Source organism: Erinaceus europaeus, chromosome 2 (genome assembly GCF_950295315.1).
Source record: "Erinaceus europaeus chromosome 2, mEriEur2.1, whole genome shotgun sequence".
Taxonomy (NCBI): Eukaryota; Metazoa; Chordata; class Mammalia; order Eulipotyphla; family Erinaceidae; genus Erinaceus; species Erinaceus europaeus.
This window is the reverse complement of record NC_080163.1, coordinates 172,292,212-172,436,390: the sequence shown is the minus strand read 5'-3', so window position 1 is coordinate 172,436,390 and position 144,179 is coordinate 172,292,212.

Genomic DNA, 144,179 nt, shown 5'->3' with positions numbered 1-144,179 from the left:
TAAAAAGGAGACATTAACCAAACCATGGATAAGAGGGGTACAACTCCACATAATTTTCACCACCAGATAGCTGTATCCAATCCCCTCCCCTGATAGCTTTCCTATTCTTTATCCCTCTGGGAGTATGAACCCAAGGTAATTGTGGGATGCAGAAGGTGGAAAGTCTGGCTTCTGTAATTGCTTCCCCACTGAACATGGGCATTGACTGGTCAATCCATACTCCCAGCCTGCCTCTCTCTTTCCCTAGTGTGCTGTGGTTCTGGAGAAGCAGAGCTCCAGGGCACATTGGTGGGGTCCTCTGTCCAGGGAAGTCTGGTTGGCATCATGCTGGCATCTGGACCCTGGTGGCCGAAAAGAGAGTTAAGATACAAAGCCAAATTGTTGAACAATCAGTACCTGAAAACTGGAATAGTGCAGATGAAGTGTTGAGGAGAGGGAGGTCCTCCATTTTGTAGAAGGTAGTAGGCATGTTTTAGTTAAGGGCCTATAGGTATATTAGTAGACCTATAGGTATATTAGTGTTTTTTATCAAAGGGCCTATAGGTATATAGGTATATTAGCCTATATCAAAGGGCCTATAGGTATATTAGTGTTTTTTTTTTTCCCTCTGAGCCTAAAATCTGATATGCATGTGGATCCAAGTTATTGTCTGTGGAGGTGATGTCATGGCTGGAAAAGGAACAGAAAGTTGGATCAGGGAAGAAAGTAGCTCCCTAATATGGGAAAGGGGTATAAATATGGTTGACTGTAAACCCCATTGATTTGATTTGGTCTGGGGCCCATATTCAGTTTAGGAGCCAATGTGACTTCTGCATCCCTGTAGATTTGAGCTCACATTCTGTGGTCATGAGTAGGAACATTCCAAGCTGCCCAAATATCGACCCATCTTCCTCAGGTGTAGCATAGAGTATGTTGTCCATCCTCCCTTCAGAGGATGGAACATTCTCTACCATTGTTGATCCAAGATGAGGGCAAGGTCCTATGGGGGCCCCACAAAGGGCTCGGTTTTGTTGTTCTTGATAGAGATGACTGGTAACAATGGAGAGAGGGATTTATTTGAGGTCTTGTCCCATCAGTTGGCATGTAAATAAAGGACTTTTTTATTAACTGCAAAAAAACTAACAATAGTATATTCATATGTTAATTTCTTCATTTGTATATTGGAGATAATAACATAGTTATTGAAGAGACACTTACTCTGAACTTAGAACACTTTTAGTATATTTGGGTGCAACCATATTGGGGGCACATATAATCTTTCTGTTGGATTGATCCTCTAACCAATATGTGGCTAAGTGAGTTATCTTTTTTTAAAAAAAGACATAGTTTTAATTGGTAAGTTTTCATGTAATTTTATTGTTGTTTTAACTTCAATTAGTTGTTTGGGGAGTGAATCTGTTGGTATGCATTTAGTATGCATTTGGAAGTGGGCCAGGATTTATTTGCCTAGGTGCTTTTGGAAGCCTGAGCCAACCACAGGTCTTTAGTTCTCATCTTAATTTTTCCATTAATACTGGTGAATCCTTCTGGGGAGCCCAATATACTGTTGTTATTGAGTTCCTAGCTTAAGCCTCAAGATCTACCTTCATGCCACTAACAGTGTACTCTGCCTTGTAATTCCTAAAATGGTGCCAGCAGTCACTAAGCATAGCTTCTTATGTCCTGAGAATCTCTCCTTCATCCTTTTTCTACTCTTTGACCACATGTGTCTTCACCTACCTGTGGCTTAGTAAGATTCTGAAGAATTCCCAGTTGTGGGTTTTTTATTATTATTATTTTAGGTGATTATTGTTGCTTTAACTTTTTTCTCAGGGGTGCAAACTTCATTGTCATGCAGGATCCTTGCAGGATCTGCTCTAGCATGCTCTGGCCTGTCTCTTTAACCTGCTTCACTTTCAGCAACCTCTTGCCTCCCCTTGCATCTCAGGACCTTGACAGCTTTGAAGAGTGCTGGCTGAGTATTTTGTATTATCTTTATGTTGGGATGCATATGATGCTTTTCTCCTAATTGGACCAGGGTTGTGTGTTCCTGGAAAGTAGAGCACAGAAAAAAAAAATGCTATTTTTACCAGGTCATTCAAAAGTACATATTATCAGTATGACATCACTGCTGACAATGACCGCAGTCCCCTAGCTCAAGTTGTATTTGCCCTGTTTCTCCATGGCACTTGTCAGGCTTCTCTAGAAGAACAGAGCCAACAGAATATATATGGAGAGAAATGGAATATATATGGAGAGAAGGGAAAGACAGAGAGAGGTAGAGAATGACACACTACTGGAGACCTGCTTCACTGCCTGTGAAGCAACTCCGCTGCAGGTGGGGAACCAGGGGCTGGAACCGGGATCCTTATGCCAGTCCTTCTGGTTCACACTACCTGCGCTTAACCTTCTGTGCTGTCGCCCGACTCCCATGTTATTTGAATTTCAAGTGGTTTTTGACTTAAGTGAGTTAAGATTATGTTACAGTTCCTTTTCAAAGGGCACATTCTGTAACAACGTGACAGAAACTAGATATAGACTAGGGCCTAAGTGATAGGTTATATGTGCACATCAGTTAGGGGAAAATATATACCTCAAAGTTAAAGTACTCAATAGGCTGCTGTGATTAGATTTAGATTCTATATGTGCAGCAAGCTAGTATAAATGCCTAAAGACACCATAAAGTACCTAATCAAATATTTACTGCTTAGGTCTAAATTCCCTTCTTTCCTACCCCATACTTCACTTCCCTCAACCACTTTATATCTAATCTTGTCAGATACAGTAAGGACTTCAGGGGAGTCGGGTGGTAGTGCAGTGGGTTAATAGCACATGGCACAAAGTGCAAGGACCTGTTAGGATCCAAGTTTGAGCCCCCGGCTCCCCACCTGCAAGGGAGTCACTTCACAGGTGATGAAGCAGGTCTACAGGTGTCTCTCTTCCTCTCTATCTCCCCCTTCTCACTCAATTTCTCTGTCTCTATCCAGTAACAAATACAAAGAGGCAAGGACTTCAAACGCTGTTTAGAGACAAGAGACTGGCACACTTTAATGATGGCCTTTTTGGTCCCTACCAGGAATATCCATCATCTGGGAATCTAGTCAGGGTATCCTTGAATTACCACATAGATAATGATGGGCCTAGACCTCTAATAGGCCCCATCTCTATACCACCACTAGTCATCTTCATCAGGAACATTGTCATAAGCCCTCTTGTTAGCCTCTACAGTACCTTGCCTTCAGTGTAGAATAGCAATGGTAGAAACTGCCCCATTTATTGAAGGGAGACTGGATCAACCTACTGTGGCAGTCAAGGAAGACTGGTCCTAAAATGGGTGCAGTCTAGAATGTTCCTAGCTGTAGCCATCAACTGAGAGCTCACAATGACAGAGATTCAGAGGTTACACAGGCTCCTGTGCTAAATATGAATATATATGGGCCCTAGGTCAGATTTTTGGGTTTACATTTAGTGGTATTTATATAATTTTCAAATATTTGGGAGCTATCCAGGGGAATCAGACCAAAACTAAGTCACTAGATGTGGATTTTAAACACTGGAGATAGCAAAATGTCAACATATAGTATCTTATGCAGTATACTAGATGATGTTTTATTTTAATATATATACATTTTGTTGCCCTTGTTGGTTTTCATTGTTGTTGTACTTATTGTTGTTATTGGCATTGTCATTGTTGGATAGGACACAAGAGAAATAGAGAGTAGAGGGGAAGACAGATGGGAAGAGAAAGATAAACACATGCAGATGTACTTCATCACCTGTGAAGCTACTCCCCTGCAGATGTGGAGCCGAGGGCTCAAACTGAGATCCTTAGGCTGGTCCTTGTGCTTTGTACCAAGTGTGCTTAACGTGCTGTGCTACTGCCCAACTCCTTATAAAATATATTTTAACATATTTTGTGTATTATATATTACAGTGGAAAGTGTATAAGGTAAAATTGTAAAAAATGCTTAATAATTGTATGTTTATAATGTGTAAACTACAATTTAAAAGCTTATATTAATGTGATAATATCCTAACATACAAGGTACTACATATTACATAATAATAATATAAATTACATAATAATATACATACAGTTACCCAAAGTACAGTTTATAATAGTTAATATAATACATAGACAATATTTAATACATACCTGATAATATATAATAGTGTATATTGCTGGCACTCATGTGGGTGGCCTTGCAACCAGAGGTAAGTCACTGGTTTCCCCATGCCAGCTCAAGAGACTGCGCAAACAGAGGGAACCGCCAGGGGAAAATTAAGGTATGAACAATCCGCTTTATTAAGAAAAAGGCAGGGTTTATATAGCAGAGTGGAAGAAAGAACATTTTTCACATATGTCAATGATGATGGGTTTCCAAAAGGTCAGTACCCTTTTGGTGGGGGAATCTAAGGAATGATGAGAATTGATAGGGGTAGTTGAAAGGTCATTGTGATTTGTTACTTTGAGGCAAGAATGCTAATTAACTAAAGGTATTAAGAAAAACATGGTAGTTAAACCAGCATGGTGAGGTAAAGGGCAGAATATTGATGTAAGGAACAGTGATCACAGAATGAGGAAATAGTGTGTGGGTCTTAACTGTTATGTTACTGACAAGGCAGGGTGATGGACTCCGATTTGTATGTGATCAAAGATGGTGAAGTGATCGTGAATTTTAAGTGAAATTTAAAGCAGGCAAACATTTGGTTTGTAGCAAGAGGCAAAAGAAAGGAAATACATACGATAGGGGGTAGGGAGAAGGAAGAAGCGCACACCAGTGATGACTAAACCAGATGTCACAGAGAAAAGGGGGGAAGACCAAACCAATATCCTGGAGGCAGGGGTGTGCCCAGCCAACAGTGGACATGCAAAAAGAACACATAGCAAGCAGCACAAGGGAACGCAATGTGTTAATAAAAAGAGAAGGCTTCACAAGCAGTATCCAGAAGCATACCAACAATTCCCCCTTTTCTTTTTAACTAATGGCCATAGTATCAGGAATGTGGGGGGAACAGAAACCTGTACAGGCATTTTCAAAAAAAAAACTGGCACAAGACATGGAGGAACAAGTAAGAGAGCAGCAAGAACCAGTGTGATGCCAAGGGAAGGCCTGAGGGGGCGTTTCTTGCCTCTGTGGGCAAGGCCTATCAGGCTAAAGAACATTTCCTGCCTCTGTGGGCATCTCTTGCCTCTGGGGGCGCTTCATGCCTCAACAGGCATTTCCTGCCTCTGTGGGCTTCTCTTGCCTCTAGGGGCGTAAAATGCCTCGATGGGCGTTTCTTACCTCTGTGGGCTTCTCTTGCCTCTGGGGGCGTAAAATGCCTCAACAGGCGTTTCCTACCTCTGTGGGCATTACCTACCAAGGAGGGGTGTGTGTCTGTCCTATAGAGTCCCAAGGCAGCTGGATGCAGTCAGTCTTTGAGACACCCAGCAGCGTGAATCAAAAACAGATAAATCAGCTACAACAATAAATAAGGACAGGAGCCCAGAACAAATTCCAAGTAAGCTAGAAGCAACCAAAATAGAAGAAAATTTCCAAACATGAAATGATGCATTAAACACATGAATGAGAAAAGCTTTTGAGGAAAATACCATCAGTAATAGGGAAATTGGAGTTCCAGTGGGTTAGCAATGGGTTAGCGTGCGGTACTTATACAGAAATAGGGGAATAATCATTGAGACCCTGAAAGAAAACATGAACTATCTCAAGGTAATTAGAGAACTGAAAGCTGAAATACCTGAGGTAGAAGTCCAGCTAGCAGAACAAGCTAATACTGTAACAGAATGAGGTTTTTTAAAAAAAACAGGGTTAACTGAAGAAAGAAGCTGAGGGAAGGGAAAGCAAAATAATAGTAGCAGAAAACAGAATTAGCCAGACCAAGGATGAGTTAGAGAAAACTGAAAAATAAGAAAGAATTCAAAGAGCTAAAAGAGAAAGGGAAACACCGAAAACAACAACAGACACATATTGGGCAACCTTAAAAGAGGCAACACACACATAATTGGCCTACCAGAGCAAGAAAGAAAGAAAGAAAGAAAGGGGAAGATAGCATCCAAGAAGAAACAATAGAAGAAAACTTCCCCATACTAAACAACAAAAAGGACATTAAGATACAAGAATCTCAGAGAGTCCTAACAGAATGAACCCAGACCTGAAGGCACCAAGACACATCATAGTTACAATTGGAAGAAATAAGGGTAAAAAAAAAAAAAGGATCCTGAAGGTTGTAAGAGAAAAACAAAAATTCAAATACAGAGGAAAACCCTTTAGTTATCAGGAGACTTCTCTCAGATTCTAAAAGCCAGAAGAGAATGGCAAGATATCTACTGAACTCTCAATGAAAGAGAGTTTCAACCAAGAATAGTATAACCTGTTAGACTGTCATGCAGAGTAGACAGAGGGATAAAAACCTTCTCAGGCAATCAGCAGTTAAAGGAGGCAACTATCATCAAACCTACCCAGAAAGAGGTTGTAAAAGCTCTCCAATACACATTAACAGCAACATCTCTCAAAAAAAAAAAAACTTGCCAAATATCAGAACACGCAAAAAAGTGTTGAATAGGTAGTTGGGCTGTAGTGCAGCAGGTTAAGCGCAGGTGGCACAAAGCACAATAACCAGCATAAGGATCCCAGTTCGAGCCCGGCTCCCCATCTGCGGAGGAGTCGCTTCACAAGTGGTGAAGCAGGTCTGCAGGTGTCTTTCTCTTCCCTTCTCTGCCTTCCCCTCCTCTCTCCATTTCTCTCCGTCCTATCCAACAATGACGACAACAATAATAACTACAACAATAAAAAACAACAACAAAGGCAACAAAAGGGAATAAATATTAAAAATAAATAAAAACATTTAAAAAAATATTTTATTTATTCCCTTTTGTTGCCCTTGTTGTTTTATTGTTGTAGTTATTATTGTTGTTGTCATCGTTGTTGGATAGGACAGAGAGAAATGGAGAGAGGAGGGGAAGACAGAGAGGAGGAGAGAAAGATAGACACCTGCAGACCTGCTTCACCGCCAGTGAAGCGACTCCCCTGCAGGTGGGGACCCGGGGTTCGAACCGGGATCCTTATGCCGGTCCTTGTGCTTTGCGCCACCTGCGCTTAACCCGCTGCGCTACAGCCCGACTCCCCAAAACATTTTTTAAAAGTGTTGAATAATGGCACTTAAACCCATAATATCAATACATGTCAATGGCTTATATTTACCCTTTAACAGTCAGAATAACAGGATGAACTAGTAAATATAACCCAACCATATGCTTTCTGCAGGAATCCCACCTAATTCAACAATAAAAACACAAATATAAAAACAATAAGGGCAACAACAACAACAACAATGCATGTTCCTTCCAAGATTGAGAGCACAGCCAGTCATCAGTTAATGCAAAATAAAGAAATAAATGCCTTCAGAGAAAATCCTGGAGACTTTGCACTAAAATATCATTATTCCTACTATGCAGGAAGATCTCACTTAATAAAATGCAGGATGCTGGGTGGGTCTGAGCCCTTCTCCGTGTGAGGGTGATGGTGGGCTGCAGTCCCCGCCCCTGGCCTGCCCCTTGGGCCCAGAGCAGAGTCCCCAATGCCCTTCTTGTGGGTCACACACCTGACTCTTGGTCATCCTCACCCGGTGACAACCTTTCCCTCCATCCACAGCCTCCAGTGACCACACCAGCAGGGCCCAGGACAGAAGTGTATCCATAGCCAGGTATGCGCAGTGCTGGGAGACTTGAGCCCAGAGAAGAGGCTTCAGACAGGTAGGCAGACAGGCTTCTCCTGCCCAGGAGAGCCCACCTGGCTCTGTCCAATTTGCAGATGTGGCGGTGCTAATTCATGTGCTTGAACTGCTGTCTCCTTAGTATCCTGCCTGTGAACAACCAGACCAGTGAGGTCAGTGAACCTGCCGGAGGAACACTGCGGGGACTGCTGTTTTCCCTGAAGTGACTTCAGGAAGGCAGGGCCTCAGTCTGCTGGGGGAGGAAGCCGCTGGGCCATGTGGCAGATGGGCACTGAGATGTTGTGGAAAGCAGAAAGCTTAGTCCTTGAGGAAAGAAGCTGCTGGCAGCGGGTTCCTTTTTGGTGGCAGGAGCACTGAGCTGGATGGTTGAGGACTGAGGTGAATTTGGGCAGTTGGGCGAGAACGGCCTTTGAGAGTTGCAGGCAGCAGATGCAGAGGCTGCAGAGCAGGAAACTGGAGGGTGTGAGAAGAGACAACTGAAGTCCCCAGGGCAGTGTGAAGGGGTGGGCTGAAAGGGGGTTTTGGTGGGGTTGTCCTTGTGCCTGGGCAGTGGCTCAGCAGTAAGGGCCCTGGGCTTGCCTTTGTGACACTGAACTTGAATGCATGAGGTCTTGGTTTCTGTGCCAGCACTGCTGGTGTGAGAGATGAGTGGTGCTCTCTCCCTGTCCTATAAAATACAAGAGGGGGGGGGAGAAATGGCATCTGGGAATGGTGGGTTCATAGTCCAGGCACCAAGCCCCAGCGATAATCCTGGTTAGAAAAAATAAATTGCTTAAAAAATTAAAAATAGGGTACAGGCAGTGGTGCACTGGGTTAAGCACACATATAACCATGTGTAAGGATCTGGGTTTGAGCCCCACTCCTCACCTGGATAGAGAAAGTTTCATGAGCGATGAAGATATTTTTCTCTCTCCCTTTCTATCTACCCTTCTCTTTCAATTTCAATCTGTCCTCTCAAATAAACAAAAAACAGAAAAAATTAGTTGCAAGGAGCCATGGATTCCTAGTGTTGGCAGGGAGCCCAGCGATAACCCTGGTAGCAAAAAAATAAATAAAAAGAATAAATTAAAAATAAAATAAAAATGTTTAGGCTCAATTTGTGGCATATATATTAGACATCTTGTAGTTTTCACCACATTTACAGTCACATGTGGAACACTTCAGTTCTGTCATATTGTGACAATGTTGTGACCTCAGGTTTTCTGTAATGAGAGAGTTGATAGACGTCAGACTAGATGATTTGCTTGATGCTGCTTTGCCAAGATTTATGTGGAATTTTGGAACATTATGACATATAGAAAATGTTTACTTGACGTTGCTGATATAATCTCTAGTTCTTTCCTAATGAAAAACAAAAGAATTCTGGGGCCAGGTAGTGGTGTTCCTGATTGAGTGCACATGTTATGATGTGGAAGGATCCAGGTTCAAGGCTCCAGTCTCCACCTGCAGAGGGAAAGCTTTGTGAGTGGTGAAGCAGTATGGCAGGTGTCTCTCTTCATATCACACTTCACTCTCAATTTCTGGCTCTTTCTATCCATTAAATAAAGATAATAATTAAAAAAGACAATTCCTTCCAACAGTTTGCTTTATAGCATGTAGCAGCTCCCTATCAGTCATAGAGAAAAATAGAGGAGAATTAGAAATTCCTGTAAGCTCACTGATAACTTTTCTTGGGTCTTACTTAGAAACATTGCTCAGCTCTGCCTGATAGTTTAAACATGTAAGTAGAGTTTTCCTTCATCAGTCTTCAGTGCATATAATTTAACTCTGATCTAAATTGCATAGAGTAGAAATAAGAAGATGTGAAGTCTAATCATTTAGTAATCACAGTGGCATTTTTGGTGCAGAGGAATAAGGAGTGGTGTCAGGAAATACTAGCACCACACAAGCACTAAGGATTGCCAACTGACTACCCTGATACACAGGGTGCTCTCTCCTGGTCTTTTAGGCTCATATACTTCTTTTTATTTTATATTTTAAATAAATATTAATTTGTTCCCTTTTGTTGCCCTTTTTGTTTTATTGTTGTCCTTATTGATGCCGTTTGTTGTTGGATAGGACAGAGTGAAATGGAGACAGAAGCAGAAGACAGAGAGGGGGAGAGAAAGATAGACACCTGCAGACCTGCTTCACCTCTTTTGAAGCGACTCCAAGGATCCTTACACTGGTTCTTGTGCTTTGCGCCATGTGTGCTTAACCTGCTGTGCCACTGCCCAGTTCCCTTAGGCTCATATTCTAGGAGAACAGGTACATTGACTTGATCCACCTCAGGGATCCTGAAACACTCTAGTCAACTTTAAAAAGAGTCCAATTTTGTTTTGTGGGCTGGGTGTTGTGCAGTAGTAGAGTTCAGGACTTGTGAGCATGAGATTCTAAATTAGATTCTAACACGATATGAATCAGATTAATGCACTGATCCTCTTTTCTTAAATAAATTAAAAATACAATTATTATTTAGAAATTGACTTTATCTGTTTGTAGGAATAATTATACCCATCAAAAGTGCTAAATTGTCATATTCCTCTGTTTTAAGCTCCCTTATTTATGACAGTACATGAAAAATCAGATATTTATTAAATTGCATGCCTAAGCTAGAAATTGACTTGTGAGAATTTCCCTATAAGCTTAATGGCATTGGGTTCAGTCTTCATGGATTAAAAAGGCAGTATGGTGAAACTAGGTATCTGCATCAGCATCTTAATGTGTTCTTACTCCTGGAAACAGCTAGAGAACTAGAAAGTTTGTGCTGCTTTCACCACCAAACATACTCAACCCTGCCCTTTGTGTGTGTTCAGGTTTAATGTATTTCACATGCATTAACCTCTTTACATATTAGTGCCACATTGTAGTATAGTAACAACCCCTTTCTTTTTTTGTTTGTTTCTTTTTTTAATATTTATTTTTATTATTCCCTTTTGTTGCCCTTGTTGTTTTATTGTTGTAGTTATTATTGATGTTGTTGTAGTTGGATGGGAAAGAGAGAAATGGAGAGAGAAGGAGAGAAAGGTAGACACTGCAGACCTGCTTCACCACTTGTGAAGCTATTCCTCTGCAGGTGGGGAGCCGGGGGCTCGAGCCGGGATCCTTACACAGGTCCTTGCGCTTTGCACCAGGTGCGCTTAACCTGCTGCGCTACTGGCCGACTCCCAACAACCCCTTTCTTTGTCTGAAAGTTATTTTATCTACAAAATCTTACTTCTTTGCTTAATAACTGTCTATCCATCTAGCTGGTTTTATAAAGTAACTTGAACATGTGGAGTGTTTTATTATGTCACTTCTTTATCAGTAATGCTACTACTAAGACAAAGTAAGTGTGGATCACTTGTTAAAAATATCCCCCTGGAAGTTAGGCAGTAGCACAGAGGGTTAAGCTCAGGTGGCGCAAGGCACAAATACCAGTGTAAGGATCCTGGTTCAAGCCCTGGGCTTCCCACCTGCAGGGGAGTAGCTTCACAGGCGGTGAAGCAGGTTTGCAGGTGTCTCTTTCTCTCTCCTCCTCTCTGTCTTCCCCTCCTATCTCCATTTCTATCCAGCAATGACTACAACAATAACTATTAAAAAAAAACATCTAGGGCAACAAAGGAATAAATAAATAAGTAAATAAATAAATAAAATATCCCTCTGAGCTTTCCTATAGAGGTTGCTTAGAGACAGAACAGAAGCTTTTGCCAAAGGCTACTTCTAGGTAGGATCTTCCTGGGCGGAGGTCTACTCCTAGACACCTGGGCATTATAGTGGACTAAGCTGTTTGAATTACTGTGTCCAGGTGTGTCATGTTCTGAAAGGGAAGGACTGTCATCTCTCAGTGTGGATAAATCCTCTCAGTTTTCTTCTATTGTGATAGTAAGATTTTTTTTGGAAATATTGAGGTGAAAACATAATAAAACCAACCTATGACAAACCCACAGTTAGTATGGTGGAAGAGAAGTCACACACTCACCATTTGCAGATAATATGATAGTATTCATAGAAAAACCTAAAGAATCCAGCAGTAAGCTCTTGGAAATTATCAAGTAATATAGTAAGATGTCAGGCTACAAAATTAACATATAAAAGTCAGTGGCATACCTCTATGGAAACACTAAATTAACAGAAGAAGAAATCAATCCCTTTTACTATAGCAGTAAGAACAATAAAATATGTAGGAATAAACCTAACAAAGGAAGTGAAAGATTTGTATACTTAAAATTATGAGTCACTATTCAAGGAAGTAGAAAAATAATAGGAAGAATTAGCATCATCAAAATGAATATGTTATCCAGGACCAAGTACAATTTATTTTTATTTTTAAAAGTTTTTTATAATCTTTATTACTGCATAGAGACAGAGAGAAATTGAGAGGGGAGGGGGATGTAGAGTGGGAGACAGAGACAGAGAGACACCCTCAGCCATGTTTTACCACCTGTGAAGCTTGCTCCCTGCAGGTGGGGGCCAGGAGCTTGAACCTGTGTCCTTTTGCACTGTAATGTGTGCTCTCAAACTGGCTGTGCCATCACCCTGCTGTTCATTTTTAATGCTTTGAGGAACTTCCATTTGCTTTATCTAGAGCCTGGACCAGTTTGCATATCTCTGCATAAGGGAACCTTTTTTTTCATACCCTCACCAATAACTGCTGTTTCTAGTCTTTTTGATGTTGGGGATTTGGTAGTGTGATTTTACTTATTTATTAAATTTATTTTAATAAATAAGTGGAGATATGAAGAGAAAGATATGAAGAGAGAAAGACTGCTCAGGTCTGGCTTATGAAGGTGATAAGGACATGAAACTTAGACCTTGAATCCTCAAAATATCAAATATCAGTCTTTTTTATAACCATTATGCCCTCTCCCCTATTCAAGATTTTTAAAAATAGTAATTAAATGAAAAAAGTGATCTATTTCTGATTTTATTTTACATGTGTTAAGGATCAGAATAATGAAGCTATAGAAATTTCCTTAGATGATCTTAATTATTTTAAATGAACAATATCATTTGACCTAAAAAATAATCGAGATGTAGTTGTAGTCTTACTTTGTTTGATTTATAGTACCCTTCATTCTCATTATTTGCCCGAGATAGCTCAGATTCAAAATGAAGTATCTTATGCCTTGTAAGTTACATAAAGACATGCACAAAAACCCACAGTTACCTATAATATGTATGTAAATTTTCTACCATAAGAAAAATCAAAATAATTGTGGAGTTTGGGGCTGTTGGGTTGGGTTATCTTCTGCCTTATAAGTTACATACACACATGCACAAAAATCCATAGATACCTATAAGATGTATGTGAAATTACCACTTTACAAAAAATCAAAATAATTGTGGAGTTTGGAGCTGATGGGTTGGGTTATGTTCTGCCTTATAAGTTACATACACACATGCACAAAAATCCATAGATAGCTATAAGATGTATGTGAATTTATCACCTTATGAAAAATCAAAATAATTGTGGAATTTGGGGCTGTTGGCTATTTGGCTGTTGGCCAAGACTAAAGTTGTTCAGTTTAGGAAATTTTTTCCCCCAGTGCTAAGAGAGGAGCTGCCGCTGGAGGGCACTTAGCACTTTTTTTTTATTGTTTGACAATTTAAAAAATATCAGAGTCTAGTTTCCTTGCCTTTCTTTTAAAGAGAAGACATTTTTTCCCCCTCCTCCAGACTTATTGCTGGGCTTGGTGCCTGCACCATGAATCCACCACTCCTGGAGGCCATTTTTTCCCACTTTTTTGTTGTCCTTGTTGTTGTAGCCTCATTGTGGTTATTATTATTAACCATTGTTGATGTTGTTCATTGTTGGACAGGAAAGAGAGAAATGGAGAGAGGAGGGGAAGACAAAAAGGGGGAGAGAAAGATAGACATCTGCCTCACTGCCTGTGAAGCAACTCCCCTGCAGGTGGGGAGCCGGGGGCTTGAACTGGGATCTTTATGCTGGTCCTTGCACTTTGCGCCACCTGTGCTTAACCCACTGCACCACCACCCGACCCCCAGAGAGAAGACATTTTACCAACAGTACAGATACAGTTATCTTCTCATTCAACTGCATGAGTTTGACCTCAGGTTATTTACCACTTTTGTCTCTAGTCTTTGCAGTCCATAGGACTCAGCTCTTCTAAACACCCCCCCTGGGAGCCCCAGTGATTTCACCTACAGGTTATTTAGGAAACCGGAGTCTATGTATCTGCTGCTTTCTGACTTGAACTGACTTGTCTTCAGCACTCAGATAATTAATAAAGGAATGCTGCCTCAGGTGTTACTGTGAGTCTGGTTTTGAGAGGCTTCCTTGTGCCCGTATGAATGAGATACTCTTTCTAGAGAGCTTACACAACAAGATTTCTTTCACTGCCCACGATGACATCTTTGGATTGATCCCAAATCTTTCCTGTATCCTAAAATTTTCTATTTCTCCCACCTTGAATATATGTGGAGATATATATATATATATAGATAGATATAGATATAGATATAGATATAGATATAGATATAGATATAGATATAGATATAGATATAGATATAGATATAGATATAGATATAGATATAGATATATCCAGGGTTACTGCTGGGGCTCGGTGCCTGCGCTATGAATCCACTGCTTCTGGAGACCATTCCCCACATTTTTGCTGCCTTTGTTGATGCCCTTGTTGTTGGTATTTTTATTGTTGCCATTGCTATTGTTGTTGCTGCTGCACAGGACAGAGAGAAATCAAGAAAGGAGGGGAAGATAGAGAGGGGCAGAGAAAGACAGATACCTGAAGACCTACTTCCCTGACTGTGAAGCAACTCCCCTATAAGTGGGGAGCTGGGGGCTTGAACTGGGGTCCTTAGGCAAGTCCTTATGTTTCATACCATGTGTGCTTAACCCACTGCAATGCTACAGCCTAGCTCTCTATTTTCTAGTTTTAAGGTCTTCCTTGCAAGGATATGCGTATGCTTACATGATGTTTTTACAATTAGTGCTCAATTAAAAAATATAAAATGTCTGAATTTAAAATGAATTTTCAATTTAAAACTCATCCCTGGAGATGAATAATAATTGTATTTATATACTATTTGCACTTGTGTTTCATTTGGCTCTTACTCTTTTTTTTTTCCTCCAGTGTTGTTTCTGGGGCTCAGTGCCTGCACCATGAATCTACTGCTCCTGCGGGCATTTTTTCTATTTTATTAGGCAGGGCAGAGAGAAATTGAGAGAGGAGGGGGAGTTAGAGATAAGGAGAGAAAGATAGATACCTGCAGACCTGCTTTGCTGCTGTGAAGCAACCCCTCTGCAGGAGGGGAGCCAATGGCTTGAACTGGGATCCTAGCGCAGGTCCTTGCACTTTGTGCTATGTGTGATTAACCTGGTGAACCACCACCTGGCCTGGCCTTTACTCTTTAACTAAAATTAAAGTATGGTTTTTGTTATGATTGCCACTGTCCAATCAGTAAGGTGGTCCTGACTTTAATCTTGTGATACAGCTATTATCACTATCATTCAAATTTACAGTTGAATTTGCAGCTAGAGATATGTTTTTACCTAATCAGACACTGAAGAAATGTGACCACTAGCTAATTACAGATTGTGTTCATGTAATTGGCAGAGCTGCTCTTGCTGACACTGAAGTTGATTGCACTCACCTCTTAGACTTTCTGTATATTCTGACTTAGAAAGGTACATCAATACTCTGGTGACTGGTATGTGCCAAATATGTATTCATAGGCTTATTAATATTTTCTCAGTAGTGTAAAGCCACCTGTATTCTAAGGCTCATTGGATCAGTCAGTCAGATGTGTACCATACTGGTAGGACCTGAAGGTTCACAAATGAGTAGGAGCACAGCACAGCGTCTGCTTGACGACTTAGCTTCCTACCCACTGCAGCATGTCCTGTCCTGGAGTGAATGGTGCTCTGGCCTGTCCCTTATACAAAATTACAACTTAATACTGTTTGACTCACAGGTTGGTTAGTTTTTGAAATCAGTGATTCTATTCAGTGTCAGTGAGGCTGGGGAAGTTACATTCTTACCAGCATTGCTGAGTTGGTTGCAAATTGATGCACACTTTCAGGAGAAAATGTTCTCAAATTATTGTTAAACTGAAAAAAATCACATGGGCTTGGGAGCCGGACAGTGGCACCCCTGATTGAGCACAGACATGACATGTGCAAGGACCCCTGGCCAGGACTCCAATCTCCACCTGTAGGAAAAAGCTTTACAGTGGTAAAGCAGGGCAGGAGATCTATCTATCTATCTCTATCTATCTATCTATCTATCTATCTATCTCTAACTCTATATCTATCTCTGTTCTCTCTCAATATCTCTTTCCATATTGATTTTTATGGCCCTATTAAACAAAGAAGTAACTTATTAATAAAGAGTTGTAAAAAAAAAGAAAATACATAGACTCTTTGAATAAGAATATACGTTAAAAAACTTGTCCCAAGCAAATCACTGGGCCTTTGCTCCAAAATTCAATACACAAAACCTGGTACTTCAGAGAAAAATAGACAAATAGAAACTGGTTTAAAAAATGTTAAGTTCTGTGGACTGGGAGGTGGTGCAGTGGATAAGGCATTGGACTCTCAAGCATGAGGTCCTAAGTTCAATCCCTGGCAGCACATGTACCAGAGTGATGTCTGGTTCTCACTCTCCTATAATTTCTCATTACTCAATAAATAAAAGCTGAAAGAAAAATTGTTAAGTTCCAGGAAGATAACTCATAAGCAGAGCACAGAACATAGATGCATAAAATTCCCAGGTCTGGTGTGTGTGTGTGTGTGTGTGTGTGTGTGTGTGTGTGTGTGTGTTAGAAATAAGTGTATCTGGGGCTGGGTGGTAGCACACCTGTTTGAGCACACATGTTACAATGCTGAAGGACCCGGGTTGAGGTCCCTAACCCCCAGCTGCAGGGGGAAAGCTTTGCAAAAGGTAAAGCAGTGCTGCAGGTGTCTCTCTGTCTCTCTTCCTCTCTAACTTCCCTTTCCTCTCAATGTCTGGATGTCTATGTCCAATAAATAAAGATAATAAATTATATATATATATATATATATATATGTATATATATTTTAAAACTGAGTGCCACAAAGGAAAGTCACAAATGGGCTGGGTGTATGGATCAACATGCCAACTCCCATGTTAAGAGGAGAAGCAGTTACAGAAGGCAGAATTCTTTTTTTAAAATTATTTTTAATTTATTTCATTTATTTATTCCCTTTTGTTGCCCTTGTTGTTTTATTGTTGTAGTTATTATTGTTGTTGTCTTTGTTGGATAGGACAGAGAGAAATGGAGAGAGGAGGGGAAGACAGAGAGGAGGATAGAAAGATAGACACTTGCAGACCTGCTTCACCGCCTGTGAAGCTACTCCCCTGCAGCTGGAGAGCCGGGGTTCGAACCGGGACCTTTATGCCGGTTCTTGTGCTTTGCGCCACCTGCGCTTAACCCACTGTGCTACAGCCCGACTCCCGGAAGGCAGAATTCTTACCTTCTGCACCCCAAAAGGAATTCTGGTCCATACTCCCAGAGGGAGGAGAAATGTTATGGGAAGGTGACTTAAAGATGACTATTTACAGAAGGAATAAGTCAACTCATATCTTTAACCTTGGGAGAACCACATCAGTTCCCAGTGAAGGGGCAGAGAAGGAATGGAATTGTACTTCTGTTGTCTCATAATTTTGTAAATCAATATTAAGCCACTAATAAAAACCTTTCAAAACTTGAATCATCTGTGTTCAGGCAGTGGCACTCCCAATTGAGTGCACATATTGACATGTGCAAGGACCTAGGTTCAAGCCCTTGGTCTCCATCTGCAGGGAAGAAGCTTCATGAGCAGTGAAGCCAGGATGCAGGCATGTCTCTGTCTCTCTCCTTCTTTCTCCCCAACCCCTGTCAGTTTCTTTCTGTCCTGTCAAATATGAAGGAAACAAAAACCCAAAAAAAAATGGAAGGAAAAATGAATGGTCACTAGGGTCAGTGGATTCATTGTGGAAGCACCATGCCCCAAATGATAACCCTGGTGGAAAAATAAAATCTGAAAATGGTAGAATTTTGTATTCAATTATCAAAATAATGTAGTAGCATAATTTTGTAGGTTTGGAAATAGATTAAAGATGCCATCTTAAGCAACAAAATCAAATTAATATATAAAGTATGATGGATTCCTTGTGCAGGCACCAATCCCCAGCAATAACCCTGGTGACGAAAAAAACAAACAATAATAACAACAAAACTAAAAAAAAATGATGTGATGTTGAGATAAAGAAGTTAAAAGAATCTTTAAATCTAAAGCAAACAGGTAAACAGTAACAAGTCAGTCCACATATCCTTGTAGACACTATATAGAAGGCAGTGTGCAGACATCAGATAAAACAACAGTGCTGTTGGGGGATGGTCTAGACGTGAACTGCAGTAGAAAATGAAAAATAAAATTGTTTCTAGAATGTGATTAGTAGTCTTTTTAGTTACACAGCCTTTCCTCTCATTGTACACATTCTAGTGTTAATGAATCTAGTTTCCTTGATACTTGATTAAAACCAAGGGCGAAAGACAGTGATAATGAGGAACAATAAGTAACTTCCAAAAAGCCCCCAGGGTTGACTCACTCACCAGCTGGGTGGCCAGTCTCAGTGAAGATTCATGTGAACACCATACTTACCTCTGGACCTGTACGGAGACTTTCCATGAAGTCTTGGAAGAGTGTCTGTCACACTCATGCTTAATGTACCCAAGTGTGGATTAACTAGGGGACAGGTGACCCTTTCAAATCACATGTAGGAACAACTCCAAATTCAGTTAAACTCGGTCCTCTTGCTTGTCTCCTAGACATCCACGGAGCACCCCCTGGTCTCTTCCCTGGCTGGCGAGTTTTTCCACCCGCCTGTTGCTGCTTCTGCTGTTCAGACCTCTTTTAATGTGGATGTCCATGTTCACTACAGGCTGTGTTGCAGAATAGACTCAGTGCCCTGTTTGTTTTTTTTTATTTAAGTTTCAGGTGATCTTCAAGGGTTTTATTCAACAGCTTCTTCCTCGGGACACCATCTTTGAAGTTTCTGAGTTTTCCTTCTGCTTTGATCTGATAAACTAGGCCTTGAAGACTGACTGCTCAGCCTCCTTACATGTTCCTGCTGTGCACTGCTTCCTGCCAGTGGAGGCCTTGGTGCTGTTGCCTGACCTCTTCAACAGTCCTTTTCATCAGCTCAACTCCCACAACTTCCTGCACCTCCTGGTTTGAATGGGAACGTTCCTCGTCCCCATCTCAGGAAGTTTTGCTGCTCCAAGAGTTTTAGTTTCCTCTTCCTCTCCTTTTGTTTGGCAGGGTGGGGAGGACCTCAGGCTTCTAGCATGTGTCCTCACTCTGGCTGATGTTGCCCATTCATATAGTGATAGACTGAAACACCACTGCTGGGGCCAGATGGTGGCACATATGTTACAATGTGCAAGGACCCGGGGTCACCACCAGGTCCCATCTGAAGGGGTGGGGGACAAGCATCACCAATGGTGAAGCAGGGCTACAGGTGTCTCTCTGTCTCTCTCCCTCTGTACCCCCCCTTTCAATTTATGGCTATTTCTATCCAACAAATAAAGATGAAAGAAAGGAAGAATGAGGGACCTGGGTGGTGGTGCAGCAGGTTAAGTGCACAAGGGACGAAGCGCAAGGACTGGCATAAGGCTCCAGGTTCCAGCACCTGGCTCCTCACCTGCAGGGGGTTCGCTTGACAGGTGGTGAATTAGGTCTACAGGTGTCTTTCTTTCTCTTCCATCTCTGTCTTCCCCTCTTCTCTGGATCTTTCTCTGACTTTACCAACATTGATAATAGCAATAACAATAGAGAGAAAGGGAAGAGAGAGGTAGAGAGAGGGAGAAAGGAAACGAGGAATAAAGAAAGAGAAAGGAAGAAAGAAAGAAAGACCACTCTCTGAAACTTGCACTGGTGCTGTGGTCCCTCACTATGGTACTAGAACTTGAATGTGGACCACATGCATGGTAAGGTTCTTGTCCTGCCTGATGGAATACATCTCCAGTCCTCTTTCTTCACTTTTTATTTCATTTTTATCTGATTGTTGTGTTTTTAATTTTTAAAAGTTTTTAATTAATTAATTTATTTTGTTGCCCTTGTTGTTTTCTTGTTGTTGTTGTTGATGTCGTTGTTGGATAGGACGGAGAGAAATGGAGAGAGGAGGGGAAGACAGAGAGGAGGAGAGAAAGACAGACACCTGCAGACCTGCTTCACAGCCTGTAAAGTGACTCCCCTGCAGGTGGAGAGCCAGGGGCTCGAACAGGTTCCTTCTGCTGGTCCTTGTGCTTAGCGCCACCTGCGCTTAACCTGCTGCGCTACCATCCAACTCCCTGTGTTTTTAAATTTTATGATTAGATTGTAAAATTCCAGTGTGTAGTGCCATCTCACACCCACCACGAGTCCTGAATCCCAACCACTCCACTACCCAAAGATGACCACTAGAGTTCTCACTAGAGTTTTACACTTTGCTTGAATCTGTTTTGTTTTTTCAAGTTGATATGTTTCAGTTCTCTATATTCCACATGAGTGAAACCATCTTAGAGTTGTCTTTAATGCCTTTATTTATATCTATAAACAAAATCATCTCCACTTCTATCCATTTTGTCCTGAAAGACACAATATCATCTTTTTGATTGCCGAGTAGTATCCCATTGAATATATATCCCCTACCTTCTTTAGCCAGTCTTCTGATGATGGGCATTTAGGCTGCTTCCACTCTTTGGCTATTGTGAATAATGCAGCTATGAACATAAGAGTGTCTGTGTCCCTTCACATTAGTGTTTGAGTGTACTTTGGATACATGCCTGCATGGAGTTAAAGGATTTATATATATATTGAATGGAATATTACCGTGCATTCAAAAATATGATTACATACAAAACTTTTAGACAAGTTCAATTTTCTTGAAATGTGCCACTGAGTCTTGATAGGGGTTGCATTGTAATTGTAGATTACTTTTGGTAGATAGACCATTTAATATTGTTTATTCTTCCAATACAGGGACAAGGAATGTTCTTTAATTCTTGTGTGTCTTTCTCTATTTCTTTTAACAGTGCCCAATAGTTTTCCTTTATGTGTTTGTGTGGTTTATTTTTTTAACCTCCTTTGTGAGACCATCCCAAGGTATTTTATGTTTTTGGTTTTGATTGTAAATGTAATTGAGTCTTTTATTTTACTCTCTTCTAACATTTTTTATACAGAAATGCCACAGACTTATGAGTATTGACTTTATATCCTGTTACTTTATGAAATTTATTAAATACTTCAGTAATTTGTCCGTCGAGCCTTGAGGTTCTCCAGATATGTTATCAGTCATTAGCAAATAGTGCTAGTTTAATTTTTCTTTCTAATTTGCATATATTTGATATCTCTTTCTTGTCTGGTTGCAGTGGTGAGGACCTCAGTGACTATAGTGAATAACAGTGGAGGTAGTGGACATCCTTGTTTGGTTTTCCCCATTGAGAATGATGTTAGCTGTGGGTTTGTCTTAATGGTGTTTACTAGGTTGAGTAAATGTCCTTCTTTTCTCAATTTCTGGAGTGTCTTTATTATAAATGGCTAATGGATCATGTCAAATTATTTTTCACCATTAGTTGATATGACAGTGTGATTTTTTCTTTTCCTTCTCTTCACTCTCTCTGTCTTTCTGGTATGATAGATTTTATTGATTGGTTTTCAGATATTGTTCCATTCCTGTTTCTCAGGGTTCAATCCCACTTGTACTTGGTGAATTATTTTCTTTTTTTTTTATTTAAGAAAGGATTAATGAACAAAAACGTAAGGTAGGAGGGGTACAACTCCACACAATTCCCACCACCCATTCTCCATAACCCACCCCCACCCATGATAGCTTTCCCATTCTCTAGCCCTCTGGGAGCGTGGACCCAGGGTCGTTGAGGGTTGCAGAAGGTAGAAGTTCTGGCTTCTGTAATTGCTTCCCCGCTGAACATGGGCGTTGACTGTTCGGTCCATACTCCCAGTCTGCCTCTCTCTTTCCCTAGTAAGGTGTGTCTCTGGGGAAGCTGAGCTCCAGGACACATTGGTGGGGTCTTCAATCCAGGGAAGCCTGGCCAGCATCCTGGTGGCATCTGGAACCTGGTGATTGAAAAGAGAGTTAACATACGAAGCCAAACAATTTGTTGAGCAATCATGGATCCCAAGCTTGGAATAGTGGAGAGGATGTGTTAGGGAGGTACTCACTGCAAACTCTAGTGTACTACTGCTTTCAGGTATATATTTTGCAGTAGTTTACGGATACGTGTGCACATAAGCTCTCTCTCACAGAAACTGGTGTATATCTAGGTTATGGGACTTTGTTAGAAAGTGAACCACCTCAGATTAAATTAGAGTGTACTATAAAAGGAAAGGTCTCACCCGAGTAATGAAGCTGAAGGGTTGTCCAGAAACAAAAATCAACTCCAAATGGATCAAAGACCTAGATGTCAGACCAGAAAAAATCAAATACTTAGAGGAAAACATTGGTAAAACACTTTCCCACATACAACTCAAGGACATCTTTGATGAATCAAACCCAATTGCAAGGAAGACTAAAGCAGAAACAAACCAATGGGACTACATCAAATTGAAAAGCTTCTGCACATCCAAAGAAACTATTAAACAAACAGAGAGACCCCTCACAGAATGGGAGAAGATCTTCACATGCCAGACATCAAACAAGAAACTAATCACCAAAATATATAAAGAGCTCAGCAAACTTAGCACCAAAAAAGCAAATGACCCCATCCAAAAATTATTTTCTTAACATGTTAGACTCGTTTTTTCAGTGTTTTTTAAAAACAAATTGATTGTAATTTCTTTATTATTATTATTTTAATGTATTTGTTTATAAAATGGAAACACTGTTACAAACATTTGTATGTTTATGGAATGTTGGAAATGATTCTCTAAGAAGAATAAAAAAGCACTGCACCAGAAAAGGCAAAAACACCGAGTAAAACATCAAATTTATGCATTTCCTTTTAAGTTGCACATTACCTGTTCATACTTATTTGAAGCTTTTCTCCCTTGGTCGAGATCAACTGCAGCTTCCATAAGTAAACATGTTTTTTGTGAGATCATAACTACTTGGTCAGAAGGACAAAACTGGGACATCTATGAGAAATGGCCAGAATACTAATAAATAGTAATAACACTTCCAGATGAACACAAAGAATAAGAATGAATTAGATAATTCAGCTAAAAAAACATCTCGCTAAGAATTATATAGACTATAGCATTGATTTTTTGTTTCAATTTTATATTGTTTTCTCACTGATTTTAGCACCTCCATAGAAATAAAAACACTTTATTTACCTGAAAAAAATACAAATTGATTGAAAAACCTAAATGATTTCTTTCCCCCATCATGTCAGTGCTTTAAAACATAAAGTTAAACAGTAGCTCTTTGAGGGCTTTTAACTATTTGTCTCTCATGTAGATTGTTGCTTCTTCTCTTCCTCACTTAATTCAAGTGCATGGTTTTTGTTAATATTTGGTAATCTTTTTAACAATATGGGGTGTGTTATCTCCTTCCTGCCAGATCTCTTCCATACATTCTGCACAAATCAGGGATTTAACTATCTCCTTGTGACAGACAGTTCATGTAAAAATCCCTGCAAATATGTGCAGAGATATGATGAGTTAATGAGTTAATGAGATGTCTTTGAGCCCGACATTCCCATGATCATTCTTGGTGCCTAATTTTAATAAATATAAATAGTCATTTCTGTATTCTCATCTAACTCTTCAACTAAGTTTTCTAAAAAGAAATGTCACCCGCTAGTATATCTAAAATTAAATTTCAGATTGATTATAAAAGTCAGTAGTAATTCAAGAGGTAGATTATGGGGGAAGATCCTGAAGATGATATCATGGCTGGAAAAAGGACCAGAAAGCTGGATCAGGGAAGAGAGTAGCTCCCAAATATGGGAAAGGTGTATAAATATTGTTGACTGTAAGCCCCATAAATTTGATCTGATTCAATGCCCATATTCAGCTTAGGAGCCTATGTGACCTCTGCATCCCTGAGTTCACATTCTATGGTCATGAGTAGGAATGTTCCAAGCTGCCCCAATTTCAGTATCCAACTTCCTCAGGTGGAACATAGAGTATGTTGTCCAGCCTCCCTTAGGAGGATAAAAATTCTTAACTCAGAGACTATTTGAAAAGATAGAGTCAGCTGTTATGAAGAATTTGAAACAACAAGGGCAGCAAAAGAGAAAATAAATAAAATTAAAAAAAGAATTTGAAAGCATCTTGTAAAAAAAATTAACAAGTATATTATAAAAGAAAAAAAAAATGAGGGCCTGGTGGTAGTGCAGTGGTTTAAGCACACAGGGTGCAAATCTCAAAGACTGGCCTAAGAGTCCCAGTAGGAGACCCTTGCTCCCCACCTGCAGGGGGATCACTTCACAAGAGGTAAAGCAGGATTGTAGGTGTCTCTCTCTCTTTCCCTGTCTCTGTCTTCCTGTCCTCTTTCAAATTCTCTCTGTCCTATCCAACAACAATGACAACAGTGTTAATAACAACAATGATAAGCAACAAAAGGGAAAATAGCCTCCAGGAGCAGTGGAGGCACTGAGCCCCAGCAATAACCCCAGAGGTTTAAAAAAAATCAACATTTTTCATGTTAAATCATAGGAGACTGAAAAAAAGATATGGCTCTTACCTCCACAGAGCCCTGCTGCCTCACTAGGGAAAGACAGAAACAGGTTGGGGGTATGGACCCACCTGTCAATGCCCATGTCCGGTGGAGAAGCAATTACAGAAGTCACAACTCTACTTTCTGCACCCCATAAAATCTTTGGTCCAGGGGCTGGGTGTTAGGGCAGCAGGTTAAGCACACATGGCACAAAGCTCCAGGATTGGAGTAAGGATCCCAGTTTGAGCTCCCAGTTCCCTAACTGCAGGGTGGGCACTTCATAAGTGGTGAAGCAGGTATGCAGGTATCTTGTCTTTCTCTCCCCACCTCTGTCGTCCCATCCTCTCTGGATTTAACTCTGTCCTATCCAACAACAATAGGAATGGCAATAATAACAACAGCAGTAACAACAAGGACAAAAGAATGGAAAATAATGACCTCCAGGAGCAGTGGACTGTAGTGCAGGCACCAAGCCCCAGCTGTACTCCTGGAGGCAAAAAAAAGAAATCTTTGGTCCATTCTCGCAGAGGGATAAAGATTAGGGAACCTTCCAGTGGAGGGGAGGGTATAGGGAACTCTAGTGACTGTAATTGTATGGGATTGTACTTCTCTTATCCCACAATCTTGTTAATCATTATTAAATCACTAATTAAAAAAAAAACAAGATAAAAATCTGTAAAAACAAAGTAGCACACTATCTGCTAGGTGCCTTCTTAGTAACTTTCTGAAGCTCCACATCCAATCTGTGTATATTTAGAAAAGAGTTTAGTCTAGCTAGCTTAACACAAATACTAAAGAAAACACGTTCTCTGTACACTTGTTGAGGGAGGAATATTGATTGTTTTTTTCTATTTTTATTAGTGATTTAATAATGAGTTTGTTCTGTTGTTATTGTTGAGTCATATGATTTATTTATTATCATTTGTTATCCGTCTCATCAGTTGTATGACATCCAGGTATCTTCTGCCAAATTCTGGGTTACCTTTGTGTGTGTGTGTGTGTGTGTATGTGTGTGTGTGTTTATTTAGAAGAAGCTGTTAAGTTTGTAGAAGCTGTAAAATTTGTTGTAGTCCCAGTAATTTAACCTTGTTTTAGTTTTGCTTACTCATAGCAATGAGTCTCCAAATAGAGCCTGATGTTAAACTGTGGATGTTTTCCACCAATGTTTTCTTTATATTTTTTATTCTCAGTTCCGATAGCCAGATCTTTGACCCATTTTGAGTTAATTTGGCATATGGTATTAAGGGGTGGTGAAGTTTCATTTTTCTGCAATTGACTACCCAGTGTCAGCTATTGAAGAGGCCTTCTTTCCACTCACTGAAAAGGTTTTAGTCCTTTATAATGTATGCACATGTGGGTTTATTTTCCCTTTCTGCCCTTTTTATTGTTATAGTTATTATTGTTGTTGTTATTGATGTAATAATTGTTAGATAGGACAGAGAGAAATGGAGAGAGGAGGGGAAGACAGAGGGAGAGAGAAAGATAGACACCTGCAGACCTGCTTCACCACCTGTGAAGTGACCCCCCCTGCAGCCTCTCTCCATTTCTCTCAGTCCTATCCAATGACAACGATGATATAAACAACAGAAACTACAACAATAAAAATAATAATAATAATCCCAGGCATTAGTAAGCTCTAAAAGACATGAGCCTATCATTCAGAAATGTGAAATTTGATGTGTATGGAACAGGCTTCCAAAAATTCTGACATCGTAAGGAAAGAGATGCTTGCTAACACGCATGTACAAGACAGACTGAGAACACAACCAAATTTACCCTGAAGTTCATAAAATTTAAGCAGAGACACACATGACCTTGGCTGATTCCAGAACTGCCCAGGTCAGGCCTCAACAAGGGATTTATGTGAGCCTTGAACAAAAAATAGAGGTCATATAAGCACAGAAATATAGGATAAATTTTATTATATCAATAAATAGAAAAATACAACAAATGACTATATACCAATATATGACATTATTAATGGGATAATGGGTCCTGGAAAGGGCCAGAGAAGTGTTGTAGACTGGTGCATTGTGGGCGGCCCTGTCCCCACAGCCCATCAGAAACTCAGTGTTAGGCTCCGGGGCAGTCTGGGTCAATACAGGTGGCCGTGTCGGAGCCCTGTGCCGATGAATGAACATGGAGCACTGCCTAGTGCTTTCCACGTCACGGTAGGCAGTGTTGTCCTCACTCCTCTGCTCCACAGCCATCGACATACTCTTGTTCTTGTCTCTGTCAACAGAGCTGCCTAAGGTCCAGGTAGAGTCACCCCCAGTGCAGAGACCTGTGAACAAAGCAGTGGGTTTAGCAATGGACAAAGGAGGAGCCCCAGGGAGCAGAGCAGAGGCAGTGAGAGGATGAAGGGCTTGGAGAACCAAGGGGCCGAGGGTCCACTACCTCACTGAAACCATGGTAGAGGGAGAGATGGGAGAGCAAACCCAGTCTTAAGTCGAGGAGACGATTCCTGCATATCAGCAGGGAAATGTTTAATGAGGAGTTGAGGTATGTGACCTTATGCTTTACTGAACTTAATATTTGTAACTGGAATCCAGATAAATTCAATATGGAGTCTCAGCAGAAAGAATGCCTTGAGGAAGAATGCCACATCTCCTTACACTCACTCTACACCCAGAGAGTCCTCTGAGGCTGAGCACAGGCAGAAGCAGAGAGCCAGAGTCCTGTGTCACCCTGTCAGAGTCCTGTGTCACCCTGTCAGGCTTGGTCCTTCTGTGCTGGACATTATTTGGAGGAAGAGCTCATGATCCCTCAGTGACCAAACAAGAGAGATGCTCTATCTGTGGGGGCTGATTGGGATGAATATACAGGCTAGCTTATTAAATTGATCTGTCTTCGGGAGCTGGGCGGTAGCACAGTGGGTTAAACACACATGTTGCAAAACACAAGAACCAGATTAAGGATCTCAATTTGAGCCCCCAGCTCCCAACCTGCAGGGGAGTCGCTTCACAGTTGGTGAAGCAGGTCTGCAGGTGTCTATCTTTCTCTCCCCCTCTCTGTCTTCCTGTCCTCCTTCCATTTCTCTCTGTACTATGCAACAACAACATATATAATAACTACAACAATAAAACAAAGACAACAAAAGGAAATAAATAAATATTAAAATTTCTTTCAATGTTCTGTCTTCAATGTTTAGGCAAGATTTGTTTTATGAATACCTCAGGGTTGATGGGGTATGAATACAACCTTGAAAGTGTAAGTCAGTACTTCTGGATTAGAATTATCATAATAAAAATATCTTAACCCATTCTATTCTGATCCAAATAAATACCAACTAGCACTTTTCTTTAAGGGACAAAGATTGGTGGGAGAGTTTTAGCATTATATTGGGGAAAGGGGAGGGACTGGATAGAAGGACCATTTTAAAGACAACTGATAACACATAGACTTTCAGTCTACTGTCATGCTGATCTGGGCCTGAAGACAACTTGGGAAATGAGACTGCTTTGGGGGTGGAATTGAGAGTTTCACTGTAACAGGAATCCCAAGGCTTCTCCAATACAAGCTCAGAATAGAGTCCAGTCCATTCCTGCAACTCTTGAGTTGCTCCACCTCTACCAGAGTCAGTGGAGACGTGCATGGTTTCTGGGGGCTTCTAGGTCCCTGCCAATCCTGCCCTCCCTCCCATGGGATTGGTTTTCAGTGTCATGAGCTTGTTTCAGGAAGGAAGATCTGACCTGGATCAAGGCATACACAGGCACCCAGGGGGTCCCCTCTCCCCTGCTGGTCTTCACATGCGAGGCTGGGGGACTCCTGTGCTTCCTGTGGAAGCTCCTCAGTGGCCGGCATTTGGCCCACTTCATGCTCCTGCAGATGTTTGCCACCTACATGGAGAGAAACCTCAGTCTAGGTCCAGGCTGAGCATGAAGAGACTCACCTCACTGTAAGTGTGACACAGGGGCCTTCTCCTAGACCTTCTGTGCAAAGAAGGAGGTGTCTCTTTGTCTCTGTGTCACTGTGTTTCTGTGTCTCTGTGTCCCTGAATCTGACAGGAGATCTTGCCCTCACTTGTGCCCAAGAAAAGAGTTGACAAAATAAACAGAAAGATGCTCTTATTCATTCCTGTGCCTGGAATGCCATGAATTCCTCATGAGGAAGAGCTCTACAGAGCAGCCCAATCTGCCACAGAGAAAGAAGTAGAGAAGCAAGGACTATCCTTAGAGCCTGTTACAGAGCAGTGAGTTGGTCACTGTCTACTGAATGCATGGAGGCCTGTTGCCTGCACTTTTCCCTGTCAGAAGGTATTGAAGCAAAGCTGGAAACCATTTACTCTGAGTCTTTACAGTTAATGTCTCACTCCAGTCAGCTTCTTCTCAGATTGCCCTGACACTCACCTGCAGGTGGCTTTCTGTTTACTTCCAGCCTGGAATTCGCATCCTGGAAGAGAAGGAAGGCAGGGTCACAACAAGCTTTTGCAGTGAGCAGTGGAAGAACACATTTCTCAGCAGCTCTGTTTCCCCGGAGAGAGAGCCCTGTGTCCAGGATCAAAGCTACTTGACCCTTGCAGTGACTGTGGTTGAGTCGACACTGTAGATTTGAGTGAATCCTTGGGTTTTCAGTGCATGTTCAGAAGTGTGTTGACAAGGATATGTGGATTTCTTCTTGCTTGCTCTCTAGTCTCAGGTTATACACACAGGTAACTCCCAGTTGAGTGAGTAATTCATAATTTAAAATGTCAAATATATCAACTATCTACTCAAATGCTTTGAAAAAAAAGCAGCTCCTCCCCCACCCCCCTTGAAGAGAAGCATTGCCTGGTGTATGAAGAAGCAGGAAAATGTCATCAATGCTGCAGAGTGAAGGCCAACCCTGACATGATGCAGCTGTTCAAATTATGCAAAAAAAAAAAATAAAAAAGAAATAATGAAAAGAAAGCGGGCTAGGAGGTGGTGCAGCTGGTTAGGCACACACCTTACCAAGTCAAGAACCCAGGTCTCAACCCTCACTCCCTACCTGTAGTGGGGAGGCTTCCTGAGAGGTGAAGCAGGTCTGCAGGTTCTATCTCTCTTGAGTGGGGAGAGGTGGGTTATGGTGCACAAGGTTAAGCGTACATAGTACAAACTGCAAGGACCTACATAAGGATCCTGGTTCAGTTCGAGCCCCTGCTCCTGATCTGCATGGGGGTCACTTCACAAGTGGTGAAGCAGGTCTGCAGTGTCTCTTTCTCTCTCCTCTATCTTCCCCTCCCCTCTCAATTTCTCTTTGTACTATCAAAAAAAAAAAAGGAAAAGTCAAAAAAATATCCATAAAAGCACTGGATCTGTAGTGCAGTAATGAGCCCCAGCAATAACCCTGGAGGGAGGGAGAGAGAGAGATAGAGGGGGGGGGGAGCAAAAGGAAAGGAAAAAAGGAAAAGAAAGGAAAGGAAAGGAAAGGAAAGGAAAGGAAAGGAAAGGAAAGGAAAAGAAAATTAAGGTCAGTATTTTCTCTTAACTTGAAGAGCCATCCTTGAATTGGGTTTGGTGTACTGCACCAAAGTAAAAGACTAGGGCAAATGGTTGTTCCAATCCTGGTGCATGATGGGAGAGGCAGAGCTGGGCTGGGAGTGAAGTGTTTTGCAGAAAACCGATATACATATGTGCCAACAACTGTTTACTGTTTACTGTAAACCATTAATCTCCCCATTAATAAAAAGTAAAAAAAAAAATCCTGGCCAGGGATAAATTATCTACAGGAAACAATGCAAACCACATTGTACATGCAAGAGTTAATTGGGAAAACAATCCTAGCTAATAGAAAAGCTGTCCTGTGAAAATCATTTGGTGCAAGAGACATCAAGGATTGATATTAGGGCAATCTGAAAAAATTGTTAACTTTTCAGATGCAATCTTCTTTCCAAGTTTAAGTCATGTGACCACTAAGGACTGTTGAATATAGTCCCAGCTTTCTTTTCTGTGTATACACAGACCTGTGTGTCTGTAGAAAAATACACTTTTCTATCTGGTACATTCTGGATTCTTCCCTCATCTCTAGACCTCTTTCTGTCCAAGGCAGAAGCTTGGAGTGTAAGTTCTAGTCTTAGAAACACTTACAATGATGTCTTCCACCTGCTTTCGGAGGGTGTTCTGGAAGTCCAAAATCTCATTCTGAATGTTCCTAATCAAGTCCACAGTGACGCAAAACAGAATAATATCTGTTAGATTATGTGCAAGTCAACTTACGTTTTGACTAGTCACTTCAGTATTTTGCACACCTTTTTCAAGATATCAACATACTCAGCAAGATCTAATGAAGAGATATACAAATGTATTTCTGGAAAATGAGACCAAATCCTACAAAACATATATTGTCAGGTCTCTGAGAGCAGGGCTCCAGATCGTGTCTTCACAGCTTTCCTGCCTGGAGTCCAGGCCAGAACCTCCCTGGGCTGTAGGGCTGGCAGGTGCATTTGCTTTGAGAACCACCCCTCAGAGAAACCTGCCCTTAAGTCAGGGCAGGTGAATACATGGTGCAGGGTGATGTTAGCTCCCATCACAGAGTGGAGAGAAGGGGGACAAGAGGGAGAAGCATTGACTGCTAGGACTCTGCATTCTGAGAACTTGAAGATTTGAAATACCATGGCCTGGGAGGTAACACAAAGGAAAAAGGTCTCAAGCATAAGATCCTAGTTCAATTCTTGGAAGCACATGTACCAGAGGGATGTCTGGTTCTTACTCTCTCTCCTCCTATCTTTCTCATTAATAAAATAATGTCTTATAAAAAAGATTTGAAATACCTGAACTAAGGACATACCTATGAAGCTGATTGTACCATTGCTCCATTTTGTCGACTGAACTGAAATCCAAGAGACGGGCAGAAAAGAAGTTAAAATGCACAAAATTTACACAAACATATTGTATTTCCCCCACCAATAAAAAGTAAAAACAAATAATAAATAAAATAAAATAAAGTTATCCCTTCCAGGGGGAAATTACCTACAGGAAACAACAACAACAACAAAATCAACATGTAAACATCAACATCAGGTTGTTATTGGTGGGACTGTGTGAGTCAGGAGGCCTGTCCTGCTCATTGGGTGGTGAGAGGCCCAGCTCTCTGACAGATAGTTTGCTGCGTGTTGGCAAGGAAATCTTCTAGCTGGAGGAGAAATTGGGTTGAGGCTCAGGTGGTGGTGCCAGTGGTTAATTGCACATGTTACCATGCACAAGGACCCAGGTTCCAACGCCTGGTCCCCACCTGCAGAGGGCTTAGAAGCTGCATGTGTTTGCTTGAATCACAACCATTGGGGGACAGTGGAGACCATACAGCTATCCTTGTAGGGGTCAGAGCACATGTGGCAAATAGACCCCCAGATGGAGCTGTGCCCCCTGCCCAGGTGAATCATATGGAGACAGGGCAGGGCTGCAGTCTTACTGAAAAGAGACCACGAAGCTGCGGTCATCCCAGCCCAAGACCAGCGATGTGCGGGCTCTTGCTCCATTCCTTGAGTTGTGTGCCACCCACATGTCCAGCAGGGGCACCCAGTACTTGATTCTGCAGTCACTCTTGAACCTGGAGAGGGAACAGCACAGAGCAGTTAGCTTGCATCTCCAGCATTCTGGGAGCAGCTGGGTTTCTCCTGGGGAGATGGTGGGTGTGTTTCTGTGGCTCCTTCCCCTCTGAGCTGAGCCTTGAGAGCACAGCAGAGGGAGGGCTGTGGCCTGAGTGCTGTGTGCTGACTGGAGCCAGGCCCAGGATGTCCCTGAACACTCCTTACCAGTGGGAGGAAAGTAGCCATTTTCCTGAACATTGCAGAACAGTTAGATACTCCCCCATATTTATGAGCTCGCTTTTTATGAGAACCTTTCACTCAGCATCTTTCCTGTTGCTTGCTTGTTAGCCATAATGGTCCATGATCATATTTCCCTTATTAATTGTATGGAAATTGCAATTAATATATTAGTTCATTATTGTCATCCTGAAAGTGCTTGAGGATACTAATAAAATAAATCATGCATTACAATGTTAGTTAAGAATATTTTCTGGATGTCTACCCCTCACCACAGAGTTTTTACTTTGGTGCCCTACTTACAATTTGGTCAGGTCCTGCTTTTAGTTTCCCTTTCAGATCTTCTTACTCAACTTCTGTTGATGAGTGGGATCATACCCCTCCTACCCTATGTTTTTGTTAACTTATCCTTTCTTTAAATAAAAAAAAAACTTAAAGAATATTTTCTGGGCTGGGCGGTAGTGCGCAAGGACCCGGGTTCAAGCCCCGTCCCCACCTGCAGAGGGAAAGCTTCGCAAGTAATGAAGCAGGGCTGTAGGTGACTCTCTGTTTTTCTCCTTCTCCCTATCACCCTCTTCCTTCTTGATTTCTGGCTGTCTCTATCCAATAAGTAAATAAAGATAATTTTTTTAAAAGTTTAAAAGACTATTTTCTATGAGTCCCAAACAATTACGCTGAATTTTCCATGTCTATTATTTTTAATTGCCACTGAGGTTATCACTGTGGCTTGGTGGCTACATGATGAATCCACTGTTTTTGTGGGCCATTTTCCTGGTTTTTGTTTGTTTGTTTTAATATATACTTATTTATGTATTTTTCCCTTTTCTTGTCCTTGTTTTTTTATTGTTGTGGTTATTATTGTTGTTGTTGATGATGATATTGTTGTTGGATAGGACAGAGAGAAATGGAGAGAGGAGGGGAAGATAGAGGGAAGAGAAAGATAGATACCTGCAGACCTGCTTCACCGCTTGTGAAGCGACTCTCCTGCAGGTGGGGAGCCAGGGGCTTGAATCAGGATCCTAATGTTGGTCCTTGCACTTTGTGCCACCTGTGCTTAACCTGCTGTGCTACTGCCCGACTCCCTGTTTTGTTTTGTTTTAAAGGACTGAGAGAATTAAGATGGTAAGATGACTGAGTGGAAGATAGGAATGAAACCTACAGCCTTGCTAACTGCTCATGCATCTTTCCCTCTGCAGATGGGGAGTGGGGATTGAACCTGGGTCTTAGGCCATGGATGCTCAACCAGGTGTGCCACCACCACCCAGCCACCCAGTCTCAGTTTCTAAGGGTTTTTCATGCCTTTAAAGCTTAAGTTACTGAAAATTTGCTTTCATGAATTTGTATTCATAATTATCCCACTTAGAGTCTGGCAAAACATGAAAAGCTGCTTTAGTACTGTGCCCACCTAAACCAGGCAGAGGCTCATGTACCATGAGAAGGACCATGGACAGGAGCAAAGGGAACTGCACGGTGGGAGCTGTCACTGGGTGTCTCTCCTCTCTGTTCCCTTTCCAATCTCCTTCTCTGTCTCTCAGGTACTTAAAAAGAAATTTGAGGGTGGTGGGTAGATACTATAATGGTTATGCAAAGATACTCTCATGCCTGAGGCTCCAAAGTTCCAGGTTCACCCCCACATCCCATCAGCCATGAGGAGGACTTTGCTCAACAGTGTTTTCCACTCACTGAATTCACTGCCTCTTGTCACAAGAGAATAAATTCAGTCAGTGAATGAATCATTCATTCCCTCAGTCCCAGGTCCCTGTCTCCATGTGCAGGCTATTGTTTGTATGCATGAGACCCCTTCTGTTTCATTTGGTTTAAATCCCCCCTGCTTAACACTATTCTATTTACATAACCACTTCATTCTATTTACATAACCACTGTTAACAAGTAGCACCCTCCCTCCAGGGCATTGGTGGTTCAGTGATGGGATTCTCGCCTGCTCTGCCACCTCCTTGTCACACTCTGATTTTCACCAGTCACTTTTCTCTCCACCCTCTCTATGTCACATCCTGTTTCCACCCTACTTGGCAAGTATATATAAAGACAGCATTTTACAGTGCCTTGAGTTTAGCTTAGCTCATCTTAGATTGTGCTGTGTCCTGCATGAATAAAGAGATACTGCCTACAGCTCACCCATGAGTCCCTGGTCGTCTGTTACCTGCCCGTGAAGCTAGCCCAGCAAAAACAACATAACCTGTTGAAAACAACCGGCTGTGAATGCAAACACTTTGCAGAAATTCAGTGTGAGTGTCTGTGAGTCCTGGGAAGCAGGGACTGGCTGTGCCTTGTCCTGCCTCCCTCGGGCAGAGCTGGAAGGGCAGACACCTGAAGGAAGAGCAGGCCAGGGGAGGGTCCTCCAGGCTGGTGCCCCCCTGGCCTCTGTCTCTGCATCTCTCCTTTAGCCTCTCCATCCTGGCTGCCCTTCCCCAGGACTCTGGCCCTGCCCAGTCTCCCTGCTTCCCCTCAGACGCCCACCCAGTGCTGGACAGAAACCTCGCAGAAAAGCCACCTCTTCTGTCCTCAGGGCAGCAGAGAAGAGGCAGCTGTGGGGTCAGGAGCAGGGGGAGCAGGTACGTACTTTGTGTTGGAGATGAGCAGCACCTTGGAATATAAGATCAGTTGTCTTTTCTGCCACCTCCGCCTCTTCAGGAATTTGCCAGGGCCACTGAGCAGGGTGCGGCCATGAGGCAATACTGGGATGTTCCTCTCTTTTAGGCCACTCTCCTCCACAGAAGACCTGCAACACAGCAGACCCCCAGGGCAGCTTGTCAATGGGCAAGTGGGACACAGGGACTCGTGCTAATGTCAACACTCACAAGCATTACAGAGGAGTCTCGGTCCCCCAGAAGGACTCAGCACCCCAATTCAGGAGTCCTGAGCTACACAGAGGTCCTGTGAGAGTTGAGGTCACTCAGGGCCAGTGGAGATGGAGGGTAGCTTGAAGGACAGGGCACAGGGTCTGTCACTTTAGTGTCAGGGGACAAGGAAGCAGCAGAGTCTCAGCAGGATCTGGTAGAAAGGAGACACTAAGAGGGAGTGAGGGGGAGTGAGGTTATTGAGGTCCTGGTGCTTGATGCTGGGAGAGGAGATGAGTGGGGAGGAGAGTGTTCTGCAGACACTTCTCACTGGGCGATGAGAAATCTTACCCCGTGTCAACAAACTGCCCCTCCACTAAATGAAGAAACAGTTACGAGGACAAAGGAGAAATGACAAATGTTTCAAACAAGCAACTCAGGTCCACAGCACAGTGTCTAGTTGAACTGAAAATCATGTAGCCCCAAGTGTCATCCCAAGTTTTGCATATGCCAGTGACTCTCTGGCTGTCTCCTTCCCCTCCTTCCTCTTCCTCTTCCTTTCCCCATCTCCTTCACCCCTTCACTTTCTCTTTCTTCTGCTTCTGTCTCTCTCTCTCTCTCGCAATAATAATAAAAAAATAACGTAAACAGATATATGACCTTGTAGAGGTCAAATTGCAGATTACAAGACATCCAAGAGTGTGAAGAGGTCATTTCACTGTGGTCTCAGGTTAACATACACCCTTAGATAACAGGATTCTGGAAAACTGACTCTAATCTTAAATTATTCATCACTTTGGGCTTGAGGGAGTTAGGAATCCCAAGATCAACAGATAATAAATCAAACATCCAAATGTTTCTCAACTCAAGGAAGTACTAAGCTATTCCTTGGCTGTGCCCTGAGTAAGCCCACAGGACTCTGATCCTAGCAGGTCAAGTCTGCTCTCTGGCATCAGCAGGAGAGAATCTCATGAGCACAAGTAACCGTTCATGAGACCAGGGCTGAAGCTGAGGATTCTGTCTGTGTGCGTCACACAGAGCACGTCCTGGAACTGCCCTCCTCCTGCTCTGCCGGTCACACAGGGCATGTGAACAGACTCTACCTTAGGCAGGGCAGCCAGCCCAGACACTCTGAAAGCCGCGAAGACTTTCTGGTAGACGCAAACATCCTCTACTCTTCACTCGACGCTAAAGAGAGAGCTGAACATAGCATTGTGTGCACTGTCAACTCAGTCTCTAAGACTGAAGATTCCACTGTAGCCAAGGCCACTGGTCTGTGATGTCAGAGGTCAAAGGTCAGTGTCATAACTGTCCAGCTGACAGACTGAGTCCCTGAAGCAATTTGCATCTTCAGCTTTGAGTTTTTTAATTAGTCCTTTGAAATTTTGTTCTGATAACCACAGACTCCCATGCATTTTTTTTAAACCAGTACAGTGTTCAGCTCTGGCTTACGGTGGTGTGGGGAATTGAACCTGGGACTTTAGAGCCTCAGGCACAAGAGTCTGTTTGCATAAACATTGTGCTATCTACCCTCCACCCAACTGCCATGCATTTATTAGAAATAATAGAGATGCGACAAGCCTTGCCCCCATTTCAAGCAGTGGTCATAGAATCCTAAAGAGTAAGTATCACAGTAGGATATTTACATGGATGCTGTCAGAGACACACTATTTCCAGGAACATAAGTGTGTGTGTGTGTGTGTGTGTGTGTGTGTGTGTGTATGTATGTATGTACAAAGGGAATGTCACTTGGCAAGTGGAATGGCAAAAGAGTTGATATTCTTTGATGACCTTCAACTGTAGTGTAAAAAGTGTACATTCAAGTAACCATTACAGGACTTGATGTAGCCTAGAATAGATCCCTTTGTTTTGTTTTGTTTTTTTATTTTTTATATTTATTTACTTTCCCTTTTGTTGCCCTTGTTGTTGTTATTGATGTTGTTGTTGTTAGATAGGACAGAGAGAAACAGAGAGGAGGGGAAGACAGAGAGGGGGAGAGAAAGATAGACACCTGCAGAACTGCTTCACCCCCTGGCCTGTGAAGCGACCCCCCTGCAGGTGGGGAGCCAGAGGCTGGAGTCTGGCTCTTTACGCCTCACAAAAACTGCGCTTAACCTGCTGCGCTACCGCCCGACTCCCAGTTTTGTTTTTTTAAAGAATTTCTTTATTCATGAGAAATATAGGAGGAGACAGAGAAACAACCAGTCATCACAGGGGCTACCAGGATTGAACTCTGGAACTTCACCTCCAAAAGGTTCAGGCAGATTTGCTTTAGCTGCAGTTTTGGGATTCAGCCACCTGAGGGCACTCATCCCCTACACATAGCAGCAAAATAAACAAAAATCACTCAGTGTTCTTCAGTACCTAGAAACCAGATTCTACTAATAGGTCCATTCACATATTTTAATTGTGAATGACCAACTTATGACAGTGCATAATGTTAAATAAGAACCATAGATAGAAAGTACATGTAGATTGATATTACGGCTCAGCTAGAGGCATTCAGCAATTTTTAATTCTATTGATTTGTTATTGGATAGAGACAGAGAGAAATTGAGAGAAGAGGAGGAGAGAGAGAGGGAGAGAGACAGAGAGACACCTGCAGACCTGCTTCACCACTTGCAAAACTTTCCTCCTGCAGGTGAGGAATGGAGGCTTGAACCCTGCTCCATCAGAGCCATCACGGCCACCCATCCCGGAGCCTAGCCCCTCCCTGGGCCATGTGCCCCATGACAGCAGGGCTGCACTGCAGGTCTGTGGACTGAACAAGGGAGAGGATGCTGAGGAACTCTGTTAATAATCAAGACGACCGAAGCCCAGGTGGGTGTAGGAGGAAAAGAGCCTTTTATTCCTGCTTGGGCCAGGGGCTCAGATATTTCTGATAAGTCTGACACAGGATGGAGGGGAAGCACAGGCTTATATGGGGCGCAGGATGGAGAGCAAAAAGCATCATCCCAGAAGCAGAGGCTGCAGGTTAAGGGGTGGGACTTGGACCCGCTGCTCAGGGTCTGGTTGCCTTATCTGGTTACTGTTATCTTTCCTGCAGAGCTGTGCCTGGGAAAGTTGAGCCTCCACATAAGAGACCCCACTGGGGGTGTGGGGGTCCTCTAGGAGACAGGAGCTAGTGAGGTTACAGAAGTGCCTTCTCAGTAAAGGTTCAGCCCGGCCTTCACCGGCTCCACCTGTCGTCCCTTGCTCACCCGGGAAGGCCAGCCTGCACTACACACCTGCACTGCTTCAGACCTTCTACACTTCCTAATCCTTTATTACAGTCTCAGGCTTGTTGTTGTTGTTGCTGTTTTGCCTTCAGGGTTATCACTGGGGCTTCAATCCATTGTTGTTGTTATTGCTGTCGTTGGATAGGACAGACAGAAATGGAGAGAGGAGGGGAAGACAGAGAGGGGGAGAGAAAGACACCTGTAGACCTGCTTCACCGCCTGTGAAGCGACTCCCCTGCAGGTGGGGAGCTGGGGGCTTGAACCAGGATCTTTGCACTTGGTGCCAAGTGGGCTTATCCCGCTGCACCACCGCCTGGCCCCCTATATTTTCAGTCTTTCTGTCCTGTATTGCCGCCCACTTACAAATGCATCACAGGCAGATTATAAACACAAAGTACAAGCAGGCCAGGGGCAAAATCTGGGCATTCCCCATCGGTGAGTGAGTCCCACCTCAGCCCCTGCGGCCAACTTCCAAGCCCCAATGGCTCCCAGCAGGTGCTGGACACGTGTGTGCAGCTGAGTACAGACCCGTGACTTTCACAGGTGCCTGGTCTGCGGCTCCTGCTTGGGCCCCTTCCAGGAGACAGCCCCCAGAATACTCACAGCAAGAGCCCTGCCACCGCCCTAACCGCAAAGCCCACGCCTTTGCTGGCAGCTCTGGCAAGAAGCCCCACAACCCCTGCCTGGGCTTCCTGAGGGCGGAGACCGCAGGGCACGTGTCAGGGAAGCGGCCATGTGTGCCCTGTGCCTGTGACCTTCAGGAAATGCCATGGGGCGGCTGCACACTGCTGCACCTGGCTAAGCGCACGTGGAACCACGAGCAAGGACCCAGGTTCAAGCCCCGGCCCCACTGCGGGTTGGGGGTGCTCAGCTTCAGTAAATACATAAATACACATGTGCCTTCAGAGAACACCCTGGAGACTCTGAACTAAAATGTCACTGCTTCCACTGTGTGGGGGGAACTCGCTTAATAAAATCAGGACGCTGAGCGCACATGTTACAGTTTGCAGGGACCCTTGTTCGAGCCCTTGCTCCCCACCTGCAGGGAGAAAGCTTTGCAAGTGATGAAGCAATGTGGCAGGTGTCTGCCTCGCTTCCTTTTTTTTTAAATATTGATTTATTTTTCCCTTTTGTTACCCTTGTCTTTTATTTTGATAGTTATTATTGTTGTTATTGATGTCATCATTGTTGGATAGGACAGAGAGAAATGGAGAGAGGAGGGGAAGACAGAGAGGGGGAGAGAAAGAGAGAGATTCCTGCAGACCGGGGCCGGGTGGTGGCGCACCTGGTTGAGCGCACATGTTACAATGCACAAAGTCCTGGGTTCAAGCCCCCACTCCCCACCTGCAGGGGAAAACTTCACAAGTGGTGAAGAAGTGCTCAATTTCTGACTGTCTCTATTCAGTAAATAAAGATAATTAAAAAAAGTAAAAAGAAAAAAACACCCGAAGACCTGCTCCACCGTCTGTGAAGCGACCCACCTGCAGGTGGGGAGCCAGTGTCTCGAACCAGGGTCCTTATGTCAGTCCTTGCGCTCTGCTGCACGTGCGCTTAACCCGCTGTGCTACTGCCCGGCACCCAATATTTTTTTGTAATACTGCAGGGCGCTGGGTGGAGCTGGGCCCTTCTCCTTGTGAGGGTGATGGAGAGCTGCAGCCCCCCCCCCACCTGCCCTTCGGCCTGGAGCAGAGTCGCCGCTGCCCTTCGTGTGGTCACACACGCGGCTCTTGCTCACCCTCACCCGCTGACAACCTCTCTCTCTGTCCACAGCCCGCAGTGACCGCGCCAGCTGGGCCTTCATGCTTTAGAGTCCAATGTCTTATTCACTGTACCACCTCTCAGGACACTGCAGATAATATTTAGTAGAATCACTTAACAACTCTTCGAAGAGTCACTTTGCACATACCTTATTGTGGGAGTCCCTGGGCTTGATTCCTGGCACCACTGAACAGTAACACAGAAATAGCAAGTGAAGTTTCATGGATGGTATAGCTGTGCTTAGGTCACTATCTCAAAATCATAAGCATTGAACTGAGAGGAAATTTAGTGGTAAATTGCATACTGCACATGCATGAGGCCCCAAGTTTGATCCCCAACATACAGAAGTTCTGAGTGGTGCTCTATCCATAAAAATAAATAAACAAAGGGGTCCAGAGCTTGCTCCCCCAGTAGAGTGCACATCACATCACCATGCTTGCAGACCTGGTGTTGAGCCCTAACACAACATGGGAGCACCAGGCATGATGGCAGGTTCTGTGATGTTTCTCACATGCTCTTTCTCCCACTTTTTCTATTTCATATTTTAATTTTTAAAGTCAATTTTCTTTTATATATATTAATATATTTATTTATTATTGGACCGAGACAGAGAAATTGGGAGGAGAGGAGGAGTTAGAAAAGGAGAGAGACAGAGAAACACCTGCAGCCTTGCTTTACCACTTGTGAAGCTTCCCCTACCCCCTGCAGCTGGGGACCAGAGACTTGAACCTGGTTCCTTATGCACTGAAATTTCTGTGCTTAACCAGATGCACCACTGCTGGCCCCCTGTATATTTTACTCATTTATTATTTCCTGGATAGAAATTGAGAGGGAACAGAAGATGTAGAGGGGGAGACAAAGAGAGACACCTGCAGCGCTGCCTCACCACTTATGAAGCTTCTCCTCAGCTGGATTGATCTTGGGCTTGAACCTCAGTCCTTGCGCATTGTAACGTGCACTCCACTGGTTACATCACCTCCCAGACCCCATTTTTTCATTTAAATTTAAAAGGAGAAAACAACTGTTGGCAACAGTAGAATTATGTGAGTATGAAACAGGTGCACTAAAATACATCAATATATTCATCTTTTTTTAAAGGTCACTTTGTGAGTGCACATGTTATAGTGTGAGAGGACGAGGGCTCAAGTCCCTGATCCCCACTTACAGGGGGAAGCTTCACAAGCAGTGAAACAGTATCTTAATGTGTCTTACTTTCTTTTTCCACTCTATCTCCCCTTTCCATCTCTGTTTATTTCTGTCTTACCAAGTAAAAAGAAAAAAAACTTTTGAAAAAGTTACTTTATATAAAAAATTTTTTTTCATTATTCTTGACCAAGTAAAAATATCTCAGGACATATAGAAAATATACTCCGTTGTGAATAGGAAATAACTTGAATGTTTAGGCTCTGGTGTCTGTGCCAGAAGTGGTTTGCTAAGAAGTAGTGGTTTCTAAATGCAAATCCCTAGCTTCAAGTCTACCTACTGATGCTCCTCTGCAATCTGAGACCATCGCAGGCAAGGGATAAATACATTATTTGCACTGTCAGTTACACTACTGCAGGCTAAAACAAGGGTAAGGAAAGTGGAAAGGACAAAAGTAGGGGAAAACTAAATTATCTGAATGTGTCTAATGACAGTTATTTAATGCTTACTGCTATGCAACCCATTTTTCCTAAAATGCTTCAATTTTTACTGCAAATAACTAAAAAACATGGCTATTTTGGACTTCCACATTGTCTTTCATCCTTACTCAGGCTTTACTTAAAAAAAAAAGATTTCTTTATTAGTGAGAGAAATAGGGGAGAAGAAGGAGGAAAACCACAGCATCACTCTGACACATCTGATGCCTGAGATCAAACTTGAGACCTCACACATAAGAACTCCAAAGCTTTATCCACTGCACAACCTCCCAGACAGTGGCAGCCTTTTTTTTTATAATTTAAAATATTATAATACTTTGCTTACTTAAAAGGCAATAGATTTATACAATCTGAAGAGAACAAGAATATACATACTTTGCTTATTTAAGTGATACATACACTTTAGTAGAACTTACATATTTGAATAACACTACATACATATGTAATTGAAAATCTCGGAATTATAGAAAAAGGTTGTGGGGGAAAAACCCTTTCCTGCCCATTGATCTTAGACACTATCAGTAGAAAATACTACAGTATGTTTTTTTTTTGATTAATTAATTTTCCCCTTTTTTGTTGCCTTTGTTGTTTAACACTGTTGTGGTTATTGATGTAGTTGTTGGTGAATAGGACAGAGAGAAATGGAGAGAGGTGGGTGCCAGGCTACCTTTGTGCGTGGGAGACAGAAGACCAGGGAGTCATGGCTGAACTGGGATGCAGTTCAATCTTTATTGAGTGGGGAATGCAGTGTGATCTAACCAGAGCTATCTCTAATCATAATCCTGTCCTTATATATCCTGAGATGTAACTGTCAGGTTGGAAGAAGATTTAGGTAAGATATGGGGTGGGGAGAAGGAAAAAGCTCAGAAACCAGTGTGGATTAAACCAATGCCCTACAGGCAAGGCAGTTCCCAGGTAACACAGTGATTATGTAAGTAGACCACACCTTAGGTAGTGCAACAGAAGAGGTCTTAGAAGCAGAATTTAGAAGCAGACCAACAGGAGGGGGAAGACAGAGAGGGGAAGATAAAGAGATACCTGCAGACCTGCTTCACAGCTTGTGAAGTGATTCCCCCACAGGTGAGGAGCTGGGGGCCAGAACTGGGATCCTTCCGCTGGTTCTTGCACTTTGCAGTATGGTTTTGGCAGGGGCCAGAACTGTGATCCTTCCGCTGGTTCTTGCACTTTGCAGTATGGTTTTGGCAGAGCTATTTATTTCTGAACCCACAGGGAGTCATAATGAATTTTTGTAATACTGTTTTTTATTTTAAAACTTGAAAGTATCTTAATTTACAAAAAAATCCATAAAAATGACCTTTAAACCAATTTTCTCTTTAGACAGTTATGATACAAATCCTGAATAGAAACAGCTTGAGAAAGACATTTGAGTTAACTCAGTTGTAAACTTGCTGGAGTAAGGACTTGTGTGGGTAAAAATATAATTTTTAATTATTTTAATTTCATGAACTACAGAAGGGGGTATAGGGGCACAGAAGCAGCACTCTAACATATGCAGTGCTTGGGATTGGACTCAGGACCTAAAATACAGAAGCTCTAATTTCTTCCATGGTGCAACTTACCCATCTTCAGAGATATTTTTCTTTTGTTTTTTCTAAAGATCTTATTTATTCATTAATGAGAGAGAGAGGAGAAGGGAGGATCAGCATGTTACTCTGTTATATGTGGCACTGGGGAATTGAACTTGGGACCTCATGCCTGAGAATCCTGCACTTTATCCACTCTGCCTCCTCCTCCCAGACCACTGATAATTTGGCTTTGATTGGAAGTGGAACTACTGAAGAGGCACTCTTGGGGGCTGGGTGGTAGTGCAGCGGGTTAAGCACACATGGCATGAAGGGCTAGGATGGGGGTTGGGAGCCTGGTTTGAGCTCTCCACCTGCAGGGATGTCACTTCACAGGGGGTGACGCAGGTCTGCAGGTGTCTGTCTTTCTCTCCCACTCTTTGTCTCCCCCCGACCCTCAATTTCTCTGTCCTATCCAGCAACAATGATAAACACAAAGGGCAACAAAAAGAGGGATGGGGGATGGCCTCCAGCAGCAGTGGATTTGTAGTGCAGAAGGGAAAAAAAAAACACTTACTCCATAAGTAAACCTGAGATAACAAGAGTTTTAAACAACTAAGTTCCTTCCACTCTTGCTCCTTGTCAGTTGTATGTGCCTGACCTCTAGAAATAGAAATCCTTAGAAAAAAAAAATTTACAAGTGCCTTTTCCATTGTAGTAAAGATAGTGATTATGTTAAAATGTGAATTTCTATCACTGCAAGGTTGGAACAAGAGCCCAGTCAGAAAGAATTTGGACCTACAATTTCACCCAGAATAGTGTCACTGACCACAGGGTAGGATATGAAGACCAAGATATTAAGGTAATATTGCTGAATGTGCTTAATGTATCTTTGATTTATTAAGGAATCAAATTTCGGGGCTTTGTGGTAGCACAACGGGTTAAGTGTACGTGTCACAAAGCGCAAGGACCAGTGTAAGGATCCTGGTTGGAGCCCCAGGATCCCCACCTGCAGGGGGTTGCTTCAAAGGCCGTGAAGCAGGTCTGCAGGTGTCTATCTTTCTCTCCCTCTCTCTGTCTTCCCCTACTCTGTCCATTTCTCTCTGTCCTATGTAACAATGATGACATCATTTACAACAACAATAACTACAACAACAATAAAACACAAAGGCAAGAAAAGGGAAAATAAATAAGTATAAAATTTTAAAAATGTAATTGCCTAGCAATAATTTAGTATGACCATTTAGACACATTGTTTTGTTTTGTTAGATTTATTTTTTTCTTTTCCTTCTACTTTTTTTGAATAGGAAAGAGAAATTGAGAAAGATGGAGAGAAAGAGGGAGAAAGACCTGCTTCCCTGCTTGTGCAGTGTCCCTCTTGTAGGTGTAGAGCAGGGCTTTGAACTGCCCACTTTTCTCAATTTTTGAGAACTTCCGATAGTCTTGAATACTCAGATTGTCTCCAGGCATGTCACTCATCTAACTTCCTTATCTTCCACTGACCCTGCTGGGGAGCCAGCATAATGGTTCTGTATGTCAAAGGCTTCCATGCCTGAGGCTCTGAAGTCCCAGGATCAATTTTCAGCTCCACCATAACCCAGAGCTGAGCAGTGCTCTGATCTTTCTCTTTTTGTATGTCTCTCATTAAAATATAAAGAATTGGGAGTCCGCTGGTAGTGCATCTGGTTAAGTGTACGTGGTGCAAAGCACAAGGACAGGCATCAGGATCCCAGTTAGAGCCTCAGGCTCCCCACCTGCAGGGGGTTTGCTTCACAGGTGTGAAGCACATCTGCAGGTGTCTATCTTTCTCTCCCCCGTATTCCCCTCCTCTCTCCATTTCGCTCTGTTCTTTCCAACAACGGCTACAACAGTAATAACTACAGCAATAAAACAAGGGCAACAAAAGGGAATAAAGAAATATTAATAAAAATATTTTTTAAATATAAAAAGAATATATATATATTTTATGGTCCAGGCAGTGACACATCTGGTTGAGCCCACATGTTACAGTGCACAGTGACCCAGGTTGAGGCCTCTGATCTCCGCCTGAGTTGGAGAAAGCTTCAAGAGTGGTGAAGCAGGGCTGCAGGTGCATATGTGTCTCTCGCCTTCTCCACCTCCCCCCCCTTCTAAATTTCTCTCTGCCCTTTCCAATAATAATAGTCTGTTAAAAACATATATATGTACTTTAATTTCTAATATTTAATTGTATGCTAGTCCCAAGACATATGCACAGCTATGTTTATATAGCTATATAGTTGGTAAGTCAAAATATGGAAGCAACCTAAACACAGACAACTAGATAACTACGTTAGAATGGGGCATGGCTGGTGATGCACATAGCTGAGACTGCTCTTACCATACACAGGGACCTGGGTTTGAGCCCCTACTCCCCACCAGCAGGAAGGATTTTTAATGAGTGGTGAAGTAGGTTTAAAAGTCCCCCTCTCTCTCTATTTTTCTTTTTTTCTTTAATTCCCCCCCCCCCCGTGGAATTGCTGTGGCTCAGTGCCTATGCTACAAATCCACTGCTCCTGGAGGGTATTTTTTCCTTTTTTTGACCTTGTTTTTTATCTTTGTTGTAGTTATTATTGATTTTTATTTCTGTCATTGTTGTTGGACAGGACAGAGAGAAATTGAGAGGAGCGGAAGACAGAGGGGGGAGAGAAAGATATGATTAGTGAAGTAAATGAATAAATCAATTAAAAGATTTTTCCTTTTTTTTGCCTCCAGGGTTATTTATTGCTGGGGCTCAATAAGAATCCACTTTTCCTGGTGGCCTATTTTTTCATTTTATTGGATAATACAGAAATTGAGAGGTGGGAGTCGGGCGGTAGCACAGCGGGTTAAGCGCATGTGGCTCCAAATGCAAGGACCGGCGAAAGGATCCCGGTTTGAGCCCCGGCTCCCCACCTGCAGGGGACTTGCTTCACAGGTGGTGAAGCAGGTCTGCAGGTGTCTATCTTTCTCTCCTCTTCTCTGTCTTTCCCTCCTCTCTCCATTTCTCTCTGTCCTATCCAACAATGACATTGATAATAACTACAACAATAAAACACCAAGGGCAACAAAAGGGAATAAATAAGTAAATATAAAAATATTTAAAAAAAAGAAATTGAGAGGTGAGAGGAGGGAGAACGAAGGACACACTAGCAGACCTGCTTCGACTCTTGTGAAGCGACCCCCCTGAAGGTGGGGAGTGGGGTTTGAAACTTGATCCTTGCATGGGTCCTTGTTCTGAGTACTATGTGTGCTTAACCAGGTACACTGCCAGACCCTTCAATATACATATTTAAAAATATTTTATTATCTTTATATATTTATTGATGGGATAGACAGCCTAAAATTGAGAAGGAATGGGGGTGATATGGAGGGAGACACCAGCAGCACAGCTTCACCACTCATGAAGCTTTCCCCCTGCAGGTGGGGAACAGGGGCTTGAACCTGAGTCCTTTAGCACTGTAACATGTGCTCTCAACTAGCCTCACCACCCAGCCTCTCCCTCAAAATATTTTTTTCAAGACAGCACTTCTTGGTGAAAAAAATAGGAGACTTCACCTCTCTGGCTAACAACACCATCAAGTGTGGTTAGAGGTGCAGAGGAGCAGGTCTGAGTTTTGTTTTTTTTTCCCTGAGAACATGTAGCTGAAAACACGGAAAATGGGATAAAAAGACACTGGGAACAGGTGAGTTTGGGGCAGGGGTATTGATGCCTTTACATTGTGCAATGCCTGTTTTCTACTTTCATTATTTTAATTAAGTATTTTACCTAAAACAAATTACACTGAGATGACAAAACAAATAGAAAGACCCAGCAACTATATTGTTCCCCAGATGTACAAATTAGTATATTCTTTAGTGTACTAAAGAAAACTTTTAGCAAGGCAGGTCTGAGTTTTGTGCCACAGTAAGGGCTGGTCAGGATGGATGAAATGTGTGAAGACAATTAAGCTTAATACTAAACAGCTGCTATTGAGAGAGTTTTGAACTGCTATTTTAAATCCAACCATCCCAACTTAAATATTTTGACACTCACCCATCAATGTGTCTGGGGTCTCATTTTCCTTAGAAGTCAGACACATCTGATGCTGTGCAACCTTGAATAATAATTTTTAAAAAACTGGGGTTACAACCCACGTTTCACAGGATCTACTTGAAGAAAACTTGTCTTTAGCTTCCCAAAGGTTCACAAAAAATGAATCAAGTAAAAATGTAAATTCTCTTAGCTCCACAGACTTGACTACAGTTTGAGAGTAAACACTGTTGATTTCAGTAACTCTTGGACTGAGTGCATAAGAACACTATATATTTGAAACACTACTGTCAACACTGTATTTCTTCTTGCACAGTGACTGTTTCCTTGTAAATGACAGATATATATTCTAGCAAACTCAGCACTTTGCAAATCAACTTTAAATACAGATCATAGTTTCAAATACTCCCTTGCAAGGAAATATATTGTATCCACATAGCAGTTAAAGTGTTCCTTAATGTAGGGGGGAGTAGGGAAACACCTTGAAAGTGTGAGCAACATTCAAGAATAGAGACCAACTCTCAAATGACCAAAAATTAATGTTGACTAGGAAAAATGCAGAGGTAGCAATTACTAGGAAGAGGGTCCCAGGACAGGCTGGGAGTAGGGATGAGAACATCTCCTGAGACGGAGAGAGTGCCAGATTAGGTGATCATTCCAGCCAGATAGGTTCTGTATATGCTGGGACGCTGTCTCTCTGTCTCTCAGTCCCGGCCTTTGCCTCTATCTCTGTCTCCATATATATAAAATCGGGCATGTCATGAAAAATATTTAAAAAGAGAAATATAACTCTGAACATGATCTAAAGAAATGCTTCCTGAAAAGTCCGATCAAAGTATTATTCTGAGTCTATATGAGAAATAGTCTCATTATTAGTAAGGTACACCAAAGTCATTAAAGGCAAATACCAGGGGCTGGGCCGTACACAGCTGGAGACGCACACATGGCTCAAAGCACTAGGATGGGCATAAAGATCCCAGTTTGAGCCCCCACTTCCTTATGTGTGTGGGGGAGGTCGCTTCACTAGCAGTGAAGTAGGTCTGCAGGTGTCTGTCTTTCTCTCCCCCTCTCTGTCTTCCTGTCCTCTCTCAGTTTCTCTCTGTCCTGTCCAACAACAACAGGTATAGCAACAACAACAACAACAAGGGCAATGAAATGGTAAAAATAGCCTCCAGGATCAGTGGATTCCTAGTGCTGCCACCAAGCCCAATGATAACTATGGAGGTAAAAAAAAAAAAGACTAAAACTCATAGGGTATACATGACCTTCAGAGACAAGCACATACTCAGTGCATATAGAAAGGGAAAAGAGGAGACTTGGGTGGTAGTGCAGCTGATTATGCGCCCATGGCTCAAAGTGCAAGGATGGGGGTAATGATCCAGGTTGGAGCCCCTGGCTTCCCACCTGTAGGGGAGTCGCTTCACAAGCAGTGAAGCAGGTCTGTAGGTGTCTATGTTTCTCTCCCCTCTCTGTCTTCCCTTCCTCTCCTCATTTTTTTTTCCTCCATGGTTATTGCTGTGCTCAGTGCCTGCACCATGAATCCACCGCTCCTGGAGGCCATTTTTGCCCTTTTTGTTGCCCTAGTTGTTGCAGCCTCATTGCGGTTATTATTGCCATTGTTGACATTGCTTTGTTCTTGGATAGGACAGAGAGAAATGGAGAGAGGAGGGGAAGACAGAGAGAGGGGGAGAGAAGGATAGACACCTGCAGACCTACAACACCGCCTGTGAAGCGACTCCCCTGCAGGTGGGGGGCCGGGGGCTCGAACCAGGATACTTACGCCAGTCCCTGCGCTTTGCGCCACGTGCGCTTAACCCACTGCGCCACCGCCTGACCCCCTCCTCTCCTCATTTCTGTCTGTCCTATCCAACAATGATGACATCAGTAACAACAACAACTACAACAGGGGATTTGGTTGGTAGTGCAGCAGGTTAAGCAGAAGTGCGCAAGCAGAAGGATCACCATGTGGATCCCGGCTTCAGTCCCCAGCTCCCCACCTGCAGGGGAGTCGCTTCACAGGCAGTGAAGCAGGTCTGCAGGTGTCTATCTTTCTCTCCCCCTCTCTGTCTTCCCCTCCTCTCTCCATTTCTCTCCGTCCCACCCAACAAAACAACAATAACTACAACAACAACAACAAAAAAAGGCAACAAAACCGAATAAATAGATATTTAAAAATAAAATCTTAACAACAATAAAACAAGGGCAACAAAAGGGAATAAATAAATAATTTTTTTTAAAAAGCGGGGAAAAAGGGAACTGAGCAGTAGCGCAGCCAGTTAAGCCAAGTGGGGCAAAAACGCAAGGCCTTCTGAAGGATCACAGTTCGAGCCCCCAGCTCCCTGCTTGTAGGGCAGTTGCTTCACAGGCAGTGAGGCAGATCTACAGTTGTCTTTCTCTCCCCATCTGTCTTCCCCTCCTTTCTCAATTTTTCTCTGTCCTGTCTAACAAGGATGACATCAATACTAATAATTCCAACAACAATAAAAAAGGGCAACAAAAGAGAATATATAAAAAATAATAAAAAGAAAGGCGAAACAAACACTGAAATGCCCAGCAGCATATGGCTAGCAGGCATCTCTAGGTGATACTGACAGTCACTCCAGTGAAGATGTTGTAACTAGGGCGACACAGGGGCCTTGCTGCTGTCCTGCGGTCCATTGTGGGCTCCCCGGCCCCTAAGTACTGCACAGATGGGGGCCACTGAGCTGTGCCCAGAGCCAGCATGGATGGGCCCCGCAGTATCACCAGGACCACATGCATCTGCATGAACTGGGACCACTGCCAGGTGGCTTCTTTGCACCATGTATGCTTAACCTGTTGTGCTACCACCAGGCCCCGAAATTTGATTCCTTAATAAATCAAAGATACAGCAAGAACATTCAGTAATATTACCTTAATATCTTGGACTTCATATCCTACCCTGTGGTCAGTGACTCTCTTCTGGGTAAAATTGTAGGTCCGAATTCTTTCTGACTGGGCTCCTGTTCCAACCTGTGCAGAGATAGAAAGGAATTCACATTTTAACACAATCACTATCTTTACTACAATGGAAAAGGCACTTGTAAATTTTCTTCTAAGGATTTCTATTTCTGAAGGTCAGACACATACAATTGACAAGAGCAAGCGTAGAAGGAACTTAATTGTTTAAGACTCTTGTTATATCAGGTTTACTTATGGAGTAAGAGTGTTTCTTTTTCTTTTGCCTCCTGCACTACAAATCCACTGCTCCTGGAGGCCATCCCCCCCCCTTGCCCTTTGTTGTTCTTTTTGTTTATCATTGTTGCTGGATAGGACAGAGAAATTAAGGGTGGGGGGGGAGACAAGGAGTAGGAGAGAAATACAGATACCTGCAGACCTGCTTCACTGCTTGTGGAGTTACATCCCTGCAGGTGGGGAGCTCAAACCAGGATCCCAACCCCTAACCTTAAGCTTTGTGCCATGGGTGCTTAACCGCTGCACTACCACCCAGCCCCCAAGAGTGCTTCTTCAGTAGTTCCAGTTCCAATCAAAGCCAAATTATGAGTGGTCTGGGAGAAGGAGGCAGAGTGGATAAAGTACAGGATTCTCAGGCATGAGGTCCCAAGTTCAATCCCCAGTGCCACATATACCAGAGTAACGTGCAGATTCTCCCTGCTCCTCTCTCTCTCATTAATGAATAAATAAGATCTGTAGAACAAAAGAAAAATATCTCTGAAGATGGGTAGGTAGCACCATGGAAGAAATTAAGAGTTTCTAAATTGTAGGTCCTGAGTCCAATCCCAAGCACTGCATATGCTAGAGCGCTGCTTTTGTGCCCCTCTACCCCTTTCTGTAGTTCATGAAATTAAAAATAATTAAAAAGCTATATTTTACCCACATTAGTCCGTTCTCCAGCAAGTTTACTAATGTGTTAACTCAAACTTCTTTCTCAAGCTGTTTCTATTCAGGATTTGTATCATAACTCTCTAAAGAGAAAATTGGTTTAAAGGTCATTTTTATGAAATTTTTTATGGAAATTAAGATACTTTCAAGTTGTAAAATAAAACATATTATTACATAGATTTATTACGACTCCCTGTGGGTTCAGAAATAAATAGCTCTGCCAAGACCATACTGCAAAGCGCAAGGACCAGCAGAAGGATCCTGGTTCTGGCCCCAAGCTCCCCACCTGCAGGAAAGGTACTTCACAAGCAGTGAAGCAGGTCTGCAGGTATCTGTCTTTCTCTCCCCCTCTGTCTTCCCCTCCTCTCTCCATTTCTATCTGTCCTATCCAACAACAACAACATCAATAACTACAACAATGTTAAACAAGGGCAACTAAAAAGGGAAAATAAATTAATTCATTTAAAAAACCATACTCTAATATTTTCTACTTATAGAGTCTAAGGTCAAGGGGCAAGAAAGGGTTTTTCCCCCCACTACATTTTCGATATTTCCTAGATTTTGAATTACATATGTATGTAGTTTTATTCAAATGTGTAAGTTCTACTAAAGTGTATGTATCATTTAAATAAGCAAAGTATGTATACTCTTGTTCTCTTCAGATTGTATAAATATTTTGCCTCTTAAGTAAGCAAAGTATCATAATATTTTAAATTATAAAAAAATAAAGGCTGCCACTGTCTGTGAGGTTGTGCAGTGGATTAAGCTTTGGAGTTCTTAGGTGTGAGGTCTCAAGTTTGGTCTCCGGCATCAGATGTGTCAGAGTGATGCTGTCTCCTTCTTCCTCTCCCCTATTTCTCTCATTAATAAATAAATCTTTAGAAACAAAAGTAAAATCTGAATGGTGTTGAAAGAGAATGTGGAAGCTCAAAATACCCAGATTTTTTAGTTATTTGCAATAAACCTTGTAGCATTTTAGTAAAAGTGGGTTGCATAACAGTAAGCATTATAGTAACTGTCACTAGTCACTTTGATTTAGATATCTTAGTTTTTCCTACTTTTGTCCTTTCCACTTTCACTACCCTTGTTTTAGCCTGCAGTAGTGTAAGTGACAGTGCAAATGGCTCAACAGGGGTTCCAGCCAGCCAGCATGGGGCACAGCTCTGAAATGCATGTCTCTTCGAGAGAGACAGAGGCAGAGAAAACACTCCAGTTCTAGAAGTGTGAGGAGACCCCCCCAACCTGGACCCACACCCCGTGCCCAGGCCTTCACCTTAGTCTGGGAGCCCGGCTCACCATGTTGCCCAGGCCAAACTCCAGGTTCAGGATTCCAAACAGCCGTCCCCCGAGGACCTTGTCGTGGGCCACACCGAGGAAGGACAGCGGGCGCACATTTCGGATGGGCAGGCTCGCGGAAAGTTCTCTGGGCCTGGCCACTCCGGAAGCCAGGGCAGGCCGGTGGGTTCCACCGGGGTCCCCTCCTGCCCAGGCGGTTGGGGTGGGCGGGAGGCACACTGCCTGGCCTCGAGCTGTCCGGGCGGGTCCTCACCCTCAGGGCGCTCGGAGCTGCAGGCATGGACATGCTGGGCGAGGCCCTGGGACCCCAGGACCCCTCTCCTGGCTGGAAGGAAAGGGAAGGCCGGCTGCCCAGACTCTCAGACGGGGTTCCTGCGCTCGAGCTCCTGGAAGCCGAAAACAGCGGGATCTGGGGCGTGCAGCCACCCTTCCAGGGTGCCCCTGCCTAGGGTGTGGGGTCTGGGGGCTCGCGCACACCTCCCCTGGGTGCGCCCCTGCCGGGGGTGCGTATGGCCCTTATCCGGGGACCACCCCGCTCAAGGCCGCTGGGTCCTGGGGGTTGGGGGGGGGGCGCAGTCACCTCTTCGGGGTGTGCCTGGCCCGGGGTAAGGGGTCCGACAGCGCTGGCGCCTCTGCGGCTATACCCCGACTTCGCCCCTCCCCCCACCCAGCACCTTCCTGGGCGGGCACGACACCCTAGCCTTCCAGGACGGGTGGCACTGGGGGCCACTTACTTGGAATTGGAGGAATGGCAGTAGATGGCCCGAGCACAATGGACATGGCCGCTGCTGTCCAGCACAGCACCGTTGTGACTCCGCAGCAGTACTTCCACGCCAGGAGCCTCCGCACAGTCGTGGCCTGGCGCTCAAGTTGCGGACCTGGGCCCCAGCGCTGGGGCCTATGGGTGCGACGCAACTCAACCCAATGCGGCGTGGGGGTGACGTGACGCGATGCAATGCAGCGTGGGGCTGACGTGACGTGACGCAACGCAATGCGCATGGGGGTGACGTGACGCGACGCGCGTGGGGTGACGTGACGCGACACAACGCTAAGCAATGCGGCGTGGGGGCGACAGGGCCTCAGGGCGCGGGCCGCAGGCTCCATGGCGCTGCGCTGGACGCAGCTGGGACAAAGAGAAGAAGAGAAGAAGGGAAGACAGGGGGAGAGAAAGATAGACACCTGCAGACCTGCTTCACCTACTGTGAGGCCAGGCCCCTGCAGGTGGGGAGCTGGGGGCTCGAACCAGGATCCTTAGGCTGTGCCACCTGCGCTAAACCCGCTGCGCTACCTCCGAACTCCCTTTTTTTTAAATGTTTTATTTATAAAAAGGAAACATTGAGTAAACTATAGGATAAGAGGGGTACAACTTCCAACAACGACGACAACAATAATAACTACAACAATAAATCAACAAGGGGAACAAAAGGGAATAAATAAATAAAATATTTTTTTTAAAAAAGAGGGGTACAACTCCACACAATTCCCACCACCAGAACTCTGTATCCCATCCCCTTCCCTGATAGCTTTCTTGTTTTTTAACCCTGGGAGTAAGGACCCAAGGTCATTGTGGGATGCAGAAGACGGAAGGTCTGGCTTCTGCAATTGCTTCCCCGCTGAACATGGGCGGTGACTGGTTGATCCATACTCCCAGCCTGTCTCTCCCTTGTCCTAGTGGGCAAGGGCTCTGGGGAAGCAGAGCCCCAGGACACATTGGTGGTGTTGTCTGTCCAGGGAAGTCTGGTCAGCATTATGCTAGCATCTGGAACCTGGTGGTTGAAAAGAGTTAACATACAAAGCCAAACAAATTGTTGACCAATCATGGACCTAAGCTGGAATAGTACAGATAAAGTGTTGAGGGATTCTTAAGAAATTCTTTAATAATTTTAAAATAGGCACAGGTGGTGGTGATCTCAGTTGAGCATGCGCATAACCATGACTAAGAACCCAGGTTCAAGGCCCCAGTGCCTACCTGCTAGGGGGTGGGGTTAAGCTTGACAAGCAAGCAGAGCTGTAGGTGTTTCTCTCTCTCCATTATCTCCCTTCCTTGTATGAATTGCCTTGTTCTATCAAATCAAAATTTAATTGTAAATACAAATTCCTTAAAAATAATCTAAGCAAAGTCAGGAGGTAGCACAGTGGGTTAAGTACACCGGCTCTCAAACTGCAGAGGGTTTGCTTCACAGGCAGTGAAGCAGGTCTGCAGGTGTCTATCTTTCTCTCCCCCTCTCTGTTTTCTCCTCCTCTCTCCATTTCTCTCTGTCCTATCCAACTACAAGGACATCAATAAGAACAATAATAACTACAACAATAAAATAACAAGGGCAACAAAAGGGAAAATAAATATTTTAAAAATTAAAAAATATTTTTATTATCTTTATTTATTGGATAGTAACAGCAGAAATCAAAAGGGAAAGGGGAAGTAAAGAGGGAGAAGAGAGAGAGAGAGAGAGAGACCTGCAGCACTGCTTCACCATTCACAAAGCTTTTCCTCTACAGGTGTGGTGGGGACTCAAATCCAAAATAAATTTTAAGAATCTAACTCAACTCCTTTTGTGTTGATGGTGTTAGGGTTTAGAGACAGACTTAAGTTTGAATAAAATCTAGAGACAGGATGTAAAGTTCAAAATCTCAGAGCCAGAAAAAGAAATAGGGCTTTGCCCAGACCCATCCCTGCTACCTGCATGATGAGACTGGCTGAAAGAAGAACAAAGCAGTAGTAATATAATATACCTTTGGAATATATATCCCTTGGAATATAATATCCCTTTGGAATATATATCCCTTTGGAATATAACATTTTTAAAATAGGCCTACTAGCTATCTTCAAAACAGAGACCCCAAATCTTCATCTGCAATATTCCAGCCTTTAGGTTCATGATTGGTCAACAATTTGTTTGGCTTTATATGTCAACTCTTTTTTTAGCCACCAGGTTTCAGATGCTACCAAGATGCCTACTGGACTTCCCTGGACAGAAGACTCCACCAATGTGTCCTGGAGCCCCACTTCCCCAGAGCTCTGCCCCACTAGGGAAAGAGAAAGACAGACTGAGAGTATGGATCCACCTGTAAACAACCATGTTCAGCATGGAAGCAGTTACAGAAGCCAGACCTTCTACCTCTGCACACCATAACGTCCCTGAGTCCATACTCCCAGAGGGTTAAAGAATAGGAAGGCCATTGGGAGGGGATGGGATACTGAGTTCTGGTGGTGGGAATTATACCCCTCTTATCCTATGGCCTTGTCAATGTTTCCATTTTATAAATAAACCTTTAAAAAAGAATAGCATATATAGAGAGTTGTATGCAAAAAAAATCAGTGGAAGCTTCTTTAAAAGCAAAAAAATGGGGGCAGGTGGTGGTGCACCTGGTTAAGTGCATACATCATAGTGCACAAGGACCTGGGTTCAAGCCCCTGGCCCCCTACCTGCAGGGGGAAAACTTCACAAGTGGTGAAATATAGCTACAGGTGTCTCTATCTCTTTCCCTTTCTATATGCTCCTCCCTTATCAATTTCTCTTTCTATCTAATCAATAAGTCAATCCAGACATAGATAATTAAAAAAAAAAAAAAAAAGAGGCATCACATGCAGAGAAACTCCCCTCTCCCTCTAAGCTGAGGGGAGAAATTTGCAGAGTTTCTTCTGCCCTAAACAAAGGGCTGGGTGAAGATTTTGCCTCTTATTTTGTATTTCCTCTCACCTATAAAGGAATGCAAATGGGAGGGTGGGGTAGGTGGGGGTTCACTGGGTTTAGTGCACATAGTATAAAAGCACAAAGACCCATGCGATTATCTTGGTTGGAGGCCCTGGCTCCTCACCCGCAGAAGGACACTTCACAAGCAGAGAAACAGGTCTCTATCCCTCTCTATATACCCCCTCCCCTCTCAGTTTCTCTCTGTCTTAGCCAAAATAAATAAATAAATGAATCAATAAATATATGGCTGCCAGCACCAGTGGATTCATAGTGCTGGCCCTGAAAGCTGGTGATAAGCCCAAAAGCAATAAAAAAAAAAAAGAAAGAAAGGAAAAATAAACAAAGAAAGAAAAGCCAAGAGAAAAAAGGGGGGAGTCAGGCAGTGGTATACTTGGTTAAACACACAACAATGGAGAGGGACCTGGATTCAAGCCCCTGATCCTCACTGCAGGAGGAAAGCTTCAAAAGTGACTAAGCAGGGCTGCAAGTGTCTCTGTCTCTCCCTCCCTCTCTCTCCCCCTTCCATCACATCTCAAGTTCTGGCTGTCTCTATCCAATAAATAAAGATAGTTTACAAAGAAAAGAAAATTAAAGAAAGGAAAAAGTTAAGATACTAAAAACAGGCTTTCCAGAAGCAGTTTGTTTCCACTCATGTGCTCTGTAACAGGGGACCTCAAAAAAGAGCTTTCTTACTTCAAATGCCAATTTGATGTAGACTTCTGTCATGTAAATTAATTTTTCTATTATTATCTTTATTTATTTAATGGATAGAAACAGCCATAAATTCAGAGGGAAGGTAGGTGATAGGGAAAGAGACAGAGACACCTGCAACATGGCTTCACCACTCAAAAAGTTTTCCCCTTGCAGATGGGGGTCAGGGGTTTGAACTTGGATCCTTGTGCACTGTAACATGTGTGCTCAACCAGGTGTACCACAATCAGGACCCCAGGACTATTTAAAATAGTATCTTGCCAAAAAGCAGTTAGCAGTCACACTCCAACGAGACTGTTCTAACATCAGGAAACACTTGTAAACACCCCCCACACACACACACATGCACAGACAGGCTCCAGGGGGCAGAGGAAGCCAGTCTGACCTGGGAGTGAAGTGGGCAGGGCATACATGTGGCCCTGGATCCTTCCACCTCAGTGGGCCCCCTCCCCTCCTCTTTCAACCTTCTCAGTTCAGATGACAGATTTACAAGCAAGATAAAGGGACCAAGCCAAGAAGGAAAGGAAGATAATAGAATATTAACAGGGGTTGGGCTGTAGCGTAGTGGGTTAAGCACAGGTGGTGCAAAGCACAAGGATCAGCCTAAGGATACCTGCTAGAGCCCCCAAATTTGATTCCTTAATAAACCAGGCCCCCAAATTTGATTCCTTAATAAACCAGGCCCCAAAATTTGATTCCTTAATAAATCAAAGATACAGTAAGCACATTCAGTAATATTACCTTAATATCATGGACTTCATATCCTACCCTGTGGTCAGTGACACTATTCTGGGTGAAATTGTAGGTCTGCATTCTTTCTGACTAGGTCCTTGTTCCAACCTGTGCAGAGATAGAAAGGAATTCACATTTTAATATAATTACTATCTTTATACTACAATGGAAAAGGCACCGCAAATTCTTTTCTAAGGATTTCTATTTCTGAACGTCAGGCACATACAATTGACAAAGAGCAAGAGTGGAAGGAATTTAATTGTTTAAGACTCTTGTTATCTCAGGTTTACTTATGGAGTAAGAGTGTTTCTTTTTCTTTTTTTTTTTTCTTCCTGAACTACAAATCCACTGCTCCTGCAGGCCATCACCCCCCCCGCCTTTTGTTGTTCTTTTTGTTTATCATTGTTGCTGGATAGGACAGAGAAATTGAGGGTCGGGGGAGACAATGAGTGGGAGAGAAAGACAGACACCTGCAGACCTGCTTCACCACTTGTGAAGTGACATCCCTGCAGGTGGGGAGCTCAAACTGGGATCCCAACCCCTATCCTTGAGCTTTGTGCCATGTGTGCTTAACCCGCTCACTGCACTACCACCCAGCACCCAATAGTGCTTCTTCAGTAGTTCCAATTCCAATCAAAGCCAAATTATCAGTGGTACTGGGAGGAAGAGGTAGAGTGGATAAAGTATAGGATTCTCAGGCATAAGGTCCGAAGTTCAATCCCTGGTGCCACATATACCAGAGTAACGTGCAGATCCTCCCTGCTCCTCTCTCTCTCATTAATGAATAAATAAGATCTTTAGAACAAAACAAAAGAAAAATATCTCTGAAGATGGGTAGGTTGCACAATGGAAGAAATTAGAGCTTCTAAATTTTAGGTCCTGAGTCCAATCCCAAGCACTGCATATGCTAGAGTGCTGCTTCTGTGCCCCTCTACCACCTTCTGTAATTCATGAAATTAAAATAATTAAAAAACTATATTTTACCCTCATCAGTCCGTTCTCCAGCAAGTTTACTAATGTGTTAACTCAAATTTCATCCTCAAGCTATTTCTATTCAGGATTTGTATCATAACTATCTAAAGAGAAAATTGGTTTAAAGGTCATTTTTATGAAATTTTTTATACACACACAATTATTTTGGTTTTTCTTATCATGGAAAATTTATATACATCTTTGTGTATGTGTGTGTGTGTGTGTGTGTGTGTGTGTGTGTGTGTGTGTGTGTAAAAGTCATCTTATTACAACATGTCATCCATTTCACAAATAAGGATGGATTTTTTTTAGAACAAAACTTTAGGTCACAAAGGGTTAGAGCATTGGCAAACTGAAAGCTACCAATGCATCAGCAGACCCTGGTCTACTTACTGTGTCTTTGGTGCACATGCTTGATCTCAGCAAGACCTATGGGGCCCCAGGGGGGAAACTAGCAGATGTGTTCTACTAATGAAAGCTAGCAGCTGCTGAATCAGGCAGAATATCCCCAACAAGGAGAGTGGACCAGCAAGAGGATCCCCAAGGAGCAACTGACCATCAATAGAAGCCTAGAAGGCAGGATAGCAGTTGAAAATCATTGACTCCTGACCCAGCAAACTATGGAGACTTTCAACTTTTTCTGGGTGTTTTCTGCTCTTAGTGAATTTGCACAATAAAGCCATCTCCAGACTGTACACAGTTTAAACGGATATCACATATTTAGACAATTACAAGGTATTGAGAGACATATCTACACCATTGACCACTATATTTACAACATCTGTTTATAATCTTTAAAGACCATTTGATGAATGTGTGTATGTGTGTGTATAAGTACCTAACTTACCTATAACCTTAGCCAGATAGATCAAAATCGATTGGCCCTGTCAGTATCTAAGATACTGTTATTAGCAGACAGCCTTAAACAGCAGAAAGCATAGTGAGGTCAAGTATATTACAGTAAATCCCAATCACTGGAATTTCAAAGAAAAACAAGCTCAGCTCAATCAACACTACCTGAGCCACCAGGCCACTACGCACTGCTGCTGACAGTTACCGTGGATTGTCTCCACAGACACCATGTCTGAGATGTCAACCTCCCATCTCCTCTTATGGTGAGATCTTTCCTCACACATGAGACCACCTAGTTCCATTTCCACAGCATGTTTTCTAACAAAGTTACAGAGTAGACATAGGCTGGGGCCTAGGATGCTGGGAACAGGTGTACATGTCCCCCTAAGTAAGGGGCAATTACATGCCTCAGACAAGAGTCCTTCATAGTCCTTCTCGATTAGACTCAGACCTCACAAGCCTGGAATTTAGTGGAAGGGTCTAAAGAAGGCATCACACGTACTTGAGGATTCTTATTCATTAAATGTTTTGTCCTGCTTCCCATCTTTCTGACTTTCAGTCACCAAGTTCCAGGTGCTACTGTATTACCCTCCTGACTTTCCTGGGCAGACAACCTCACCAACATGACCCAGAATACAGCTCTCCAGAACCCTGCCCCACCAGGGAAACATAAATACAGACTAGGGGTATGGATCAACCTGCCAATATCTATGTCCAGTGGAGAAGCAATTACAGATGCCAGAACTCCCACCTTCTGCACCCCATAATGATCTTTGTTCCAGACTCCCAGAGGGATTTATGGGAGGAGAAGTGAACCAGAGGGCTCTGTACCACTATTCCACCAGGATCCAAACTTTTTGTCACCAGGAAGCTTGTTTTTATAGCATCAATGAAAGGGAAGCGAATTCGGAAAACACCAGAGGAAGCTTTGCACAGTTTCACTTATCTGAGAGAGAAGGGGGGTAAAGCCTCCTGGAAGTAGTAACAGATGCCAGGGAGTGAACTAGAAAGGGGGTAAAGGCAGGACCACTATAAAAATTGGGGACAGGATATATATATATATATATACATATACATATACATATACATATACATATACATATACATATACATATACATATATACATATACACACACACACACATACAGATAGATTAGTCATAGAATCAGCCTATATTGGTGATCTTGGGAGAACTTTTCTCTCAGATAAGTGAAACTGTGCATAGTTTCCTCTGGTGTTTTGCACATTAGCTTCCCTCTCACTGAAGCTATAAAAAAAGATTCATGGTGACAAACACTCCCAACATCACCCAGGTGAAATGGAGGAGTCAGGACACTGAATTCTGGTTGTGAAAACTGTGTGGAACTGTACCCCTATTACCTTACAGTTTTGTGAATGAATATTAACTATCTAATAAAAAGTAAAAATACATTTTAAAAGTAAGTAAGAAAGATGAGAACTGTCTGGCAGTTAGTATGTTGAAGTGTTATAAAATGAGGTAAAAGCTAGAATAGAGGTAGGAAAGACCCTTCAGGAACAGCAAGATGGCCGAGCCAGTCAGTTGCCTGCTTTGCCCTGTGCACCACCTGGGCTCAGGTCTGGGTCTCACCACACTGTAGAAGACGGCAGTGCTGAGAGCTCCCCCCTCGCTCTGTCCTTATCTGAGAGAGAAAAAAAAAACAGCCCTGGAGGAGTGAAGTCCTAGGTATGATAAACATAGAGATATTATGGAAGAAAGAGAGAGAGAGAGAGAGAGAGAGAGAGAGAGAGAGAAAGAGTGGTACTTCCTTGAGTACCTTTGTATCCACAGGCCAACAACCTAGTTGGTGGAAGCAACAATTTCCTACACAGAGTTCATCCTAATATTTAGTTGTATTGATACCTCTTCAATATAACACATTTAATTGTCATATGAAGTCTGATTTTATAAAATTTTAAATGCATTTATTTCTTCATTTTTGCCGCATGGGTTTTCTATGGGGGTTGCTGTCTGTGTGATACATTTAATGCTCCCAGTGGCCAGCTTTCCTTTCATTGTTTTTTACTCATTATCTTTTTATGACAGAGACAGAGAGAAATAGGCTGAGAGAGTGTGAGATAGAAGGTACAGGGAAGGAGAAACAGAACTCTCACTGCAGGCCTGAGAGTGAGGCAGCTTCCACTGTGAAGGACACAAGGGACAAGGCCAGCCTGCTGCCAGCCTGCTGTGTGTCTGTGTGTCTGTCTGTGTGTGTCTCACACCTGGGCAGTCACCCACCACAGTGCACAGATTGCCCTTGATTTGTGCAAACAGAGGAATCAGTGCAAAGACCAGGCCCCAGTTAGTGGCTCAGCTGGAAGAGTGCACGTGTTACCACCACAGTCCTACGTGTGTTTGTGTGTGTGTGTGTGTGTGTGTGTGTGTGTGTGTGTGTGTGTGTATGTGTGTGTGTGTGTGTGTGTGAAAGAGAGAGAGAGAGAAGGCTTTATGATCTGATGAGCAGTGCTGGAAGGGTCTCATATTTCATGAGTTCAGTGAGGAAAGCACTGTTCAAACATTACATTGTATTTTCTTTCAAATAGCTTATGAGATACTAAGGAAAAGGTAAGAAAGAAAGAGAAGTCTGAGGAACCCCTCAGCCTGGTCAAGCACTCAGATGATGCAGCAGGGCAGTGAGAACAGGCTTCTCCCCATCTCTTCCCCACACAGGCAGACACAGACACAAACATACCTGTCTGGGGCTCAGCACCCTGATTGTTCTGACCAGTGACTCACTGATGTTAATCTGTATGTTTCTTGTCTGTGATCAGATGGAGTGCATCTTACCAGAGCTGTTTAAGACAAGAAGTGCTGGAGGGGTGGAGCAGAGTGGGGCGCACCTGACTCAGAGCACTAGTTACAAGCTGCTGGGTTCAAGACACTGGTCCCCCTGAAGAGGAAGAGCTTCACAAGCAGTTGAAGCAGTGCAGCAGGTGTCTCTCCTTCTCCTTCTCTATCTCTCCATCTGCTCATTCACTCTCACTTTCTCTGTCCCTGTCCAGTGAACTATAATAAAATGATTATTAAAAAGAAAATGAAAAAGAGTGGAAGTCACCTAGATTCCCATCATGAGATGACTGTTGGGTAGTTGCCATCTCCCCCTGGCTTCTTCTTATCCATATGCCTATATAGGGATTTACTGATCCAAAGGTTTGGTCTATTTACATAAATCACTTTTACATAAAGCACTCCAGGGCATTGGTGGTTCAGTTATAGGATTCTCGCCTGTTCCGCCCCCTCCTTGTCACACTCTGATTTTCACCAGTCACTTTTCTCTCCACCCTCTCTATATCACATCCTGTTTCCACCCTACTTGGAGAGTATAAAAACAGCTGCTCTTCTGATTAAAGACACTTGGAAATTGCTTTCTGGCTCCGAGAGTTCCAGAGTGTATCTCCTGCGGAAGTTGGTGCAACACGCGTTCCTGATCCCTCTCCCACACAGCAGCCTAGATCAGCTCCAGTTGAGTTCTCTCCAACCCAGAGAGCACTAGCTCGGGAAGAAGTACCCTCAGGCTATCCCGGCATCTGGCGCCCAGAACAGGGACACATAAGCAGCAGATTTTCAAGAAGACATCTTAGATAAGTACACACCTTTTGGGTATCTGCAATATTGTGTTAAGGCACTGTGATTTTTTTCTTTCTTATTGTTTTCCTGAGATCTCTCCACCATGGAAAATCTTTTCCAAATCCTGCATTCTTTTTCCAGTATACAATTTTTAGGTATCTGGGACATTTTTCTTGGGGCTTCACCTTATATCCTGTTGATCATCATAGCAGCTTTTAAGGGATATATAGGGCAACCTCTCAAAAGGCTTAAGAAACTAGAGGCTGAGGTCCAAGAGATAAAGGAAGTAATCATAGAACTTAACCAGCACCTTAAAAACAAGAAGAAGCAAAGGCCTGTCGTGATCTTGACCCACCCTAATTCATCTGCATCTTGCCCTGAGGCCCCTATTTTGGCATATTGCCCTGAGGCCCCTATTTTGGCAGACACGTGTCCGAATTCTCCTTTGGACTCCACAGCCACTTCTTCGGCCACCCCCATTTTGGCAGAAACGTGTCCGGAACCTCCTGCTGCCTCCACGGCTGCTTCTTCACCCACCCCTGTTTTGATAGACACATGTCCGAATTCTCCTGTAGCCTCCAAAACCACTTTTTCAGCCACTTGTCCAGAAGCTTCCACTTCAGTGACTCCTCCTACCGCTACACACTTATCAGAGGAAGTCCACACATTTCCGGTCAATGTTGCCCCCAATAGACAAAAACCTCAGGCCTGGTATCCATAATCCGCCACAGACCTGAAGGAACTACGCCAGGCTATCAAAGATGACGGTGTTCATGCCCCATGGACCAGGTCCATTTTACAAGGCCTGCTTCAGAACCTTAATACCCCTCAAGATTGGAGAGATGTGACTCGTGCTACGCTCCCAGGCCCCCTCTTCCTGCAATGGGAGGCATTCTTTCGCGACGAATGTTTACAACAATCGCGGAAAAATATTCAAAATCAGCCAGAGAGTAATTTTGATGCATTGTTTGGAACAGGCCAATTAGAAACAGGGATTCAACAGGCGGAAGCCAAGTTTCCAGCGGGGTATTTTGATCAAGTACGCCTGTGTGCATTAAAAGCATGGGAGCGATTAACACCACCCATGGGAGCAGCCTCAGCCCCCATTCTCTCCCTGCAACAAGAACCTGATGAATCCCTCGCTAAATTCATTGCCAGGGTCCAGTCGAGTTTGGAAAGGAAGATTTATAATCCTGACGCTCCTTTTCTCCTTCTGCGATCCATAGTCTGGGATGGAATGCTTCCGCATTTTCGACAGGCCTGTATCACTCTTAAAAACGAACACCCAGATACTTGGATTCTAGCTACATAGGATCTCAGATCAAGCTCTTTTCAAGGACCTATGTTACAGGCCTATGCAGCTACCTTACATAAGCAAAAAGGAGCTTGCTTTCAGTGCGGTCGCCAAGGGCATTGGCGTAACCAATGTCCAGAAAATAGACCGCGACCCCGCCTCCAGTCAGGGCGACCCCACCTCCAGTCAGGGCGACCCCACCTCCAATCAGGGCAACCCCGCCTCCAGACAGGGAATCAGAGACCACGAATGCCTTGTCCCAGATGCCAGAAAGGATTTCACTGGAGGAGAGATTGTTGGTCAAGGTTCCATAGGAACGGCACGCCTCTGCCAAATGTAAACAGGGATTTAAACTAGGTATGGGGCTTCCCTTAGCCCCGCCCCCAAGAGGGAAGGAAGCAGGTCGCCCGCTTGGTGCTGTGCCCTTCTTCCACAAACAGAAGCCCAGCTTGGGACCCAATCCGTCGCTATACCCACCACGCCAAGTAACAATAACAGAGGGTGAGCAGAAGGAGGAACCCGTGGTATGTGGGAACTTCCAGCATAGAAATAACCGGCTGGAGCAAGAGAACAGCTCAAATTCAGAGCCTGAGATTTTATGGACCACCCCTGTTTTAGAAAGGGGTCACCCAACTATGACAGTAAAGATTGGTAATATTCCTTTTAAATGTTTGATTGACACGGGAGCAGATAAGACAATATTAAGACAAGCAGAGGTTCCCCAGAGTTGGGAACTCCTCCCAGGACCACGCTTACATGGTGTTGGAGGATTGACTCAGGCATTCCGCACACGAGATTCCCTTGTGTGGGAAGATCCAGAAGGGACTACCAGACGCTTTCAGCCTTTAATAGCTGATATAAGCACCAATTTATTGGGAAGAGACTTGCTGGAATCTTTAGATGTAGTGATATCCTCAGACACCTCTGCAGTCTCACTCCTGTGAGACTGCTAGACCCAACCAGCACCCCCAATACTAACTGCCACTGTTCGTAACAGAACTCCCCGCTTAGATTGGCTTTCTAATGAGCCTGTCTGGGTGGAACAGTGGCCTTTGCCTAGGGAGAAGCTAGAAATTAAAAAAAAACTCGTCCAAGAGCAGTTATCTTTGGGACACATTCGTCATTCTCGGAGCCCATGGAATACTCCAGTCTTTGTAATTAAAAAGCGCTCAGGAAAATGGCGCCTCCTCCAAGATCTTCGTGCAGTTAATAAAACCATGCAGGTTTGGGGCTCCCCCCAAAGGGGTTTGCCTCTTGCTTCCGCAATTCCCACAGGAATTCCAATCATAGCTATTGATATACAGGATTGTTTTTTCTCTATTCCCTTACACCCACAAGATTGTAAACGTTTTGCTTTCTCTGTTCCTTCTATTAATAATGCCAGCCCTGCCGATAGATTTGAATGGGTGGTACTAATAGTACCATTCAAATGGGTGGCTAATAGTCCTACTATTTGTCAAGAGGTTGTTAAATCTGCCCTTTTCCCATATATTCATAAGGGCCTTAAGGTTTTTCATTATATGGATGACGTGTTAATATGGGGAGAATTAGATACAGATCTCTCCGCCCTACGTGATTTTCTAATCCCTGCCTTAAAGAGAAGTGGACTTAATGTAGCTCCTGAGAAGATACAGCTAATCCCTCCAATATCTTTCTTAGGCTCAGAGATTTCCCTAACACAGATTCGTCCTTTAAAACCTTGTGTTACTTTTCCTTCTAATCTCACTCTTGCTTCTTTACAAAGTTTTCTTGGAAATTTGAATTGGCTTAGGCAGTATCTTTATCTGCCTACGAACTGCCTGCAACCACTGTTCGATCTGTTAAAAGGAAACAAACAGCCCTCCTCAAAGCGTATGTTAACCCCCGAAGCATCCTTGGCTCTGGAAAAAGTTAACCAGGCTCTCCAGGACATGCACCTCGTTCGATTCTCCCCCTCCTCTCCAGTAAATCTTCTAATCTTTAACTCCACCCCCACGGTAGTGGGGGCATTGTGGCAGAAACATGGCGTTCTCGAATGGCTTCATACACCAGTAGGTGGAGCTCCAAGACTCCTTACCGAGATTGATGCCTTAGCATTTATGGTTCGCCAAGGAAGAAACAGATCGGTTCAGGTCTTAGGAAGGGAACCAGATTCAATCATTCTTCCCTTTTCTCTCACTGATACAGAATGGCTCATACGCCACCATTCTTGTTTTGCCATAAGTTTAATGGGTTTTCCAGGACAATTAGATAATCATTTTCCCTCTAATAATTTGATAGCTTCTTTACCTCTGTTGCCTCTACTACTACCTAAACTTTTCTCTCGAGATCCCATCCCCTCTGCTCCTACAGTGTTCACTGATGGTGGAAAAAAGGGAGCTGCTGCCCTTATATATTATCCAGACCAGCAATACCCCAAACCTCTCTTTACTGAACTTCCTGATAATTCCCCTCAGTACAAAGAACTTTATGCTGTTTTCCTTGCATTAAAAGCTGTACCAGAATCCTTCAACCTTTTTTCTGACAGTGTGTATACTGTTAACTTACTTCCATGGCTTGCTCGATCTTATGTAAGAATTGATGACAACCCACTTTCTCCTCTTTTAATTCAAATTGCCTCTATGCTCTGTTCTCGAACCCATCCACTGTATGTTCAGCACCTACGTTCCCACAGCCCTCTTCCTGGTCTCCTGTCCGAAGGGAATGCTGCAGCTGACCGCCTTGCCTCCACAGGAATTCTCCTAGCCTCTGTCTCTAATCCTGCTGACTTTCATTCCCTAACCCATGTTAATCTTAAAGGTCTTCGAGCTCGATTTCCTGATATTCCTCTGCCACAGTTAAAACGTATTCTTGCTACATGTTCCTCCTGTGCAGGTCTAATCAAAACACCTGCTATTCAGACTCTGGGGGTTAATCCTCGAGGTTTAAAAGCCAACGATCTTTGGCAAATTGATGTTACCCACATACCTAACTTTGGCAAACAAAAATATGTGTTCGTCTCAATTGATACCTTCTCTAAGTTTATGTGGGCTACAGCTCAGACTGGAGAAAACTCAAAAAAGCTTATAAGCCATATGCTCTCCTGTTTTGCTGTAATGGGCTTACCTCTTCAACTTAAAACGGATAATGGACCTGCTTTTACCAGCAAACAATTTAAAGATTTTTGTTCCCTCTGGAACATTACTCATACTACAGGCATTCCGTATAATCCACAGGGACAAGGCATTGTTGAGAGGGCCCATCAAACTCTTAAGGCTCAATTAAATAAAGAAAAAGGGGAAATGTACCCCCCTAATATCCAGCTGGCAAAAGCCTTAACTACATTAAATCTCTTTAATATTTACAAAAACTCCGACCAACCTCCTATAATTCTTCATTGGCAAACACCACCCACCTTCCCAGCTATTAAAGTCAAATGGAAAGACCCACTTGATAAAATTTGGAAAGGACCTGACCCCCTGTTGACTATGGGGAGGGGTTTCGCATATATTTTTCCACAAAATTACTCCAAGCCTGTTTGGGTTCCTGCCCGCCATGTCCGGCAATACCCACATGATGGCGCTGATATGAAACACTGCAAGAAGACTGGCTGCAAGAGGACTGGCTACAGGATGCACCCCAGGATCCATAATACAGCATGGCAGAATCAAAAAAAAAAAAAAAACTATCTGATTCACAGAACTCTTCCCCCCCCCCCGAATGAATGTCTTATGCTATGACTGGCCAGTTGTGTTTTGTGAGTGAGTGAAAAAAAAAATTGAGTGAGTTGAGTGACCAAAATTTTTGTATGACCCATTGTGCTCAAAGTACTCTGAAAGTTAACTGACTTTATATCAAATGGCTGGACGCAGCCATGGTTTCTGGAGACGTCCAGAAACAGTCCAAAAATTGTTCATTCCCCCTTTTGATTTCTTTTTTAAGTCTTGATATCAATATGAAATGTTTAGTCTTAAACTGTGTGAGTAAAGATGGTTCAACTATGACAGTAGTTCTAAATTCACATTTGAAATGATATGTCTTATTTACAAGTTTTTCTCCTCCTGTGTGTTATAAACTATATGTTTAATATGCGTGTTTCAAGTTTGGTAAACATTAACTTGACAGTTAAATCGTAACTTCGAAGTTACATTTTTACGAGAAGAGGTAAAATCAATTCATTTAAGTAACTGAGTGTTTAAGGTAAAACTCTAAATATTCAATGTGACAATTCATCATCTCCTAAGTTAAAATACAAATTCTCTATACAGGACATTTTTGGAGGGCCCCCAAAAATGTCCTGTAAGCTATCTTGTGGAAATTAATCCACAACAAATTTGGCATCAATCTGATATTGTAAATGTACCAAAAAAAAAAATGTCACTAAAATGTGTTAACTCTAGTAACCTGAGTTTGCTTAAAAACCCAATGTAAAAATAGTTAAGAATCAATATATGTAACTTAAATTCGGTATGAAAACTTTGTTATATAAAGACTGCTACATGAGGTCACGTAAGATGACCTTTACACAAAATTATAAAGATACCTAAACCAGTTATAATCATTGAGTTATCAATTGTAGTAAACTTCTAATTTGTTACAAAGTTTTTTCATAAGTAATTGACTACAGCTATGACAAGCCTTCGCATAAAGAAGCATCTGCTCATATAGAATCCCCAGAAATCCATCTTGGACCCCTGACCTCTGACATCACCCACAATTACAGCCATCCCCAGAAACCCATGATGTGACCTGACACGATTTGGAGAACCTGATTCACAGACTCCGAAGGACAAGACTTTCCTACTGCCTTTCTCTCAACCATCGGTGTCTGCTCTTCCTGCTTCTGTTTCGCCCATCATGTTTTGGCGGTTCCAGGTCACTCTCTACAGAGAAGAAAAGTTCCGGTGGCCGTCCTCCTCCATCAAGATAGACGTGTGGCATTTATTTCCTGGCCGTTGACATTGGACTGATGCTTCTATAGAACTTGCTGGACACTCCTTTTATACTGCTGGACTTCTTGAAGAATGACTGTAGCAGTTCATAGAACATACCGCCAGCTGACTCGGGATTTTGCAATGCCACATCACCCCTCTAGCCCCTCGGCTTATCAGGTCCCCACTCCTCCACCCATCAGGCTCACTCTATCTCTTGCTACTCTTACTTATCCCTCCCTGTCTTGTGCTAGTTATTTTTGAAGACACTTACACACTATCATTCTGCTTTCTTCCCAACAGGTTTCCGTTCACCCCTACACTGCTATTCCCCTGACAGAGATGAAGCATTTTACAGACATTGACCCAGTTATATATGGCCATTAAGTAAGAGGAAGATGTTGGGGAATTGTGAGGATATGGTTGAGCTTGGAAGGGCTTGAGCCTGAGGGGTGTGTCAATCCTGTTAGTCTCTCTCTCCACTGAGAGGTTGAGCAAGGAGGGACAATAGAACCCCAAAAAAGGTGTGCCTCTTATCAGTCTCCCTGCCTCACAAAGTGCCCCACACTCCTGATACTATGGCAAAAAGTTAAAAAGAAAGGGGGAGATGTTGGGTAGTTGCCATCTCCCCCTGGCTTCTTCTTATCCATATGCCTATATAGGGATTTACTGATCCAAAGGTTTGGTCTATTTACATAAATCACTTTTACATAAAGCACTCCAGGGCATTGGTGGTTCAGTTATAGGATTCTCGCCTGTTCCGCCCCCTCCTTGTCACACTCTGATTTTCACCAGTCACTTTTCTCTCCACCCTCTCTATATCACATCCTGTTTCCACCCTACTTGGAGAGTATAAAAACAGCTGCTCTTCTGATTAAAGACACTTGGAAATTGCTTTCTGGCTCCGAGAGTTCCAGAGTGTATCTCCTGCGGAAGTTGGTGCAGCACGCGTTCCTGATCCCTCTCCCACACAGCAGCCTAGATCAGCTCCAGTTGAGTTCTCTCCAACCCAGAGAGCACTAGCTCAGGAAGAAGTACCCTCAGGCTATCCCGGCAGATGACTTGACTGAATAAGGAGTCATGGGATAGATGTTCCATGAAATACTACTCTGCAATCAAAAAGGACAAAATGGATGGAACTGAAGTGATCATACTTACCAAAATAAGTGAAGATATGAAACACAACCACCAGATGGTTTCACTCATATGTGGAATCTGGAGATTTGATTTACAAACTTGTCAAAAAAAATTCAAACAAAACAGAAGCAAGCAAACTGTGAGACTTGTGAGAACTCTGGTGGTTGTCTTTGGGAGAGAGGGGATACAGTACTCTGGTGGTGCGGAACTGTGCACTGTGATCACAATCTTGTAACAAAATTAATAGCAAATTAAAAAGAAAATGAAAGACCTAATAATAAAAAACAGAAAAATATAGCAAAAAGCTAAGGCATCTATCTATTCTAGGCTACATCAAGTCCTCTAGTGGTAACTCGGATGTGTATCTTTATACTAGAGTTGAAGGACATCATAGAATATGTACAACTTGAACCTGAACTGGAATTGGTGTATTGCACCAAAGTAAAAGACTGGGGTGGGTGGAAGGGAGAATACAGGTTTAAAAAAGGGTAACAGAGGACCTAGTGGGGGTTGTATTGTTATATGGAATAGTGGGAAATGTTATGCATGTACAAACTATTATATTTACTATCCAATGTAAAACATTAATTCACCATTAAAGATATTTCAAAAAAAAATAAATAAAACTAAAAAAGAAAAAAAGAAGAGTATCTACAACTCATTTGCTATTGGATTGTTTATTTTAAAAATGGGTTTATGGAGATAACATTTCCTTTGTGTACACACACACACACACACACACACACACACACACTAATGTTATACCCAGAAGTTCGAGTCCTGATCTTACACAAAGAAGACCAGAATCACATGCAATAGTAAGAGCCTTTATTAGGAAGCTTAAGCTTAGGCCAACACCCTTCCAAGCAAGGGGAGAGTCTGCGACCCCAATACCATCTCGTCTCACCTTTTCAGAGTTATCACAAGGTGGGCACAGCTGGAAATATCCACAAGGAACAACTGGCTTCACATCAACAGCTGCTTTCAATATTCGGGGCCCCTATCCAACTACACAACTACTTATGCTCCTGGAAATAGTGTGTCTCTGACAGCACCCATGTGAATATCTTGCTGTGATATTTACTGTTTAGAATTATATAATGATATAACTACTGTGTGAAATGGGACAAGGCTTGTGACATTTCTATTATTTCTAGTAAAAGCCTGAAAGTCTACAGTCATCTCAAAAGAAAACTATTTTAATAATGAAGAGTGGTGGTGTAACATGCTTCAGGGAGTCAATCATGCTGTCAGCTGGTCAGTTATGACACTAACCTTTGACTGATGACATCACTGCCCAGGGGCCTTGGCTACAGGGGAATCTTCAGTCTTGAAGACTGAGCTGACAGTGCAAGAAGTTCTGTGTCCAGCTCTCTCTTTAGCATCAATGAGTGAAGAATAGAGGATGTCTGAGTCTACCAGAAAGTCTTCACAGCTTTCAGGGTGTCTGGGCTGTCTGTCCTGCTTCAGGTAGAGTCTGTTCACATGCCCTGTGTGACCAGCAGAGCAGGAGGAGGGCAGTCCCAGGACGTGCTCTGTGTGATGCCCACTGACAGAATCCTCAGCTTCAGCCCTGGTCTCATGAACAGTTACTTGTGCTCATGAGATTCCCTCCTGCTGATGCCAGAGAGCAGACTTGACGTGCTAGGATCAGAGTCCTGTGGGCTTACTCGGGGCACAGCCACAAATAGCTTTGTACTTCCTTGAGTTGAGAAACATTTGGATGTTTGATTTATTATTTGCTGGTTGTGGGATTCCTGCCCCCCTCAACCCCAAAGTGAAGACTGACTTAAAGATTAGAGTCAGTTTTCAATAATCCTGTTATCTAAGTGTATATGTTAATGTGAGACCACAATGGAATGACCTCTTCACACTCTTGGAGTCCATGCAATCTGACCTCTATAGGTCCCACGTATATCTGTTTAAAATTATTTTTATGACATAGGAAGAGAGACAGAGAATAGAAGAGAAAAGAAGCAAAGAGGAAAGAAAAGGGGGAGAGGAATGGGTAGAGAGAGAAGCAGAGTCACAGAGGCAAAAACTGCAGATGATACTTGCGGTTGATGATTTTCCCACAACACTCTAGACACTGTGCTGCCTTTAGGCCTTGGCCCTGAGCTGGGTCTTTTAAACATTTCTCATCCTCTCTCCTTTTATTTTTTATTCTTATATTGGGGGCCAGTGTTAATTCACTACAGTGCGGATTGTTGACACAGGTAAGATTTCTCATCTCCCCATGAGAGGGATCTGCAGAACACTTTCACCCCTCACTCAGCTCCTTCCCCAGCACCAAGCACCAGGACCCCAATCCTCACTCCCACTCACTCCCTCTTAGTGTCTCCTTTCTCCCAGGTCCAGTGACTCGGCTGTTTCCTTGTCCCCTGACACTAATGTGACAGTCCCTATGTCCTGTCCTTCAAGCTGCCCTCCATCTCCACTGGCCCTGAGTGACCTCAACTCTCATAGGAGCTCTGTGTAGCTCAGGACTCCTGAGTGGGGGTGCTGAGTCCTTCTGGGGGACTGAGATTCCTCTGTAATGCTGTGAGTGCTGGCATCAGCATGAGCCACTATGTCCGGAATGCCCACTGACATGCTGCCCTGTGGGTCTGCTGCGTTGCAGGACTTCGGTGGAAGAGAGTGGCCCTCAAGAGGAGAACATCCCAGTGATGCCTCGTGGTTGCATCCTGCTTTTCGGCCCTGCCAAATTCCAGAAGGGGCAGAAGTGGCAGAAATGACAAATGATCTTATATTCCAAGGTGCTGCTCATCTCCAACACTAAGTGCATACCTGCTCCCCCTGCTCCTTACCCCACAGCTGCTGCTTCTCTGCTGCCCTGAGGACAGAAGAGGTGGCTTTTCTACAAGTTTTCTGTCCAGCACAGGACAGGGAGCAGAGGGGAAGCAGGGAGACTGGGCAGGGCCCTGAGTTCTGAGGAGGGGCAGCCAGGGTGGAGAAGGTGAAGGAGAGATGCAGAGTCAGAGGCCAGCAGGGACCCAGCCTGGAGGACCCACCACTGGCCTGCTCTTCCAACTGGGCACAAGGGAGACAGGACAAGCCACAGTCAGACATGCTTCCCGGGACTCACAGACACTAACACTGAATTTCTGCAAAGTGTTTCCATTCACAGCCTGCACCTGGTGACGGGGACCTGGGAATGAGGAAATGAGTAATTCATTAACTGAATTTATTTTGTGTGACACAGGCAATGAATTCAGTCAGTGGACAACACTGTTGAGCAAAGTCCTCTTCAAATTTCTTTTGAAAGTACCTGAGAGAAAAGAGAAGGATATGGGGAAGGGAACAGAGAGGAGAGACACCCAGTGACAGCTCCCACTATCCAGTTCCCTTTGCTTGTGCACAAGGTCCTTTTCATGGTACATGAGCCTCTGCCTGGCTTTATGATGGGCACAGCATTCAGGCAGCTTTTTACGTTTGGCCAGACTTTAAGTGAAACATTATGAATAAAACACTAAGAAAGCAAGTTTGAAATAACTTGACTTTTTATCTTTTAAACTAATAGTATTGTAGGTTTATGGTTTAGTACAGTTCTTGACACAAAGGTAATCTTTACATTGCACCTTGATAGGTATCTACAAAACACTCTCTTCACTGACTTAGGTCCTTTCCCATCATGCTCCAGGACTCCACAATCACCCCCTGTCCCCCACCCCCAACCTAGCCCTCTCCCTGCCCTCCCTCCCTAGAGTCCTTTCCTTTCGCTCAATACACCAAACCAGTCCACGTTCTGTTACGTGTTTCTCCTTTCTGTTGTTGAACCTTATGTTCTGCCTACAAGTGAGATCATCTCTACTCATCCTTCCCCTTTTGGCTTATCTCACATGATTCCTTTACGTTTCTAGGCTGCACTCATTTCAGGACCAGTCTTCCTCCAGTGGCAGAGTATGTTGAGTCAACCTCCCTTCAGAGGGTGGGGCAGTCCCTACCATTGATGTTCCACATTGAGGGCAAGGTCCTGTAGAGGCCCACAAGAGGTTTATGGTGTTGCTCCTGATGGAGATGACCAGTGACAGTGCAGACAGGTCTCTGTCAGAGGTCTAGGCCCACCGTGTCTATGTGGGAATCCCAGGATTCCCTGACTTGGGCCCCAGATGATGGGGTGGCCTGGTGGTGACCAAGAGAGCCATCATTGAAGTCTTCTGGTCTTTTGCCCTTATTCAGCTTTTGTTGTCCTTACTTTGTCTGACAAGTTTAGCCTTAGTGTGATCAAGGAAGTGAAATAGGAAGTGGGTGAAGAGATATCTAGGTCTAAGTATAAACTATTTGATTCAATACTTTATGGTGTCTTCATTTTTTGTTCTACTTGCTTGCTGCACTTATTGACTCATTGTAAACATGTGCACACTTTCTTTGAGGTAAATATTTTCCCTCTAACTTATGGAAAGGTATGCAAAGCCCTTAGAAACTGAGACTGGGTGGCTGGCTGGTGGCACACCTGGTTCAGTGTGCATACTTATTACCATGCCCAAGGTTCTAGGTTCAATCCCCACTCCTCATCTGCAGGGGAAGCTTCATAAGCAGTTAGCAGGGCTGCAGATTCATTCCTCTCTTCAACTGGGTCTCCCACCCTCTCAATTTCTCTCGGTCCTCTCAAAAACAAACACACAGAAACAGGGGAATGATCAGTAACAACAGTGGATTCATCAGGCAGCCACTGTGATAACCCCAGTGGCAATTGAAATAAAGTGACATGGAAAATACATCTTAACTCTTTCAGTCTCATAGAAAATATATTTAACTGAACTTATAATGCATGACTTATTTCATTAGTATCCTCAAGCACTTTCAGGGTGACAATAATTACCTAATAAGTTAATTACAATTTTCATACAATTAATAAGGGAAATATGATCATGTATCATTATGATTAACAAAGAAGACACTACATGGAAAGATGCTAAATGAGTGCAAGGTTCTCTTAGAGAGCTCATAAATATATGGGGGATATCTAATTGTTCTATAATGTTCAGGAAAATGGCTGTTTTTCTCCCACTGGTAAGGAGTGTTCAGGGACATCCTGGGCTGGGCTCCAGTCAGCACAAAGCATTCAGGCCCCAGCCCTCCCTCTGCTGTGCTCTCAAGGCTCAGCTCAGAGGGCAAGGAGAAACCCAGCTGCTCCCAGAATGCCGGAGATGCAGGCTAACTGTACTGTGCTCTGTTCCCTCTCCAGGTTCAAGGGTCACTTCAGAATCAAGTACTGGGTGCCCCTGATGGACATTTGGGTGGCACCCAACATGAAGAAACCCAAGAAAGTCTCAAGAATCCGCCCATCGCTGGTCTTGGGCTGGGCTGACCGCAGCTTCGTTGTCTCTTTTAAGTAAGACTGCAGCCCGGCATCTCTTTCCTCATGACTCTCAAGGGGGAGCACAGCTACATCTGGGGGTCTATTAGCCAAACGTGCGCTGACCCCCTCAAAAATATCTGTGTGCTGTCAGCTGTCCCCAATGGATCATATTCAGGCAAACACATACAACTGCTATGCCCTATGAAGGTGGGGACCAGGGGCTTGAACCCATATCCTTGTGCATGGTAACATGTGCAGTTAACCACCAGTATAACTGCCCAACCCCCAACACAATTTATCCTCCATCTAGAATTTTTTCTTTCCAACCCAGCAAGCTGTCTGTAAAAGAGCAGGGCCCTCACCACCCAGTAGCAGGACAGGCCTCCAGACTCACACAGTCCCACCAATAACCACCATGTCGATGTTTACACTGGCTGGCAATCACAATATGATTGTGTGAATTTTATGCATTCTAACTTTCTTTCTCCTCTTGGATTTCAGATCAGCTGAGAGGATGGAGCAATGGTATAAGGAGCTTTGTAGGTATGTCATTAGTTCACATATTTCAAATCATATCTTAAGAATATTCTGTTTATTTTATCAATGAGAAAGGAGGAGAGAGAGAGAGAAAGAACCAGGTATCAGTCTGGTACATGTGCTTCTGGGGATTGAACTAAGGACCTCATGCTTGAGAGTACAATACTTTATCCATTGTGCCATCTCCCAGGCCATGGTACTTCAAATCTTCAAGTTCTCAGAATGCAGAGTCCTAGCAGTCAGTGCTTCTCCCTCTTGTCCCCCTTCTCTCCATGCTGTTATGGGAGGTAACATCACCCTGGACCATGTATTAACCTGGCGTGTCTTAAGGGCATGTTTGTCTGTAGGGTGGTTGTCAAAGCAAATGCATCTGCCAGCTCTACAGGCCAGTAAGGTTCTGGCCTGGACTCCAGGCAGGAAAGCTGTGAGGACGGGATCTGCAGCCCTGGTCTTAGTGACCTGACAACATAGCTTTTTTTTCTTTTTCTGGTATCTGTCCATTCTCCAAAAATACATTTGCATACTGTTTCTCTCATTAGATCTTGCATATATCTTTAAAAAGTTGATATCTTGAAAAAGTAGCGGAAAATACTGAAGTAATCAGCCAAAACATAAGTTGATTAGAAAACAAGCTAACGCTATTATTCTGTTTTGGGTCACTGTGGACTTGATTAGCAACATTTACAGTGAGAACATGGACTATGTGGACGCCATCTTGGAGTATGCGAAGGACGACATCAGTGTAAGTGTTTCTAAGACTAGAACGTACATGTACATTCCAAGCTCCTGCCTTGGACAGAAATAGGTCTAGAGATGAGGGAAGAATCCAGAATGTACCAGACAGGAAAGTGTATTTCCTGCAGACACAGAAAAGGAAGCTGGGACTATATGCAACAATAATTAATTTGACTTAAACATGGAGAGAACATGGCACCTGAAATGTCACGATTTTTTTCCAGAAGGCTTCTTGTGTCAATCCTTGATGTCTCTTGTACTGAACTGTTTTCAAGAGACAGCTTTTCTATTCGCATGGATTTTTTGCATATACAGAGTGTTCCAGTAGATTATTTAGCCCTGGACAAGGTGATACTTTTAAGTGAAGAGAAAATATTGACCCCAGTTTTCTTTATTCAACTGGAAAAAAGCAAGAAAGGGTGTGGGGGGAGACAGTGGTGCACCTGGCAGAGTGCACATATCACCATGCAAGAGGACCTGGGTTCAAGTCCCTGGGTCCTACTTGCAGCAGGGGAGCTTCCTGTGAGGTGAAGCAGTACTGCAGGTGTCTGTCTAGTCCTCTGCCCCTTTCTCCCCCTTGTTTCCTCTCTATGAAATAAAATGAAAAAAGAAGACGACGATGGCAGCCAGGAGCAGTGGAGTCATGATGCAGCCACCAAGCCCTAAGGCAATATAGTTCTTTTGTATCATTTGATTTCTGGAATTGCAGTGCTGTAACCAAGATATTTATAATGAAGAACAAAGAATTTTTTTTTTAATCTCCAAGTTTATAGCTGGGACTAAGTACCAGCACTAACATTCTACTGCTCCTGGAATCCGTATTTTTTTCTCCATTTTACTGGATAGGACAGACAGAAATTGAGAGTGGGGAGGAGAGAGACAACCGCAGACCTTCTTTGTTGCTAGTGAAGCAATCCACCTACAACTAGGGAGTTAGTGCCTTGAACCCGAGTCCTTGCGCTGGTCCTTGTGTTTAATACTACATGTGCTGAACCAGGTATGCCACTGCCTGGCCCTCCAAAAACATTCTCTTGCCTACATTTTCACTAGTGACTGAATAATAGTTAATAAGCTCACATAAATATAGGGGTAGATTTCCATGCTCACCCCACTCCAAAGCTCTGTGTCTCCCATAACAACTCCATAGTTCTCACAAACATTGAGCTAATTTGACACTTCAATTTGGGGGAGGGGGACTGAACGTGATTACGCTTAGTGAAGTGAAAAGGTGAAAGCTAGTAGGTGGCTTCACACATTTATGGAATATAGAGAAATGAGTCATGTGAACTTGAGCATAGAAAGTTTGAGTATCTGTCTCAAATGTGTCGATTTACTTCTCTCACTGAGTTAGGATCCTTAGTCATTATGAGCTCAGGTAGTTCTTCTTCCCTGTTTTCTGTATTGTTCTCATGAGATCTGCTTACAGATATATTAGACCCTTTGATAATGCATGCAGGTTCCTTGGGCACTGTGTGCTCTTTGTTCAATTCTCTATCGCCTTTATGGTGGAATGATTTATACTGATCTATTATAAAACCAATTCCTCCTCCACTCTTGTCTCCACTAGCAACTTAGTGTGTCGAGAATATGCCTTCCACGCACCTGTTTGAGTACACAGATTATAATGTGTAAGGACCTGGGTACCAGCCCTCTTCCCCACATGCAGGGAAAAAGCTTTGTGAGTGGTGAAGCAGAGCTGCAGTTCTCTCTCTCTCTTTTCCCCCCTCTCTCCCCCCCTTTTACCCCATACCTATTTCTGGATGTCTCTAATAAATAAATTAAATTAAATTAAATAAAGAATAAGCCTTTCCAGCTGGGCGGTTAACACAGCGGGTTGAACACACAAGTCCTCATCTACAGTGACCCAGAGGGGAGACATCACAAGCCTGGAAGCAGTCATGCAGGTGTCTCTCTCTGTCTCTTCTCTCTCTATGTCCCCCTCCTCTCTCAATTTCTCTCTGTCCTATCAAATAAAATAGAAAGGAAAAAATGGCTACTGGTAGTGGTGCCTTCCTAAAGCTCCAGTAATAATGCTAGTGGAAATAAATAAGGACTGAATATATGTGAATTTCAGATATTTTTTAAGCTACTAAATGATTGGTTTTAAATTACTTCAATTTCTTCGCTAATTTTTATCCATCATGAACATATTTCTGTTTATATCATGTCAATAGGTGGAGTAGAAGTTTGTGGTTTTTTTCTTTTTTCTTTTGCATAATTTGAGCATCTGCATCATGTCAGGGTTGGCCTTCACTCTGCAGAATTGATGACACTTTCCTGCTTCTTCATATACCAGGCAATGCTTCTAATCACGTTGGGGGAATTGTGGGTTTTTTCTTTCCAATAATTTGATTAGATAGCTGACATATTTTTTACAGTTTAAATTTTTTTAATATTTATTTATTCCATTTGTTGCTCTTGTTATATGTCTGTAGTTATGATTGTTGTTGTCATCGTAATTGGATAGGACAGAGAGAAATGGAGAGAGGAGGGGAAGACAGAGAGGGGGAAAGAAAGATAGACACCTGCAGACCTGCTTCACTGCTTGTGAAGTGGCTCCTCTACAGGTGGGAGCCCGAGAATCGAGTCGGGATCCTCACACCAGTCCTTGTGATTAGTGCCAAGTGTGCTTAACCTGAGGCACTAAGGCCCGACTTCCAAGATAGTTGGCACTTCAAATTACAAATTACTCACTCAACTGGGAGTTACCTGTGTGTATATCCTGAGACTAGAGAGCAAGCAGGAAGAAATCCACATATCCTTGTCAACACACTTCTGAACATGCACTGAAAACCCAAGGAATCACTAAACTCTAGTGTCGACTCAAACCACCGTCACCCCCAGGGTTCAAGTCGCTTTGGTGCTGGACACAGTGCTCTCTCTCTCTCTGGAGAAACAGAGTTGCTGGGAAATGTGTTCTTCCAGAGCTCACTCCCAAGGTTTATTGTAACCCTGACTTCTTTCTCTCCCAGCACTCTGAGGAAGATGATCAGGGACCTGTGAGTTTCAGAATGGAAGAAACCACAGAGTCACCTGCAGGTGAGTGTCAGGGCAATCTGAGAAGAGGCTGACTGCAGTGAGACATTAACTGCAAAGACTAAGAGTAAATGGTTTCCAGCTTCGCTTCAATACCTTCTGACAGGGAAAAGCACAGGCAACAGGCCTCCGTGCATTCAACAGACAGTGACCAACTCACTGCTCTGTAACAGGCTCTAGGGACAGTCCTTGCTTCTCTACTTCTTTCTCTGTGGCAGATTGGGCTGCTCTGTAGAGCTCTTTCTCATGAGGAATTCATGGCATTCCAGGCACAGGAATGTATAAATGCATCTTCCTCTTTATTTTGTCAACATTGTTCTTGGGCACATGTGAGGGCAGGGTCTCCTGTCAGATTCACGGACACAGAGACACAGAGACACAGTCTTCTTAGCAAAGAAGGTCCAGGAGAAGGTCCGTGTGTCATATTCTACATGAGGTGAATTTCTTCATGGTCAGCCTGGACCTAGACTGAGGTTTCTCTCCATCTAGATGTCAAACATCTGCAGGAGCATGAAGTGGGCCAAATGCCAGCCACTGAGGAGCTTCCACTTGAAGTCGATGACTCCCCCAGCCTGACATGTGGAGACCATCAGGGGAGAGGGGACACCCTGGGTTCCTGTAAATGCCTCCTACCAAGTCAGATCTTCCTTCCTGAAACAAGCTCATGACCCTGAAAACCAATCCCATGGGGGGGACACAGAATTGGCAGGAACCCAGTAGCCCCCAGAAACCATGCATGTCTCCAAGAAAAACACAGCTCCCTTGCCATGCTGTGGACACACTATGTGGTCATGATGGGCTCATCACAGCACCTCAGCCTGAACCTATGCTTGGATTTCTCTCCTCACAGACTGTGACTATCACCATGAAAATCGAATGGCATCACCGCCAGTGACTGAGGACCTGTCACAGGAACAGGAAGACTCCAGCTCAGCTTCCAGGCGCCAGGAGTCCTTCCTTTTGGAACAGCTACTAGAGGACACCCCAGGTCAGCTCCTCCTCAAGCCCAGGTCCCCAGGTCAGGTCAGCAGGGGAGAGGGGAACTGCACCCTTTTCTGCAAGTGCCAACTCTCTGGCCATCTATCCCCTCCTGTAAACAAGCTCAGGACACTGAAAACCAAACTCCCTGCGGAAATGGGACCAGAATATACACCAGAATTAACAATGACCCAGATTGATAACTTTCAGTGTCGTGTCAAGTTTACAGAAACCTCTTAAGTTCTCAATTAAAAAGCCAACTCTAGTTCCACACCTTCAAATTCAGTAAAAATTAGGGAGTCCTGTTCTCCTGTCTCAACTCCTCATTAAACATTTTCCTGCTGATATGCAGGAATCATCTCCAAGATTTTAGACTGGGTTTGCTCTCCCCATCTGTCCCTCTGCAATGGTGTCAGTGAGGTAGTGGACCCTCCGGCCCCTTGGTTCTCCGAGTCCTTCATCCTCTCACTGCTTCTGCTCACTGCCTCAGGTGCCTCCTTTGTCCATTGCTAAACCCACTGCTATGTTCACAGGTATCTGTGCTGGAGGTGATTCTCCCTGGACCCTGGGCAGCTCTGTTGGCAGAGGCCACCAGAAGAGCATCTTGCTGGCTGTGGGCCAGAGGAGTGACACTGTCACCACCCTCCATGATGTGGAAAGCATCTGGCAGAGCTCCATGTCCACCCGTCTGCACGGGGCCCTATCATGGCTGCCTCTCCTGGACCTCACCGCCTCTGAGCTCAGGGTTGACTATCTGATGGGCTATGGGGACAGGGCCACCCACAAGGTGTCACTCTACAACTATGCCCTGGGCAACCCCATCATCCCTGTGAACCTGGCAGTGGAGGATATCAGGGACTGTGTCCATCTTGTCCACCAGAAGGAGGAGGTCACCCGCACTCAGTTCTCCTGCCTCATGGCCGTGCTGTGCGCCCACAACCATACAGATATTAACGAAGAGGAGAGGGAGGAGTGAGGCCTCCATCCTGGTCCCCCGTTCCTGCTAGAGGTAGGCGCCTTCTTCCTGACTGATGCCAGTGGTACAAAGGTGACCAGGCTCCTGGACACTGCTCATCTACACCATGAGTCTGGGTGAGCCTAGGCCATGTGAGATTAGTCTAGCAACCAGTCTGTGTGAGACGCATGGTGTTCTGCTTGATTGAAACAAGTCAAGAGAATCACATCCCAACAATGGCAAGACTTCATTCTTCTGGCAGCACTGTCTGAGTGGGGGCTGCAGACATTTGCTGTATTGATTTGAGAGGAAAGGTTTCTACTATGTGATGACTAGGTTTTAATATAGTTAATGCTTTTGATAATAATTAAACTTACCTAATGGCTAGAGACAGTAATTAAAATGGGAGGGAGAGACAGAGAAGGAGATATACCTACAGCTCTGCTTTCCAGCTCCTGAAGCTTTCCTTTTCTGCAGGTGAACACAGGGGCAAGAACCCAGGTCCTTGCTCACTGTGGCAGGTGTGCTCACCAGGTGGGCATCACTCAGCCCCTTCATGCATTTATCTCCTTGGAGAAATTTTCTCCCGGGATAATACATTTCTTCAGGAATCAAGAGGAAGCTACTATCTGAGAATGTGACTTAACTAAGACAGCTTTCTGTTTTTCATTTCAGGCATGACCATAAGACAGCCTCCTAATTCCAAGATGGGAGAGTGACACCTACAGAAAGGCACAGTGATGGACCATCTCAGACCTCTCTGAGCGGGGTCCAGGCAGCACCCTGTCTACACCCTGCTCAGCTGCTGAGGAGCTCAGGGCTCCTCTCAGCACCTTGCTGGGGGCTCCCCTAGCAGGTCTGCAATCAGTGAGGCCACCTGGGTATCTGCTGGAATGCCTACAGCCAGCCTTCCCCTCCAAGAACTGTCCCTTTTTTTCCTATTAGAATGATATACAATTGAGAACACTTATATTCTAATACTTTGCAGAATTTTGAATTATTCCTCAGTCCTGCCACCTATGTGTAAAATTCCTGGTGGAAGACATGAAGCCATCTGACTAAGACACTTCTTTTAAACTTTTTGTCTAGTGGGGTCACAATGGAAAATGTCAACATTCCATATCCAGCTCATTTCATTTGAGTCATTTTCCTGGATCACTTACACCCTGGTCTTTTCACAGAAATTTCTCACTTATTATTCTTTTCATGGTATATATGTAGTTATATAGTCTTTTACTGTATTTTCTTGCTTATTGCTATAATAAATATCACTTCCTGACTCTGTGCCTTAGATGACCCCTCTCTTTGCTCGGGGTCAGATCAGCCCTTGGTGGGCTCCTCAGGGCAGCTCTGCATCAGCTGAGGTCACGTGTGTCTGCAGGCAGCTAACAGCTCCACTGGAGCTACTATGTGTGTCTTGCCTGTTCCCCAGGCCTCCACAGAGTGGCACCTAGCTTCCTCAGTGCTGGAAGAAGGGCTCCCCACAGCCAGACAGGCACTGAGGACTCTGCCTGATTCCCACCTGTCAATGTCCCGGGGGCCACAGCAAGTACATGGCTGAGTCTGAAGTCAGCACAGGAGGAGACAGTAGCAGAGAATAGAGATGGTGCACTTCTGATTTCTGGATGGCTGTTACTGTCATCAGCACACTTCACAGCAAAGCTCAAGGTGAAGTCTCTCCCACACTAGTCCCTCAGTTACTAGCCTTTTACTCCTTAGCCAGCACTTCCCAGACAGAAGCCAAGTGTGGGGACATTAGTTCATGGAATAGTCACTCATTCTGCTGACACTGGCACCTGCACACCACATGCAGGTCAGAAGTTCACAGGCCAAAACTGGCATCCTGGGAAAATGAAGGGCACTTTCCTAATTGTCCTTTCTCTAATCTCATCATCTCCTGCTTCCCTCTTAATTTCTGTCTCTACCCAGGTAATAGATAAGTAAATAGAATATTAAAAAGAAACATTTCTGAAAAAAAGACATTTAAAATTAAATATGGGTTTCTCTCTGTGTGTGTCTCTGCATCTCTTTCAAAAATAAAATTTATAAAAAAGAAAACAGACATTTAAAATAATATATTTCTTCACACATAGACTCAGCAAAAAAATGAAGAGAAAGCATGATTTTAAGGGATTTTAAACACCTGCACATTGGGAGTACATGGGCCAATGAATGAGTGAGAGAAAGAAGGGGAAAAAAAGATTAAATATGAATGTTCTGTGGTGTCCAAACAGGTAATATTATCCTCTACCCATTTGAGTTCTTCAGATACTGCTTAAGTAGGCATTAGAAAGACGGATTAGAGAAAAATAAGTGGCGATTAGTAACATGCACACCACCTTCACATATGAGATTAAGAAATGGTGAGGAACTCACCATGTGTTCTTCGATGCCATCTTTAAATAGCTTAGTTAACACCGAGGACATTGTGAAGGGGTAACAGAAGGCCAGCTAGGATGTTAGCCAGAAGAGACACGGTGAAAAAAAAACATGTCTACACATAAAAGTCTGCTTCCCTCATTGGTCAAATTTTCCCAAGAAGTTGTCCTTATCTCTCAAAAGGAATCTCCATTTTTCGCCTCCCATGAAATTATTTTTCCCCCAAAGACATACTTTGAGGATGGTAGATTTATTTTTTATTTAGATTATTATTATTATTATTTTTTACCAGAGCACAGCTCAACTCTGGTTTAGGGTGGTATGGTGGATTAAACCTAGAACTTGGGAGCCTTTTTTGCCATTTTTCACAGATGTGTGCCTTTGGATTTTGATGGAGATTCAGCTTTAAATATGGTCCTGGAGGAGAACTAATTTACCTAAATCTATTTACAAAGAAAATATTCAAATCATTACTTGACTAATTGGGCTCAGGAATCTCCTAATTAACAAAATGTTGAACAGAACCCCTGTGCAACAACTTACCCTCTGGCCCTTGAATTGTAGCTACTTCTTTATTAATCATAAGACAATCACCTACTCTAGAATAATAAATACCTCTGTCTTTCCACTGAATCTTTAGGCTTTTGGAAGTAGGAGAGAAGATCATTTTCTCTTGAAAATTTCATTCTAGACTTGTTACAGGATTTGCTAATGAGCTGAACTTGGATGGGAAAGGATGGGAAATTGAAAGCCATAGTAAATATTAAAAAGAAATGTTTCTGAGTGGAGTCAGACATGTTCATTCCTACTAGAACCTGGCTTAAAAATAACAAGCTGAGAGCTGACCCCAGAGAGTCCTGAGCAGCCCCACTGCCACCGCCGCCTAATTACCATCACACCCTGGGAGGAGCTGCAGCTGCAGCAGCCGGCCCCAGTCACCATCACCACAACCATGAGCAAGGTGGCCTAGACCCAACAGCTGCCAGCTGCCCCTGCCCTCAGCACCACCAACACCAAGCCCGGTACAATGGCAGCAGCACAGGGAGCGGCTGCCCAGGCAGCTTCACATCCATGGCGCCTGCTGGCAGGGACAAGAAGGTCAAGGCAACAAAGGTTATGGTAACAGTAAAATGGTTCAATGTAAGGAACGGATATGGTTTCAACAACAGGAATGAGCTGAAGACCTTAAGTGCTTGCTTTTTGCCCCTTGAGCAGATAACCAGACTATTTGCATTATCTATGCAGCATGGGGTTTTTATTATTTTAACCTAAAGATGTCTCTTTTTGGTAATGACAAACGTGTTTTTTTTTTTTTTAAAGGCCTGGTTTTTCTCAGTACACCTTTAAAGGTTTTTAAGTTGTTTCATATCTGGTCAAGTTGAGATTTTTAAGAACCTCATTTTTAATTTGTAATAAAAGTTTACAACTTGATTTTTTAAAAAAAAACTCAACAAGCTACAAGTATCTGCTAATAAAGGTCAAATAAAAAAATTGACAAGGGGGCCAGGCGGTGGCACAGTGGGTTAAGGGCATGTGGCACAAAGCGCAGGAACCGGCCTAAGGATCCCGGTTCGAGCCCCCGGCTCCCCACCTGCAGGGGAGTCGCTTCACAGGCTGTGAAGAAGGTCTGCAGGTGTCTGTCTTTCTCTCCCCTTCTCTGTCTTCCCCTCCTCTCTCCATTTCTCCCTGTCCTATCTGTGTTCTACCTGCTGAGTCACCTCCGGAGCTTCTCTAAATGCTGTATGCTGTACAGCCACAGTTTCACTTCATCCTTGTGACAATCCTATCAAATCAGCATAGATTGTGTCCCCTTTTGAGTATTAGGATCAGAACTCAGTGATACCACTTGAACTGTCACCCCAGGGGGGCTCCAATTCATCCTCATACAGTAGAGCAGGACAACTTTTCATGACAGACAAGGGGATGATGACATCTTGGCTGGCTTAACATATATACTTACAGGTTCTGGTGGATTAGTTCAGTACTTTTTTTCTTTTGTGCAGAGTATAGTACATCATTTTAAAGGTAATGCCTACCTAAACTTACAAAGTTACTGTTAACATATTTTCTATGATTTTAAGGAAAGGGTGGTTGCAAATGTTCCTTTTTAGCAATGACTCATTAAAAGTTTTCTTTTTTGTTGTTCTATGACTACACTAGATGAGAATATCTGCTGAAGACTGAAAATCAGGCTCCTCAGTAATTTTCATGTAATTATTATTATTATTATTATTATTATTAGAAAAACTCATACTGTACTGTGGTTGCCATGTAAAGATAACCAGATTCTTGCCTGAATTCACACTAAAGTGGTCATGTTGCTCTGTGTACAGACAGTCACCACCTAAGCTGTTGACACCCAGCAACAATTCTAGGCCCCACTTCCTTTCAGCCTTCCTCCAAAGGATTCCCTCTGCTCAAAAGGCATGTTTCTGTCTCAGCTCAAAAATAAATAAATAAATGTCATGTTATCTTATCCCTGGATAACAAAATTCTCAAACAGGAAGGGTTCTCATTAGACAAAGCAGAACCCATTTTGAAAATAGCAAGACTCTCAGAAAGGCACATATAATAGTCCAAGGAAATTTACATGCAAATGTCTATGGAGGGCCAATCACAAGGGCAAGAGTGCAGGACAACTTCTTCTAGCAGGAAAGAGAGTTTAAGAATAAAAGCTGGAGGCATCCATCATGGAAAAATGACTGGGAATAATTCAGGAGAGGCACATTTTCTCAAGAGTGAGCCCTATAATGTTCTCTCTGAGAAATGACAGATCAGCCCAAGAGGACTGTCACTCCAAGGGACTGAATGTGAGGACAAGGAGCTGCTGACTGAGAAGCATCTCCACAGCATAGGGGCAGAAAGTAATGGCTGAAAAAGCAGAGCAGTGGTTACTGAACTCCAGCTGCCATGGACAGCTCAGTCCATTCCTTGTCACTACTGTTCAGGCTAGAAGGCAGGTTAAGTGCTCCTATCTGTGTCTGGCACACCACAAGACAGAGCTGAGACTTGGCCTTTCAAAAGGAGAGCCCTGACACCACACACACACACACACACACACACAGACACACACACACACACCATCTTACACACTCCAGAGCCCAGACAAAGAAAATGCCAGTCTTCTGGGAATGGACTGTTTGATAAAAACAGCATTAAGTAAAACTATGGTGGACCAAGAATGACTTTCTTTTTAATGGGCAGAAGTAGAAAGAGTGAGAGAGACCGGAGCACTGAGGCTTTCTTCAATGCTATGGGGGCCCAGGCTCAAACTTGGGTCACACACATGGCAAAGCTCTGCATTATCCAAGTGAGCAACTTCGTCAGTCCTTACAAGTGATTTAACTGCACAAGAACACTCTGCTTGCTGACTTCCTGCTTATTTATTTGTTTTAATGTAGTGCCAGAAATGAGCTCTGAGCCTTGTACATATGCAACATCAATTTATGGCTTCATGCATGGCAAATAACACTACTGAGAGACCTCTTTGGCCCTTTTTCTTTCTTCACTATCTGGGGGACAGGAGAGAAGAGGAGTATCACATCATCATTCTACCTCATCAGGGGAGCTACCACAGTGCTATCCATGGTACTCCCATGTGGTGCCCAGACTCAAACTCATGGTAAGGTATATGTGCTGCCCACTGACTCATCTTGTCCTTACGACTGACTTCCTGAACACAACTCTTCATAACCAATGTACTGGCAGTGCTGACACAGGACTCCCTTCTGCCCAGGGCACAAAGGCATAGTTATTTTTATTGTGTCCAGTGAAAGACCAGGGCAAATCTATTCTGTGTGTCAATAAAATATATCTAATTAACACTCCTTTAAAAGCTGTAGTCAAAGTGCCTATTATTCAATAACTTGGGCAACTGAGAAACTATGACTTCCATGTTTTCTTAAATCAATATTATATACTTTTTTTCCACCAGTGTCTGTAACAATCAACCACTCCAAGTATACTATTTTCTCTCTCTTTTTTTTCATACAGAGGATGGAATATAGAAAGGGGTAGAGAGAGAGAGAGTGAGAGAGAGACAGAAAGAGAGAGGTGGGAGAGAGGGTGGAGAAACACCACAGCACTACTTTACCACTCATGGAATTTCCCCTCTTCATGGTGCTCCTATGAATACTTAGCATGGCAAAGTGTGTGCTCTACTAAGTGAGCTTTCTCCTAGTTGTCACCTCAATGTTGTTTTAAATAACAAAAGCATCAAGGCATCTATTCACCCTATGTGCATTTCATGAAAGATACTCTGTTAAGAGCAATAACAGATCCTCTAACAATTAAAAAAAAGCCACATTATAATCCTTTACTTTAAAAACTGGTCAGGTTCTAGGTACCTGGAATACAATGTATTTAAATTATGCAAAGCACTTTTTTTTTATAGCATAGGACAGAGTGAATTTTTTTATTATTTATTTATTTTTCCCTTTTGTTGCCCTTGTTGGTTTTTATTATTGTTGTTATTGATGTCTTCGTTGTTAAGATAGGACAGATAGAAATGGAGAGAGAAGGGGAAGACAGAGAGGGGGAAGAGAAAAAGAGACACCTGAGACATGCTTCACCACTTGTGAAGCAACTCCTCTCCAGGTGAGGAGCCAGGGGCTCGAACCGGGATTCTTATGACAGTCTTTGCACTTTGCGCCACATGTGCTTAACACACTGCGCTACCACCCAACTCCCTTTTTTATCTTTATTGATTTACTTATTGGATAGAGACAGCCAAAATCAAGAGGGAAGAGGGTGATAGAGAGGTAGAGAGACAGAGAGATACCTGCAGCCCTGCTTCACCACTTGTGAAGCTTTCCCCCTGCAGGTGGGGACCGGGCTCGAACCTGGGTCCTTGCACATTGTGACATGTGCACTCAACCAGGTGTGCCACCATCTGGTCCCAGGACAGAGTGAAATTGAGAGAGGAAGGGAAGATAGGGGAAGAGAAAGAGATGACTGCTGACCTGGTTCACTACCTGTGAAGCAACTCCCCTTTAGGTAGGGAGCTGGGGCTTGAACTGGGATACTTTCACAGGTCCTTGCACTTCGTACTATGTATGCTTAACCTGAAGCACTACTGCCGGCCCCCCAAAGGACTTTTTCTATTGAGTATTATTATTAATTGCTATTATTTATTTTGTAACTTATACCATTTTAAAAAACCTAACAACAGAGAGCTACAGGATATATATGTCAAAGGGGAGAAATACCAATGTAATCCGAATTCTATAGAAGGGTTTTACATGTTAAATTTCATTTCCACCACAAGTAACCTATAACATTCAGAAATATTGGAAAGTAGAATACATGTTTATTTTTGTCTCAAACAGTATCACTTAGGATAATTATACTATAAGTGCAAAGTTCTTTCGAAGAAGGAGGAATAAATGATTAAGAGTTTGAAACAATGACTTAGAATGCTGAACTGAGAACCTTTATTTCATCTGCTTGGGTTACTGGACATACTACTCATTTTGCTCACTCAAGTTACCACTTAGTCTCAAGTGCAATACACAAGTTTGACATGACAAGTGACATAGATGACATCTGTGGCTTATATGAACTCTTAACCAAGAACAGAGAAACCTGGAGGAAAGAGTTAATAAAGGGAACTGAGTGATTTGCATGTATAAAATCCAGTTCCCTTGAACAACTTTTACTGAGAAGAACCCTCAGGTCTGCTGAACTACTGACAGAGGATAAATTGACTGTAAATGTTGGTGGAGAAGATAGTGTCTTTGGTGTGTGTAGTTCCTGTTCCTGTCCTTGCAGGCCTGCAAGGCCTTACCTCTCAGTCCAAATGTACCCACGTACACCATGCACTCTGAATCCCACTAGCCATAATGCCAGATGTGGGGTACAAAATAATTCTCATTTGTTCTCTTGCAGGCAATGAAAAAGTCACCCCATCTAAAGGAAATGGTGAACACTCTACAATTATTATTAGAGCCAAAATCTCTGAGTCACAGCCGCCTACACAAGACAATTTGGCTACTGGAAAATTCTGATTAATGACATTTTTTTAAAAACCAGAGTAACAACTTGACCTGCCAAAAATTAGCATGTTTTTATCATTTTTACCTTTTTTTTTTTTTGCCTTGGTTACTTATTACCTTTCTTTCACCAGGAAAATAAAGCAGGTAAACTGAAAATTGTGTTGTAATGCAACTCAACCTCAAATCTAAAAGTGTCACTCCCAGGGATGAAAGTGGAGCTAAAAGGGGGTCTGTTGCTAACTGGGCTTTGGAATCTGTGAATGTGCCACAGGGACACTCTCTGACTGTGCTGAGAAGAGTCTTCAAGTCTTGGGAGACTAAAGTCCCTGAGTGTCAATCAGAGGCACAAGCCTCCCAGCCCCCAGATTGATGACTGGGTGAGAAAAGAGATGTCCCCCTGCTGGTAATCCCTCTCACCCCCAGTCCAGTGGCAGGTGAGGTGGCCTCCCCCAAGCACTCCAGCCAAAGGTGATGGAGAGGCTACAGCACTTCAATCTCCCTAAGGCAGCCCAGGCAGAATCAATCAACACTGAAGATGGTTCTGCAGGCAATGGCAGTATTGTTAATCCATACAAGATTGCCACCGCTGATAAATCATGGATTCCGAATCCCAAGACCTTCACCTAGAGCGACAGGCTGGTGGGGTTCCCTAGCCAGGAGGAGCCCAGAGTTTCCTGGGCCAGTGCAGGCAGGTCCCCTCTGCTCGCCACCTCGCCTGACCTCGCCACCCCCTCCCCACCTCTTGCAACTCTTCTCTCCTTTAGGCTCCCCAAGTCTAATTTGTCCAGACACCCCTGGCGCAGCGCGGGTGGGTGGGGCGAGGCGGTGGGCAGCGGCCCCCCTACACACACACCCCAGCCAGCCCACCTGGCCGCACCCGCTGCACCCTGGCTGAGGTGCGCAGGGCTGTGCTCATCACATCATTATTTCTCCAGCAAGAGAGCAAAGGGGCGCGAGCAGTGACAGCAGCTGCCAGGGGAGGCTTGGTTACAAAATCCTGCGCTGGGTAGCACCTTGCTTAGCAACCACCCCTAAAAAAGCCCAGCGCACTCGCTAGCACTTGGAGAGCAGGGCATGGGACACCCCCTGCCTGCGCACGCCTTCCCTCCACCCCAGTCGCCACAGCTGAGACCACCCTGCACCAGCGACCCCACACCTCTCCTTTCCCGCGGGTCCCAGAGAGTGTCACCACACGGAATTGACCAAGGAGGTTGGGGGGTGCGATGTGCCGCTGCGCCAGAACCCGAGTCCCAGTCAGCATGTAGCCCTCTCGCTGGTCAGCCCCTCCATGGGTCTCCTGGCTACTGGGCTCACAGGGCTGAGGAGGGACCGTCGCACCTCCGCGGCGCCCCATTCGGCGCCCGCCATGCACCCCAGAGCCAGGGACCCAGGGACAAGCAACAGTGCAGGACGCGCGCGCTGGCTCCGGGCACTCAGTGCTGCTGGGGCGCGGGGCCACGCTGCCAACTCGGGGTCCCACGCACAGGTGCCGGGGGACCTCGCTCTGGCTGGGGAGCAAGGACCTACGTGCTCCCGCCCCCACGCAGTCTCGCGCAGGGTCCCCCAGCCACACCTGCGCGCTCCGCGGGGACCCTACCCCGCCCCCCGACACCCCCCTCCCCCCAGATGGCTCCGAGCCCGACCAACCCGGCCCCACAGTCGCACCTTCCTCAGCGCGGAGTGCTCCAGGCTCAGCAGGTGCCGGGGCACATGGCTAGCGGGCCCCTAGGCAGGCGCCGTAGTCCCGTTGCCTCCAAGACTCGAGGCTCCGTTGGTCAGTCAGTCAGTCAGGGTTCCTGTAGGTCCAGCGCTGCCTCAGCCTCTGCCGCCTCGCACTCTGACTGGGCTCTAGCCCGGTTTCCTTCCTGCCAGCAGTTGGCGCCTGCTCCCTCAGCGCCCAGGGAGGCACCTGCGCACTGGGGGGCGGCTGGTTTGGGCTCCACCCGGAGGGTCCAGCCCCCTGCACGCCTAGGGTGGCGCTCAGCCCCTAGTGCCTCGCACCACGTGCCCCAGCCCAGGCCCCTGGCCCGCCCTTCTTCACCCCACCCCCCGAGTCACTCCAAACAGACAACTGCTGCGCAGGGACCCACGGGGCAAGGTGGGACATGGGGTTCTGCTGGCAATGGCCCTATTAATCCATACAAGATTGCCACCGCTGATAAATCATGGATTCCAAATCCCAAGACCTTCACAGAGAGCGACAGGCTGGTGGGGTCCCCCATCCAGGACTAGCCCAGAGTTTCCTGGGCCACTGCAGGCAGGTCCCTTCTGCTTGCCACCTTGCCAGAGCTCGCCACCCCCTCCCCACCTCTTGCAACTCTTCTCTCCTTTAGGCTCCCCAAGTCTAATTCGTCCCGACACCCCTGGCGCAGCGGGGTGGGTGGGGCGAGGCGATGGGCAGCGGCCCCCCTACACACACACCCCAGCCAGCCCACCTGGCCGCACCCGCTGCACCCTGGCCGAGGCGCGCAGGGCTGTGCTCATCACATCATTATTTCTCCAGCAAGAGAGCAAAGGGGCGCTAGCGGTGACAGCAGCTGCCAGGGGAGGCTTGGTTACAAAATCCTGCGCTGGATAGCGCCTCGATTAGCAACCACCCCTAAAAAAGCCCAGCGTGCTCACTCACTCTTGGAGAGGGCGTCGGCCACCCCCTGCTGGCGCACGCCTTCCCCACACCCGGGTCGCCACAGCCAAGGCCACCCCGCACCAGCGACCCCACACCTCTCCTTTCCCGTGGGTCCCAGAGAGCGTCACTGGCTCCGGGCACTCAGCAGGTGCCAGGCCACATGGCAAGCGGGCCCCTAGGCGGGCGCCTTAGTCCCATTGCCTCCAAGACTCGAGCCTCAGTTGGTCAGTCAGTCAGGGTTCCTGTTCGTCCAGGGCTGCCTCTACTGCTGCCGCCTCGCACTCTGACTGGGCTCTAGCCATGTTTCAGTCCTGCCATCGGTTGGCGCCTGCGCACTCAGCGCCCAGGGAGGCACCTGCGCACTGGGGGGCGGCCTGTGCTTGCTCCACCAGGAGGGGCCAGCCCCCTGCACGCCTAGGGGGGCGCTCAGCCCCTGTTGCGTCACACCATGCGCCCCAGCCCAGGCCCCTGGCCCGCCCTCCTTCACCCCACCCCCCCAGTCCCTCCAAACAGACAACTGCTGCGCAGGGACCCGCGGGGCAAGTGGGGACATGGGGACCAGGGAGGGCCCTGGGCACAAGTCCCTCGGGGGTTGCGGCCTCCACCACAGTGCGCTGGAGCCCAGCCCCTGGAAAAAATCCATCAAGAAGGGCATCTTGTCGGCCCTCCTATGACCTTGTCTTCACTATAAAGCAGCGACTGTAGGGATAGCCCCAGTCTCTGAAGGGAGGCTGGGGTATCCTGCCCTGCCACTCAAAAAACACTGTGTCCTGAAGTGAGTGCAGCCTGCACTGTTCCCAGCTGTGACCATGAGCTGTGAGCTCAGACCAATAGGGACTTAGAGGTTACACAGGTTCTGGTGCTAAATATAAATATAAGTATATTATAAATATAAGTATAAATGTAAATATAAAGTATAAGTACAAATATGTATGGGCCCTCGGTCAGATGCATGGAGATAGTTCATTTTATCCATCATTTGCCTTAATCCAACTTTTTAGCCCTTTTCTCTACTCTGACACCATTTTTTTCTGGGATTTCTTCTTTTTTATTTGCTTTTTTTTAATTTAAGAAAGGGAGACATAAACAAAAATCATAGAATAGGAGGGGTACAACTCCACACAATTCCCACAACCCAATCTCCATATCTCATTCCCTCCCCTGATAGCTTTCCCATTCTCTATCCCTCTGGGAGTATGGACTCAGGGTCACTATGGGGTGCAGAAGGTGGAAGGTCTGGCTTCTGTAACTGCTTCCCTGCTGAACATGGGCATTGACTAGTGGATCTATACTCCCAGTCTGCCTCTCTCTTTCCCTAGTAGGGTGGGTCTCTGGGGAAGCGGGCGTCAGGACACATTGGTGGGGTTGTCCTTCAGTCCAGGGAAGTCTGGTCGACATCATGCTGTCATCCGGAACCTGACACCATTCTCTCAGACAATATTCATTCTAACTTCAGGCTAGCTATCAAACTCAAGCAAAACTACCGTAAGTTGTGTGCCCCCAGAACATGCCTAAAATGGTCTTCCTAGCTTTATTCTACCCTAAAATCCCTAATCTCATCTGCTCTAATCCTACCTTTTTGGTTCCTGTTCAATAACTAGTTTGTCTCAATTTAGGTCACGCCACCTTCCAGATACCAAGTTACAGATGCTACCATGACTTCATCCTGACTTCTCTGGGCAGACGACCTCACCAATGTGTCCTGGATGCTCCCACCTCCAGAGCTCTGGTCCACTATGGAAAGATAGGTACAGGCTGGGAGTATGGATCGACCTGTCAGTGACTGTGTTCAACAGAGAAGCAATTACAGAAGCCAGAACCCCTACCTTCTGCACCCCAAAAACAAGCCTGATCTGTACTCCCAGTGGGGAAGAAGTGGTAAGATGAAGATAAGAGGATTCTGAACTCCATCTCCATCAGCACCCAGAGAGAAATAAGGAAAAGGAGAGGGGCATATGGAGGTAGTTATTTTGTCATGAAGGGCTTGGAGAGGAACAGAGATTTGAATCAGGAGAAAATGGGGGAAATCATGTATAAATGGAGACAGATGGTTGTAGAGATGATGGTTAGCGCATGTCTACAACCTTAGGGGAACTATAGTGGATTGCAGTGAAGAGACTGAAGATTCAGAACTCTGGTGGTAGGCATGGTGTGGATTCAAACCGCTGTTGACATATAATTTTATAAAATTAATTTTTAAAAAGAAACTGGAAGTGAGAAGTGTTGCAAGTAGAACACATGGTATTATTTTTTTTTCTGGCTGGGTTATAAAGGGAGAGAGGAAGCAGAGGAGTGCACGAAGTACCCAAGCCTGACTGCGATTGGGTGAGTGGTGCTTCTGGAGGACTGTGGCAAGAATACGGATCACTGTGACACAGCGGGCCTAGGGGATGTAGTGGAGAAGACAGATGGAACAATCGAGTCCTCTGAAGATGACAAAAATGAAAACTGGCTCTGATACCAGTTCCTTCCAGAGCTTTAGATATAAAAGCAGGTTTCTATGTGATTGCATGATCTGATTTATATTTAGAATCTAAGACACACACACCCCACTACCACCACCCACCACCAGACTCTTAGGAGAAGAGATCAGATTTGGTTGGCAGTAAGTAGCTCACTTGTATATTGTGCTGTTTGTCATGTGTGACACCCAGGTTTGAGCTCAGCCCCACTGAATTAAAGGAAACTTCAGTATGTGGCCACCAACTTGCTCTTTCTATCTGAAAAAGTCATCCCAGAGTGTTAAAGCTCCAGAGGTGATGGAAATGAAAGAAAAATAGATAAAAAATTATTGGTACCAGAGACAGGGCAAGGGAAAATAGGAGAAAAGTGGTCGAAAAATAAAGATTCCTGTCGGAGATCAGACATTCTGATGAATTTTATCAAATGGTGTTTCTGTGTCTACTTATATGATGGTGTGACTTTTCTTCTCTACTGTTAGTGATATAGATCATAATAATTTTCTTTTTTTATTAGTTATTTAATATTGGTTTACAAAATTACAAGATAAAGGGAATCACTTATTCAAATGCTAGCCCTACTTGTAAAAGGCAAGGATAGCCCTTTGACTACAAAAATGACACTGAAAAATCCATTGGGAAAGTGAATTAGGACCACTGTGGCCTGACAGATGCTCTCCTCACAGAACCCACACCCTATGGAAAAGTACCACAGACTTGCTCCTTCCTCTGCATCTCCAGAAAACTGTTAGGTTGATATACCAGCTCCATGTTTGAAATCAGAATCTAGAACAGATAACAGCTAATATTTTCATGTCCTCAGAGAGTTGGGTACAGACAGCTTTAATGAACAGAATTCAGTGGGACATGTAAAATCCTTACAATCCCCCATTCTCACAAAAAGGGAGAGAAGTAACAAAACAGAATGGAAGAATAACCATGAAAAAATCACTACCATTCCCATATAGGCAAGGATAAATGTGCACTAAAAACATCAAGAAAACTAAAATTAACCATTAGTAGTAGCTTTGTCTCAAAGGAGAGTTTGGGAAGAGCTTTTCCTTCCTGTGTCACTACACAACCTGTTATACTTGGATTCGTACATTACGCGGTGGTAATGGAATGTATGTGTACAAAATAAAAAGCATCTGAGATTGAAATATCAGCTTTAAGGAAGATCATCTTCTTCCTGGTGCTTATAACTCTGGGAACATGCAGCTCAAGCCAGGAGAAGGCAGAGGGTAGGCAGATGTTGAGATGTCCTGAACTTGGAATGGTCCCAGTGCCCTCCTCCAAGTATTCCCCATGATAGTCAAGAGTGCCTGGCAGGTTGAGCACACATATTACCCCATGATAGTCAAGGATGTCTTTTTTTTTTTTTAACCAGAGCACTGCTCAGCCCTAGGTTATGGTGGTTAGGGTGATTGAACCTGGGACTTCGGAGCTTCCGGTATGAGAGCCTCTTGGCATAACCATTATGCTATCTACCCCCACACTAGAATGTCATTGTGTACCCATTAATTAAATGCTCTCTGGAGACACATCTGGGTTTCCAAGCATTCTGGCTATAGACACATGTGTACTGAATCTTCCAGCTGCTGAAGCCACCAGGAAAGAGAGACCTGTCGCATCTGCGTGGCCCATCTAAGTTCCTTGCAATCTCTAAACCAGGTATATGTTGGGCCTGAATTATCCTCAGTCCTGCTCTCAGTCTTCCACCAGCATGCTCACAGTGAGTGAGAACTGGTCTTCTGAATGTGGTCCTGCTAACAGCCCTCAAAGCAGCTGAAGTCTGTGAGAGTCCCCATGTGACGAAAAGAGATGAACATCAGAACCAGGGAGCCCGTTTACAAAATGTGGATTCCCTTAGGAATCACCTTCACCTTTCAGAGATGCAAAGATCAAATCAGTTTCATAGTAGTGGTCAGACAATTGGCCTTTCACTCCTTGGCATTGCTCTGGCAGTGCAAGAGTGCAGAAGTGATTATGAGCAAACCCAGGGTGTCCTCTCAATGAAGGTCACACTAAAAAGTCTTTGATAAGCATTCACAACTGAAACTATTAATTTCATTAAATCTCAACCCATGAGTACATCTTTTTACTATTCTAAGTGACAGACCAAGTGGAAAGTACATGAAGCTACATTTGCTATGTTACAAACTAAAGTTCCCCTTACAACCACCATAAGCTAGAGCAGAGCAGTGTGCTGGTTTAAAAAAATATGAATAAAAACTAAAATCCCTGATTTTTTTTGGTAAGTGGGTCACTTTTTCCTATGGAGCTCTATTTCTGCTTTAGACTAACAGAGTATGGTTATTTGTACATAAGACGTTTTCTCAAAATAAATTCATTAAAAAGCCTGTAACTTTCAGTTAAACAACTCACAGTGCTTGGTACCAATAATCAAATTGGAGCTTTTAAGAGAAATCAGAATTTTGAAAATTTTGTATCCACTCCTGTGACCTTCACAGCTTTTCAAAATATTATTTAAAACTTTCTGATTAAATTCGTGGTAATGTTAACTAGTGAGATTTCTAGGTACTGTAGAAGGTGTATCAACATTTTCAAAACCTATATAACTCAATGATCTAATAGTTTCCAAATTACCAAAGCATGATGCTACAAAGTGATATACAGGTAAATGAGTTTTCAACATACAAAATATCTGAAGTTTTATAGTATTTTAAACTGATGTTAAGCCATTAAACTAAAGGAAAAACACATCAGTATGTTTTTAATGTATGAAAGGTCAGAGTATTTGCTGATGTAGACGATAACTAATTTTCTCCAGATACTGAACATAAAGAACACATTACAACAGGTCAAAGATGCAAACATAGGATATTATATGCTTATATGATACCAGAAGTTCAAGTGGCACTGAAACAGTTAAGTTTCTAGGGAGGAAATGCTGAGTTACAGGGTAGGTACATCTGAAGTTCATAAGATGGTGTGAGACCAAGGACCAAGGTTACTCTTTTTTTAAAGATATTTATTTATTTATTCCCTTTTGATGCCCTTGTTTATTGTTGTAGTTATTATTGTTGTTGTTATTGATGTCGTCGTTGTTGGATAGGACACAGAGAAATGGAGATAGGAGGGGAAGACAGAGAAGGAGAGAGAAAGATAGACACTTGCAGAGCTGCTTCATCGCCTGTGAAGTGACCCCTTGCAGGTGGGGTGCTGGAGGCTCAAACCGGGATCCTTACACTCCTCTTTGCCTTTTGCGCTACCTGCGCTTAACCCGCTGCACTACCGCCTGACTCCTGAACAAGGTTATTCTTAGTCATGCTTGGAGTTCATACTCCTCCATACATGGGAAGAAAGCAGAGCAAGCTAAATAAGCAACAGACAAGTGTGTGTGTGTGTGTGTGTGTGTCTGTGTGTGTGTGTGTGTGAGAGAGAGAGAGAGAGAGAGAGAGAGAGAGAGAGAGAGAAACAGAGAGAGTATGTGTGTCTTTGAGAGAGAGTATATGGGTGTGTTTGAGAGAGAGAGAGAGAAAGAAAGAAAGGAGAGAGGGAGTAAGGGAGGGAGGGAAGGCATGAGAGTGAGAGTGTGTATGCACGCTGGGAGAGTACAGTGATCAAATTGGAGTTGGTGACCCATAGTTGAACTCAACATCTGGAAGTATCTCTTTGATTCCTGAAAAATGACTTGTTTCTAAGTGGTCCCAATGATTCTACCAGGACTTTGAAATGGTTTCTCTTATGGGCAAATAATAGAAGGTGCAAGAATAGGAAACTTAGAAAAAGACATGCACTTAAGGAGAAAGGCACCAGCAAACAACACCCATCTCTCACACAAGCAGTGCTGGCACAGAAGCCAAGACCTGGCACATCCAAGTTCAGTGTCACAAAGGCAAACCCGGGGCTCTTCCTGCTGAGCCACTGCCCAGAAACAAGGACAAACCCCCTTTCAGCCAACCCCTTCACACTGCCCTGGGGATGTCAGTTGTTTCTTCTCACACCCTCCAGTTTCATGCTGTGCTGCCTCTGCATCTGCTGCCTGCAACTCTCAAAGATAGTTCTCGCCCAACTGCCCAAATCCACCTCAGTCCTTAACCATCCAGCTCAGTGCTCCTGCCGCCAAAAAGGAACCCACTGCCAGAAGCTTTTCTCCTCAAGTACTAAGCTTTCTGCTTTCCACAACATCTGACCAAGTGGCTTCCTCCCCCAGCAGACTGAGGCCATGCCTTCCTGGGGTCATATCTGGGAAAACACCAGATACCGCAGGCTTCCAGCAGGTTCACTGACATCACTGGTCTGGTCGGTCACAGGGGAATGCATATCAAGTGCGTGAAGGAGCACCGCCACATCAGCAAACTGGACAGAGCCAGGTGGGCTCTCCTGGGCAGGAGAACCATGTCCGCCTACCTGTCTGCAGCCTCTTCTCTGGGCTCGCATCTCCCAGCGCTGTGCAGGCCTAGCTGCGTCTGCACTTCTGTCCCAGGCCCTGCTGGCGCAGTCACTCCGGGCTGTGGATGGAGGGAAAGGTTGTCACAGGGTGAGGATGAACAAGAGTTGGGTGTGTGACCCACAGGAAGGGCATTGGGGACTCTGCTCTGGGCCCAAGGAGCAGGCCAGGGGTGAGGGCTTTTGTCCTCCATCACCCTCACTAGCAGAAGGGCCCAGCTCCACCCAGCGCCCTGCATTTTGTCAAGTCAGTTCTTCCTGCATAGTAGGAATAATGATATTTTAGTGCAAAGTCTACAGGATTTTCTCTAAAGGGATTTATTTCAGGAAGCCCAGGAGCTTTGAACCTGCCAGAAGCCAGGAAGCACGAGGTGATGTCAGGAGCTGCAGGCCGGTCCTGTGCAAAAGCTGAAGGTCTGGCCTCAGCTGGGGGCCATTAAGGACCCTGAAGTTGGCCACAGAGGCTGAGGTCAGCCTCGCAGTCACCACAGTCACCAATGGGGAATGTCCAGATTTTAGCCCCTGCACTGCTTGTAGTTTGTGCTTATAATCTGGCTGTGATGCATTTGTGAGTGGGCTACAACACAGGACAGAAAGACTGAAAATATAGGGGGCCGTGCAGTCATGCAGCAGGTTAAGCCCATATGGCACGAAGCTCAAGGATCCCACTGCAGGGATCCAGGTTCGAGCCCCTGGCTCCCCACCTGCAGGGGAGTCGCATCACAGGCAGTTACACAGGTCTGCAGGTGTCTGTCTTTCTCTCCCCCTCTCTGTCTTCCCCTACTCTCAAGATTTCTCTGTCCTATCCAACAATAACAATGAAGCCACTGACAACAACAATTATAACAATGATAAACAACAAGGGCAATTCTACAAAAGGGAAATTCTACTTTCTTTTTCCTCTTTCATTCTAAGATATTTTATTTATTTTAATGAGAGAGATGCAGAATGATATACACATATAGAACAGAGCACTACTCAGCTCTGTCTGATAATGGTGCTGGGGATTAAACATAATACCTCAGAGTTTCTGGAAGTATTTTGCAGAAAGTATTTTACTGTCACCCCAGTTTTCTTTATTTTTTAAAAGATTTCTTATTATTTTTGGCTAGGGATGTGATTCAGTGGGTAGAGAGCTGACTCTCAAGCATGGGGTCCTGCCCGAGTTTGATCTCAAGCATCACAAAGGCTACAGTGGTGCTTTGCTGTATCTCTCTCTCTCGCTCTTTTTCTCTCTCTCTCTCTCTCTGTCTCTCTCTCTCTCACACACACACACCCACACACACAAACACACAAGCATTTACAGAATTAAATTCTCTTGTCAGCTTACAACCCAGGAAACATCTTACGCAAGGACTACTTTTAAATGTAAGCATCAGAAGAGACAGCAACCCTATCTTGCAGTCTCCCCAGGAAGGAGGGAGCCTACAGCTGTGGGCCCCTTCCCCTAAACTGTCGCAAAGATATAAGAAATTGCCTCCTGTCTCAAAGATATAAGAATGGGCCCATTGCCTTTAGGTAAAGCTCATGAGCAAGCACAGATGACTAAGGACCTCCTTTTAGCCCCAAATTGAATCCCCTTATCATTTTGTTCTGTTGAAAGTAAAAATTAATCCCCCAATTAAGAAATTTAAAAAAATCCCCTACTCTCTGTTTTGTCAGCAGAAGTGAGCTCAGGCCCAGTTCTTGCTTTTATTCTTTTTAAACATTTATTTATTAATGAGAGGGATGGGGCAGAGGGAGCCAGAGCATCACTCTCTCACAAGCAATGTTGGAGACCGAGCCTGGGATCTCGTGATTCAGAGCCTAGCACCTTACTAGCCACTGTGCCACTTCCAGGGCCCCACACTTCTTTTCTTCTCCTTCTCCTTCTCCTCCTCCTGCTTTAAAGGCTTATTTGTACTTTTTTTTTAAGGATTCGTTTTTGGGTTTTGATTTCATTTTTTTTGACAGGACAAAGAAAATTGGGGAGGTAGGGCCGGGTTGAGGTGAGCGGGCCTGAGGTGCCGGGGTGGGGCGTGGGGGCGGCAGCTGCGCTGGCCAGGCTGCGATGGGTGGCACCGGCTCCCGGGGAAGGGGCGCTGCGGCGGGGGGACCTGGCCGGGTTGTCGCGGCCCTGCACGGGGCTGCCGGGCCAGGTGCGGTCAGGTGAGAAAAAAAAAAGAAAATTGGGGAGGTAGTGGGGAGACAGAGAAGGAGAGAGACAGAAGATACCTGCACACCTACTTCAATGCTCATGCAACTTCCCCTCTGCAGGTGGGGACTGGGGGCTTGAACCTGGGTCCTTGTGAATTATAAAATGTGCTCCACCACCTGGACTTTAAAAATAATTACTCAGTTATTTGACAGATTTAAGGATCAAACTCTGGACTTTACCCAGGCAATTCCTGTGCTCTATCACTGAGCCACCTCCTTTTCTTGAGGACCAGTTCTTTCATGTACACACTTCTCTCATGCTCTATCTTTAAATACCTTTGAATCAAGTCTTCCTCCTCTGTTTAGTTTTCCAGGACAGGGTTTTATCTCTTTTACTCCCCAATACACCCCATACTTTCAGATTGGGTGCTTGGTAACTCTGACCAGTTTTGCATCTGGGTGTTATGGGTCAGGGCTTCCTGACTTTCTGCAGGTGTGGAGGCTGGGAGTTCATTTTTACCTCCTCTGTTCTGACAAAATCTTTCCCTGCTCTTTGAAGGGAGTTCCAAGGTGTGGGAAGCCTATAGGGGGAAAAAATGGCCTCCAGGAGCGTTGGATTCATGGTGCAGGCACTGAGCCCAGCAATAACCCTGGAGGAGGAAAAAAAATGTCTTCTCTCTAAAAGAAAGGCAAGGAAACTAGGCTCTGGTATTTTTTTAATTGTCAAACAATTAAAAAAGTGCTAAGTGCCCTCCAGTGGCAGCTCCTCTCTTAGCAATGGGGGAAAAAAATTCCTAAACTGAACAACCTTAGTCTTGGCCAACAGCCAAATAGGCAACAGGTGATGTGCAACTTAAAAGGAAATGTAGTAATTTGATGTGTTACTCGGTATTTTTGCCTTTCCTGGTGCAGTTCTTTTTGATTCTCCTTAGAAAATCATTTCATCCATTCCATAAATATACCAGTGTTTGTAACAGTGTTTCGATTTTATAAATAAATACATTGAAATAATAATAAAAAAGAAATTACAATTTGTTTTTTAAAAAAACACTGAAAAACGAGTCTAACATGTCAAGAAAATAATTCACCAAGTACAAGTGGGATTCATGCCTGAGAAACAGGAATGGAACAATATCTGAAAGCTAATCAATAAAATCTATCATACCAGAAAGAGAGAGAGAGAAGAGAGAAGGAAAAGGAAAAAATCACACTGTCATATCAACTAATGGTGAAAAATAATTTGACATGATCCATTAGCCATTTATAATAAAGACACTCCAGAAATTGAGAAAAGAAGGACATTTACTCAACCTAGTAAACACCATTAAGACAAACCCACAGTTAACATCATTCTCAATGGGGAAAACCAAATAAGGATGTCCACTACCTCCACTGTTATTCACTACAGTCACTGAGGTCCTCACCACTGCAACCAGATAAGAAAGAAATATCAAATATATGCAAATTAGAAAGAAAAATCAAACTAGCACTATTTGCTAACGACTGATAACATATCTGGAGAACCTCAAGGCTCTACGGACAAACTACTGAAGTATTTAATAAATTTCATAAAGTAACAGGATATAAAGTCAATACTCATAAGTCTGTGGCATTTCTGTATACAAAAAAGTTAGAAGAGAGTAAAATAAAAGACTCAAGTACATTTACAATCAAAACCAAAAACATAAAATACCTTGGGATGGTCTCACAAAAGAGGTTAAAAATATAAACCACACAAACACATAAAGGAAAACTATTGGGCACTGTTAAAAGAAATAGAGAATGTCTTTTCACACAAGAATTGAAGAACATTCCTCGTCCCTGGATTGGAAGAATAAACAATATTAAATGGTCTTTCAACCAAAACTAATCTACAATTACAATGCAACCCCTATCAAGACTCAGTGGCATATTTCAAGAAAACTGAACAACTTGTCTAAAAGTTTTGTATGTAATCAGATTTTTCTGAATGCACAGTAATATTCCACGGAATATATATATCCCATAACTCCATACAGGCATTTATCCAAAGTACACTCAAACACTAATGTGAAGGGACATAGACACTCTTATGTTCATAGCTGCATTATTCACAATAGTCAAAGAGAGGAAGCAGCCTAAATGCCCATCATTAGAAGACTGGCGGGAGGTGGGGGAGGGAGTCGTTCCAGGACTGTAAAATAATTGGGGGCGGGTAGATGGCATAATGGTTATGCCTAAGGTTTCCAAGTCCCAGGTTCAATCCCTGACACCCTTGTAAGCAAGGGAGGGGGGAGAATAGATATATTTGTATTGATTTATTTTGCCATCAGGGTTACCCCTGGAGCTCAGTGTCTGCGCAGTGATTCCACTGCCTTTTGCTACCTGCTAAGAGAGAGAAGGACAGAGACAAGCAGACACCCATCCTGCTCTGCTCATGAAACTTCTCGGCAGGTGGGGACTGGGGATTTGAACCAGGTCCTTGCACACGGCGATGGGGTTGCCTCACTGGGTGAGCCACCATCTTGGCCCGGGTTCTGGCACTTCTGTGACAGGGCCCTAGAGACTGTGGCGTGGGGAGTCGGGGCTGGCTTTGAGGCCGCGCTTGTGCGCCTTGCCTGGTGACCTTGCCTCTGGCCCACTGTGCAGGCCAAAGAATCCCTGAGATGCCCACCGAAGGGCAGATGGGGTCTTTGAAACCAGCACCCCACAGGGACTGGGCTACTCGCTTCACATGGGAGTTTTGCTCTTTTGTTCTTTGCTTTCTTTCTCTCACTCTCTGTCTTTTTAAATATTGTCTTTATTTATTGGATAGAGACAGCCATAAATCGAGGGGGAAGAGGGTGACAGAGGGAGAGAGACAGAGCAGCCTTGCAGCCCTGCTTCACCTCTCATGAAGCTTTCCCCCTGCAGGTGGGGACTGGGGGCTTGAACCCGGGTCCTTGTAACATGTATGCACTCAACCAGGTACACCACTACCCTTCTCTCTTTCTCCTTTCCTTCCTTCCCTCCTTTTTCTTTCTTTTTTTTTATTTAAGAAAGGATAAATTAACAAAACCATAGGGTAGGAGGGGTACAACTCCACATAATTCCCACCACCCAGTCTCCATATCCCACCCCCTCCCCTGATAGCTTTCCCATCTTTTTTTTTAATTAAAATAAATTATTTTTTCTTGGATCTAGAGTTATCGCTGGGCTCAGTGCCTGCACTAGGAGTCCACTGCTCCTGGAGGCCACTTTTCCCATTTTGTTGCCATTGCTATTGTTGTTGTTGCTATTGCTGTTGTTGGATAGGACAGAGAGAAATGGAGAGAGGAGGGGAAGACAGGGAGGGGGAGAAAAAGACAGACACCTGCAGACCTGCTTCACCAACTGTGAAGCGACTCCCCTGCAGGTGGGGAGCCGGGGGCTCGAACCGGGATCCTCATGCCGGTCCTTGTGCTTTGCACCATGTGTGCTTAACCCATTGTGCTACTGCCCCACTCTGTTTAAATTTTTCAAAAATTATCTTTATTTATTGAACAGAGACAGCCAGAAATTGAGAGGAAAGGGGGTGACAGAGAGGGAGAGACAGACACTGGGGCGGGGGTAGATAGCATAATGGTTCTGCAAAGAGACTCTCATGCCTGGGCCTCCAAAGTCCCAGGTTCAATCCCATGCACCACCATAAACCAGAGCTGAGCAGTGCTCTGGTTAAAAAAAAGAGACACCTGCAGCTCTCCATCACTCACAAAGCTTTCCCCTTTAAGGTGGGGACTAGGGGCTCGAACCCGGGTCCTTATGCATTGTAACAGGCGCACCACCACCCAGCCCGCTTTATTGTTAGAAGAATTTATAAAAAAAAAAAGAAGACTGGCTAAAGAAGTTATGGGATATATATTCAGCGGAATACTACTCGGCAATCAAAAAGATGATATTGTGTCTTTCAGGACAAAATGGATAGAACTGGAGATGATTTTGTTTCTAGATATAAATAAAGGCACTAAAGTCAACTCTCAGATGGTTTCACTCATGTGGAATATAGAGAACTGAAACATATGAACTTGAAAAAACAAAACAGAATCAAGCAAAGTGTAAGACTTGTGAGAACTCTAGTGGTCATCTTTGGGTAGTGGAGTGGTTGGGATTCAGGACTCTGGTGGTGGGTGTGACACAGCACTATACACTGGAATTTTACAATCTAATCATAAAATTTAAAAACACAAGAATCAGATAAAATGAAATAAAAAGTGAAGAAAGAGGACTGGAGATGTATTCCATCAGGCAGGACAAGAACCTTGCCATGCACGTGGTCCACATTCAAGTTCTAGGACCATAGTGAGGGACCACAGCACCAGAGCAAGTTTCAGAGAGTGGTCTTTCTTTCTTTCTCTTTCTTTATTCCTTGCTTCCTTTCTCCCCCACTCCCTCTCTCTACCTCTCTTTTCCCTCTTTCTCTATTGTTATTGCTATTGTTGATGTTGGTAAAGTCAGAGAGAGATCCAGAAAAGAGGGGGATACAGAGATGGAAGAGAAAGAAAGATACCTGTAGACCTAATTCACGACCTGTCAAGCGAACCCCCTGCAGGTGAGGAGCCAGGTGCTGGAACCTGGAGCCTTATGCCAGTCCTTGCACTTCCTCCCTTGTGTGCTTAACCCGCTGCACCACCACCCAGGTCCCTCATTCTTCCTTTCTTTCATCTTTATTTGTTGGATAGAAATAGCCAGATATTGAAAGGGGGAGATACAGAAGGAGAGAGACAGAGAGACACCTGCAGCCCTGCTTCACCACTGGTGAAGCTTGTCCCCCACCCCTGCAGATGGGGCCTGGTGGCTTGACCCCGGGTCCCTGCACATTGTAACATATGTGCCACCGTCTGGCCCCAGCAGTGGTGTTTCAGTCTATCACTATATGAATGGGCAACGTCAGCCAGCATGAGGAGACATGCTAGAAACCTGAGGTCCTCCCCACACTGCCAAACAAAAGGAGAGGAAGAGGAAACTAAAATTCTTGGAGCAGCAAAACTTCCTGAATGGGGACGAGGAACATTCCCATTCAAACCAGGAGGTACAGGAAGTTGTGGGAGTTGAGCTGATGAAAAGGACTGTTGAAGAGGTCAGGCAACAGCACTGAGGCCTCCACCAGGAGGAAACAGTGCACAGCAGGAACATGTAAGGAGGCTGAGCAGTCAGTCTTTAAGGCTTAGTTTATCAGATCAAAGCAGAAGGAAAACTCAGAAACTTCAAAGATGGTGTCCCAAAGAAGAAGCTGTTGAATAAAACCCTTGAAGATCACCTGAAACTTAAATAAAAAAAAACAAAAACAAACAGGGCACTGAGTCTATTCTGCAACACAGCCTGTAGTGAACATGGACATCCACATTAAAAGAGGTCTGAACAGCAGAAGCAGCAACAGGCGGGTGAAAAAACTCGCCAGCCAGGGAAGAGACCAGGGGGTGCTCCGTGCAAGAGACAAGCAAGACAAGCAAGAGGACCGAGTTTAACTGAATTTGGAGTTGTTCCTACATGTGATTTGAAAGGGTCACCTGTCCCCTAGTTAATCCACACTTGGGTACATTAAGCATGAGTGTGACAGACACTCTTCCAAGACTTCATGCAAAGTCTCCGTACAGGTCCAGAGGTAAGTATGGTGGTCACATGAATCTTCACTGAGACTGGCCGCCCAGCTGGTGAGTGAGTCAACCCTGGGGGCTTTTTGGAAGTTATTTATTGTTCCTCATTATCACTGTCCTTCACCCTTGGTTTTAATCAAGTATCAAAAAAACTAGATTCATTAACACTAGGATGTGTACAATGAGAGGAAATGCTATGTAACTAAAAAGACTACTAATCACATTCTAGAAACTATTTTATTTTTCATTATCTACTGCAATTCACGTCTAGACCATCCCCCAACAGCACTGTTGTTTTATCTGATGTCTGCACACTGCCTTCTATATAGTGTCTACAAGGATATGTGGGCTGACTTGTTACTGTTTACCTGTTTGCTTTAGATTTAAAGATTCTTTTAACTTCTTTATCTCAACATCATTTTGTTGTTGTTGTTGTTGTTGTTGTTATTATTGTTTGTTTTTTTCATCACCAGGGATATTGCTGGGGATTGGTGCCTGCACAAGGAATCCATCATGCTTTACATATTAATTTGCTTTTGTTTCTTAAGATGGAGTCTGTAATAAATTTCCAAACATACAAAATTATGCTACTACATTATTTTGATAATTGAATACAAAATTCTACCATTTTTAGATTTTATTTTTCCACCAGGGTTATCATTTGGGGCTTGGTGCTTCCACAATGAATCCACTGACCCTAGTGACCATTCATTTTTCCTTCCCTTTTTTTTTTGGTTTTTGTTTCCTTCATATTTGACAGGAGAGAAAGAAACTGACAGGGGTTGGGGAGAAAGAAGGAGAGAGACAGAGACATGCCTGCATCGTGGCTTCACTGCTCATGAAGCTTCTTCCCTGCAGATGGAGGCCAAGGGCTTGAACCTGGGTCCTTGCACATATCAATATGTGCACTCAACTGGGAGTGCCACTGCCTGAACACAGATGATTCAAGTTTTGAAAGGTTTTTATTAGTGGCTTAATACTGATTTACAAAATTATGAGACAACAGAAGTACAATTCCATTCCTTTTCTGCCCCTTCACTGGGAACTGCAGTGGTTCTCCCAAGGTTAAAGATATGAGTTGACTTATTCCTTCTGTAAATAGTTATCTTCAAGTCACCTTCCCATAACATTTCTCCTCCCTCTGGAAGTATGGACCAGAATTCCTTTTGGGGCGCAGAAGGTAAGAATTCTGCCTTCTGTAACTACTTCTCCTCTAAACATGGGAGTTGGCATGTTGATCCATACACCCAGCCCATTTGTGTCTTTCCTTTGTGTCTTTCCTCAGTTTTTAAAAAAAATATATATATATATACATATATATGTATATATAGATATATATTTTAAAAATTTATTATCTTAATTTATTGGACAGAGACATCCAGACATTGAGAGGAAAGGGAAGTTAGAGAGGAAGACATAGAGACACTTGCAGCCCTGCTTCACCTTTTTCAAAGCTATCCCCCTGAAACTGGGGGTTACGAGCCTCAACCCGGGTCCTTCAGCATTGTAACATGTGTGCTCAAACAGGTGTGCTACCACCCAGCCCCAGATACACTTATTTCTAACACACACACACACACACACACACACACACACACACACACACACCAGACTGAACCTGCGTTTATATGCATCTATGTTCTGTGCTCTGCTTATGAGTTATCTTCCTGGAACTTAAAAATTTTTCTTTCAGCTTTTATTTATTGAGTAATGAGAAATTATAGGAGACAGAGCGAGAACCAGACATCACTCTGGTACATGTGCTGCCAGGGATTGAATTTAGGACCTCATGCTTGAGAGTCCAATGCCTTATCCACTGCACCACCTCCCAGTCCATAGAACTTAACATTTTTAAACCATTTCTTATTTGTCTATTTTTCTCTGAAGTACCAGGATCTGTGTAATGAATTTTGGAGCAAAGGCCCAGTGATTTCCTTGGGACAAGTTTTTTAAAGTATATTCTTATTCAAAGAGTCTATGTATTTTCTTTTTTTTTTACAACTCTTTATTAATATTTTACTTCTTTGTTTAATAAATACAGAAAAATCAATATGGAAAGAGATATTGAGAGAGAACAGGAGATAGCAATAGATGGATAGATAGATAGATAGATAGATAGAGATAGATAGATCTCCTGCCCTGCTTCACCACTTGTAAAGCTTTTTCCCACAGGTGGAGACTGGAGCCCTGACCAGGGGTCCTTGCAGATGTCATGTTTGCGCTCAACCAGGGGTGCTACTGCCTGGCTCCCAAGCCCATGTGATTATTTTCAGTTTAACAATCATTTGAGAAATTTTTCTCCTGAAAGTGTGCATCAATTTGCAACCAACTCAGCAATGCTGGTAAGAATGTCACTTCCCCAGCCTCACTGACACTGAATAGAATCACTGATTTCAAAAACTAACTAACCTGTGAGTCAAACAGTAATAAGCTGTAATTTTGTATAAGGGACAGGCCAGAGCACCATTCACTCCAGGACAGGACATGCTGTGGTGGGTAAGAAGCTAAGTCTTCAAGCACATGCTGTGCTGTGCTCCAACTCATCTGTGAACCTTCAGGTCCTACCAGTATGGTACACATCTGACTGACTGATCCAATGAGCCTCAGAATACAGGTGGCTTTACACTACTGAGAAAATATTAATAAGCCTATGAATCCCTACTTGGCACATAGCAGTCACCAGAGTTTTGATGTACCTTTCTAAGTCAGAATCTACAGAAAGTCTAAGAGGTGAGTGCAATCAACTTCAGTGTCAGCAAGAGCAGCTCTGCCAATTACATAAACATGATCTATAATTAGCTAGTGGTCACATTTCTTCGGTGTCTGATTAGTTAAAAACATATCTCTAGCTGCAAATTCAACTGTAAATTGGAATGATAGTGATAATAGCTGTATCACAAGATTAAAGTCAGGACCACCTTACTGATTGGACAGTGGCAATCATAACAAAAACCATACTTTAATTTTAGTTAAAGACAAAAGGCCAGGCCAGGTGGTGGTTCACCAGGTTAATCGTACATAGTACAAAGTGCAAGGACCTGCGCTAGGATCCCAGTTCAAGCCCCTGGCTCTCCTCCTGCAGAGGGGTTGCTTCACAAGCAGCAAAGCAGGTCTGCAGGTGTCTATCTTTCTCTCCTCTCTATCTCCCCCTCCTCTCTCTCAATTTCTCTCTGCCCTGCCTAATAAAATAGAAAAAATGCCTGCAGGAGCAGTAGATTCCTGGTGCAGGCACTGAGCCCCAGAAACAACACTGGAGGCACAAAAAAAAAAGAGTAAGAGCCAAATGAAACACAAGTGCAAATATTATATAAATACAATTATTATTCATCTCCGGGCATGAGTTTTAATCATTTTAAATTCAGACATTTTGTATTTTTAAATTGAGCACTCATTATAAAAATAGTATGTAAGCATACCCATATCCATACCCATATGCAAGGAAGACCTTAAAACTAGAAAATAGAGGCTAGGCAGTAGCAGTGCAGTGGGTTAAGCACACATGGCATGAAACACAAGGACCTGCATAAGGATCCAAAAAAGTTCAAGCCCCTGGCTCCCCACCTCTAGGGGAGTCGCTTCACAGGCAGTGAAGCAGGTCTGAAGGTGTCATACTTTCTCTCCCCCTCTATGTCTTCTGCTTCTCTCTCGACTTCTCTCTGCCCTGTCCAGCAGCAACAACAACAGCAATGGCAACAATAACAATAACACAACAATGGCACATCAACAAAGGCAGCAAAAATGTGGGGAATGGTCTCCAGAAGCAGTAGATTCGCAGTGCAGGCACGGAGATATATATATATATATATATATATATATATATATATATATATATATATATATATATATCAGGGTTATTGAAATAGACAACTTTAGGATGAAATAGATAACATTAGGATGAAATAGACAACTTTCGGATGCAGGAAAGATGAAAGATTTGGAGCAATCCAAAGAAGTCCTTGTGGGCAGTGAAAGAAATCTTGTTGTGTAAGCTCTCTAGAAAGAGTGTATCCCATTCATACAGGCACAAGGAAGCCCCTCAAAACCAGACTCACAGTAACACCTGAGGCATCATTCCTTTATTAATTATCTGAGTGCTGAAGACAAGGCAGTTCAAGTCAGAAAGCAGCAGATACAGAGACTCAGGTTTCCTAAATAACTCATAGGTGAAATCACTGGGGTTCACGGGGCGGGGGGTAGAAGAGGTGAGTTCTATGGACTGCAAAGACTAGAGACAAACAAAACAGTGAAATAACCTCAGAGGTCAAACTCATGCAGTTGAATGAGAAGATAACTGTATCTGTGCTGTTGGATTTAAAATGTCTTCTCTCTGAAAGAAAGGCAAGGAATTAATTTTTTTTAATTGTCTAACACTGCCCTCCAGCGGCAGCTCCTCTCTTAGCACTGGGGGGAAAAAAGTCCTAAACTGAACAACCTTACTCTTGGCCAATAGCCAAACAGCCAACAGCCCCAAATACCACAAATATTTTGGTTTTCCGTAAGGTACATCTTATAGGTCTATGGATTTTTGTGCATATGTGTATGTAACCTATAAGGCACAAGATAACCAAATCCAATAGCCCCAAATTCTAGAATTATTTTGGTTTTCTTACCATGGAAAATTTACATACATCTGTGTGTGTGTGTGTGTGTGTGTGTGTGTGTGTGTGTGTGTAAAAGTCATTTTATTAAAACATGTCATACATTTCACAAATAAGGATGGATTTTTTTTTCCTCCAGGGTTATTGCTGGCCTCGGTGCCTGCACCATGAATCCACCGCTCCTGGAGGCCATTTTTTCCCCTTTTTGTTGCCCTAGTTGTTGCAGCCTCGTTTCGGTCATTATTGCCATTGTTGATGTTGCTTTGTTGTTGGATAGGACAGAGAGAAATGGAGAGAGGAGGGGAAGACAGAGAGAGAGGGGAGAGAAAGATAGACACCTTCAGACCTGCTTCACTGCCCTTGAACCGACTCCCCTGTAGGTCGGGAGCCGGGGGCTCGAACCGGGATCCTTACGCCGGTCCCTGCGCTTTGCGCCATGTGCACTTAACCCACTGCGCCACTGCCGGACTCCCAAGGATGGATTTTTTTTAGAACAAAACTTTAGGTTACAAAGGGATAGAGCATTGGCAAACTGAAAGCTACCAATGCATCAGCAGACCCTGGTCTACTTACTGTGTCTTTGGTGCACATGCTTGATCTCAGCAAGACCTACTGACATCTATGGGGCCCCAGGGGGAAAACTAGCAGATGTGTTCTACTAATGAAAGCTAACAGCTGCTGAATCAGGCAGAATATCCCCAACAAGGAGAGTGGACCAGCAAGAGGATCCCCAAGGAGCAACTGACCATCAATAGAAGCCTAGAAGGCAGGATAGCAGTTGAAAATCATTGACTCCTGACCCAGCAAACTATGGAGACTTTCAACTTTTTCTGGGTGTTTTCTGCTCTTAGTGAATTTGCACAATAAAGCCATCTCCAGACTGTACACAGTTTAAACGGATATCACATATTTAGACAATTACAAGGTATTGAGAGACATATCTACACCATTGACCACTATATTTACAACATCTGTTTATAATCTTTAAAGACCATTTGATGAATGTGTGTATGTGTGTGTATAAGTACCTAACTTACCTATAACCTTAGCCAGATAGATCAAAATCGATTGGCCCTGTCAGTATCTAAGATACTGTTATTAGCAGACAGCCTTAAACAGCAGAAAGCATAGTGAGGTCAAGTATATTATGGTAAATCCCAACCACTGGAATTTCAAAGAAAAACAAGCTCAGCTCAATCAACACTACCTGAGCCACCAGGCCACTACGTGCTGCTGCTGACTTGTTACCGTGGATTGTCTCCAGACACCAAGTCGGAGATGTCAACATCCCATCTCCTCTTATGGTGAGATCTTTCCTCACACATGAGACCACCTAGTTCCATTTCCACAGCACGTTTTCTAACAAAGTTACAGAGTAGACATAGGCTGGGGCCTAGGATGCTGGGCACAGGTGTACATGTCCCCCTAAGTAAGGGGCAATTACATGCCTCAGACAAGAGTCCTTCATAGTCCTTCCCGATTAGACTCAGACCTCACAAGCCTGGAATTCTAGTGGAAGGGTCTAAAGAAGGCATCACACGTACTTGAGGGTTCTTATTCATTAAATGTTTTGTCCTGCTTCCCATCTTTCTGACTTTCAGTCACCAAGTTCCAGGTGCTACTGTATTACCCTCCTGACTTTCCTGGGCAGATAACCTCACCAACATGACCCAGAATACAGCTCTCCATAACCCTGCCCCAACAGGGAAAGATAAACATAGACTAGGGGTATGTATCAATCTGCCAATATCTATGTCCAGTGGAGAAGCAATTACAGATGCCAGAACTCCCACCTTCTGCACCCCATAATGATCTTTGGTCCAGACTCCCAGAGGGATTTATGGGAGCGGAAGTGAACCAGAGGACTCTGTACCACTATTCCACCAGGATCCAAACTTTTTGTCACCAGGAAGCTTGTTTTTATAGCATCAATGAAAGGGAAGCGAATTGAAAAACACCAGAGGGAGCTTTGCACAGTTTCACTTATCTGAGAAGGGTGGCGGAGAAAGACTCCTGTAAGTAGTAATCGATGCCAGGGGGTGAACTGGAAAGGGGGTAAAGGCAGGACCACTATAAAAATTTGGGACAGGGGTACACACACACACACACACACACACAGAGAGAGAGAGATTAGTTATAGAATCAGCCTATATTGGTGATCTTGGGAGAACTTTTCTCTCAGATAAGTGAAACTGTGCATAGCTTCCTCTGGTGTTTTGCACATTAGCTTCCCTCTCATTGAAGCTATAAAAACAATATTCCTGGTGACAAACACTCCCAACATCACCCAGGTGAAATGGAGGAGTGAGGACACTGATTTCTGGTGGTGAGAACCGTGTGGAACTGTACCCCTATTACCTTACAGTTTTGTGAATGGATATTAACTCTCTAATGGCAAATGCTAGAAGAAGAACTCTCTAATAAAAAAAAGTAAAAATAAATTTAAAAGTAAATAAGAAAGAGATGAGAACTGTCTGGCAGTTAGTATGTTGAAGTGTTATTAAATGAGGTAAAAGCTAGAATAGAGGTAGGAAAGACCCTTCAGGACCAGCAAGATGGCTGAGCCAGACAGTTGCCCACTTTGCCCTGTGCACCACCTGGGCTCAGGCCTGGGCCTCACCACACTGTAGAAGATGGTAGGCAGTGCTGAGAGCTTTCCTCTCTCTCTGTCCTTATCTGGGAAAAACAAAACAAAACAAAACAAAACAGCTTTGGAGGAGTGAAACCCTAGGCATGAAAAAATAGAGATATTATGAAAGAAAGGAAGGAAAGAAGGAAGAAAGGAAAGAAACAAATAAAGGAAGAAGGAAGGAAGGGAGGGAGGGAGGGAGAGAGGGAGCAAAGTACTTCCTTGAGTACCTTTGTATCCACAGGCCAACAACCTAGTTGGTGGAGGCAACAATTTGCTACACAGAGTTCATCCTAATATTTAGTTGTATTGATACCTCTTCAATATAACACATTTAGTTATCATATGAAGTCTGATTTTATAAAAATGTAAATGCATTTCTTCATTTTGCTGCAGGGGTTTTCTACGGTGGTTGCTGTCTGTGTGATACATTTAATGCTCCCAGCGGCCAGCTTTCCTTTCATTGTTTGTTACTCATTATCTTTTTATGACAGAGACAGAGAGAAATAGGCTGAGAGAGGGCGAGATAGAAGGTACAGGGAAGGAGAAACAGAGCTCTCACTGCAGGTCTGAGAGTGAGGCAGCTTCCGGGGAGGACTGGGGAGGACACGGGACGAGGCCTGCCAGCTGCCTGCCTGCTGTGTGTGTCTGTGCATCTGTCTGTGTGTGTCTCACACCCGGGCGGTCACCCACCACAGTGTACAAACGGCCCTTGGTGTGTGCAAACAGAGGGCTCAGTGGAAAGACCAGGCCCTAGGTGGTGGCTCAGCTGGAAGAGTGCACGTGTTACCACCACAGTGCAGCTGCGGTTCAAGTCCTGGGTCCGTGTGTGTGTGTGTGTGTGTGTGTGTGTGTGTGTGTGTGTGTGTGTGAGAGAGAGAGAGAGAGAGAGAGATTTATGAGCTGATGAGCAGTGCTGCAAGGGTCTCTCCCCTTTGTCTTCTCTCCCTGTCTCTGTGTTACCATCAAAAGAAAAATGGAAAAAAAAAAAAAAAAGAAAGAGAATAAAAAAAATAAAAAGGTCTCCAGGAAAGGTGGAGTCTGGCAGGCAATGAGCCTCAGCGATAACAGTGGTATGGAAAGAGCAGGAAGAAAAGGCCACTTCATGCTAAACATCTAATGAAATTAAAGGTGTGCTGTGTTCACCTTGCTATTGCCTACCATGTGCTATTTTTTAATTAATTGATTCATTTTTTAATTTTACAAAATAGCCTGTCGACAGGGCTTTGAATTTACACCATTCCCAGCACCAGAGTTCTGACTCCTCAGTCTCCCCACTGCAAGCCACCTCAGTTCCCCTAAGGTTGTAGACATGGCCAACCTCCATCTCTACAGGCTTTTTTTTTTCATTATCTTACAGGGGGCTTCATGGTTCACAGTTCATTCACTGACACACAGGCACAATCCCACCTGCCCTCCCTGTAACCTATGGAGATTCCTGGGTCCCTGGTCCTCAGAAAGCAGAGGAGAAGCTCCTGTAAGCTCCAAGGGGAGGCAGTGACATGGCCTTGTGGCTGAGGTTTCAGGACCCCACCACCGAGCACATCTGCACTCAGCTACCCTGCTACCCTGCTACCCTGGAGGGCAGCAGCTCCTGCAGGACCTGGGGTGCAGTGGCCCAACCCCAGGTCCCTGCACATCTTTTCAGGGCAGCAGTGCAAGAGCAGGAGGCCGAGGCTCAGTGAGAGCAGGGACAGAGTCCCCCTGGATATGCCACAGGGGTGAGGAGGAGGGGGGCTGTGAGTCTCAGTAGGAACAGGAAGGGGACAGAGCAGGGCCCAGCAAGGCCACTTTACTCAGGTGGCCTGGACTGTGTCCTCCTGGTCATGGTCACAGGGAAGACTGAGGGGCTGCAGCAGCTAAAGCAAATCTCCCTGGACCTTTTAGAGGTGGTTTTCTAACGAGTCACTGGGAGATGGAAGCAGATGAAAAAAACCAGGGGCACCTGACTGTGCTTTACCCATTTCCCAGCAGCACGGGGGAAACCCATGATGTGTGCTTCAATTGCTCTTGTTCTTAATCTTTTTCTTAAGGACACAAAACATCTGTCTCATATTTCATGACTTGAGTGAGGAAAGCACTGTTCAAGCATCACATCGTATTTTCTTTCAACTAGTTTACAGGATACTAAGGAAAAGGTAAGAAAGAAAGAGAAGTCTGAGGAACCCCAGCCTGGTCAAGCACTCAGATGATGCAGCAGGGCAGTGAGAACAGGCTTCTCCCCACCTCTCCCCACACAAGCAGACACAGACACAAACACACCTGTCTGGGGCTCAGCACCCTGATTGTTCTGACCAGTAACTCTCTCACTGATGTTAATCTGTATGTTTCTTGTCTGTGATCAGATGGAGTGCATCTTACCAGAGCTGTTTAAGAAAGAAGTGCTGGAGGGGTGGAGGAGAGGGGCACACCTGACTCAGAGCACTAGTTACAAGCTGCTGGGTTCAAGACACTGGTCCCCCTGAAGAGGAAGAGCTTCACAAGCAGTTGAATCAGTGCAGCAGGTGTCTCTCCTTCTCCTTCTCTATCTCTCCATCTGCTCATTCACTCTCACTTTCTCTGTCCCTGTCCAGTGAACTATAATAAAATGATTATTAAAAAGAAAATGAAAAAGAGTGGAAGTCACCTAGATTTCCATCATCAGATGACTTGACTGAATAAGGAGTCATGGGATAGATGTTCCATGAAATACTACTCTGCAATCAAAAACAACAAAATGGATGGAACTGAAGTGATTATACTTAACAAAATAAGTGAAGATATGAAACACAACTACCAGATGGTTTCACTCATATGTGGAATCTGGAGATATGATTCACTGAACTTGTAAAAAAAAAATCCAAACAAAATAGAAGCAAGGAAACTGTGAGACTTGTGAGAACTCTGGTGGTTGTCTTTGGGAGAGAGGGGATACAGTATTCTGGTGGTGTGAAACTGTACAATGTGATCACAATCTTGTAACAAAATTAATAGCAAATTAAAAAGAAAATGAAAGACCTAATAATAAAAAAAAGAGAAAAGATATAGCAAAAAGCTAAGGCATCTATTCTAGGCTAATTCAAGTCCTCTAGTGGTTACTCGGATGTGTATCTTTATACTAGAGTTGAAGGACATCATAGAATATGTGCAACTTGAACCTGAACTGGAATTGGTGTATTGCACCAAAGTAAAAGACTGGGGTGGGTGGAGGGGAGAATACAGGTCCAAAAAGGATAACAGAGGACCTAATGGGGGTTGTACTGTTATATGGAAAACTGGAAAATGTTATGCATGTACAAACTATTGTATTTACTGTAGAGTGTAAAACATTAATTCCCCAATAAAGAAATTTAGATAAATAATAAATAAACTAAAGAAAGGAATATCTACAACTCATTTGCTACTGGATTGTTTATTTTTAAAATGGGTTTATGGAGATAACAATGCCATTATGTACACACACACACACACACACACACACACACACACACACTACTTATGCTCCTGGAAATAGTGTGTCTCTGACAGCACCCATGTGAATATCTGGCTGTGATATTTACTGTTTAGAATTATATAATGATATAACTACTGTGTGAAATGGGGCAAGGCTTGTGACATTTCTATTATTTCTAGTAAAAGCCTGAAAGTCTACAGTCATCTCAAAAGAAAACTATTTTAATAATGAAGAGTGGTGGTATAACATGCTTCAGGGAGTCAAGTCATGCTGTCAGCTGGTCAGTTATGACACTGACCTTTGACCGATGACATCACAGCCCAGGGGCCTTGGCTACAGCGGAATCTTCAGTCTTGAAGACTGAGCTGACAGTGCAAGCAGTTCTGTGTCCAGCTCTCTCTTTAGCATCAAGGAGTGAAGAATAGAGGATGTCTGAGTCTACCAGAAAGTCTTCGCGGCTTTCAGGGTGTCTGGGCTGTCTGTCCTGCTTCAGGTAGAGTCTGTTCACATGCCCTGTGTGACCGGCAGAGCAGGAGGAGGGCAGTCCCAGGATGTGCTCTGTGTGATGCCCACTGACAGAATCCTCAGCTTCAGCCCTGGTCTCATGAGATTCCCTCCTGCTGATGCCAGAGAGCAGACTTGACCTGCTAGGATCAGAGTCCTGTGGGCTTACTCAGGGCACAGCCACAAATAGCTTTGTACTTCCTTGAGTTGAGAAACATTTGGATGTTTGATTTATTATTTGATGATTGTGGGCTTCCTGCCTCCCTCACCCCCAAAGTGAAGACTGACTTAAAGAAGATTAGAGTCAGTTTTCAATAATTCTGTTATCTAAGTGTGTATGTTAATGTGAGACCACAGTGGAATGACCTCTTCACACTCTTGGAGTCCATGCAATCTGACCTCTGTAGGTCCCACGTATATCTGTTTAAAATTATTTTTATGACATAGGAAGAGAGACAGAGAAGATAAGAGAAAAGAAGCAAAGAGGAAAGAAAAGGGGGAGAGGAATGTGTGAAGAAAGCAGATGATACTTGGGGTTGATGATTTTCCCACAACACTCTAGACGCTGTGCTGCCTTTAGGCCTTGGCCCTGAGCTGGTTCTTTGAAACATTTCTCATCCTCTCTCCTTTGACCTCTAGCATCCCCTTACTTTTTTTTTTAATTCTTATATTGGGGGTCAGTGATAATTCACTACAGTGCGGATTGTTGACACAGGTAAGATTTCTCATCTCCCCATGAGCGGATCTGCAGAACACTTTCACCCCTCACTCAGCTCCTTCCCCAGCACCAAGCACCAGGACCCCAACCCTCACTCCCCCTCACTCCCTCTTAGTGTCTCCTTTCTCCCAGGTCCAGTGACTCAGCTGCTTCCTTGTCCCCTGACACTAACGTGACAGTCCCTGTGTCCTGTCCTTCAAGCTGCCCTCCATCTCCACTGGCCCTGAGTGACCTCAACTCTCATAGGAGCTCTGTGTAGCTCAGGACTCCTGAGTGGGCGTGCTGAGTCCTTCTGGGGGACTGAGATTCCTCTGTATTGCTGTGAGTGCTGGCATCAGCATGAGCCCCTGTGTCCTGAATGCCTGCTGACAAGCTGCCCTGTGGGTTTGCTGTGTTGCAGGACTTCTGTGGAGGAGAGTGACCCTCAAGAGGAGAACATCCCAGTGATGCCTCGTGGCCGCATACTGCTCTTTGGCCCTGCCAAATTCCAGAAGGGGCGGAAGTGGCAGAAAAGACAAATGATCTTATATTCCAACATGCTGCTCATCTCCAACACGAAGTGCGTACCTGCTCCCCCTGCTCCTTACCCCACAGCTGCTGCTTCTCTGCTGCCCTGAGGACAGAAGAGGTGGTTTTTCTGCAACGTTTCTGTCCAGCACTGGGAAGGCAGCAGAGGGGAAGAAGGGAGACTGGGCAGGGCCCCAAGTTCTGGGGAAAGGCAGCCAGGGTGGAGAAGCTGAAGGAGGGATGCAGAGTCAGAGGCCAGCGGGGACCCAGCATGGAGGACCCACCACTGGCCTGCTCTTCCAACTGGGCACGAGGGAGACAGGACAAGCCACAGTCAGACATGCTTCCTGGGACTCACAGACACTAACACTGAATTTCTGCAAAGTGTTTTCATTCACAGCCTGCACATGGTGACGGGTCCTGGGAATGAGGGAATGAGTAATTCATTAACTGAATTTATTTTGTGTGACACGAGGCAATGAATTCAGTCAGTGGACAACACTGTTGAGCAAAGTCCTCTTCAAATTTCTTTGAAAGTACCTGAAAGACAAGAGAAGGATATGGGGAAGGGAACAGAGAGGAGAGACACCCAGTGACAGCTCCCACTATGCAGTTCCCTTTGCTCATGCACAAGGTCCTTTTCATGGCACATGAGCCACTGCCTGGCTTTATGATGGGCACAGCATTTAAGCAGCTTTTTACTTTTGGCCAGACTTTAAGTGAAACATTATGAATAAAACACTAAGAAAGCAAGTTTGAAATAACAAATTTTTATCTTTTAAACTAATATTATTGTAGGTTTATGGTTTTGTACAGTTCTTGACACAAAGGTAATCTTGACATTGCACCTTGATAGGTATCTGCAAAACACTCTCTTCACTGACTTAGGTCCTTTCCCATCATGCTCCAGGACTCCACAATCACCCCCTGTCCCCCACCCCCAACCTAGCCCTCTCCCTGCCCTCCCTCCCTAGAGTCCTTTCCTTTGGTTCAATACACCAAACCAGTCCACGTTTTGTTACGTGTTTCTCCTTTCTGTTGTTGAACCTTATGTTCTGCCTACAAGTGAGATCATCTCTACTCATCCTTCCCCTTTTGGCTTATCTCACATGATTCCTTTACGTTTCTAGGCTGCACTTATTTCAGGACCAGTCTTCCTCCAGTGGCAGAGTATGTTGAGCCAACCTCCCTTTGGAGAGTGGCGCAGTCCCTACCATTGCTGTCCCACATTGAGGGCAAGGTCCTGTAGAGGCCCACAAGAGGTTTATGGTGTTGCTCCTGATGGAGATGACCAGTGACAGTGCAGACAGGTCTCTGTCAGAGGTCTAGGCCCATCGTGTCTATGTGGGAATCCCAGGATTTCCTGACTTGGGCCCCAGATGATGGGGTGGCCTGGTGGTGACAGAGAGCCATCATTGAAGTCTGCTGGTCTCTTGCCCTTATTCAGCTTTTGTTGTCCTTACTTTGTCTGACAAGTTTAGCCTTAGTGTGATCAAGGAAGTGAAATAGGAAGTGGGTGAAGAGTTATCTAGGTCTAAGTATAAACTATTTGATTCAATACTTTATGGTGTCTTTACTTTTCTTTCTACTTGCTTGCTGCACTTATAGACTCATTGTAAACATGTGCACGCTTTCTTTGAGGTAAATATTTTCCCTCTAACTTATGGAAAGGTATGCAAAGCCCTTAGAAACTGAGACTGGGTCGCTGGCTGGTGGCACACCTGGTTCAGTGTGCATACTTATTACCATGCCCAAGGTTCTAGGTTCAATCCCCACTCCTCATCTGCAGGGGAAGCTTCATAAGCAGTTAGCGGGGCTGCAGATTCATTCCTCTCTTCAACTCAGTTTCCCACACTCTCAATTTCTCTCGGTCCTCTCAAAAACAAACACACAGAAACAGGGGAATGATCAGTAACAACAGTGGATTCATCAGGCACCCACTGTGATAACCCCAGTGGCAATTAAAACGAAGTGACATGGAAAATACATCTTAATTCTTTCAGTCTCATAGAAAATATATTTAACTGACTTATTTGACATTATTTTGACATTATTTTGACTTATAATTTGACATTATTTTAAATAATGACTTATTTCATTAGTATCCTCAAGCACTTTCAGGGTGACTATAATTACCTAATAAGTTAATTACAATTTTCATACAATTAATAAGGGAAATATGATCATGGATCATTATGATTAACAAAGAAGACACTACATGGAAAGATGCTAAATGAGTGAAAGGTTCTCTTAGTGAGCTCATAAATATAGGGGGGTTATCTAATTGTTCTACAATGTTCAGGAAAACGGCTGCTTTTCTCCCACTGGTAAGGAGTGTTCAGGGACATCCTGGGCCGGGCTCCAGTCAGCAACAGCACTCAGGCCCCAGCACTCCCTCTGCTGTGCTCCCAAGGCTCTGCTCAGAGGGGAAGGAGCCACAGAAACACACCCACCATCTCCCCAGGAGAAACCCAGCTGCTCTCAGAATGCTGGAGATACCAGCTGACTGCTCTGTGCTCTGTTCCCTCTCCAGGTTCAAGGGTCACTTCAGAATCAAGTACTGGGTGCCCCTGCTGGACATTTGGGTGGCACCCAACATGAAGAAACCCAAGAAAGTCTCAAGAATCCGCCCATCGCTGGTCTTGGGCTGGGCTGACCTCAGCTTCGTTGTCTCTTTTAAGTAAGACTGCAGCCAGGCATCTCTCTCCTCATGACTCTCAAGGGGGAGCACAGCTCCACCTGTGGGTCTATTAGCCAATAGTGCGCTGACCCCCTCAAAAACATCTGTGTGCTGTCAACTGTCCCCATAGGCTCAGATTCAGGCAAACACGTGCAACTGCTATGCCCTCTGAAGGTGGGGACCAGGGGCTTGAACCCACATCCTTGTGCATGGTAACATGTGCAGTTAACCACCAGTATAACTGCCCAACCCCCAACACAATTTATCCTCCATCTAGAATTTTTTTCTTTCCAACCCAGCAAGCTGTCTGTCAAACAGCAGGGCCCTCACCACCCAGTAGCAGGACAGGCCTCCGGACTCACACAGTCCCACCAATAACCACCACGTTGATGTTTATACTGGCCGGCAATCACAATATGTTTGTGTGAATTTTATGCATTCTAACTTTCTTTCTCCTCTTGGATTTCAGATCAGCTGAGAGGATGGAGCAATGGTATAAGGAGCTTTGTAGGTATGCCATTAGTTCACATATTTCAAATCATTTCTTAAGAATATTCTTTATTTTATTTTTAATTTATTTTTAATTTATTTTTAATTTATTTTATCAATGAGAAAGGAAGAGAGAGAGAGAGAGAGAGACAGAGAGAGAGACAGAGAGAAAGAACCAGGTATCAGTCTGGTACATGTGCTTCTGGGGATTGAACTCAGGACCTCATGCTTGAGAGTCTAATACTTTATCCATTGTGCCATCTCCCAGGCCATGGTACTTCAAATCTTCAAGTTCTCAGAATGCAGAGTCCTAGCAGTCAGTGCTTCTCCCTCTTGTCCCCCTTCTCTCCATGCTGTGATGGGAGCTAACATCAACCCGGACCATGTATTAAACTGCCGTGTCTTAAGGGCAGGTTTGTCTGTGGGGTGGTTCTCAAAGAAAATGCATCTGCCAGCCCTACAGGCCAGGGAGGTTCTGGCCTGGACTCCAGGCAGGAAAGCTGTGAGGACAGGATCTGAAGCCCTGGTCTCAGTGACCTGACAAAATAGTTTTTTTTTCTTTTCCTGGTATCTCTCCATTCTCCAAAAATACATTTGCATACTGTTTCTCTCATTAGATCTTGCATATATCTTTTAAAAATTGCTATCTTGAAAAAGTAGTAGAAAATACTGAAGTAATCAGCCAAAACATAAGTTGATTAGAAAACAAGCTAACAGCTATTCTTCTTCTGTTTTGGGTCACTGTGTACTTGATTAGCAACATTTACAGTGAGAACATGGACTATGTGGACGCCATGCTGGAGTATGCGGAGGATGACATCAGTGTAAGTGTGTCTGAGACTAGAACGTACATTCCAAGCTCCTGCCTTGGACAGAAATAGGTCTAGAGATGAGGGAAGAATCCAGAATGTACCAGACAGGAAAGTGTATTTTCCTACAGACACACAGGTCTGTGTATACACAGAAAAGGAAGCTGGGACTATATGCAACAATAATTAATTTGACTTAAACCTGGAGAGAACATGGCACATGAAATGTCACAATTTTTTCCAGTAGGCTTCTTGTGTCAATCCTTGATGTCTCTTGTACTGAACTGTTTTCAAGAGACAGCTTTTCTATTCACATGGAGGTTTTCCCCAGTTGACTGTTGCATATACAGAATTGTCTGTGTCGTTTCCAGTAGATTATTAACCCCTGGACAGGGTGACACTTTTAAGTGAAGAGAAAATATTGACCCCAGTATTCTTTATTCAACTGTTAAAAAGCAAGAAAGGGTGTGGAGTGAGAGAGTGGTGCACCTGGCAGAGTGCACATGTCACCATGCAAGAGGACCTGGGTTCAAGTCCCTGGGTCCTACTTGCAGCAGGGGAGCTTCCTGTGAGGTGAAGCAGTACTGCAGGTGTCTGTCTAGTCCTCTGCCCCTTCCTCCCCCTTGTTTCCTCTATGAAATAAAATGAAAAAAGAAGATGACGATGGCAGCCAGGAGCAGTGGAGTCATGATGCAGTCACCAAGCCCTGGTGGCAATATAGTTCTTTGTGTATTATTTGATTTCTGGAATTGCAGTGCTGTAACCAAGATATTTATAATGAAGAACAAAGATTTTTTTTTTTTTTAGTCTCTAAGGTTATAGCTGGGACTAAGTACCAGCATTAAAATTCTACTGCTCCTGGAATCGGTATTTTTTTCTCCATTTTACTGGATAGGACAGACAGAAATTGAGAGTGGGGAGGAGAGAGACAACCGCAGACCTTCTTTGTTGCTAGTGAAGCAATCCACCTACAACTAGGGAGTCAGTGCCTTGAATCCGAGTCCTTGTGCTGGTCCTTGTGTTTAATACTACATGTGCTGAACCAGGTGTGCCACTGCCTGGCCCTCCAAAGACATTCTCTTGCCTACATTTTCACTAGTGACTGAATAATGGTTAATAAGCTCACATAAATATAGGGGTATATTTCCATGCTCACCCCACTCCAAAGCTTTGTGTCTCCCATAACAAATAACTCCATAGTTCTCATAAACATTGAGATAATTTGACACTTAAATTTGGGGGGGGGTAGAATGAATGTGATTATGCTTAGTGAAGTGAGGAGGTGAAAGCTATTAGGTGGCTTCACACATTTATAGAATATAGAGAAATGAGTCATGTGAACTTGAGCATAGAAACTTTGAGTATCTGTCTCAAATGTGTTGATTGACTTCTCTCACTGAGTTAGGATCCTTAGTCATTATGAGCTCAGGTAGTTCTTCTTCCCTGTTTTCTGTATTGTTCTCATGAGATCTGCTTACAGATATATTAGACCCTTTGATAATGCATGCAGGTTCCTTGGGCACTGTGTGCTCTTTGTTCAATTCTCTATCGCCTTTATGGTGGAATGATTTATACTGATCTATTATAAAACCAATTCCTCCTTCCACTCTTGTCTCCACTAGCAACTTAGTGTGTCAAGAATATGCCTTCCACGCACCTGTTTGAGTTCACAGATTATAATGTGTAAGGACCTGGGTACCAGCACTCTTCCCCACCTGCAGGGAAAAAGCTTTGTGAGTGGTGAAGCAGAGAGGCAATTCTCCCTCTCTTTCCCCCCCTCTGCTCCCCCTCTCTTTTACCCCATACCTCTCTTATTTCTGGATGTCTCTAATAAACTAAATTAAATTAAATAAAATTAAATTAAATAAAGAATAAGCCTTTCCAACTGGGCGGTTAACACAGTGGGTTGAACACACAAGTCCTCATCTACAGTGACCCAGAGGGGAGACATCACAAGCCTGGAAGCAGTCATGAAGGTGTCTTTCTCTGTCTCTTCTCTCTCTCTCAGTCCCCCTCCTCTCTCAATTTCTCTCTGTCTTATGAAATAAAATAGAAAGGAAAAAATGACCACTGGCAGTGGTGCCTGCCAAAGCTCCAGTAATAATGCTGGTGGGACTAAATAAGGACTGAATATATGTGACTTTCAGATATTTTTTAAGCTACTAAATGATTGGTTTTAAATTACTTCAATTTCTTCGCTAATTTTTATCCATCATGAACATATTTCTGTTTATATCATGTCAATAGGTGGAGTAGAAGTTTGTGGTTTTTTTCTTTTTTCTTTTGCATAATTTGAGCATCTGCATCATGTCAGGGTTGGCCTTCACTCTGCAGCATTGATGACATTTTCCTGCTTCTTCATATACCAGGCAATGCTTCTCATCACGTTGGGGGAATTGTGGGTTTTTTCTTTCCAATAATTTGATTAGATAGTTGACATTTTTTTTACATTTTTTAAATTTTTAAAAATATTTATTTATTCCTTTTGTTGCTCTTGTTATATGTCTGTAGTTATGATTGATGTTGTCATCGTAATTGGATAGGACAGAGAGAAATGGGGAGAGGAAGGAAAGACAGAGAGGGGGAAAGAAAGATAGACACCTGCATACCTGCTTCACTGCTTGTGAAGTGACTCCTCTCCAGGTGGGAGACCGAGACTTGAGTCGGGATCCTTACACCAGTCCTTGTGCTTTGTGCAATGTGTACTTAACCTGCGACGCTAAGGCCAGACTCCCAAGATAGTTGACACTTAAAATTACAAATTACTCACTCAACTGGGAGTTACCTGTGTGTATATCCTGAGACTAGAGAGCAAGCAGGAAGAAATCCACATATCCTTGTCAACACACTTCTGAACATGCACTGAAAACCCAAGGAATCACCAAACTCTAGTGTCAACTCTAAACCACAGTCACCCCCAGGGTTCAAGTCGCTTTGGTGCTGGACACAGGGTTCTCTCTCTCTCTCTCTCTGGGGAAACAGAGCAGCTGGGAAATGTGTTCTTCCAGAGCTCACTCCCAAGGTTTATTGTAACCCTGACTTCTTTCTCTCCCAGGACTCTGAGGAAGATGATCAGGGACCTGTGAGTTTCAGAATGGAAGAAACCACAGAGCCACCTGCAGGTGAGTGCCAGGGCAATCTGAGAAGAGGCTAACTGGAGTGAGACATTAACTGCAAAGACTCAGAGTAAATGGTTTCCAGCTTCGCTTCAATACCTTCTGACAGGGAATAGCTCAGGTAACAGGTCTCCGTGCATTCAGTAGACAGCTCACTGCCTCTGTAACAGGCTCTAGGGGCAGTCCTTGCTTCTCTACTTCTTTCTCTGTGGCAGATTGGGCTGCTCTGTAGAGCTCTTCCTCATGAGGAATTCATGGCATTCCAGGCACAGGAATGTATAAGAGCATCTTCCTCTTTATTTTGTCAACACTTTTCTTGGGCACATGTGAGTGCCGGGTCTCCTGTCAGATTCAGGGATACAGAGACACAGAGACACAGCCTTCTTAGCAAAGAAGGTCCAGGAGAAGGTCCGTGTGTCATATTCTACATGAGGTGAGTCTCTTCATGGTCAGCCTGGACCTAGACTGAGGTTTCTCTCCATCTAGATGGCAAACATCTGCAGGAGCATGAAGTGGGCCAAATGCCGGCCACTGAGGAGTTTCCACTTGAAGTCGATGACTCCCCCAGCCTGGCATGTGGAGACCATCAGGGGAGAGGGGACACCCTGGGTGCCTGTAAATGCCTTCCTGAAACAAGCTCATGACCCTGAAAACCAATCCCATTGGGGGACACAGGATTGGCAGGAACCCAGTAGCCCCCAGAAACCATGCACGTCTCCCTGAAAAACACAGCTCCCTTGCCATGCTGTGTGCACACTATGTGGTCATGATGGGCTCATCAGGGCACCTCAGCCTGAACCTATGCTTGGATTTCTCTCCTCACAGACTGTGACTACCACTGTGAAAATGGAATGGCACCACCACCCGTGACTGAGGACCTGTCACAGGAACAGGAAGACTCCAGCTCGGCTTCCAGCCACCAGGAGTCCTTCCTTTTGGAGCAGCTACTAGAGGACACCCCAGGTCAGCTCCTCCTCAAGCCCAGGTCCCCAGGTCAGGTCAGCAGGGGAGAGGGGAACTGCACCCTTTGCTGCAAGTGCCACCTCTCTGGCCATCTATCCCCTCCTGAAAACAAGCTCAGGACACTGAAAACCAAACTCCCTGGGGAAATGGGACCAGAATATACACCAGAATTAACAATGACCCAGCATGATACTTCCAGTGTCAAGTTTACAGAAACCTCTTAAGTTCTCAATTAAAAAGCCAACTCCAGTTCCACAACTTCAAACTCAGTAAAAATTAGGGAGTCCTGTTCTCCTGTCTCAACTCTCATTAAACATTTTCCTGCTGACATGCAGGACTCGTCTCCTAGATTTAAGCCTGGGTTTGCTCTCCCCATCAGTCCCTCTGCAATGGTGTCAGTGAGATAGAGGACCCTTGGCCCCTTGGTTCTCTGATTCCTTCATCCTCTCACTGCCTCTGCTCTGCTGCCTGGGGTGCCTCCTTTGTCCATTGCTAAACCCACTGCTATGTTCACAGGACTCTGTGCTGGAGGTGACTCTACCTGGACCCTGGGCAGCTCTGTTGGCAGAGGCCACCAGAAGAGCATCTTGGTGGCTGTGGACCAGCGGGGTAACACTGTCACCACCCTCCATGATGTGGAAAGCATCTGGCAGAGCTCCGTGTCCACCCGTCTGCACGGGGCCCTCTCATGGCTGCCTCTGCTGGACCTCACCGCCTCTGAGCCCAGGGTTGACTATCTGATGGGCTATGGGGACAGGGCCACCCACAAGGTGTCACTCTACAACTATGCCCTGGGCAACCCCATCATCCCTGTGAACCTGGCAGTGGAGGATATCAGGGACTGTGTCCATCTGGTCCACCAGAAGGAGAAGGCCACCTGCACTCAGTTCTCCTGCCTCATGGCCGTGCTGTGCACCCACAACCACACAGAGCTTAATGAGGAGGAGAGCGAGGAGTGAGACCCTCCATCCTGGTCCCTCTTCTGCTAGAGGTAGGCGCCTTCTTCCTGACTGATGCCAGTGGTACAAAGGTGACCAGGCTCCTGGACACTCCTCATCTACACCATGATTCTGGGTGAGCCTAGGCCATGTGAGATTAGTCTAGCAACCAGTCTGTGTGAGACACATGGTGTTCTGGTTGTTTAAAACAGGACAAGAGAATCACATCCCAACAATGGCAGGACTTCATTCTTCTGGCAGCACAGTCTGGGAGAAGGCTGCAGAAATTTGCTGTATTGTGTTAAAAGGAAAGGTTTCTACTCTGTGCTGACTAGGTTTTAATATATTTAACTCTTTTGTTAATGATTCAATTTACCTAATGGCTAGAGACAGTAATTAAAATGGGCGGGAGAGACAGAGAAGGAGAGAAGGAGAGACACCTACAGCTCTGCTTTCCAGCTCCTGAAGCTTTCCTTTTCTGCAGGTGGGTACAGGCATATTCACCCAGGACCTTACTCACTGTGGCATGTGTGCTCACCAGGTGGGCACCACACAGCCCCTTGATGCATTTATCTCCTTGGAGAAATTTTCTCCTGGGATAATACATTTCTTCAGGAATCAAGAGGAAGCTACTATCTAAGAATGTGACTTATCTAAGACAGCTCTCTGTGTTTCATTTCAGGCATGACAATAAGACAGCCTCCTAATTTCAAGCTGGGAGAGTGACACCTACAGAAAGGCGCAGTGATGGACCATCTCAGACCTCTCTCTGCAGGGTCCAGGCAGCTCCCTGTCTACACCCTGCTCAGCTGCTAAGGAGCTCAGGGCTCCTCTCAGCACCTTGTTGGGGGCTCCCCTGGCAGGTCTGCAATCAGTGACACCACCTGGGTGTCTGCTGGAATGCCTACAGCCATCCTTCCCCTTCCTAGAACTGAAGCTTTCTTTTTCCTAGTAGTATGATATACAATATACAATTGAGAACAATTATATTCTAATACATTGCAGGATTTTGAATTGTTCCTCAGTCCTGCCATCTATGTGTAAACTTCCTGGTGGAAGACATGAAGCCCTCTGACTAAGACTGTTCTTTTAAACTTTTTGTCTAGTGGGTGGTAACGAGCAAAATCAAACCACCATCCACTGCAAGGAAGCAAAAGCAAAAGATCTTTATTCATGAACTCGAGTTTTGGCCAAGTGGCAGCTAGTAACAGCCTACCAGCTCGACCCCGAACCGGGCTCAAACCACACAATTTATAGGAATTCAAAATACACTCAGGGAGGGGGAACACACCATCTTAACAATCTATATCCAATTACATCATATGGAAAGCGCGGAATCCAATTATTTCAAACCAAGCAAAAAGCGGGATCCATTCAAAACAAAGCGCGGGCAAATTTTAAACCTTGCAAAACCACACAACCAATGGGACTTAACCAGGGTCTAGGTCCCCACGTTCCCCTACCATCTGGCCATACCATCTGGAGACCAGTATACCTCTAATCTGTGCAAAGGTCCTCATAAGGCTAGCCCTCATGCAGAACTCTGCAAAAACACCCGATGGCCTCCACTGATTAGTCCTGTTTTTCAAAGGGAAAAGGGCAAGAGACTTTTCACTCCACTCAGCAAACAACTTAACTTCTAAGAGAAAAGTGGAACTTAAAACTTAAGACCTAAAACTAAAATGGGAACTTAAAATCTACTTAGATGCATCTCAGAGAGGGGTTTTTTATTGTAACCGCTTGTTACCGCCTGTCACATTCCCCACTAGTCTTAGCTGACAATCAAATCCTTGATTTTCCGGATCATAGAGACCAGAGTAATAATTGGTTTCAGAGGTCCGATAGGGTTCTAGGTACATGGTAGCACTTGCAACTGGATAGTAAAATATGCACCGGGGTCCTTCCTGGTAAATATCAATCGGACGCCCCACACCCTTCCCTTTACCCAAAGGTCAGTCTCATACCAAGTCTTTACTTTTACCTCCGCAGGGTTACACTCTCATGTAGAGCTGCAGATGGGGGTGGTCGGATAGCTCACCCTTGAGAATATTATGTGATTGTCATTGTTCATCTCAGAGGATATAGTCAAACATTCTCCCCACTGGCCACAAAAGAAGTGGGATTCTCCCTGGCATTTGGTGTCCTGAACCCATTCCTCTTTGGGGCAGACATAGAAGGGTAGCTTCTGAAGGCAGGTCTCTCAGTAGATGGTGTCACACCCTCCATCATTCGTAATTCCCCATTGACTGGTCCAGTTCCTCCCTTTCCGGACAAGGGGCCATTTCTGCGCATCCCAGTCTGCTCCAAACAGGTCACATAGGTCAAAAGTGAGTATCGGTTGTACTGCAGTTGGCTGGAAGGCCACCACCTTTCCATTCTCATTCACCACCTTCCATACATACAGAGAGGACACTTGAGAACTCCAGCCAAAGCAAAGCAGGAGCACCAGGACTAGCCCGAGACCAGTCGGATCTTCATTTGTTCCGCGGTAGACACAGCGTGCCATCCTCTCTGGCCATCTGCCTCTGGGGGGTCCACAGCAAACTTGTCCAAGCGTGTGTGGTGAATCCAACGTCGCTTCCCAGCGACCTTTGCAGTGGTTGGTGTGCTTAGGACCACGGTGCACAGTCCTTCCCACCGGGCCTCAAGATGATCAGGATGCAACTTCTCCACCAACACGGAATCACCAGGCTCGAACAAGGGGGGCCGATCCGGTCCTGGCCTTCCTCCCTCTGGGTTCCAGTCTTCACGTTCCAGATGGCGAGGCTGGCCTTTCTTTGCTCCACCTGCAAAGCCTGTAGGGACTCTAGGAAATTACCTCGTGCCACCTCGGCCAATTTCTCGGCCCCTACCCTGGGCACAAGAGTAGGCAATTTGTCATACATAATTGCAAATGGGGTAAATCCAGAAACATATGGGGTATTTATACTTTTTAACAATGCAAAGGTTAAAAGGGAAACCCAGTTCCCGCCAGCCTCTATTTTTAATTTTGTTAAACTTTCCTTAAGTGTCCTATTCATCGTTTCTACTTGCCCTGAGCTCTGGGGGCGATAAATGCAATGCAGTTTCCATTTAATTTGCCAAGTTTCAGCCAATTGTTGGGTGACCTTGGCGATGAATGCCGGGCCACTGTCCGACCCCAGAGAATAAGGAAGTCCAAACCTTGGAATAATTTCAAAGACCAATTGCTTTACTACTACCTGGGAAGTCTCTTTCCTAGTGGGGAAGGCTTCAGCCCATCCTGAAAAAGTGTCTACCATGACTAAGAGATACTTAGAGCCTCCTGGAGCCTCAGGCATCTCAGTGAAGTCCAATTCCCAGTGCTCTCCGGGTTCCTCCCCTTGCCACCGGGTTCCAGATCCCTTAACCTGGACGGGGCTGGCATTGACCCTGGCACATGTGGCACAGTGGCTTGCCACACTTCGGGAGATCCTATGTAAACCTACTATCAAATAAAATTTATTGATTAATTCAGCCAGTTTGTCTCCCCCGGTATGAGTGCTTCCATGTGCCAGCGTTACCACCTGTGTTCCCAATTGTTGGGGAAGCAGAATCCTCTCTTCAGGGAGGATGATCCATCCATCTTCACTCGGTTTTCCTCCGAGCCTTTTACCCAATTCTTCCTCTTGTCCTGAATATCCTGGTTTCCATTCTTTTAGTATCTCCTCTGGCGAGGACACCACTAGCTGAGCATGGGTCCCCACTAGTCTTTGGGCTGCCTCCCGAGCGGTTTTATCAGCGAACTGATTACCCCGCGCAACATCAGAGTCATCTTTTTTTGGTGCCCTTTGCAGTGAATCACAGCAACCTTCTCCGGTCCCCATATAGCCGCCAGCAGGGCTAATATTTCTTGAGCATGCTTGATAGCTTTTCCCCCTGCAGTCAACAATCCCCTTTCTTGATATAGTGTCCCATGAACATGAACAGTGGCAAAGGCATACCTGCTGTCAGTGTACACATTTATCTTCTTCCCTGCTCCCCATTTCAGTGCTTGCGTGAGAGCTATCAGCTCTGCCTTTTGGGCTGAAGTCCCTTGTGGCAACGATGCAGCCCACAGGACCTTCTGGTTTGTGACTATGGCAGCCCCTGCATACCGTACACTGTCCTGTGCATCCAGCAGTGGAACCTCCGTCAGATCAGCTCTCAGCGAGGTCAGGGTTTCCAGGATCTCTCCACGGTCATGGGTGACTTCCTCCTCGGCGTTGGGGAGCAGGGTGGCAGGATTCAAAGCCTCAGTCTGCTTAAAAGTGGTACAGGGCGGATCCAGTAACAGCACCTGGTAATGGGTGACCTGAGAGTTAGTCATCCACCAGCCGGGGGGAGAGTGAAGTAGGCTGGCCAGATTGTAGGTAGTTACAATCTCCAGAGTTTGTCCAAAAGTCAATTTAGTAGTCTTTTTCATCAGTAGGGCAGCGGCTGCTCTCCCCCTTCCGAGAGTTTTTCCCTGGGCTCCCAGGGGTTGAGGGAGCCCCGACCCTCCTAATCTAGGACCAGGAGGGGTGCTTCTTCTTCTCTGCTAGGCCCCTTCCCTTTTTCTCTGCTCTGGGCACTTATCCTTCCAGTGTCCTTCTTTCTTACAAAATGCACACTGATCTTTTCCTAGGAACTTGGCCCTTCCTGGTTTCCTTGTTAGTCCCCAACCTTTTTCTCCTCCTGTTTCCCTTGCAAACAGGACCCGGGTCATCTTCTTATGTAGTTACACCATGGCCTTCGCCGGATCCTCCCTATTTTCAAAAACCTTCTGGGATATTGCCAATAATTCAGAGAGAGATGTCCCTTGAAAACCCTCTAACTTCTGCAGCTTCTTTCTAATATCTGTGGCGGATTCGGCTACGAAGTGGAGGATGACAGCCTGCACATTCTGGGTGGCTTTAGGATCTATGGGGGTCCAGGTTCGATACACCTGGTAAAGCCTCTCTAGGAAAGCAGTTGGGCTCTCATTCGCACCCTGTATACACTCGGTCACCTTAGACAAATTAGTAGGCTTTCGGCCTGCGGCCCGAATGCCTCTCAATACAGTCTGGCGGTACCTAGCAAGGGCTTCAGATCCGGCGCTTGTGTTGGGGTCCCACTTGGGGCGGGTCTGGGGGAACACCTCCTCCACCATGTCCTGGTTTGTAGGTGGTTCTCCTCGGTGGTCCCGGACCTGTTCCTTTCCCTCCTGCTTAATTCTTTCCCTTTCCTCCATGGTGAACAAAGTATTTAACAGCTGCTGACAATCGACCCAAGTGGGTTGATGAGTATAAAAGACGGACTCCAGCAGGGTAGCCACTCCCTCTGGATCCGCTGAAAAAGGAGGATTCTGGTTCTTCCAGTTACACAAGTCAGAGGTGGTGAAAGGGACACACACCCTCAGCAGCCTCCCCCTGGCATCCGACTCCCCTGCCTCCCTTAAATGAAAAGTTCCCGCTGGTTCTGTCCATAGGTCATTCCCGCTCTGATGTGGGGCGGACTTAAGAGACGCGACGGGACCCCAGATGTAGAATCTGGCTCAGGAGCAGTGGCCCTAAGGGAACCAGAATATGGAGTGGGATTTCCATTCCTCCATCTTCTCAGTCTTGGGGGAGTTTCAGGGAGAACAGGACAGGTGGGTCTCCTAAGAGTCCCATTTCTCCTGTCCCCCCGGGCCATGTACACTCCTGGCTTGCTTTTCTCATTGGGGTTCCTCTGACATTCCTGTAAATACTTAGGCTGGTCATGGATAATACCCATCCAGACTTTGATATACGGCATCTGATCCGGGTGCCCAGGGTCCCCGAAAATCACATCTTGCACGGCCGCACATGTTTCTCAATCCAGGCTTCCTTCCTCTGGCCAACCTACTCCAAAGGTGGGCCATTCTCTTGCACAAAACTTCCTCAATGTGAAGGCATCTACCTGAACCCTGAATCCAGAGGCCCTTCTGGAGAAATCTGGGAAATTTTTAATCAGATATTCCAAAGGGGTGAAGTGAGCTGGTTTTGAAGTGAGCCTGTCCCATTTCCTTGTCAAAATGGAAAAGTAAGAAAACAAACAAGGTAACACTGAACACGGCAGTCACGCCAAGGACCACCTTCACCCTTCCACTCACACGCTGACCAGCACACAAAATGCTCTCATACGTTCTTTCACTCTTGGGAGTTGGGCGGTAGCACAGTGGGTTAAGCACAGGTGGTGCAAAGCGCAATGACAGGCATAAGGATCCGGGTTCCAGCCCCCGGCTCCCCACCAGCAGGGGAGTCGCTTCACAGGCGGTGAAGCAGGTCTGCAGGTGTCTATCTTTCTTTCCCCCCTCTGTCTTCTCCTCCTCTCTCAATTTCTCTCTGTCCTATCCAATAACAACCACATCAATAACAACAACAATAATAACCACAACAACAATAAAAAAGACAACAAGGACAACAAAAGGGAAAATAATAAAATTTAAAAAAAAGAAGTCACAGGTCAAAACTGGCATCCTGGGAAAATGAAGGGCACTTTCCTAATTGTCCTTTCTCTCTTCTCATCATCTCCTGCTTCCCTCTCAATTTCTGTCTCTACCCAGGAAATATATATATAAATAAAATATTAAAAATAAACATTTCCCTAAAGAAGACATTTAAAATTAAATATGGGTTTCTCTGTGTGTGTCTCTGCATCTCTTTGAAAAATACTATTAATTAAAAAAGTAAATTGAGAAATTTAAATAAATAAAATTTCCTCACACATAATCTCAGCAAAAAAAATGAAGAGAAAGCATGCTTTTCAGGGATTTTAAACACCTGCACACTGTCTCTGAAACGCGGAGGTGGAAATGAACATAAAAGGAAAGGAAATTTTCCATCATTTTCTGAAGCTGTCTCTAGATCTGATTTATCTGAGGCAACTCCCATTTTAAATACAGTGCTGTCAATGGAGCTTATGGTAATATTCCCAATGGATGTGACCAATGGTGTTAGAGAGAGGGAACTCCTAGAGGTCTTGCCCCACAACATCTGTGGGGGAGTCTTATGATCCTATGGATAGGACCCTAGGTGATAAGAGTGGCTTGAAACTGGCTAAAGAGACCATCATTGAGTGAGCCAGTCTCCTGCCCTTATCCAGATTTTGGAGTCCCTTCTTTATCAGACAAGCTTAGACTTTCTCCCAGTTATTTAAGTGTTGAGTGGCTTTTCTAGCCAGTATTAGGTTTGTGAGATCTGTCCTCAAGCTAAGAAGGAAATAGAGCTAGGATTTTAATAGAATTTTAGCATCCCTTTTTTCAGCATTTACTTATTTGATGATTCTAATAAAGGTTGTCATGAGGACAATAATTGTCCTTGAAAAAATACAGTATTTTACTGTCTCTCTCTATATACATTTATTTACTTATTTATTATTTATTTATTTTACTAGAGCACTCATTAGCTCTAGTTTTTGTGGTATGGAGGATTGAACCTGGGACTTCGGGACCTCAGGCATGGGAGTCTCCCTGCATAACCATTATGTTATCTATCCTGGCCCTGATACTTTTATAATTGACACTTGTACTTCATGATTTGTTTCACAAAAATAATCAAATCTTTTTTTACCCCAATATCATGTTATTGAAGAAACATTGTTTACAGGGTTGTTAATTATGGGCCCCAGATCACATCAAATTGATGGGGTTTACAGTAATATTTATACCCCTTTCCCATATTAGGAAGCTACTCTCTTCCCTCATCCAGCTGTCTTTCCCTTTTCCAGACATGACATCGTCTCCCCAGACAATAATTAGGATCCACCTGCATATCAGATTTCAAGCTCATGCAAAACAAAAACAAAAACAAAAACAAAAAAACACTAGTATAACTACAGGGCCTTTGAAATATAATTAAAATATGCCTATTAGCTATCTACAAAATGGAGGACCCATCAACACTTCATCTGCACTATTACAGCCTTTAGGTCTATGATTGTTCAACAATTTGTTTGGCTTTGTATATTAACTCACTCTTTTCAGCCACCGGGTTCCAGATGCTAGCAGGATGTGACCAGACTTCTCTGGACAGACAACCCCACCAATGTGACTTGGAGCTCCACTTCCCCAGAGCCCTTCCCCACTAGGGAAAGAGAGAGACAGGCTGGGAGTATGGATCAGCATCCATGTTCAGCAGGGAAGCAATTAGAGAAGCCAGAACTTCCAGTGGACTTCTGCATCCCACAATGATCTTGGATCCATACTCCCAGAGGGTTAAAGAATAGGAAAGCTATCAGGGGAGGGGATGGTATAAGGAGGTCTGGTGGTGGTAAATGTGCAAAGCTGTACCTCTTTTATCCTATGGTTTAGTCAATGTTCCTTTTTATAAATATAAAATTAAAAAAAAATAACACCAGCAAAGGCAGCAAAAATGGGGAAAATGGCCTCCAGGAGCAGTGGATTTGTAGTGCAGGCACCAAGCCTCAGATATAACCCTGGATATATATATATATGTGTGTGTGTGTGTGTGTGTGTGTGTGCGTGTGTGTGTGTGTGTGTGTGTATATATATATATATATATTTCCAGCTGGGATAAATAGACAATTTTAGGATCCAGGAAAGATTTGGAAGCAATCCAAAGAAGTCCTTGTGGGCAGTGAAAGAAATCTTGTTGTGTATTCTCTCTAAAAAGAGTGTATCTCATTCATACAGTCACAAGGAAGCCTCTCAAAACCAGACTCACAGTAACACCTGAGGCAGCATTCCTCTATTAATTATCTGAATGCTGAAGACAAGGCAGTTCAAGTCAGAAAGCAGCAGATACAGAGACTCAGGTTTCCTAAATAACCTGTAGGTGAAATCACTGGGGCTCATGGGGGGATTTCTTAGATCATCTGAGTTCTATGGACTACAAAGACTAGAGACAAAGAAAAGAGTTAAATACCCTCCCCGGGGAAACCCAGGCAGTTGAACGAGAAGATAACTGTCTCTGTACTGTTGGCAAAATGTCTTCTCTCTGAAATAAAGCCAAGGGTACTAGGCTCTGAATTTTTTTAATTGTCAAACACTACCCTCCAGCGGTAGCTCATCTCTTAGCAGTGGAGAAAAAATCCTAAACTTTGAGCGACTCTGGTCTCGTCTCTAACCCCAACCCAACAGCCCCAAATTCTACAATTATTTTAATTTTTCTGAAGGTGGAAAATTTACACAGATATTATAGTTATCTGTGAGGTTTGTGCATGTGTGTATGTATCTTATAAAGCATAAGATACTTCATTCTGCTTCTGAGATATCTGGGGCAAATAATGAGAATTAAGGATGCCATAAATCAAATAAGATTGCAACTACATCTCAAATTTTTTTTTTAGGTTAAATGATATTTTTTATTTAAAATAATTAAGATCATCTAAGGATATTTCTATGGATTCATTAATCTGACTCTTAATACATCTATAAAATCAGAAATGGATCACTGCTTTTTCATTTAATCATTATTATTTTTAAAATTCTTGAATGGGGGAGATGGGATAATAGTTATGAAAAAGACTGACATGCTGAGGATTCAAGGTCTCAGGTAAACTTCCTTAGCACCTCCATAAGCCAGAGCCAAGGAGTCTTTCTCTTCATAGCTCTGACCCATCTTGGACAGAGCTAGAAGGAATTATCTTAAGTGAGCTAAGTCAGAAAGATAAAGATGAGTATGTATGGGATGATCCCACTCATCAACAGAAGTTAACTAAGAAGATCTGAAAGGGAAACTAAAAGCAGGACCTGACCAAATTGTAAGTAGGGCACCAAAATAAAAACCCTGTGGTGAGGGGTAGACATGCAGCTTCCTGGGACAGTGGGGGGTGGGAGTGGGTGGGAGGGATGGGTCACAGTCTTTTGGTGGTGGGAATGGTGTTTATGTACACTCCTAGCAAAATGTAGACATATAAATCAGTAGTTAATTAATATGAGAGGGGGAAAATCAATTGTATGTCTCAAAGTTTTTCAAAACACAAACTGAATCTTTTTAATATATAGGCTGTGTATTTGATACACGGACTCTCTCAAAAGCCTAGACCAAGTAGATTAGAAGCATCCAATAGCACAGCTATATACAAGATACTGGATACTGTACAGCAAACCATAAAAAAGGACTTTTCAAAGTTAACCCAATTACCAAATAATGTGATGATAACATTAACTATCGATTGTCTTTTTGAACCCAATTACCAAATAATGTGATGATAACATTAACTATCGATTGTCTTTTTGAACCCTAAGACAGCAGGAACCTCACATCTCCACTATAGAGCCTCTACTTCCCCCAGTCCTGGAACCCTTGGATAGGGCCCACTTTCCCGTATGCCTCTCCCAATCCATACCAAATAATATTGCATCTGCCGATCACAACCTAACCAACGCAACGATTGCCACCTCAACATGCTTCACCTCAGACTGTGTCCAGAGACTTCACGTGTGGAATGACAACCCTTCAGCTTCAGTACTCGGGTGAGACCTTTCCTTGTATAGTACACTCTAATTTAATCTCAGGTGGTTCACTTTCTAACAAAGTCCCATAACCTAGATATACACCAGTTTCTGTGAGAGAGAGCTTATGTTCACACGTATCCATAAACTACTGCAAAATATATACCTGAAAGCAGAAGTACACTAGAGTTTGCAGTGAGTACCTCCCTAACACTTCCTCTCCACTATTCCAAGCTTTGGGTCCATGATTGCTCAACAATTTGTTTGGCTTCGTATGTTAACTCTCTTTTCAATCACCAGGTTCCAGATGCCACCAGGATGCTGGCCAGGCTTCCCTGGATTGAAGACCCCACCAATGTGTCCTGGAGCTCAGCTTCCCCAGAGACACACCCTACTAGGGAAAGAGAGAGACAGACTGGGTGTATGGACCAACCAGTCAACGCCCATGTTCAGCAGGGAAGCAATTACAGAAGCCAGACCTTCTACCTTCTGCAACCCTCAATGACCCTGGGTCCATGCTCCCAGAGAGATAGAGAATGGGAAAGCTATTAGGGAAGGGAATGGGTTATGGAGATTGGGTGGTGGGAATTGTGTGGAGTTGTACCCCTCCTACCCTATGGTTTTGTTAATTAATCCTTTCTTAAATAAAAAAAGAAAAGAAAAAGAAAAAGACTGACATGCTGAGGATTCAAGGTTTCAGGTTCATTTCCTTAGCACCTCCATAAGCCAGAGCCAAGGAGTCTTTCTCTTCATAGCTCTACCCCCCACTCACTAAAATAAAATTAATAAATAAGTAAAATCACACTGCCAAATCGCCAGTATCAGAAACAGCAGTTGTTGGTGAGGGTATGAAATAAAAAAGGATCCTTGTACACTGTGCAGAGACATGTAAACTGGTCCAGGCTCTAGATAAAGCAAATGGAAGTTCCTCAAAGTATCAAAAATGAAAGGCAGGGTGGTGGCACAGCCAGTTGAGAGCACACATTACAGTGCACAAGGACCCAGGTTCAAGCCCCTGGCCACAACCTGCAGGGAGCAAGCTTCACATATGGTGAAACAGAGCTGAGGGTGTCTTTCTGTCTCTCTCCCTCTCTACCTCTCCCACCCCTCTCAATTTTTCTGTCTCTATCCAGTAATAAAGATAATAAAAACTTTTAAAAATAAAAAATGTATATGGTTCTGGATAGCATATTCATTTTGATGATGTTAATTCTTCCAATTCTTTTTCTATTTCCTTGAATATTGACTCATAATTCCCAGTATACAAATCTTTCACTTTTTTTTAGGTTTATTCCTACATATTTTATTGTTTTCATTGCTACAGTAAAAGGGATTGATTTCTGGATTTCTCCTTCTGTTAATTCAGTGTTTCCATAGAGGTATGCCACTGACTTATATATGTTAATTTTGTAGCCTGACACCTTAGTATATTGCTTGATAATTTCCAAGAGCTTACTGCTGGATTCTTTAAGCTTTTCTATGCATACTATCATATCATCTGCAAACAGTGAGAGTTGACTTCTCTTCCACCATGCTAGCTGTGAGCTTGCCATAAGTTGCCTTTATTATATTATCACTTCAATCTTTCAAGAAAAATCTTACTATCACAAGAGAAGACAACTGAGAGGCTTTATCCACACTGAGAGGTGACAGTCCTTCCCTTTCAGAACGTGACACATCTGGATGCAGCACTGCAAACACCTTAGTTCACTACAATGCCCAGGTGTCTAGGGGTAGACTTCCACCAAGAAAAAGCATCCAGGAGGAAGATCCCCCCTAGAAGTAGCCTTTGACAAAAGCTTCTGTTCTGTCTCTAAGAAAAATCTAGAGGCAAGCTTAGAGGAATAGTTTATTTATTTATTTATTTATTTAGTCCTTTTGTTGCCCTTTTTTTGTAGTTACTATTTTCATGGTTGTTGGATAGGACAAAGAGAAGTGGAGAGAGGAGGGGAAGACAAGACGGAGAGAAGGAGAGAAAGATAGACAACTGCAGACCTGCTTCACTGCCTGTGAAGCTACTCCACTACAGGTGGGGAGCCTGGGGCTTGACCAGGGTTCCTTAGCCTGGTCCTTGTGTTTTGTGCCACCTGTGCTTAACCCACTTTGCTAATGCCCAACTCCCAGGGGGATATTTTTAACAAGAAATGATCCAGACGTACTTTATCTTAGTAGTATCATTACTGACAAAGAAGTGACACAGTAAAACACTCCACATGTTCGAGTTACTTTATAACACCAGCTAGATGGATAGAGGGTTATTAAGCAAAGAAGTTAGGTTCTGTAGATAAAATAACTTTCAGACAAAGAAAGGCATTCTTATTATACTACAATGTGGCACTAATATGTAAAGAGGTTAATCCATGTGAAATACATTAAACCTGAACACACAGGGTAGGCTTGAGTAGGGTTTGGTGGTAATAGCAGCACAAACTTTCTAGTTCTTGTTCAGTTGTTTCCAGGAGTAAGGACACATTAAGATGCTTAGTTTCACCATACTGCCTTTTTAACCCATGAAGACTGACCCCAATGACAGTAAGCTTATAAGGAAATTCTCACAAGTCAAGTTCTAGCTTAGTATGCAAAATAATAAATATCTGGTTTCTCATGGACTTTCTTAAATAAAGGAGCTTAAAATGGTTAGAGGAATATGATGTTTTAGCACTTTAGATCCCTATAGTTATTCCTACAACACATAAACTCAGTTTCTGATTAATAAATATATTTTTAATTTATTTAACAAAAGAGAACCAGTGCATTGATCTGATTGATATGGTGTTGGAATCGAATTTAGGACCTCATGCTTACAAGTCCTGAACTCTACCACTGCACAACACCCAGCCCACTAAACAAAATCATACTCTTTTTAAAGTGAAACACTAGAGTGTTTCACTTTAAGTTTTTTAAGTTTAAACACTAGAGTGTTTCAGGATCCCTGAGGTGGATCAAGTCAATGTATCTGTTCTCTTAGAATATGAGCCTAAGGGAATCGGGCGTTAGCACAGCCAGTTATGCACAAGTGGCACAAAGCGCAAGAACCACCTTAATGATGCCTGGAGTCTCTTCACAAGTGGTATAACAGGTCTGCAGGCTTTTCTTTCCCCTTCTCTGTCTTCCCCTCCTCTCTCCATTTCTCTCTGTCCTATCCAACAACAAACAACATCAATAACTACAACAATAAAACAAAAAGGGCAACGAAAATAAATAAATAAATATATATATATATATTTTTAAAAGAATATGAGTGCAGGGAGTCGGGCGGTGGCGCAGTGGGTTAAGCGCTTGTGGCAAAAAGCACAGGGACCAGCGTAAGGATCCCGGTTCGAGCCCCCGGCTCCCCACCTGCAGGGGAGTCTCTTCAGGGGCGGTGAAGCAGGTCTGCAGGGGTCTGTCTTTCTCTCCTCCTCTCTGTGTTCCCCTCCTCTCTCCATTTCTCTCTGTCCTATCCAACAACAAAGCAACGTCAACAATGGCAATAATACCACAATGAGGCTGCAACAACTAGGGCAATAAAAAGGGGAAAAAATGGTCTCCAGGAGCAGTGGATTCATGGTGCAGGCACTGAGCCCAGCAATAACCCTGGAGGAAGAAAACAAAAAGAATATGAGCGTAAAATACCAGCAGAGAGAGCACCCTGTGCATCAGGGTAGTCAGTTGGCAATCCTTAGTGCTTGCGAGGTGCTAGTATTTCCTGACACCACTCCCTATTCCTCTGCACCAAAAATGCCATTGTGATTACTAAATGATTAGACTTCACATCTTCTTATTTCTACTCTATGCAATTTAGATCACAGTTAAATTAAATGCACTGAAGACTGATGAAGGAAAACTCTACTTACATGTTTAAACTATCAGGCAGAGCTGAGCAATGTTTCTAAGTAAGACCCAAGAAAAGTTATCAGTGAGCTTACAGGAAATTCTAATTCTACTCTATTTTTCTCTATGACTGAATATATGAGCTGCTACATGCTATAAAGCAAACTGTTGGAAGGAATTGTCTTTTTTATTTTTTAGTTAGTATCTATTTATTTACTGGATGTTGCTGAGGAGTTATTCTGATGCAGTCTCCGCCCCCAGGTTTTACTACGCCCCGCGAAATCCTAGCAGTGCCCCCTTCAACCAATCCTGGTGGTGTCAACCAGGGGTGACATCACCCAGCCCTGGTATTCTTTTGTTTTTCCATTAGGGAAGAACTGGAGATTGTATCAGAAATGTCAAGTAAACATCTTCCACATGCCATACTTGTCCAAAATCCTCCATAAAACTTGGCAAAGCAGCATCAAGCAAATCATTTAGTCTGAAGTCTAACAACTCTCTGATTATGGAAAACCTGAGTTCACAACATTGTCACAATATGACACAACTCAAGTGTTCCATATGTGACTGTAAATGGGGTGAAAACTACAAGCTGTCTAATATATGTCACAAATTGAGCCTAAATGGTTTTATTTTATTTTTAGTGTATTCTTAAAATTTTTTTTGCTGCCATGATTATCAGTGGGGCTCCCTGCCAACACTACAAATCCATGGCTCCTGGCAACCATTTTTCTTATTTGACATGACAGAGAGAAATTGAAAGAGAAGGGTATATAGAAAGGGAGAGAGAAAGACATCTTCATCGCTCAGGAAGCTTCCTCCCTCCAGGTGAGGAGTGGGGGCTTGAACCAGATTCTTAGGCATGGTGATACATGTGCTTAACCCAGTGCTCCTTGGCCTGGCCTCTATTTTTAATTTTTTTTTAAGCAATTTACTTTTTCCAGCCAGGATTATCACTGGGGCTTGCTGCATGGACTATGAACCCACCAATCCCTGAGGCCATTTTTTTTCTTTTTTTTTTCCTTGTATTTTATAGGACAGAGAGAAGCTGAGAGGAGGTGGATAGAGAGAGGGAGAGTGCTGGGGAGCCAGAAGAATGGTTCTGCAAAAAGCCTTTCAAGGCTGAGGCTCTTCATTCTATCTCTTTGACTAAAAAATAATTCAGAAAACTATGATTTTACCATTTAGCTTTCGTGGATGGAGGCCTACCGACCAGTTTGGAGAAGCAAATACATCAACAGCACACTGGGTATTTTGAAAGGAGGCGCTGCTGGTCTGCTTCTATATGCTCTGTGCAGCTCCACCTGCAGGTCAGTATCTGAAGAGAGAACATCACATCACCCAGGCAAAGAGTTGCAAGAAGGTGTCAGGTGCCGGCACTGCTAGTTACAGAGAACCATTAGCTCTACGAGATTTGATTTCAATTTGTTT